Here is a 144,179-nt window from a genome sequence, read left to right on the forward strand (position 1 = left end):
GACACAGGGGAGAGAAGGCCGTGCACCATCATCACTGGGGGAGAGCTGTGCGGAGGATGGGGGGAGTAGTAACACAGACACAGGGGAGAGAAGGCCGTGTACCATCATCACTGGGGGAGAGCTGTGCGGAGGATGGGGGGAGTAGTAACAAATACACAGGGGAGAGAAGGCCGTGTACCATCATCACTGGAGGAGAGCTGTGCGGAGGATGGGGGGAGTAGTAACAAATACACAGGGGAGAGAAGGCCGTGTACCATCATCACTGGGGGAGAGCTGTGCAGAGGATGGGGGGAGTAGTAACAAATACACAGGGGAGAGAAGGCCGTGTACCATCATCACTGGGGGAGAGCTGTGCGGAGGATGGGGGGAGTAGTAACACAGACACAGGGGAGAGAAGGCCGTGCACCATCATCACTGGGGGAGAGCTGTGCGGAGGATGGGGGGAGTAGTAACACACGCAGGGGAGAGAAGGCCGTGTACCATCATCACTGGAGGAGAGCTGTGCGGAGGATGGGGGGAGTAGTAACACAGACACAGGGGAGAGAAGGCCGTGCACCATCATCACTGGGGGAGAGCTGTGCGGAGGGTGGGGGGAGTAGTAACACAGACACAGGGGAGAGAAGGCCGTGCACCATCATCACTGGAGGAGAGCTGTGCGGAGGATGGGGGGAGTAGTAACACAGACACAGGGGAGAGAAGGCCGTGTACCATCATCACTGGGGGAGAGCTGTGCGGAGGATGGGGGGAGTAGTAACACAGACACAGGGGAGAGAAGGCCGTGTACCATCATCACTGGGGGAGAGCTGGGGGGAGGATGGGGGGAGTAGTAACACAGACACAAGGGAGAGAAGGCCGTGCACCATCATCACTGGGGGAGAGCTGTGCGGAGGATGGGGGGAGTAGTAACACACGCAGGGGAGAGAAGGCCGTGCACCATCATCACTGGGGGAGAGCTGTGCGGAGGATGGGGGGAGTAGTAACACAGACACAGGGGAGAGAAGGCCGTGCACCATCATCACTGGAGGAGAGCTGTGCGGAGGATGGGGGGAGTAGTAACACAGACACAGGGGAGAGAAGGCCGTGTACCATCATCACTGGGGGAGAGCTGTGCGGAGGATGGGGGGAGTAGTAACACAGACACAGGGGAGAGAAGGCCGTGTACCATCATCACTGGGGGAGAGCTGTGCGGAGGATGGGGGGAGTAGTAACACACGCAGGGGAGAGAAGGCCGTGCACCATCATCACTGGGGGAGAGCTGTGCGGAGGATGGGGGGAGTAGTAACACAGATACAGGGGAGAGAAGGCCGTGTACCATCATCACTGGGGGAGAGCTGTGCGGAGGGTGGGGGGAGTAGTAACACAGACACAGGGGAGAGAAGGCCGTGCACCATCATCACTGGAGGAGAGCTGTGCGGAGGATGGGGGGAGTAGTAACACAGACACAGGGGAGAGAAGGCCGTGTACCATCATCACTGGGGGAGAGCTGTGCGGAGGATGGGGGGAGTAGTAACACAGACACAGGGGAGAGAAGGCCGTGTACCATCATCACTGGGGGAGAGCTGTGCGGAGGGTGGGGGGAGTAGTAACACAGACACAGGGGAGAGAAGGCCGTGCACCATCATCACTGGGGGAGAGCTGTGCGGAGGGTGGGGGGAGTAGTAACACAGACACAGGGGAGAGAAGGCCGTGCACCATCATCACTGGGGGAGAGCTGTGCGGAGGATGGGGGGAGTAGTAACACAGACACAGGGGAGAGAAGGCCGTGCACCATCATCACTGGGGGAGAGCTGTGCGGAGGATGGGGGGAGTAGTAACACACGCAGGGGAGAGAAGGCCGTGCACCATCATCACTGGGGGAGAGCTGTGCGGAGGATGGGGGGAGTAGTAACACAGGCAGGGGAGAGAAGGCCGTGTACCATCATCACGAGGGGAGAGCTGTGCGGAGGATGGGGGGAGTAGTAACACACGCAGGGGAGAGAAGGCCGTGTACCATCATCACTGGGGGAGAGCTGTGCGGAGGATGGGGGGAGTAGTAACACAGACACAGGGGAGAGAAGGCCATGTACCATCATCACTGGGGGAGAGCTGTGCGGAGGATGGGGGGAGTAGTAACACAGACACAGGGGAGAGAAGGCCGTGCACCATCATCACTGGGGGAGAGCTGTGCGGAGGATGGGGGGAGTAGTAACACACGCAGGGGAGAGAAGGCCGTGCACCATCATCACTGGGGGAGAGCTGTGCGGAGGATGGGGGGAGTAGTAACACACGCAGGGGAGAGAAGGCCGTGCACCATCATCACTGGGGGAGAGCTGTGCGGAGGATGGGGGGAGTAGTAACACACGCAGGGGAGAGAAGGCCGTGCACCATCATCACTGGAGGAGAGCTGTGCGGAGGATGGGGGGAGTAGTAACACACGCAGGGGAGAGAAGGCCGTGTACCATCATCACTGGGGGAGAGCTGTGCGGAGGATGGGGGGAGTAGTAACACAGATACAGGGAAGAGAAGGCCGTGCACCATCATCACTGGGGGAGAGCTGTGCGGAGAGTGGGGGGAGTAGTAACACACGCAGGGGAGAGAAGGCCGTGCACCATCATCACTGGGGGAGAGCTGTGCGGAGAGTGGGGGGAGTAGTAACACACGCAGGGGAGAGAAGGCCGTGCACCATCATCACTGGGGGAGAGCTGTGCGGAGAGTGGGGGGAGTAGTAACACACGCAGGGGAGAGAAGGCCGTGCACCATCATCACTGGGGGAGAGCTGTGCGGAGGATGGGGGGAGTAGTAACACAGACACAGGGGAGAGAAGGCCGTGCACCATCATCACTGGGGGAGAGCTGTGCGGAGGATGGGGGGAGTAGTAACACACGCAGGGGAGAGAAGGCCGTGTACCATCATCACTGGGGGAGAGCTGTGCGGAGGGTGGGGGGAGTAGTAACACACGCAGGGGAGAGAAGGCCGTGCACCATCATCACTGGGGGAGAGCTGTGCGGAGGATGGGGGGAGTAGTAACACACGCAGGGGAGAGAAGGCTGTGTACCATCATCACTGGGGGAGAGCTGTGCGGAGGATGGGGGGAGTAGTAACACACGCAGGGGTGTGACGCATTGTAATAATCCATGCATTGAAAGAGGGATAAGGATGATGGGGGCTGTAGTAACTCTACTGATCACCTGCATATGAAGCAATGCTGCCACTAAATAATGTCACTAAACGGGTGACCGAGTGACGGTTATCCCAGACATGTCACATGAAGCTGCAGGTTCAGGGCTCAGTGGGCGTCCCCTATAGTCTCCTGTGTGATCACAAATTATAAGATATCAGTGATGTCATCACCAGGGGGCGGGGCTGTATATAAGGGGTGTGGTCTCTTGTCTGATCACGTCATATCAGTGATGTCATCGTTAGGGGGCGGGGCTGTATATAAGGGGTGTGGTCTCTTGTCTGATCACGTCATATCAGGGATGTCATCGTTAGGGGGCGGGGCTGTATATAAGGGGTGTGGTCTCTTGTCTGATCACGTCATATCAGTGATGTCATCGTTAGGGGGTGGGGCTGTATATAAGGGGTGTGGTCTCTTGTCTGATCACATCATTCTAGAGGTATCCTTTCTATGGAGATAAGCAGCGCCGTGCACACACTGCTCTTCTCTGGTCAGACTGTTTCTACCTTCCGCATGAATCAGTCAGAGACTTTCTAGAATGGTGCGGATTATCCAGATGTTGGAGATGATTCATGATGACTCACAATCTATAAAAAGCCGACATCTGACGAGATGAAGAAACGATCTCGCCTCTGATACATGAGGAGCTCAGGATGTGCAGCCTCTCCCCGTGTGATGCCTGTACACATGGAGCATGGGTGATGATGTAGATAGTGTGATGTCTGTATACATGGAGCATGGGTGATGATGTAGATACAGTGTGATGTCTGTATACATGGAGCATGGGTGATGATGTAGATAGTGTGATGTCTGTATACATGGAGCATGGGTGATGATGTAGATACAGTGTGATGTCATAGGGACTGGACCTGTACACATGGAGCATGGGTGATGATGTAGATACAGTGTGATGCCTGTACACATGGAGCATGGGTGATGATGTAGATACAGTGTGATGCCTGTACACATGGAGCATGGGTGATGATGTAGATACAGTGTGATGCCTGTACACATGGAGCATGGGTGATGATGTAGACAGTGTGATGTCTGTATACATGGAGCATGGGTGATGATGTAGATACAGTGTGATGCCTGTACACATGGAGCATGGGTGATGATGTAGATACAGTGTGATGCCTGTACACATGTAGCATGGGTGATGATGTAGATACAGTGTGATGCCTGTACACATGTAGCATGGGTGATGATGTAGATACAGTGTGATGCCTGTATACATGGAGCATGGGTGATGATGTAGATACAGTGTGATGTCTGTATACATGGAGCATGGGTGATGATGTAGATACAGTGTGATGTCTGTATACATGGAGCATGGGTGATGATGTAGATACAGTGTGATGTCTGTATACATGGAGCATGGGTGATGATGTAGATACAGTGTGATGTCTGTATACATGGAGCATGGGTGATGATGTAGATACAGTGTGATGCCTGTACACATGGAGCATGGGTGATGATGTAGACAGTGTGATGTCTGTATACATGGAGCATGGGTGATGATGTAGATACAGTGTGATGCCTGTACACATGGAGCATGGGTGATGATGTAGATACAGTGTGATGCCTGTACACATGGAGCATGGGTGATGATGTAGATACAGTGTGATGCCTGTACACATGGAGCATGGGTGATCATGTAGATACAGTGTGATGCCTGTACACATGGAGCATGGGTGATGATGTAGATACAGTGTGATGCCTGTACACATGGAGCATGGGTGATGATGTAGATACAGTGTGATGCCTGTACACATGGAGCATGGGTGATGACGTAGATACAGTGTGATGCCTGTACACATGGAGCATGGGTGATGACGTAGATACAGTGTGATGCCTGTATACATGGAGCATGGGTGATGATGTAGATACAGTGTGATGCCTGTACACATGGAGCATGGGTGATGATGTAGATACAGTGTGATGCCTGTACACATGGAGCATGGGTGATGATGTAGACAGTGTGATGTCTGTATACATGGAGCATGGGTGATGATGTAGATACAGTGTGATGCCTGTACACATGGAGCATGGGTGATGATGTAGATACAGTGTGATGCCTGTACACATGGAGCATGGGTGATGATGTAGACAGTGTGATGTCTGTATACATGGAGCATGGGTGATGATGTAGATACAGTGTGATGTCTGTATACATGGAGCATGGGTGATGATGTAGATAGTGTGATGCCAGTATACATGGAGCATGGGTGATGATGTAGATACAGTGTGATGTCTGTATACATGGAGCATGGGTGATGATGTAGATACAGTGTGATGCCTGTATACATGGAGCATGGGTGATGATGTAGATACAGTGTGATGCCTGTATACATGGAGCATGGGTGATGATGTAGATACAGTGTGATGCCTGTACACATGGAGCATGGGTGATGATGTAGATACAGTGTGATGCCTGTACACATGGAGCATGGGTGATGATGTAGACAGTGTGATGTCTGTACACATGGAGCATGGGTGATGATGTAGATACAGTGTGATGCCTGTACACATGGAGCATGGGTGATGATGTAGATACAGTGTGATGCCTGTACACATGGAGCATGGGTGATGATGTAGATACAGTGTGATGCCTGTACACATGGAGCATGGGTGATGATGTAGACAGTGTGATGTCTGTATACATGGAGCATGGGTGATGATGTAGATACAGTGTGATGTCTGTATACATGGAGCATGGGTGATGATGTAGATACAGTGTGATGCCTGTACACATGGAGCATGGGTGATGATGTAGATACAGTGTGATGCCTGTACACATGGAGCATGGGTGATGATGTAGACAGTGTGATGTCTGTATACATGGAGCATGGGTGATGATGTAGATACAGTGTGATGCCTGTACACATGGAGCATGGGTGATGATGTAGACAGTGTGATGTCTGTATACATGGAGCATGGGTGATGATGTAGATACAGTGTGATGTCTGTACACATGGAGCATGGGTGATGATGTAGATACAGTGTGATGCCTGTACACATGGAGCATGGGTGATGATGTAGACAGTGTGATGTCTGTATACATGGAGCATGGGTGATGATGTAGATACAGTGTGATGCCTGTACACATGGAGCATGGGTGATGATGTAGACAGTGTGATGCCTGTATACATGGAGCATGGGTGATGATGTAGATACAGTGTGATGCCTGTACACATGGAGCATGGGTGATGATGTAGACAGTGTGATGTCTGTACACATGGAGCATGGGTGATGATGTAGACAGTGTGATGTCTGTATACATGGAGCATGGGTGATGATGTAGATACAGTGTGATGCCTGTACACATGGAGCATGGGTGATGATGTAGACAGTGTGATGTCTGTACACATGGAGCATGGGTGATGATGTAGACAGTGTGATGTCTGTACACATGGAGCATGGGTGATGATGTAGACAGTGTGATGTCTGTATACATGGAGCATGGGTGATGATGTAGATACAGTGTGATGTCTGTACACATGGAGCATGGGTGATGATGTAGACAGTGTGATGTCTGTATACATGGAGCATGGGTGATGATGTAGATACAGTGTGATGTCTGTATACATGGAGCATGGGTGATGATGTAGACAGTGTGATGTCTGTATACATGGAGCATGGGTGATGATGTAGACAGTGTGATGTCTGTATACATGGAGCATGGGTGATGATGTAGACAGTGTGATGCCTGTACACATGGAGCATGGGTGATGATGTAGACAGTGTGATGTCATAGGGACCGGACCTGTAACTCTTTATCTGCACGGCGAGAAGCAACTTACTGTAATCAGAAATAGTCCCAGAGCATCAGTGTACGGACATTGCACCTGACGATATCTATGCAGTGCCCTGCTGGACCGGATACAGCAGGGGAGAGCACTGCTGTGTACCAGATCACAGGAGAGGAGAACACAGCTATGTACCAGATCACAGGAGAGGAGAGCACAGTTCTGTACCAGATCACAGGAGAGGAGAACACAGCTATGTACCAGATCACAGGAGAGGAGAGCACAGCCGTGTACCAGATCACAGGAAAGGAGAGCACAGCTCTGTACCAGATCACAGGAGAGGAGAGCACAGTTCTGTACCAGATCACAGGAGAGGAGAGCACAGCTGTGTAATGGATCACAGGAGAGGAGAGCACAGCTGTGTACCAGATCACACAAAGGAGAGCACAGCTCTATACCAGATCACAGGAGAGGAGAGCACAGCTCTGTACCAGATCACAGGAGAGGAGAGCACAGCTATGTACCAGATCACAGGAGAGGAGAACACAGCCGTGTACCAGATCACAGGAGAGGAGAGCACAGCTGTGTACCAGATCACAGGAGAGGAGAGCACAGCCGTGTACCAGATCACAGGAGAGGAGAGCACAGCCATGTACCAGATCACAGGAAAGGAGAGCACAGCTCTGTACCAGATCACAGGAGAGGAGAGCACAGTTCTGTACCAGATCACAGGAGAGGAGAGCACAGCTGTGTAATGGATCACAGGAGAGGAGAGCACAGCTGTGTACCAGATCACACAAGAGGAGAGCACAGCTGTGTACCAGATCACAGGAGAGGAGAGCACAGCTGTGTACCAGATCACAGGAGAGGAGAGCACAGCTGTGTACCGGATCACAGGAGAGGAGAGCACAACTGTGTACCAGATCACAGGAGAGGAGAGCACAGCTGTGTACCGGATCACAGGAGAGGAGAGCACAGCTGTGTAATGGATCACAGGAGAGGAGAGCACAGCTGTGTACCAGATCACACAAGAGGAGAGCACAGCTGTGTACCAGATCACAGGAGAGGAGAGCACAGCTCTATACCAGATCACAGGAGAGGAGAACACAGCCGTGTACCAGATCACACAAGAGGAGAGCACAGCTGTGTACCAGATCACAGGAGAGGAGAGCACAGCCGTGTACCAGATCACAGGAGAGGAGAGCACAGCCATGTACCAGATCACAGGAAAGGAGAGCACAGCTCTGTACCAGATCACAGGAGAGGAGAGCACAGCTGTGTAATGGATCACAGGAGAGGAGAGCACAGCTGTGTACCAGATCACACAAGAGGAGAGCACAGCTCTGTACCAGATCACAGGAGAGGAGAGCACAGCTCTGTACCAGATCACAGGAGAGGAGAGTGTCGCGGGCGGGGAAGAGGGTGTCAGCACACCGCGCTCACCCCTTCTGCTCGGGTCCGGCAGTTGCTCCTGGTGGCTCGAGCCGTGGGCCGGATCCCGGGGTGTCTCGAGCGACACTCCTCGCCCGTGAGTGAAAAGGGGGTGGTTGTTGGGTGTGGGGATTGTTATAGTTCGTGACGCCACCCACGGTTGTGGTGATTGCACCACCGCTGCTCAGTGTGGGGGTCCCGGGGATGGTGATGCGGAGCAGCCAGGTGTTGTGTTGCCCCTCCGTGGGTAGGGGTTGGTGATCCCGGGGCCCGGTGATGAGATGTGAAGTGTAGGGCCTGGAGGGCGCAGGGACGCGGGGGCAGCGCTGTGCCTTGCGGCACTATGGTACTCACTCAGCCTGAGACACGGACACAGTTTGTACGGTAAACCAACGGCTGGTAGGACGGTCCCACAGACGGCTGCACCTGCACTCCCGGTAGGTAATGGTGACGTTTCTCTTCCTTGCACCTATGTTGTCTGATGGTAGCGGTGGATTCCCTCCGGTTACCCGCTCCCCGACTGCAATCTGGGCCGGAGGAGCTCTACACTTTGCCCGCAGGCGCTGGCCCTGGGGAAACTTGTGCCTTGGCGGTGGCGGTGTCTCCCCGGTAATGGTCGGGCTGTTGCCGTCAATCGGGACTTGGTTGCTGGGGGATCTGCGTCCCCGTCACTGACGGATTTGGCAAATCTGGCGACTCCTAGCCTTGCCGGGGTCCGAGAGGCCCCTGCCCTGGTGCTGACTGTCCTTCGGAACACTGCTCCAGACCACCGGGCACACAGCCAACGGGGTCCTTCCAGGAACTTCCAAACGGTCCCCCTCCAAACAGTCACCGCCGTCGCTGACCTTGCTGTTCTAGCCCTACACACAGCTGGGCTCTCAGGCTTTGCACACTCTCTGCGCTGTCACCACTTCTTGCTTTCCTCCTTTACTCCTTTTCTTTCCTCCACTTTCACTTCTTGGTTGTTTACTCTAGCCCCTGCCTGGGCTACTCCTCACTCCTTCCACTTCCTCCTCCCTGACTAGACTGCCTGGTCTCTTCCTGCCTCCAGTGTTGTGAGCTCCTCGGTGGGCGGAGCCAACCGCCTGGCCCACCCCCTGGTGTGCATCATCAACCTCTGGAGGAAGGCAACAAGGATTTGTGGTTAGCAGGTGTGCCTACCTGGAGTGTGGGGTGTGGTGGTGTTGTGACCTGTGTCCCCTGGCTTGCCCAGGGCGACACATTCCCCCTTAGCAAAATGCAGACCGTCCGCGGGCTGCCGTCCTACACCGGTTTTATTTTTCTGTAAAAGGGGATAACAAGGTGTGAGGTAAATCCGGAGATATGACGATAAATCATGATATTCAAGTTATGTCAGGAAGCCCTCTCCTGGTGTCACCCCCCCTTTCCTTCACACAACTTGTTTAGCAACCCATCCCATGGCCATCTCCTGTGATATGGAAATTAGGTGATGTGGGAACAAAGGACACAGGATGACTCCCTGCCGTCACCCTGTAACAAGAGTTGTATCTCATTATAAGGCTCTGGAACTAGCCAGACAGAACGACTCCAGTAAAAAATGGTTCATATCTCGCAAGCCATATTTCCGATAAATACGGCAACCATAAAAATGGTGTTTTCGCATGCGGACGATGCTGGCACACCTTTTTTATGGGAGCGGGAGCTTGGGAAATACCCCAGGCGTGATATCAGCCAATGTGGAACTAGTAGACAAGTCATGAAACCTCTCATTCTGTAGCTAAATTCATAACTGTCACAATGAGAGCATTGGCGTCCGCCTACGACGCTCCCAGGCCAAGTTATGGCCATATTCCATGTTGTGGATTTTGTCCATAACTCCAGCCAGGGGTGGAGCAGTGCTCCCTCTGAGGTCACGAAGGTAGGAGGGGACCTGGATTTGCCCAGGTTGATAACCCTACTTCGGCCATTTTCCAGTGTTCTTTCGCTGGGGGTCACGTGCAGGAAACATCTGTGGGAGTTCCTGGAAACCTGGTCTACAGCGCCCCCCTGTGGCCAGACGCACAAGGTAACTGATTGAATTGCATACCTGTCTGTAAACCATGCTTTATCTGTAACTGTACTCTGACATATGTATATTCTGTAGATTCCCTATTGTATATATTGTAGTTTCTAGTGTGCTTTAGGCTGATTAAATTATATAATTAATCTTGGGCTGCTCTGTTATCTCGATCTTGAATCCCACGTCTGTGTGTTCGGCTAATAGTTACCGTGAAGCGGTTGGTGGCAGCGAGTTTGTGCCAAGGAGATTATTGTGGGGAGGCCAGTGAGATTCGGGGAGATTTTATATATTCCGCCCGCGGAGGTCGGGGGAATATATACCCTACTCTCACCGGGGACCCTTCAATAATCGGCATAAGTAGTATAGCGGCCTCCTTGCTTATCGTCGGGCAATTCCATAATTGGCCTGACTATAAGAGGGGCGCTAGAGAGCGCATCACGTGCTCTGTCTGTCGGTCGGGAGGTATAAAGGAGGGGTGACCCCCCCCACTTGTTACACCCCGATTGTGACGTACTGGTAGCCAGCGCGGGGGATTTCTGAGTGACCCCCCCGGTGGTTTGTGACATATTGGTGGCATAGCGGTGGGATCGAGATAATAGTGTGTGTGAGTGTGAGACCCATACTCCCAGACACTAAAGACTGCCTGCAGCAGCTGTGGCTGCTGGGGTCTTCAGACCAGCTCAACACTAGAGTGTCAGAGTGCAGATACTGTAAGGTGTGTGGAGGCATCAGGTGTCAGTTCTGTGTCAGTGACCAAAAGTCTGCAAGAATGGCTGATGGCACCAGGAGCAGAGCTATGCAACTGGCCAATGCTAAGGCAGGAGCCGAAGAGAGGGAGGACGGTGCTGTGGACAGTAATGAGGAGGTTGCCCACGAGTCCTCCAGGAGCTCGACGCCAGAGAACAGCTCTGCAGAGGACATTGCACAACCTGGCACTGCTGGACAAAATGAGGAGGAGCTCGCCCAAGGGTCCTCAACGAGCCAGATGCCAGCCCTCCGCTCTGCAATGGACAGTGAATCACCAGGCTCCGCAGCGGGCCGCAGATCACCACGTGCCATTCCACCGAGCCTGGGAGGCTCGGATAGCCTTCTTCAAATGGCTATGGCCCTTCTCCAGGCTGGAGACCAGGAGGGCTACAAGGAACTCCTGGCAGAGCGCAGGGCAGAGCGGCAGGCAGCGCGTGAAGAGCGCCAGGCAGAGCGTGAGGCTGCGGAGCGACGGCAACAGGCAGACCGTGACCACCAGCTGCAGCTAGCTCAGCTCCGGCCCTCATCAGCCACACGTGACCTTCAAGACACCAAACTTCCAAAGGTCCGTGTTGAGGACTTCCCAGTGCTGGAGAAGGATGGAGACTTGGACTCTTTCTTGACTGCTTTTGAACGGACTTGCTTGCAGCACCATCTGGACAAGGAGCAGTGGGCCAAATACCTGACCCCCCGTTTAAGGGGTAAGGCCCTGGATATCCTTGGGGACTTGCCTGCTGAGGCAGATCAGGGCTACGACACCATCAAGCGGGCCCTGATCCAACAGTACAACCTCACCCCAGAGTCCTACCGCAAGAAGTTCCGGAGCCTACAGAAGGGACCAAAGGACTCCTGGGCTGACCACAGGCGGGCACTTGCCCGAGCTGCCGACCACTGGACCCAAGGCCTGCAGCTTTCCACCGGACCGGAGATCCTGGACTTGTTCATCACGGAGCAACTCTTGTGGAACTGCCCTGAGGATCTCCGCCAGTTCATCCGAGACCAGAAGCCAAAGGGGTCCACGGCTACAGCTGCCCTGGCCGATGACTACACCAACAATCGTGCTCCTGAAGCCAGGAGAGCAGCCACCAGCAGCACCTGGAGAGGGGGTAAGATGAATTCTGCGACTGCCCCACCTGCCCCTAGACTGCAGGGGGTGTCCCCCTCAACTCCCCTCTCCAGGCCCGTGGCAGAACCAAGACGGTGCCACCAGTGCAACCTACCTGGACACTTCAAGGCCATGTGCCCTCAGCGTCCCAAGGCCCCGGCTCCGTCCCCGTCCCAAGGGCCGCCCAAGGTGTATTGTGTGGGTGGGGGTGGTGGTAGGTCCCTGGACAGCTTCCAACCTGTCACCGTCGGCCGGTCTGTGACCATAGGACTGCGAGACAGCGCCTCGGAGGTGACTCTGGTGCGGCCTGAGATGGTGTCCCCCCAAGACTTGATCCCTGGGAAAACCCTCGCTGTCTCCGGGATTGGAGGCATTGACCCGGCGCTGCCTGTTGCTGACATTTATGTGGACTGGGGCGCAGGGCGAGGGGTGAGGGAGGTGGGGGTAACTGATCGGATCCCCGCAAACGTGCTACTTGGGACAGATTTGGGGCAGATAACCTCCCAGTTTGGGCCCCAACCAAGGGCTGAACCTTCAGCCAGTACTGACATGCCTCCGGACAATGTTAATGTGTTATCTATGAATGATGTAAGGGAGGAGGGAGTGAACTTTGATATTTCTGCTTGCATAGACACCATAGACACACACACAGCTGCAGCTGTGACAGGGGAGGGGGTCAGAGAAAGGTGTGACAATGCCTCTACAAGTAATCAGCCTGTGAGCTGGGATCTGTTGCCCTCTGCAGGGATAAGCAGAGAGCAGGGTGCTGCAGGGGGAGGACCAGTGTGTGGGGTGGGGGCTACCACAGCAAATGTGGGGTCCCCAGAGATTTCACAGCGGGGTTCTGTTGCTGCAGGAGGGGAACAGGCAGGTGAGATTGGGGCCGGTCCCGGAGCGGAAGTGCTCCCAGGTAAGATCTCGGTGCATGGTTCCCCCACAACCGGGGTGTCAGGAAGCCAGGTAGGTCTGCCTGAACCGGCGACTTGGTCAGGAACGGAGGAGGAGCAGGCACGACCCACGGTCGCAGCGGCTGTGGCCGCTGTCACCCGCAGTGGGAGTGCTGGAAGCCAAGGGGCCTCCCGGAGGTCCGATAGCTCTTCCCCTTCTGACCAAGTGGCAGCCGAGTCAGGTGGAGGCCAGGACACAGGTCCCGGGGTACTGACCGAAGATGTGACAGTCTCGTCGATTCTGGCCACATCTAGTCAGGGGTTTCAGGCAGCGTTAGAAGCTGACGACAGCCTGAAAGCTCTTAAGGAGCAGGCGGCCCAGCCTCCCTCGGACTCGGACCCGGAGCGAGTGGTCTGGGACCAAGGACGGCTGTACCGGGCCACGGTCCAGCAGGGTTCACCGGAGGCGTGGCCCAGGGACCGACAGTTGGTGGTACCCTATCCGTTCCGGACGGAGTTGTTGCGGATCGCACATGAGATTCCGATGGCCGGACACCTAGGGATCGCTAAGACCAAGGCCAGGTTAAACCAGCATTTCTACTGGCCAAAAATGGGGGCCGATGTGGCTGCCTACTGCCGTTCGTGTGAAACCTGTCAGAGAGTGGGGAAGGCGGGGCCACACCCCAAAGCCCCACTAGTATCTCTGCCAATCATCGATGAGCCTTTCAGGAGGGTGGCTGTGGATCTGGTCGGCCCGCTGGCCATCCCCAGCAGCTCCGGGAAACGCTTCATACTGACGGTAGTGGACTATGCCACCCGGTACCCAGAAGCAGTGGCCTTGTCGTCCATTCGGGCTGACAAGGTGGCCACCGCATTGCTGGAGATTTTCTCCCGAGTGGGTTTTCCCCAGGAAATGCTCACTGACCGGGGGACCCAATTCATGTCCCAGCTGATGGAGGCCCTCTGTAAGCAGGTCCAGGTGCGACATCTGGTGGCCAGCCCGTACCATCCACAGACTAATGGCCTGTGCGAGCGGTTCAATGGCACCTTAAAGCAGATGCTTAAGATGTTGGTCGACTCCCATGGGCGTGACTGGGAGCGGTATCTCCCACACCTGTTATTTGCTTACCGGGAGGTTCCACAGGCCTCAACAGGATTCTCACCGTTTGAGCTCCTGTACGGGCGACGTGTGCGGGGCCCCCTGGCTCTGGTGAAAGAGGCTTGGGAAGGGGATTTGGCCACCCCTGGAGTGTCGGTTATCGAGTATGTCATGCGCTTCCGGGACAAAATGCAGGCCTTGACGCAACTGGTACACGACAATATGGCTCAAGCCCAGGCCGATCAGAAGCGTTGGTACGACCAGAACGCTTGTGAGAGGACCTACCAAGTGGGTCAAAAGGTGTGGGTACTGGTCCCCGTACCACAGGACAAGCTTCAGGCAGCCTGGGAAGGCCCATACCTCGTGTACCAGCAGCTCAACCCTGTGACGTACCTGGTCACCCTGGACCCTGCCCGTGGAAGGCGGAAGCCCTTCCATGTGAACATGATGAAGGCACATCATGAGCGGGAGGCATGTGCGCTCCCCGTGTGCAACCTGCCCGAGGAGGGAGAAGCGGAAACCCTCTTGGATATGCTAGCCCAGGTTAGGGCAGGCGGATCCATTGAGGATGTGGAGGTTGGCCACCAGCTCTTGGAGGACCAACGGTCCCAGCTGTGGGCCACCCTACACCCCTTCCGGGGGTTGTTTACCAACCAGCCCGGAAGGACTGACTTGGCTGTCCATCACGTGGACACTGGGGATCATCCCCCGATCCGGCGTTCAGCATATCGGGTCTCCCTGGAGGTGCAGCAACACATGCGCCAGGAGATTGACGAGATGCTGAAGCTGGGGGTGATCCAGGCATCCAACAGCGCTTGGGCCTCGCCTGTAGTCCTCGTCCCTAAGAAGGACCGAACCACTCGGTTCTGCGTGGACTACAGGGGGCTCAATGCTGTCACGGTCGCCGATGCGTACCCAATGCCACGCATCGATGACCTGCTCGATCAGTTGGCCGGGGCTCAGTACCTGACCATCATGGACCTGAGCCGGGGATATTGGCAGATCCCCCTGACTCGCAAGGCCAGGGAACGCTCTGCCTTTATTACCCCATTTGGACTGTACGAGTCCACGGTGATGCCATTCGGGATGAGGAATGCCCCTGCCACTTTCCAGCGGATGGTCAACACCCTGCTCAAGGGACTTGAAGGGTACGCGGCCGCGTACCTGGATGACATTGCCGTCTTCAGTCCCACCTGGGAAGATCACCTAGAGCATCTAGCACAGGTGCTCAGGCGGGTCCACCGGGCAGGTTTGACCATCAAGCCGGGCAAGTGTCAGCTGGCCATGAGCGAGGTCCAGTACCTCGGTCACCGGGTAGGCGGGGGAACACTGAAGCCCGAGCCTGAGAAAGTGGAGGCCATCGCATCCTGGCCCACCCCCAGGACCAAGAAGCAGGTGATGTCCTTCTTGGGTTGGGGACCGCTGGGTACTATAGGAGGTTTGTTCCATGCTATAGTAGCCTGGCAAAGCCCTTGACGGACCTCACCAAGAAGAAGCTGCCCTCTGCAGTCGATTGGACAATGGACTGCGAGACAGCCTTCCGGGCCCTAAAGGACGCCCTGTCCAGCCCGCCCGTGCTACAGGCAGCCGACTTCACGCGGCCGTTTGTAGTACAGACCGACGCCAGTGACTTCGGCCTCGGTGCGGTGCTCAGCCAGGTGGACTCTGCGAGCCAAGAGCACCCAGTCTTGTACCTGAGCAGGAAGCTGTTACCGAGGGAAGTGGCCTATTCCACAATGGAGAAGGAGTGCCTGGCCATAGTGTGGGCCCTGCAGCGTCTGCAACCCTATCTATACGGGCGCCACTTCATCGTGGAGACGGACCACAACCCCCTCAGCTGGTTGCACACCGTCTCTGGGACGAATGGGCGACTGTTGCGATGGAGCCTTGCGCTCCAGCAATACAACTTCACCATTCGCCACAAAAGGGGCCGTGACCACGGTAACGCAGACGGGCTGTCCCGACAAGGAGAGGTCGCGGACGGGCGCACGGGGGAACACCGGAGTGTGCTGCCCCCTAGCGCCCTCAAAAGGGGGGAGGTGTGAGGTAAATCCGGAGATATGACGATAAATCATGATATTCAAGTTATGTCAGGAAGCCCTCTCCTGGTGTCACCCCCCCTTTCCTTCACACAACTTGTTTAGCAACCCATCCCATGGCCATCTCCTGTGATATGGAAATTAGGTGATGTGGGAACAAAGGACACAGGATGACTCCCTGCCGTCACCCTGTAACAAGAGTTGTATCTCATTATAAGGCTCTGGAACTAGCCAGACAGAACGACTCCAGTAAAAAATGGTTCATATCTCGCAAGCCATATTTCCGATAAATACGGCAACCATAAAAATGGTGTTTTCGCATGCGGACGATGCTGGCACACCTTTTTTATGGGAGCGGGAGCTTGGGAAATACCCCAGGCGTGATATCAGCCAATGTGGAACTAGTAGACAAGTCATGAAACCTCTCATTCTGTAGCTAAATTCATAACTGTCACAATGAGAGCATTGGCGTCCGCCTACGACGCTCCCAGGCCAAGTTATGGCCATATTCCATGTTGTGGATTGTCCATAACTCCAGCCAGGGGTGGAGCAGTGCTCCCTCTGAGGTCACGAAGGTAGGAGGGGACCTGGATTTGCCCAGGTTGATAACCCTACTTCGGCCATTTTCCAGTGTTCTTTCGCTGGGGGTCACGTGCAGGAAACATCTGTGGGAGTTCCTGGAAACCTGGTCTACAGCGCCCCCCTGTGGCCAGACGCACAAGGTAACTGATTGAATTGCATACCTGTCTGTAAACCATGCTTTATCTGTAACTGTACTCTGACATATGTATATTCTGTAGATTCCCTATTGTATATATTGTAGTTTCTAGTGTGCTTTAGGCTGATTAAATTATATAATTAATCTTGGGCTGTTCTGTTATCTCGATCTTGAATCCCACGTCTGTGTGTTCGGCTAATAGTTACCGTGAAGCGGTTGGTGGCAGCGAGTTTGTGCCAAGGATTATTGTGGGGAGGCCAGTGAGATTCGGGGAGATTTTATATATTCCGCCCGCGGAGGTCGGGGGAATATATACCCTACTCTCACCGGGGACCCTTCAATAATCGGCATAAGTAGTATAGCGGCCTCCTTGCTTATCGTCGGGCAATTCCATAATTGGCCTGACTATAAGAGGGGCGCTAGAGAGCGCATCACGTGCTCTGTCTGTCGGTCGGGAGGTATAAAGGAGGGGTGACCCCCCCCACTTGTTACACCCCGATTGTGACGTACTGGTAGCCAGCGCGGGGGATTTCTGAGTGACCCCCCCGGTGGTTTGTGACACAAGGGTTAATCAAACATCAATAACATTTTTAATCAAAAACTCTTCCCAAACGGGAGGCACATTTACTTAAACGATGGAACGGTATACGGTCACGGTTTCCGCTCTCTCCCACCCAAGCAACCTGGCCCTGATGCTGCCCCTAAAACCCAGGCAGCACCCCTTGACCCACAGTCCAGCACAAGTTACCCGAGCGGGATCTGTCCTTGCCCTCCAGAGGGTGGCCACCGGTTCCTTTGGTGGCTGGGCCCTGGCCTGCTCTGCTCAGGGCCCTCCCTCCAACCTGCCTCTCCGGAGGCGGTATTGCGGAAACGGTAACGGTACCCAACATATTTACAAGCCACTTAACGTTTGTGGTTGCCCTGCAGAGTTCACGGGCTTGTCCATGGATAGTTCCCATGCAAATAAACTTAAACGGTCCCCACGGGGACAACGGTGCCGGCTCCAGCCGGTGGCAAATCACAAACAAATCTGGTGAAGTACTCGGTCATTTTCATTTTTCATCATTTCAAACTTTCAACTTTTTCAAACAAACAGCAAACTTCTGGTGGTCCCCACGGGGACGGTGCAACGGGCATCCGCTGCCCTACTCCGGTCCGTCTGCGGCTTCTTCCGAGGGAGGGGGTGCAGAGCTCACCTTGCTCTCCGGGCTGCCCCTCAGCTTCACATCCAGGGCAAACCACCCCCTCTCTCCGCAGTGCCGAGTATACCGCACCATGTCTCCCGGTATCAAATTGCGGCCAGGATGCTCTTCGGGCAGGTGAGCATGTACATCCCGCCGGGCTACAAACACCTCGGCCTCCAGGCCCGGTTCGTATATGAACCCGTAGCCCCGGCGGATATCGAATCGCCTCACCTGCCCCTCGTAGAACGGGCCCCGGACACGGAAGGTCGCTTGCCGCAGGTTTTCCTTCTCCCTTATGGCTCGGGCCACCAGCTCGGCTTTCCTTCGCTCCCTCTCCGCGATCTCCAGGCCCAGCTTGGTCGGCTCCCTGTCCCAGTATGGCTCCGGCGCACGGGTTGAGCCCCGCGGGACATCCAGCACGTTACCCACTGTCAGGAAGGTGGGTAGCGTATCCCGCGGTGTCATGGCCTTGGGCGCTGCCTTGCAGCGACAACCCGGCGCCACCTCAGCCGAGGTGTGGGGGATGGGCACAGGGGCTTTCCGCAGTTGGGCCCTCGGCTCGGAGCGGGTCATCGGCTCCGGCTCGGGAAGCTGCTCGGGGACTGTCTCTGGCACAATCTTTGGGGCCTTCCAAGGCAATGCCTCCGGTGTGCTACGGGCTCCGGCTACAGGTCGGTCCGCTGGGGCGGACGGGCTGGGTATCGCTACCGGTTGCGGTGGTAGCGGGCCTAGTGGCGGGGTCACGGCCTCCGAGACGGGTGGCGAGGGAGGCAACGGGGGGAGAGGGCTTGGACCGGGTCCCTCAGCCGCAGCGACCGGTCCCTCCGGGACATAGGGGCGTGGGTCACTCACCCTCCCTTCCTCCGCTTCCTCCTCGCGTCTCCGCACGGCTGCCAAAACGTCCGCCATGTCGGTCTCCCACTCCTCCAGGAGGAGCTGCATTTTGACCTGCAGCCTCAGATGGAGCTGCGCGGTCCGGATCTCCACCCACGCTGCGGTTCCCGGCGCGGGGGCCACGGTGTTTCGGGACGGCATCCACATGGTGTCTTTGCTGTTTGCTTCCAGGAACGGTTTTCTGGCAAGGTCCTGGCGTCCTTGCTTTTATAGCGGCGACTACATGCCGCCAGCCGCCATCGCGTCCCCCTTAGCTCTTTTCGGCCCCTCCTCTCTCGGGGCGGGGTTTTGGCCTTCGCGCTTCTACTGCTCGAGAAGACGCTCGAGCGGGAACTTTTCGCGCCAAAGATGGCAGCTTCTGAAATTTTTCTGCTGGATGCCTCCGGCGGTAACAAGGCGCACCTCTACCTGACGGCAGAGCGGTAAGATCCTGTTCGTGACGCCAAGTTGTCGCGGGCGGGGAGGAGGGTGTCAGCACACCGCGCTCACCCCTTCTGCTCGGGTCCGGCAGTTGCTCCTGGTGGCTCGAGCCGTGGGCCGGATCCCGGGGTGTCTCGAGCGACACTCTTTGCCCGTGAGTGAAAGGGGGTGTTTGTTGGGTGTGGGGATTGTTATAGTTCGTGACGCCACCCACGGTTGTGGTGATTGCACCACCGCTGCTCAGTGTGGGGGTCCCGGGGATGGTGATGCGGAGCAGCCAGGTGTTGTGTTGCCCCTCCGTGGGTAGGGGTTGGTGATCCCGGGGCCCGGTGATGAGATGTGAAGTGTAGGGCCTGGAGGGCGCAGGGACGCGGGGACAGCGCTGTGCCTTGCGGCACTATGGTACTCACTCAGCCTGACACACGGACACAGTTTGTACGGTAAACCAACGGCTGGTAGGACGGTCCCACAGACGGCTGCACCTGCACTCCCGGTAGGTAACGGTGACGTTTCTCTTCCTTGCACCTGTGTTGTCTGATGGTAGCGGTGGATTCCCTCCGGTTACCCGCTCCCCGACTGCAATCTGGGCCGGAGGAGCTCTACACTTTGCCCGCAGGCGCTGGCCCTGGGGAAACTTGTGCCTTGGCGGTGGCGGTGTCTCCCCAGTAATGGTCGGGCTGTTGCCGTCAATCGGGACTTGGTTGCTGGGGGATCTGCGTCCCCGTCACTGACGGATTTGGCAAATCTGGCGACTCCTAGCCTTGCCGGGGTCCGAGAGGCTCCTGCCCTGGTGCTGACTGTCCTTCGGAACACTGCTCCAGACCACCGGGCACACAGCCAACGGGGTCCTTCCAGGAACTTCCAAACGGTCCCCCTCCAAACAGTCACCGCCGTCGCTGACCTTGCTGTTCTAGCCCTACACACAGCTGGGCTCTCAGGCTTTGCACACTCTCTGCGCTGTCACCACTTCTTGCTTTCCTCCTTTACTCCTTTTCTTTCCTCCACTTTCACTTCTTGGTTGTTTACTCTAGCCCCTGCCTGGGCTACTCCTCACTCCTTCCACTTCCTCCTCCCTGACTAGACTGCCTGGTCTCTTCCTGCCTCCAGTGTTGTGAGCTCCTCGGTGGGCGGAGCCAACCGCCTGGCCCACCCCCTGGTGTGCATCATCAACCTCTGGAGGAAGGCAACAAGGATTTCTGGTTAGCAGGTGTGCCTACCTGGAGTGTGGGGTGTGGTGGTGTTGTGACCTGTGTCCCCTGGCTTGCCCAGGGCGACACAAGAGCACAGCTATGTACCAGATCACATGAGAGGAGAGCACAGCTGTGTAGCAGATCACAGGAGAGGAGAGCACAGCTCTGTACCAGATCACAGGAGAGGAGAGCACAGCTCTGTACCGGATCACAGGAGAGGAGAGCACAGCTGTGTACCAGATCACAGGAGAGGAGAGCACAGCCCTGTACCAGATCACAGGAAAGGAGAGCACAGCCCTGTACCGGATCACAGGAGAGGAAAGCACAGCTGTGTACCAGATCACAGGAGAGGAGAGCACAGCCCTGTACCGGATCACAGGAGAGGAGAGCACAGCTGTGTACCAGATCACAGGAGAGGAAAGCACAGCCCTGTACCGGATCACAGGAGAGGAGAGCACAGCCGTGTATTGGATCACAGGAGAGGAGAGCACAGCCCTGTACCGGATCACAGGAGAGGAGAGCACAGACATTTGCATGGACTCCTCCTCTGCTGGTGCAATGGTCATTCTTGTAGTTTTGGACGGGTCTTCTATTTTATCTCCTTATGGTCGTTACCCAATGCTAATGCTTTATCTGAGGTTTGTAGTGAGATGTTCGGGCTCCATGGCGTCCCCTCTAATATTGTCTGTGATAGGGGAATTCAATCTATTGCCACATTTTGGAGGCTTTCTGCTCTCGGTTCGGGGTTAAACTGTCTCATTCGTCGTGGTTCCACCATCAGCAGCATTTGTGTGGCGTGGCTTCTCAGTGTACATGTGCGGCTGACTGTAGACGTGTCCGGACCTGAGTGCGGCTGACTGTAGACGTGTCCGGACCTGAGTGCGGCTGACTGTAGACGTGTCCGGACCTGAGTGCGGCTGACTGCAGACGTGTCCGGACCTGAGTGCGGCTGACTGCAGACGTGTCCGGACCTGAGTGCGGCTGACTGTAGACGTGTCCGGACCTGAGTGCGGCTGACTGTAGATGTGTCCGGACCTGAGTGCGGCTGACTGTAGACGTGTCCGGACCTGAGTGCGGCTGACTGTAGACGTGTCCGGGCCTGAGTGCGGCTGACTGTAGACGTGTCCGGACCTGAGTGCGGCTGACTGTAGACGTGTCCGGACCTGAGTGCGGCTGACTGTAGACGTGTCCGGACCTGAGTGCGGCTGACTGTAGACGTGTCCGGACCTGAGTGCGGCTGACTGTAGACGTGTCCGGGCCTGAGTGCGGCTGACTGTAGACGTGTCCGGGCCTGAGTGCGGCTGACTGTAGACGTGTCCGGACCTGAGTGCGGCTGACTGTAGACGTGTCCGGACCTGAGTGCGGCTGACTGTAGACGTGTCCGGACCTGAGTGCGGCTGACTGCAGACATGTCCGGGCCTGAGTGTGGCTGACTGTAGACGTGTCCGGACCTGAGTGCGGCTGACTGTAGACGTGTCCGGTCCGGACCTGAGTGTGGCTGACTGTAGACGTGTCCGGGCCTGAGTGCGGCTGACTGTAGACGTGTCCGGACCTGAGTGCGGCTGACTGTAGACGTGTCCGCTCCGGACCTGAGTGCGGCTGACTGTAGACGTGTCCGGACCTGAGTGCGGCTGACTGTAGACGTGTCCGGACCTGAGTGCGGCTGACTGCAGACGTGTCCGGGCCTGAGTGCGGCTGACTGTAGACGTGTCCGGACCTGAGTGCGGCTGACTGTAGACGTGTCCGGACCTGAGTGCGGCTGACTGTAGACGTGTCCGGACCTGAGTGCGGCTGACTGTAGACGTGTCCGGACCTGAGTGCGGCTGACTGTAGACGTGTCCGGACCTGAGTGCGGCTGACTGTAGACGTGTCCGGGCCTGAGTGCGGCTGACTGTAGACGTGTCCGGGCCTGAGTGCGGCTGACTGTAGACGTGTCCGGACCTGAGTGCGGCTGACTGTAGACGTGTCCGGACCTGAGTGCGGCTGACTGTAGACGTGTCCGGACCTGAGTGCGGCTGACTGCAGACGTGTCCGGGCCTGAGTGTGGCTGACTGTAGACGTGTCCGGACCTGAGTGCGGCTGACTGTAGACGTGTCCGGTCCGGACCTGAGTGTGGCTGACTGTAGACGTGTCCGGGCCTGAGTGCGGCTGACTGTAGACGTGTCCGGACCTGAGTGCGGCTGACTGTAGACGTGTCCGGACCTGAGTGCGGCTGACTGTAGACGTGTCCGCTCCGGACCTGAGTGTGGCTGACTGTAGACGTGTCCGGGCCTGAGTGTGGCTTATCTACCAGAAACACTACGCTTAAGATATCTTCACTGAAGCTAGGACCTCGGTTGTTCATTCTCATTTTATTCGCACTATTTTGTCCATTGGCGGGGTTATGGTCCTGAGGAGAGGACTTGGCTGCCAGCCTCTGATATCTATGCTGAGCGCCTGGTTCGGACTTTTCATCATCTCCATCCAGAAAAACTGCGTCCTGAGGGTCCAGGGGGCCCTCATAGAGGGAGGGGTACTGTCACACAGAGGTTTTTACAAACGTCGCCGACAGTCATGGCGGCATCGGGTTCTGTTCAGACTACAGATTCTGGCACTCCACTTGATAACTTCTCTGATGTCTGTAATCAGTGCAGGCAGACTCGAGCGTAGACCAAAAGATTTGAAGTTTATAGGCAGACTAGCAAGAGTTAATCTCTGCTGGTCTGCTTGTTAGTCTCCTTTGATCACATGTTGTGGGTGAGCCAATCACATCTACTCCCCTCCTATATATATATGCTGGCTAGATCCTTCCTTTTATGCCAGCTATTGTTTACCTAAGCTGGTTTGGTGAGGTGTTGTGATCCAGATTGACTGGTAGTTGCAGTACTTGTTGCGCTGTGTGTGGTTGTGGACTTTACCTTTGTTAACTTTTTGTTGCTGCTTTCCTGCTCTTGCTTTTCTCCTGAATCTCTTATTGTTTGTTCCTGTGAATTTGCAGTGTGCCAGAGTTTTGCTTTTCCCCTGTCTGTCTGTGTTTCCATCCCAATCCTGCCCCATCCTTCCCTGGTGGGAGGGGGGGAAACAGATTAGTTCTGGTCAGGAGCATAACCAGGCATCAGACTCAGGCATCTCCACCATTAGAAGTAACCATGAGGTTAGGTATAGCCAAGGGACACCTAACGTGAGGGACAGCATAGGAGCCCTTGTCCCTCGCTTTCCTACAGTCACAATCAAGGCTATTGCCAATGGCTAACATGGCTATGGCATTACCATGATTGGCAGTCAATCCCCGCAGGTTTAGTAGCTGAAAAACATCCGTGGAACATGCAAGGCGTGGACTTGAGCACCTGTGAAACTCGAGTCCTGAGCACGCTCGTCCATCACTGATATTGCGTCTGGTGCTACTTGTGCCGTGGTTCAGCCGTGGCCCCTGAGTCGGATCCGCCAGGACGAGGGAACCAGTGAAAAGTCCATTTACTGTCCTCTTCTCTCCTCCGTGTGTCTTTTGTTGACGCCACTTACCAGAACGGAGCGCAGCGGCGGCGGTGCCCCCGGCCGTCTCCTCGCTCTGCGCTGCGTACCTTCAGAAAAGATCGTTACAGACTGCTCCGGCGCTCGCTTCACCGGTCGGGGGTTTTATTGTTATGGCGGATCAATATAAATGTATAGATAGAATCGTATAATCCGCACATTACAGAATCCTACTTATTATCGGTGAGGACAGCCGCGGGGACGATGAGCGGGGTATAAATCTGCGGGGAGCCGCCGTGCTCCATTACCCGGGGGCCGCAGAGACGTGTGAATACATTACTGGGAATGAAGCGCAATTTGCGGCTGAAGATGATAAATCGAGGACTGGGAATGACCTATTTGCATTGGGTTATGTAAATTGCGCCACTTTAAGCCTAAAACTTAATTGTGGGCGATCTCTGTGGTCCTTTTATACAGATTATGTGCCGTCTGTGCACCGCGCTATCTCTGCAGCCCAGGCCGCCGCCGCCGCCGCCGCGCACTGACTCACGCTCGCCTGCCAACCTGCTGCGCGGTTTAATAAAGGCGGCTGAGAAATGCTCGCGGCTCCGACAACGGCCTGGAAGTGTAAGAAATGGATTTAAAATGTCTCTTGAAAAAGCCATTATCAACAATGAAAGTAATCTGATCCTTCTATGAATCCGTGCGTCCGGCCCCAGAACAAATCTGTCACATCAGTCAGGAGGGCGCGCAGACATAGAAATGAATTATATATTGTGCTCACCACCGAGCAAGAGCAAATTGTACAGATCAATCCCCAGAAGGAAATCATAACGGACAGATAAGAAGATGATGGGATACAAAGTTCTGCTAAGGTTAAGACTGAGGCAGATAGTGCAGGAAAATCAGGACCCCCCGAACAGCCCCCCCTGGACCACCACCGAGCAGACCGAGAAGACGATAAGAAAGGACCCAGAGGAGTCAGTGACGGAAGGAACGACAATCACACGAGAAAAACTGACCACGTACCGGCGTCTATAGAGAGGCGACCGACCGGTCCCAGATCTGGAGAAACGCCCGGAGCCAAGAGATCACCAGATCCTGGGCCAGTATAGAGACAAGCAGAACTACAAAACCAGGGAGGACAGACTGTGTCCACATTGTGATCAGTGATCTCCTGCTACACTGCACCAAATACTCAGCAGTGAGGGACACTCACTGCAGAAGACGCTCCCATCTGTTCACAGACTTCCATGGAGAATGAGGAGAAACTGCACATTCAGCTGGATAAAAATATAAAAACACATGAACTTCTAAAGATGTGTCCCTAGATGTGCCCCTCAACATGTGCCACTTTAGGTGTGCCCCTAGCTGTGACCCTACATGTGTCCTCCCTAGCTGTGCCTCTATCTGTGCCCCTAGCTGTGTCTCTAGATGTGTCTCTAGCTGTGCCTCTAGGTGTGCTCCTAGCTGTGTCCCTAGCTGTGCCTCTATCTGTGCCCCTAGCTGTGTCTCTAGCTGTGCTCCTAGCTGTGTCTCTAGATGTGCCTCTATCTGTGCCCCTAGCTGTGCCTCTATCTGTGCCCCTAGCTGTGTCTCTAGCTGTGTCTCTAGGTGTGCTCCTAGCTGTGTCTCTAGATGTGCACCTAGCTGTGTCCCTAGCTGTGTCTCTAGCTGTGCCTCTATCTGTGCCCCTAGCTGTGTCTCTAGCTGTGTCCCTAGCTGTGTCTCTAGCTGTGCCCCTAGATGTGCACCTAGCTGTGTCTCTAGCTGTGCCTCTATCTGTGCCCCTAGCTGTGTCTCTAGCTGTGCTCCTAGCTGTGTCTCTAGATGTGTCTCTAGCTGTGTCTCTAGCTGTGCTCCTAGCTGTGTCTCTAGATGTGCCTCTAGGTGTGCTCCTAGCTATGTCCCTAGCTGTGTCTCTAGCTGTGCTCCTAGCTGTGTCTCTAGATGTGTCTCTAGCTGTGTCTCTAGCTGTGCTCCTAGCTGTGTCTCTAGCTGTGCCTCTAGGTGTGCTCCTAGCTATGTCCCTAGCTGTGTCTCTAGCTGTGCCTCTATCTGTGCCCCTAGCTGTGTCCCTAGCTGTGTCTCTAGCTGTGCCCCTAGTTGTGCCCCTAGTTGTGCCTCTAGCTGTGTCTCTAGCTGTGCCCCTAGCTGTGTCTCTAGATGTTCCCCTAGATGTGCCCCTAGCTGTGCCCCTAGCTGTGCCCCTAGCTGTGCCCCTAGCTGTGTCTCTAGATGTTCCCCTAGATGTGTATCTAGCTGTGCCCCTAGCTGTGTCTCTAGCTGTGTCTCTAGCTGTGTCTCTAGCTGTGCCCCTAGCTGTGTCTCTAGCTGTGCCCCTAGCTGTGCCCCTAGCTGTGCCCCTAGCTGTGTCCCTAGCTGTGTCTCTAGCTGTGTCTCTAGCTGTGCCCCTAGATGTGCCCCTAGCTGTGCCCCTAGCTGTGTCTCTAGATGTGCCTCTAGGTGTGCCCCTAGCTGTGTCCCTAGGTGTGCCCCACCCTCATCTCCACAGTGTCTATCCCCAAATTCCCTACTTTTCATTTACTTTGGCAATACTAATGTGTATTTGCTCCTGCCAGGAAAGATTCTTTGAATTTCAATTGAATTAAAATTTAGATAATAAATAGATAATGATAGAGGGATAGAAGGAAAGATAATGATGGATAGATAGATGGAGGGAGGGAGGGATGCATGGATGGATGGATGGATGGGCGGGCAGGTGGATGGATGGATGGGTGGGCAGATGGATGGATGGTTGGGCGGGCAGGTGGATGGATGGATGGATGGATAGGCAGGTGGATGGATGGATGGGCGGGCAGGTGGATGGATGGATGGATGGGCAGGTGGATGGATGGATGGATGAGCGGGCAGGTGGATGGATGGATGGGCGGGCAGGTGGATGGATGGATGGATGGATGGGCGGGCAGATGGATAGATGGGTGGGACGGGCAGGTGGATGGATAGGCAGGTGGATGGATGGATGGGCAGGTGGATGGATGGATGGATGGGCAGGTGGATGGATGGATGGATGGATGGGCAGGTGGATGGATGGATGGGCGGGCAGATGGATGGATGGATGGGCAGGCAGATGGATGGATGGATGGGCGGGCAGGTGGATGGATGGATGGGCAGGCGGATGGATGGATGGGCGGGCGGATGGATGGATGGGCGGGCGGATGGATGGATGGGCGGGCAGATGGATGGATGGATGGATGGGCGGGCAGGTGGATGGATGGATGGATAGGCAGGTGGATGGATGGATGGGCGGGCAGGTGGATGGATGGATGGATGGATGGGTGGGCAGGTGGATGGATGGATGGATAGGCAGGTGGATGGATGGATGGATAGGCAGGTAGGTGGATGGATGGATAGGCAGGTGGATGGATGGATGGATGGATGGATGGGTGGGCAGGTGGATGGATGGATGGATAGGCAGGTGGATGGATGGATGGATAGGCAGGTGGATGGATGGATGGATAGGCAGGTGGATGGATAGGCAGGTGGATGGATGGATGGATAGGCAGGTGGATGGATGGATGGATGGATAGGCAGGTGGATGGATGGATAGGCAGGTGGATGGATGGATGGATAGGCAGGTGGATGGATGGATGGATGGATAGGCAGGTGGATGGATGGATGGGTGGGCAGGTGGATGGATGGATGGATAGGCAGGTGGATGGATGGATAGGCAGGTGGATGGATGGATAGGCAGGTGGATGGATGGATGGATAGGCAGGTGGATGGATGGATGGATGGATGGATAGGCAGGTGGATGGATGGATGGATGGATGGGTGGGCAGGTGGATGGATGGATGGATAGGCAGGTGGATGGATGGATGGATAGGCAGGTGGATGGATGGATGGATGGATGGATGGATGGATAGGCAGGTGGATGGATGGATGGATGGATGGGTGGGCAGGTGGATGGATGGATGGATAGGCAGGTGGATGGATGGATGGATGGATGGGCGGGCAGGTGGATGGATGGATGGATAGGCAGGTGGATGGATGGATGGATAGGCAGGTGGATGGATGGATAGGCAGGTGGATGGATGGATGGATAGGCAGGTGGATGGATGGATGGATAGGCAGGTGGATGGATGGATGGATGGATGGATGGATAGGCAGGTGGATGGATGGATGGATGGATGGGTGGGCAGGTGGATGGATGGATGGATGGATAGGCAGGTGGATGGATGGATGGATAGGCAGGTGGATGGATGGATGGATAGGCAGGTGGATGGATGGATGGGTGGGCAGGTGGATGGATGGATGGATAGGCAGGTGGATGGATGGATGGATGGATGGGCGGGCAGGTGGATGGATGGATGGATAGGCAGGTGGATGGATGGATGGATAGGCAGGTGGATGGATGGATAGGCAGGTGGATGGATGGATGGATGGATGGATGGATGGATGGATAGGCAGGTGGATGGATGGATGGATAGGCAGGTGGATGGATGGATGGATAGGCAGGTGGATGGATGGATGGATAGGCAGGTGGATGGATGGGCGGGCAGATGGATGGATGGATGGGCGGGCAGGTGGATGGATGGATAGGCAGGTGGATGGATTTCCTGCCTGTGTTTTGGGATCGGCCGCTGCTCTTCGTGACTCTTATTTTGACACTAGTAGGAATCGCTCAGGACAAGTGGATATAAAGTCCATCTGTTCTCTCATCGCCTCAAGGCTAGACTCATGGGCGTGAAGCGGCGCTCGGTCGGGATATATGTTCTCCACTGACCTTGTCCAGTCGCTCGGTGTGTCAGCACTATGTGCCACATTCTGCAGCTTCCTGCTGTTACACTGAAGCTACTTCTCCATATCCCAATTTGAGTTTTTCTTTTCTCCCTTTTAATAAAAAACTAAACTTTGTTGCAATATAAAGTATTACAACTATAGAGGGCAACAACAATAGAGCGTAAGCACTATAAAGAGTAACTGCTGTAGAGGGCAACAACTATAGAGGGCAACAACTATAGAGGGCAACAACAATAGAGCGTAACCACTATAGAGAGTAACTGCTGTAGAGGGGAACAACAATAGAGCGTAAGCACTATAGAGAGTAACTGCTGTAGAGGGGAACAACAATAGAGCGTAAGCACTATAGAGAGTAACTGCTGTAGAGGGGAACAACAATAGAGCGTAAGCACTATAAAGAGTAACTGCTGTAGAGGAGAACAACAATAGAGGGCAACAGTTATAGAGGGTAACAACTTTAGAGCATAAAAACTATAGAGGGGAACAACTATAGATGAGTGAGCACTACCATGCTCAGGTACTCGGTACTTGTAGCGAGCAGTTGTACGCTCGGATGGGTGTGATTTGTTTACTGAGTATAATGGAAGTCAATGGGAAACTCCAGCATTTTTCTGGGGGGAGAGGGGAAGAGGGGTCATGAAAACCATCCAAGCTGTCTGCTTACCTCTGGATATAAGGATTGGGCCTGAGGAGGACAAAGAGGCAGTAAGAGTCATCCTTTGTGGGACACTGATGCTACGGCCAGCACTCCAGAGACACTTGAGGAAACTCTGATTACCCTGGAAAAGTCTGCTGGAGGATTGTGACTCATCTCCCAGGTACTTATCCCGTTACTGGACTGTATCCGTGTTCCTGGACTATATCTGTGTTCCTGGACTGTATCCGTGTTCCTGGACTATTTTACCCTCTGTGCGGTGGATTATTTTATGGACCTTCCAGTTTGCATGTAATAAAAGTTCTTGGGATTGTTCACTCATCTCTCACTGTTGATTGTGTGATACTGGAGAAGAACCCTGTGACAATACTCCATTGAGCAGTACCATGTCTGTACCCCAGTGATCGGACCACACAAGTTCTCCCGAAAGACGATCCCCTTCTCCAATGTCACCAGAACAGTCTACAGTTTGTTTCACCTGTATAAAGCACATTGATGGCTGACTGTGCGGCCAAACTGTCGGGCAGTGAATGTTCTCTGGTTGACAATGAGATTGGTGCAATTTGATTGCACAGCTGATCTGTGCTGCTCTGTGTATCTGGATGGCTATGAGCGGATGTATAGAGAATGGTGGTGGGGGGCTGAGTCTACGTCCCCATTCCAGGGGCTCCAGGGTGGGTCTGGATGATGGGATGTCAGGGGGTGGGAGGGTCCGGATCATCCATCTATGAATAGTAATGCCACCATTATCCAGGGCGATGCAGGTAATGACTCCCAGGCCCCGGCGTCCACAAACATCCATTTATCAGCTGTCACAATAGTTACACATTAGTCATTCATTTGGTTAATTTATGTAAATGAGATGCATTTCTGCCCTCCTGTGGTAACGAGCTTGTGCCGTAGAATCAAAGCCCAATCATTATCTCCTGAGCAGACGCGTGGATCCCGTATAATGCGCCGTCTCCGCGCCCCGTTATCAGCCGCTGGAGGCTACGTGTTGGTTTGGAGGACAGGCTCGTTAACATGTCGTTATTCATGGCGCGGAGGTGACCGGCGCCGACTACGAATACATTACAGAGGACACCACGCGCAGCGCCAATGATCAACACGAGAAGAAAACAGTGTCACAACTTCTGATCATCGATCCAGTGATCTGACGACTGTGGAGGATCGATTAGCACGGAAAAATGGCCGAGCTGATTGGCTCTATAGTGTTGTATTGATGTATGCGCTAGTTGGCTGCAGGAGGACCTGGTTGTCTGGTCTGAGGCTCTGATTGGCTACAGGAGGACCTGGTTGTCTGGTCTGAGGCTCTGATTGGCTACAGGAGGACCTGGTTGTCTGGTCTGAGGCTCTGATTGGCTACAGGAGGACCTGGTTGTCTGGTCTGAGCTAAGATTGGCTACAGGAGGACCTGGTTGTCTGGTCTGAGGCTCTGATTGGCTGCAGGTTGGCTGGCTCCATGATTAGCTGCAGGAGGACCTGGTTATGAGGTCTGAGGCTATGATTGGGTCTAAATTGGCTGGCTTCTATGATTGGCTCCAGGAGGACCTAGCTGTGTGGTTCGAGGCTCTGATTGGCTGCAGGCTGACTGGATGCAATGACTGATTGCAGAAGGACCTGGTTGTGTGATATGAGGCTCTGATTGGTTGCAGGTTGGATGGCTCTTATGATTGGCTGTAGGAGGATCTGGTTGTGTGGGCCAAAGCTTTGATTGGCTGTAGGTTAGTTGGATCTAACAACTCGTTGCAGGAAGACTTGATTGTGTGATGTGAGGCTCTGATTGACTTCAGGTTGGCTGGCTCCTATAACTGGCTGCAGGATTACCGAGCACCCGAGCATGGTAGTGCCCGCTTATCACTAGTTACCAGTACTGAGCACCCGAGCATGGTAGTGCCCGCTCATCACTAGTTACGAGTACTGAGCACCCGAGCATGGTAGTGCCCGCTCATCACTAGTTACCAGTACTGAGCACCCGAGCATGGTAGTGCCCGCTCATCACTAGTTACCAGTACTGAGCACCTGAGCATGGTAGTGCCCGCTCATCACTAGTTACCAGTACTGAGCACCCGAGCATGGTAGTGCCCGCTCATCACTAGTTACTAGTATCGAGCACCCAAGCATGGTAGTGCCCGCTCATCACTAGTTACCAGTACTGAGCACCCGAGCATGGTAGTGCCCGCTCATCACTAGTTACCAGTACCGAGCGCCCAAGCATGGTAGTGCCCACTCATCACTAGTTACCAGTACTGAGCACCCGAGCATGGTAGTGCCCGCTCATCACTAGTTACGAGTACTGAGCACCTGAGCATGGTAGTGCCCGCTCATCACTAGTTACTAGTACAGAGCACCTGAGCATGGTAGTGCCCGCTCATCACTAGTTACGAGTACTGAGCACCTGAGCATGGTAGTGCCCGCTCATCACTAGTTATGAGTACTGAGCACCTGAGCAAGGTAGTGCCCGCTCATCACTAGTTACGAGTACTGAGCACCTGAGCATGGTAGTGCCCGCTCATCACTAGTTACCAGTACTGAGCACCTGAGCATGGTAGTGCCCGCTCATCACTAGTTATGAATACAGAGCACCCGAGCATGGTAGTGCCCGCTCATCACTAGTTACCAGTACTGAGCACCTGAGCATGGTAGTGCCCGCTCATCACTAGTTACCAGTACTGAGCACCTGAGCATGGTAGTGCCCGCTCATCATCCCTTAGTACTCTGCTCCTTCTATAGGGTACACTCATTTCTTACCTTTGCGACCCTTTAGTTACACTCCAGACTTCTTCTACCCCCTGTATCTACCCCCCGGGCTCCTACCTCTGCATCCTTTATCGCTCGTCTTCCCTAAGGCGGGCTTTGCACACTACGACATCGCAGGCCGATGCTGCGATGCCGAGTGCGATAGTGCCCGCCCCCGTGGCAGCAGCGATATGTGGTGATAGCTGGCGTTGCGAAAGTTATCGCTACGCCAGCTTCACACACACACTCACCTGCCGTGTGACGTCCCTGTGGCCGGCGACCCGCCTCCTTGTTAAGGGGGCGGGTCGTGCGGCGTTACTGCGACGTCACACGGCAGGCGGCCAATCAGAGCGGAGGGGCGGAGATGAGCAGGATGTAAACATCCTGCCCACCTCCTTCCTTCCGCATATCCTACGGAAGCCGCAGTGAGGCCGGTAGGAGACGTTCCTCGCTCCTGCGACTTCACACACAGCGATGTGTGCGGCCGCAGGAGCGAGGAACAACATCGGACCATTGCGTCAGCGTAATTATGGTTTACGCCGACGCTGTACCGATGATACGATTACGACGCTTTTGCGCTCGTTAATCGTATCATCCAGCCTTTACACACTGCGATGTTGCATGCGATGCCGGAAGTGCGTCATTTTCAATTTGACCCCACCGACATCGCACCTGCGATGTCGCAGTGTGCAAAGTGCCCCTAAGTTCCTCTCATCACATCTGATTTCTCTGCATTTCACCTGAACACTCGGCGTCCACATGTAAAAGTGCCAGTCTCTGCGTTATCACCATGACAACGTGGCATTGGCAGGCATTTGGCCGGTGACAGGTCTCTATGACTCACTGCCATCCTGACATTAATGACAGAATTACCTGCGCCGTTCTTATCTTTTAATATCACTTTGTTTCCAGCACGAGAGAAAACAAACGTAACAATAAAATCCATGGATGATATAACATCGAGGTTTCCATAGAGTCCAATCCAAGCTCAGATGCCGGAGGAACGCAGCCGTGCCGCAGCACCGACGTGGCGTTTGCATAGCACCGACGTGGCTTTTGCTCAGCACCGGTGTGGAGTTCGTGCAGCACTGTTACATTGTTACGGATTGTATGTGGTTTGGATTGTGGCAGCCATCTCTGACCTGGCATCTACCGCCTCACCCAATCTGTGGCACAGAACCTGCCGTCCTGACTCTATAAATGTATGGCGTGGTCATTCCCGTCCTCAGGAGCTCACGCTCTATTTACGCTGTATCGCTCCCGTCATCCCCGTCCTCAGGAGCTCACGCTCTATTTACGCTGTATCGCTCCCGTCATCCCCGTCCTCAGGAGCTCACGCTCTATTTACGCTGTATCGCTCCCGTCATCTCCGTCCTCAGGAGCTCACGCTCTATTTACACTGTATCGCTCCCGTCATCCCCGTCCTCAGGAGCTCACGCTCTATTTACAATGTATCGTTCCCGTCATCCCCGTCCTCAGGAGCTCACGCTCTATTTACGCTGTATCGCTCCCGTCATCCCCGTCCTCAGGAGCTCACGCTCTATTTACGCTGTATCGCTCCCGTCATCCCCGTCCTCAGGAGCTCACGCTCTATTTACGCTGTATCGCTCCCGTCATCTCCGTCCTCAGGAGCTCACGCTCTATTTACACTGTATCGCTCCCGTCATCCCCGTCCTCAGGAGCTCACGCTCTATTTACAATGTATCGTTCCCGTCATCCCCGTCCTCAGGAGCTCACGCTCTATTTACGCTGTATCGCTCCCGTCATCCCCGTCCTCAGGAGCTCACGCTCTATTTACCCTGTATCGCTCCCGTCATCCCCGTCCTCAGGAGCTCACGCCCTATTTACGCTGTATCGCTCCCGTCATCCCCGTCCTCAGGAGCTCACGCCCTATTTACGCTGTATCGCTCCCATCATCCCCGTCCTCAGGAGATCACGCTCTATTTACCCTGTATCGCTCCCGTCATCCCCGTCCTCAGGAGCTCATCCTCTATTTACACTGTATCGCTCCCGTCATCCCTGTCCTCAGGAGCTCACGCTTTATTTACACTGTATCGCTCCCGTCATCCCCGTCCTCAGGAGATCACGCTCTATTTACCCTGTATCGCTCCCGTCATCCCCGTCTTCAGGAGCTCACGCTCTATTTACACTGTATCGCTCCCGTCATCCCCGTCCTCAGGAGATCACGCTCTATTTACCCTGTATCACTCCCGTCATCCCCGTCTTCAGGAGCTCACACTCTATTTACCCTGTATCACTCCCGTCATCCCCGTCTTCAGGAGATCACGCTCTATTTACACTGTATCGCTCCCGTCATCCCCGTCCTCAGGAGATCACGCTCTATTTACCCTGTATCACTCCCGTCATCCCCGTCTTCAGGAGCTCACACTCTATTTACCCTGTATCGCTCCCGTCATCCCCGTCTTCAGGAGCTCATGCTTTCTTTACACTGTATCGCTCCCGTCATCCCCGTCCTCAGGAGCTCACGCCCTATTTACGCTGTATCGCTCCCGTCATCCCCGTCCTCAGGAGCTCACGCTCTATTTACGCTGTATCGCTCCCGTCATCCCCGTCCTCAGGAGCTCACGCTCTATTTACCCTGTATCGCTCCTGTCATCCCCGTCCTCAGGAGCTCACGCTCTATTTACAATGTATCGTTCCCGTCATCCCCGTCCTCAGGAGCTCACGCTCTATTTACGCTGTATCGCTCCCGTCATCCCCGTCCTCAGGAGCTCACGCTCTATTTACCCTGTATCGCTCCCGTCATCCCCGTCCTCAGGAGCTCACCCTCTATTTACACTGTATCGCTCCCGTCATCCCCGTCCTCAGGAGCTCACGCTTTATTTACACTGTATCGCTCCCGTCATCCCCGTCCTCAGGAGATCACGCTCTATTTACCCTGTATCGCTCCCGTCATCCCCGTCTTCAGGAGCTCACGCTCTATTTACACTGTATCGCTCCCGTCATCCCCGTCCTCAGGAGATCACGCTCTATTTACCCTGTATCACTCCCGTCATCCCCGTCTTCAGGAGCTCACACTCTATTTACCCTGTATCACTCCCGTCATCCCCGTCTTCAGGAGATCACGCTCTATTTACACTGTATCGCTCCCGTCATCCCCGTCCTCAGGAGATCACGCTCTATTTACCCTGTATCACTCCCGTCATCCCCGTCTTCAGGAGCTCACACTCTATTTACCCTGTATCGCTCCCGTCATCCCCGTCTTCAGGAGCTCATGCTTTATTTACACTGTATCGCTCCCGTCATCCCCGTCCTCAGGAGCTCACGCCCTATTTACGCTGTATCGCTCCCGTCATCCCCGTCCTCAGGAGCTCACGCTCTATTTACGCTGTATCGCTCCCGTCATCCCCGTCCTCAGGAGCTCACGCTCTATTTACCCTGTATCGCTCCTGTCATCCCCGTCCTCAGGAGCTCACGCTCTATTTACCCTGTATCGCTCCCGTCATCCCCGTCCTCAGGAGCTCACGCTTTATTTACACTGTATCGTTCCAGTCATCCCCGTCCTCAGGAGCTCACGCTCTATTTACACGGTATCGCTCCCATCATCCCCGTCCTCAGGAGCTCACAGTATACTCGTCTCACGCACACAATGTATCTGTCCCAGCATCGCTGCCCCCGGCGGAGCTGAACCCTGGTCTCTATGAGGGGCGTCATCCTCTTGTGTCAGTGAATGGAGGACGTATAATTGCTGGCGGCATCCTCTACCGTGCGGCGGCGCTGGTGTCCGGCCGGATTACGTTGTGCTTTGTTACCTGTCAGTTTCCTCATCGCACCGCGCTGTTAACTCCATGACCTGATATATTTCCTGCAAATCACATCGGTCCTTCCTCTCCCTGATCACTGCTGAACACGAGAGTCTCCGAGCAAAAGTCATTAACCCCATCCCTGCCACTAATGCATCAAGTAATCCTACAGTTCATGCTGTTTAAAGGGCCTCTGTCAGCGCAGAATGACCGATCCATCCACGTGCAGGCGCTCGGAGCAGCATGGCGGGGCTGGCACTACACATCCCACCTGCTTGTTTTCCCATTCCCTTTTTTGATTGACAGATCAGGCGTCATAGAAGCAGAAGAGGGATAAGATGGATGGAAAACAAACAGGTGGGACGGTGATCGTATATGATCGGCCTCGCCATGCTGCACCGAGCGCCTGTGCTTGGTGTGATCAGTCATTCTGTGCTGACAGGCGCTCTGAAGGTAGAAATAAGTCATCAAGTTCAACCAATAACCTAATGTGCTGATCGAGAGGAGACAAAAGCCCATAAGACCAATGCAGATCGTATAAGGGAAGAATTCCTTCCTGACTCCACATAGGGGAATCAGACTAGATCCCTAGATCAGTGTCCAGAATCTACTGGCATAATCTGCAATATAAGATCATCAGGAAAAGCAGCCAGACCCTCTGTGAAGATCATATATGTCTGCAGTATTGATCCTGAGTTACCTCTTGTATTATACTCCAGAGCTGCACTCACTATTCTGCTGGTGCAGTCACTGTGTACATACATTACAGTACTGATCCTGAGTTACCTCCTGTATTATTCTCCAGAGCTGCACTCACTATTCTGCTGGTGCAGTCACTGTGTACATACATTACATTACTGATCCTGAGTTACCTCCTGTATTATTCTCCAGAGCTGCACTCACTATTCTGCTGGTGCAGTCATTGTGTACATACATTACATTACTGATCCTGAGTTACCTCCTGTATTATACCCCAGAGCTGCACTCACTATTCTGCTGGTGCAGTCACTGTGCACACACATTACATTACTGATCCTGAGGTACCTCCTGTATTATACTCCAGAGCTGCACTCCATTCAGGTTATCCTTCTTGCTGGGGTAGTCACGTGTGTTGCTGACCCTCGGGTTTAGTATCACTATCAATATTTCGATGTTCCAGTCTTAGATACGATGCCTCATGGTGTTGGGACTTTCACTCCTCACATCTTCTCCTTGGTGTCTGCTTACATTTCTAGGTAAGATCTTGGAGGGGCTTTCCATAGGTTCCTCCAGTCATTGGTCCCATCCTCAGGGACTGTCGTGCGGGCACAGCCCGGAGCTGGGGCAGGCGCACATATAATTCCCATGCTGCGCTGCCTCTAGGGTCTCTCTCGAGTAATTTCGGCACAGTTGGTGGTTGTGGATAATTATTAGGTGGTCTCCAGGGTGTTGTCTTCTTCGCTCTCTAGGGTGACACAATTATGTTCCGAGTCCTCGTGTACAGTGCAGATATTCAGAGACACAGGTGGAGACCCCGGGGACCGGCACAAGCCCGAGCCTGCCCGCCGCTGTGTAATGTGCGGATCCCACCACTGCACACAGCAGCCGTTCTGTCCCTTCACAGCTGCGGACCACATGGGCTATGGTCAGACCCCAATTTTTCATGGTGCGTGAGGTCGTGTTGTGTCAGTACAGAGCGATCATAAGATACAGTGTAATGAATCATACATGAGCACAAGAAGCACAGCGCGCGCCGCTCATCAGAACGCTTTATTGTCAGCTCCGTATAAACCAGATTCCATACATCGGATCTCCACAGGATTATGTACAGGATTCACATTCCCTCTACAGGAGGATAAGGTGCAGGTCAGTCGCGCCACAGCCGAGAAACGCAACTGAGAGACGCAACAAGAAGTGACACAATGTAACCAGGCGTGGACCCGCCGGACACCGTGTGACCAAGGAGTGGACCACTGTAACCAGTCGTGGACCCACAGGAAACTGTAACCAGTTGTGGACCCGCTAGACACCGTGTGACCAAGGAGTAGACACCTGAAACCAGTCGTGGACTCGCCGGACATAGTGTGACCAAGGAGAGGACCACTGTAACCAGTCATGGACTCGCCGGACACAGTGTGAGCAAGGAGAGGACCACTGTAACCAGTTGTGGAATCGCCGGACACAAAGTGACCAACCAACAGACCACTGTAACCAGTCGTGGACCCGCCAGGCACCGTGTTACCAACGAGTGGACCATTATAACCAGTCGTGGACGCGCCAGACACCGTGTGACCAAGGAGCAGACCACTGTAACCAGTCGTGGACCCGCCAGGCACCGTGTGACCAAGGAGAGGACCACTGTAACCATTCGTGGACTTGCTGGATACCATGTGACCAACGAGTGGACCACTGTAACCAGTCGTGTACCCGCCTGACACAATGTGACCTGGCAATCTACCACTGTGACCAGTCAATACAAGGTAAGGTTTTTGTGGATTACTGTAACAAGAGGTTGAACCCGTCTGAATCAATGTAACTTTATGGGCAAAATCAACAAAAATCTAATGGTCATGTGGTGTACCCATTAGTAACAATGCCCGGTGTGCACCCCCATCAGGGACAGCTCGGGGGACTTATCACTGTGCTGGACCCCTCTTTTGAAGTACAATTGTATTCAATTTTGGCCTGTAAATTGTGCAATTTTGTTTTATTTAAAAAGTGCTTAAGTGGGTGGGATTACCGGGGGGCTGGGACCACCAACGGTACAACAGATTACCTGGCTGTGCACGCATGTAAAGAAATCACAGACAGCTCTGCATCCAATCTGCTGCATGTGAATATTCCCCACCGTGTGCAGCAGAGTACCATTCACATCCAGAGCAGCACTCACAATTCTACTGGTGGGGGAGATCAGTGCATTGTGAGAGCGGATGGCACCGGGCCGCACGGTGGGGTCAAACCAGTTTATTTCCAAAAGAAAGCAGCTGAGTTTTGAAAGCAGCTTTGGCTCTGACTGGAGTAATATGTAAAAAACCCCAAAAACCTTAAAAACTGTAAACTACGGTATTTGGAAAGTGCCTCTCGTGTATCGGCCCTGAAACGTGGCAAAAATATCGAATTAACCTTTAACTACAGAACAGAAACATCTACAGCACAGGGTTCATGTCAGTGCATTCATCGTCCATAGAAAAATATTGTAGATCTATGTACAGGACACCGGCGGAGGGAACAAAGAAATCACACAGAATAGAAATGTTCACATTGCTCTGGTAGATAAAACCTCGAGGATGTGACCCCGCCGGACACCGGGGCCGGTCCCGGAGGAGATCAGCTGCGGCTCTGGGGGGACGGTGCCATGAGCTCCAGGCTGGGGATAAGGGACGCAGGCACTTCGGAGACATCTTCACAAACAACCGGCAGAGGAACCAGGGTTAGGAATCCTCCAAACACTATAAATAAGGGCTGCAGTATATGATCTGTAGACCCCGGGGGGTGCGAGGTCTGTAAGAGGTCATACATTAGACAGCGTAGCATCCTGCTGGTCAGAAGGACACATGCGTCCTGCCATTATAAGCATTAATTGGAAGCGCATGGACCTATACAGATAACGGGAATCCTGGGGCCAGCTGCGCTTTGCCGCTCTTCACTCCCAGATGGTGACTTTTTCCTCCGCCTCCTTATCTTGTGCTTTACCTATGTAGAGCTGTACATTCTTATACTCCAGTCACATTCCAAGCTGCATTCACAAGGCCACATTTCCCAAGATGCACCACGGCAGAACATGCTCAGCACAGACACTGAACCAGCAGGCGGCAGCCTGAGAGTGAGCAGAATTGAGAGTGCAGCTCTGGCTGTGACTGTAAGTAAAGCCAACGATTTACAAAGCGACTCAGCAAGACCCAGGGGATTAAAGACTGAAAGACAATACTCAGGGGTACGGTCACCCCACATCCAGGCGTAGGCAGCAGCATCACCCCCTCCCCCCAAATTACACACAACACAAGGACCCCGACATAAAATAGAAAAACACTTCTTGCTACTAAAAACCCCACAAACATCAAAGACATAAGAAACCCATAAACGACAGGAGGTCCCTCGTAGAGCAGCTCCTCATGGCACCGCCGCGGTGGCACTCACCACTCAAAAATAGAGATGGTTTCGGAGTTTTGATATTTGCAGAACATCTCAGGATGGAAAGCGGCCGCGCCCCACAATGGAGGCTTCTTCCGCACCACCGCCAGACCAGGAGCCATCACAGGTCACAGCCAGAACTAATCTCCATAAACTGCAGGCCATGAGTGACTCCTTATAAACAGCAGAACAGCGATTGCCACTCTGAAGCCCAAGATCACATTTCCCAGCATTCCCTGTTTGCTTAGGACCAACTTTCCACAAGGAGCCAAACAGAACCGGCTCAGTGGTTGTTCACCAATAACCTACTTCTATCACATGTGAGGCCGTCTTAAAGCGGTATTCTGGTTTATCCACTGGATGGTTGATGATTGTTAGATCAGGGTAAGGGGTACTTTGCACGTTGCGACATCGCTACTGCGATATCGTCGGGGTCAAATCGAAAGTGACACACATCCGGCGTCGGTCACAACATGTAAAGTCTAGATGCGCCAATAAACGATCGCAAAAGCGTCGTAAATCGGTGATCTGTGTAGTGTCGGTCATTTTCATAATGTTGCACCAATAGGAGATACGATGTTGTTCCTCGTTCCTGCGGCAGCACACATCGCTGTGTATGAAGCCGCAGGAGCGAGGAACATCTCCTTACCTGCCTCCACCAGCTATGCGGAAGGAAGAAGGTGGGTGGGATTTTTACGTCCCATTCATCTCCGCCCCTTCGCTTCTATTGGCCGCCTGCCGTGTGACGTCGCTGTAATGCCGCACGACCCGCCCACTTAGGAAGGAGGCGGGTCACCGGCCAGAGCGACGTTGCAGGGCAGGTGAGTGCATGTGAAGCTGCCGTAGCGATAATAGTCGCTACGGCAGCTATCACAAGATATTGCATGTGCGACGGGGGCGGGGACTATCGCGCTCGGCATCGCTAGCATCGGCTAGCGATGTCGCAGCGTGCAAAGTACCCCTAAGTCTCAGCACTGACACCTCCAGCAATCTCCAGAATGGGGGTCCCTAATTTTCGCTGCTACAAGGAGTTGGAACGCAGAAGGTGACGCCTGCTGAAGATCACCAAGTGCCACGCCTTCCAACACTTCCTGCCGCAAAGAAAAAGTGGGGTACAAATGGCCCCGTTCTGGAAATCGGTGGGACCCTCACAGATATAACAGTCATCACAGTTAATGCATAGGTGAGAATGTATATAGACCACGATACCCCTTTATCTGCCTCCCCTGTGATAGGACAGGAGTGTCGGTTCATAGGCAAGAAGCAGAACAGAGAGTGCAGCTCTGAAGTATGGGCAGGATGTGGCTCTGCAGTTTATAGGATAATTCTGCCTCTCGCCTGTATAACGCTGCTCATATTCCAGTCTTTACATAAAGTGATATTTTGCAGAACAAACAGTCATTTCCCGGCGTGCACTGAGGGAAGGGTTTATTTCCCGGCAGCGGCCGCCGCTCCCTACACCAGCCCGCTCTGCAGGTGTATGTGAAACTGGTAGGGCTGGTAGAAGATGGCCGCCTGTCCTTGTGGGATGTAATAGTTGCTGAAGTTCCTGTCGCTCATGTACGGGGCCGGCTGGTAGTAACAGGTCACGTTGGCCGTGTTGGGGATGATGTTCTGTTCTCCGAGCACTTTCAATGCTAGGATGGTGATCATGTTAAGAGTCTGCCTGCGCTCGTGGCCCATCAGACACACCGTGCTCTCATTGACCACGGAGCGCAGGGTCATCAGATAGTCATACTTGGTCTTCTCCTCCCCGATGAAGTGATTGCGCAGGTAAGACTCGATTTTCCGCTGCTGTTCGGTCACGTCAGGAAAGTCAATGAAGAACCTGGAACACATGTAGCGCTCCAAGGACTTGATTTCTGCCTCGCTGGCCGGCTTGTAATCGCGGACAAGGAGGTTGCTGTATTTTAGAAGTCCTCCCCCTCGGATCTCCTCGGGATTCCTGGTGGCGATAAGTTTGCCCCCCAGATGTTCCATTGCTTCCTGGAAATCTCCGTACATGCTCTCGGCCACCACAGCGGGGTAGGTGTCTGGCACCAGCTCACGGTCCTCATCTGTGTAGACATCGAGGATGGAGTCCAGGATGATCTGGAAAGAGTCTACACTAAACTCAAACTGTCTACGGAGGGAGTTCACGAACTTCAGCTCCACGTTCTTCCCGCTGTTGTTGGACAGAGAGATTAAGCTCCAGCGGTCGTGGTCTGTGGACACCTTCACCATCTTCTGGACGTAGGCCTCGTTCATGGTGACGGCCGTGATCTTCTCCTTGTTGACGCATTTTGGGAGAAAGTCTAAGAGAGAATCCAAGACGATGTCCTTGACCGTCTGGAAGGCTTGCTCATCTGGAAGCTCTACGCCAAAAATGATGTCCAAGTCCTTGCAGCTGGTGCCGCTCTGCTGCATGAGGATGTAACTGGCCGTGGAGCCGTTGAGTCGAATGTCCCGTATCGCGATCTCCTTCTTCATCAGCTGCTCCTTCACAGTGTGGATGATATCTTTGGGCTTCACCTCCATGGTGGGGAAGTTGCCTCTGCCATGGATGGGCACGATGTCCGTCAGGACCTGATTGAGGATGGTGATTTGATCCTGGCTCAGATTGCTGAATCTGCGGTCCGACTCTTCGGTCATGGCGGATGCTCAGTGGTGAAACTGTAACAGAAAAGGATGATGAGGGCATTAGTATTGAAAGTAGAGGACACAAGAACACAAACCACATGCTCTAAAAAAGCTGCATGATGCGTGCACAGGTTATGGTTCAGCCCCTGAACCGCGTTCAGCTCCCGAGCGAAGGACAGATGATGATGATGTGAGTAACGAACGCTGATAAACAACGTGGTCCTGAAGCGTTTATTGTGGAGCGAACATCATTCCTCCGAGGCCAAAGACCGCGACGTGGGAGCTGTACGCGGCACATCATCTCCCCGGTGTGTGCAGATAATTGCAGGTTAATGAGAGGCGATGTACGAGCGCGGCCGCTGCCTGGGACCGGCGCTGATTAACCCCTTACAGCGCCGGTCTCTGCAGATGCTGAGCTGCGAGCGATCACCCTCATCCTGTTCTATGGGTGGGATATTTCATGGCAGGGTCAGGAGCAGAGGGGGCAATCACCCTCAGACCGGACCCTAAACAGCTGTGTAGGGCCGCCTGTTGCTTTAAAGGCCTTGGAGCAGCACTATACATATAAATATGTATACATGGTGGGCCGGCCACAGCACAGTACAGCGGGCACGCTGCGTCTGGCCACAGCACAGTATAGCGGGCACGCTGCGTCTGGCCACAGCACAGTATATATAGCGGGCACGCTGCGTCTGGCCGCAGCACAGTATATATAGCGGGCACGCTGCGTCTGGCCGCAGCACAGTATATATAGCGGGCACGCTGCGTCTGGCCGCAGCACAGTATATATAGCGGGCACGCTGCGTCTGGCCGCAGCACAGTATATATAGCGGGCACGCTGCGTCTGGCCGCAGCACAGTATAGCGGGCACGCTGCGTCTGGCCGCAGCACAGTATAGCGGGCACGCTGCGTCTGGCCGCAGCACAGTATAGCGGGCACGCTGCGTCTGGCCGCAGCACAGTATAGCGGGCACGCTGCGTCTGGCCGCAGCACAGTATAGGGGGCACGCTGCGTCTGGCCGCAGCACAGTATAGTGGGCACGCGGAGTCTGACCACACCACAGTATAGCGGGCACGCTGCGTCTGGCCACAGCACAGTATAGCGGGCACGCTGCGTCTGGGCACAGCACAGTATAGTGGGCACGCTGCGTCTGACCACAGCACAGTATAGCGGGCACGCTGCGTCTGACCACAGCACAGTATAGTGGGCACGCTGCGTCTGGCCACAGCACAGTATAGTGGGCACGCTGCGTCTGGCCACAGCACAGTATAGCGGGCACGCTGCGTCTGGCCGCAGCACAGTATAGCGGGCACGCTGCGTCTGGCCGCAGCACAGTATAGCGGGCACGCTGCGTCTGGCCACAGCACAGTATAGCGGGCACGCTGCGTCTGGCCACAGCACAGTATAGCGGGCACGCTGCGTCTGGCCACAGCACAGTATAGCGGGCACGCTGCGTCTGGCCACAGCACAGTATAGTGGGCACGCGGAGTCTGACCACACCACAGTATAGCGGGCACGCTGCGTCTGGCCACAGCACAGTATAGCGGGCACGCTGCGTCTGGCCACAGCACAGTATAGTGGGCACGCTGCGTCTGACCACAGCACAGTATAGCGGGCACGCGGAGTCTGACCACAGCACAGTATAGTGGGCACGCTGCGTCTGGCCACAGCACAGTATAGTGGGCACGCTGCGTCTGGCCACAGCACAGTATAGCGGGCACGCTGCATCTGGCCACAGCACAGTATAGCGGGCACGCGTCAGGCCAATGTCACAGTATAGCGGGCATGCTGCGTCTGACCCCATCACAGTTATGTGGGCACGCTGCATCTGCATAAGTCCGGTCCCGTGGAGGAGCTGCTGCCTGTGAGCAGGATAGTGCGGAGGCCGGAGGCTGCTCACCTGACAAGTCCAGGACAGGATCCTCCATTGTGGCCGCAGCCGCTCTGCAGACGCACATTGTGACTTAATGCAGCAGAGGGGAGTATGATGCAGCTCGTAGGTCAAAGTCACCACCGAGCAGGTGATTGACAGCAGGAACAGGTATTGTACTGCGTTACTCAGTACATAGATCATCAAGAGTTGTCAGTGGTTGACACTTTTTAATTGCGGCCTAAAAAGATGGTAACAAACAGAAGCTTTCAGGACTGCTCCGATCTCTTCATCAGGTAAAATACAAAATCTGGAGAACGGCAGCGATGTGAGGAGCGATGGCTCTGCTCCGATCAGCTGAAGAGAATCCGGCACAGAAGGAAGCATCGGCGCGTCCCCCCGTCCCAAAGTGATACCTCTGTTCCCACCACTCGTCTCCGGACTGCGAGTCTCCAGATCTGGTGTTTTACCTGATGAAGAGATTGGAGGAGTCCTGAAACCTGCTGCTTGTGATCTCCTAATCAGGCCGCCATTAAAAGGCATCAACCGCCGAGGACCCGCAGATCAGATTATTATTCCGGCTGCTGCAGTAACTCGCACCGCAGGCTCCACAGACAGGAACGGCCTCACTTATCCCCCAACACTTTGCAAGTCTCTTTACAGTAATCTGAGTTCAGTGACAGCTGCAGGGTCTATGGAGTAAGTTTGGTTCTGGTCCTGTATCTTTGTTACACAGATGCAGAAACAGAACAACAGATATAGTAATTGAACTTGGCTGTGTAAGAGCACCAATGTATTGTTGAGCTTGGCTTTATTACTAATATATATATATATATATATATATATATATATATATATATATATATATATATATATATATATAGTAATAAAGCCAAGCTCAACAATATACTTTATAGTTCAATTACTATATATGTTGCAGAGCTGCTTATGTATTTATTTGCATTGGTTCTGTATCTGTGTAATAGGTCTGGTCTCTTTGGTGCAGGTGTTTCTATATAAAGTCCGTTCGATGTGTCAAGTCCCCTGTATGGTGAATTTCATCAGTTCCATTTGTGATGCTGATGTTTCACGTCTATGACAACTAGTTATCACATCGTTATATAATTGGGCCCCGACCACCCACAGGACCGCCCCGGCACAGACAATCTCACACCAGCTTTACACTCTCTGCGGTGAGTTTTTGACGTTGCAGCATTTCTGCAACTATTAGGTAAATTAGATTATTTGTGGTTTTCAATTGCATTTTTTTCTGCATTTTTGTAGCTGCAGTTTTGGTCTCTGGTTGTCACAAGTGTGTCACGGGTGACAGACAGTCATGTGGTTTCTGGCCATAGAAGGTCACAGTGTTTGGCTGTGCAGAATGCTCCCTGGCTTTTCATTGTTCCTGCTGTCAGTATTCATTGGTATAGGTAGCTTTCCTGCTGGATTTTCATCTCTCCCCCTTTGGGCCCAGCAGGAGCTCTCCTTCCTTCCTTCCTTGGACTGGTGCTGGTGATATTTTCAGTTTATTCAAGCCTTGGTTGCAAGCAGATGGCTTGTACTCTGTGGTATCGTTGCTGAAACTTTTCTGAACTTTTACCTGTGTCATCTGTGGATAAGTAGTTCATGCTTTTCCCCGTGTGTCCCCCTTGTGTCTTCCCTAGAGTTTAGTGGGGTTGATGAAGAGCCCATCCCACCCATTCCCTATTTAGGGTCCAGCACTAGGGATACCTAAGGTCAGGTATCCGGCTCGTCACATAGGTTTGAAACCTATCTAGGGTGGTGAGGGACCCCAGGGACCAGCAGTGGGTTTGGTCAGGGGTCACCATCTCCCCCTTCCCTAGACGCAGGGTTTCCCTTTTCTCTTGGTACGTCCCCGCACCTAGCGTGTCACTGGTTGTCGTGTTTTACATTAAGCTACTTTGTGTTTGAAGCTTCTTGGTCTTTGATAAAACTTTATTGACAGTCACATGTGGGTTACATGCAGTCTCATCCTGCGTATTTTAAGCATCTGTTACTATTCTATGGGTAAATCTGCTCAGGCTCCTGTAACCAAAAGTCTTGTGATCTCTACGGCCTTCATCGGTCAGGTAAAATCCGGGATGGGTGCCGGATTACATGATTCATTCCCATCCATATAAAGATACGCTGCTATTACAGAGATTAGAGGGATTGTGCAGGACAGCAAGGTAAAAAATAAAGTACACTCATCTTACCAAATCCCCACAGATCCTCTTCCAGTGATTGTCTGCAGCGGTTATATGCTCACCCTGCCATGGGACCAGTGAAGAGCGACAGGCGGAGCGGCCGGGGATCAGTATGTTGAGTGTATTACATTTTTTACTTTGCTGGACATTTTTCAAACAACAAAATAGTTGGTGGAGAATTCCTTGAAGTTGCACATCAGGGGCGGCCGTGTGATCGCGAGTCGCTGCCGCCCGGCGCTGCGGTAACACGGAGGCGGTGACCGGTTAAAGGTTGCCATTAGGATATCTGCGCCACTCACCAGAGACGTCTCTGCTGCGCGCTACTTTACAGAGGGGAGATTAGTCCGATGACTCGCGATGATCGGGAGATTCTCGTCACCATCGGGAGACACCTGTGGAGAGAAGACCACGTCAGAGAGAAGACCACGCCAGAGAGAGGACCACGCCAGAGAGAGGACCACGCCAGAGAGAGGACCACGCCAGAGAGAGGACCACGCCAGAGAGAGGACCACGCCAGAGAGAACACCACGCCAGAGAGAACACCACGTCAGAGAGAACACCACGTCAGAGAGAACACCACGTCAGAGAGAACACCACGTCAGAGAGAACACCACGTCAGAGAGAACACCACGTCAGAGAGAACACCACGTCAGAGAGGGACGGCTGCGGCACAGCTGAGCTGCAGAACAGTGTGCAACGCTCCTGCTATTACAGCGCCGGAGATTATAATCCAGCAACAATGCTCCTGCTATTACATCCCCCGAGATTATAATTTGGCGTCAATGCTCCTGCTATTACAGCCCCGGGGATTATAATCTGGCGTCAATGCTCCTACTATTACAGCCCCCCAGATTATAATCCAGCATCAATGCTTCTGCTATTACAGCCCCTGAGATTATAATCCAGCATCAATGCTCCTGCTATTGCAGCCCCCAAGATTATAATCCGGCATCAATGCTCCTGCTATTACAGCCCCCAAGATTATAATCCAGCATCAATGCTCCTGCTATTACAGCCCCCAAGATTATAATCCAGCATCAAAGCTCCTGCTATTACAGCCCCCAAGATTATAATCCAGCATCAATGCTCCTGCTATTATAGCCCCCTAGATTATAATCCAGCATCAATGCTCCTGCTATTATAGCCCCCTAGATTATAATCCAGCATCAATGCTCCTGCAATTACAGCCCCCGAGATTATAACCCAGCATCAATGCTCCTGCTATTACAGCCCCGGAGATTATAATTTGGCGTCAATGCTCCTGCTATTACAGCCCTGGAGATTAGAATCCAGCATCAATGCTCCTGCTATTACAGCCCTGGAGATTATAATCCGGCGTCAATGCTCCTGCTATTACAGCCCTGGGGATTATAATTTGGCATCAATGCTCCTGCTATTACAGCCCCGGAGATTATAATCTGGCGTCAATGCTCCTGCTATTACAGCCCTGGAGATTATAATCCAGCATCAATGCTCCAGGCCCAGAGATTATAATCTGGCATCAACGCTCCTGCTATTACAACCCCGGAGATTATAATCTGGCCTCTCGTCTCCTGTCCGTATTGATTAATCTTCATTTACAGAAGTTTCTACAGGTAAATTATCACTAATATTCTCCAGTCCCCCCCCTCCGCACCCGTGAAATGATTTTTTATACAGCACACATCTTTCATCAATTATTGCAACATTTTGAAAAATATGCAACTTTTTGTTAGAAAAATGACAAAAAAAAAAAAGACCCTTTTTGACTGTGCAAAATTCACAAACCCCCTGCGCCATTTTGGTGAATTTGGTGCTAAGAACGTCAGCAATTACTGCAAGATACAACAAAAGAAAAACTTCAAAAAACACTCAACACCCCCCTTCCCGCACGAATGTTGGATAGTGCTCTTTGTACTTATATCCTCAGAATTAAGAAGATCTACGCTTTCTGTCATTGAATGGAAACCTTGCGCTCACAGCTGAGCTTCCGTCACAGTTACAGCCGGTCTGTGAGGACCTGTGCGATGAGCAGCAGAGTGGATACATTGTAGCAGATGGGTCGATTTACCGGATTTTCCATAGGGGAACCTGCGGCACTCCAGCTGTGGGGACACTAAGGCTGTGAGATGTTGGGAGTTGTAGCTTTACAATATCTGGAGTAGAACTGTCAAATAGTAAGAATAATCAATGAAAAAAATCAAAAAGAGCGGAGTCTGGAGCCGGCGACCCCCCCCCCCCCGAAAGAGCCGGCGACCCCCCCAAAGAGCCGGCGACCCCCCCATACTACAGGTGTCTGCGTTAGCATTTACCTGCGGATATGAGCTGCGCCCTCCGCTTTGTGCCGCTCATCAGTGGCTCTCACTCGTCATCGCTGATGGATGGAGGCGCTTTCCTCCGGCGGTGCAGCAGAGGCGTCGCACACCACCTGCCTCCGCTCGCTGACATTTCACTGTACTGATTTCCCTGCCCGGCCCTAATAACCTGACGAGCAGCGATCACACGCCTCCTGCCTCATGTATTATACATCCCGTGTACCGTGCACTCGTCTATATCCAGGTGCGCACCCAGGAGCCTCCACCTACCACCACCATCATCCTCATCGCACCGCCGCTAACGAGATCCATCACCAAAAGCAACGGGAAGGAGGCGCACAATCTGATAACACTGTATGGAAAGTTTACATCCTTCTGATAGACGATGTGTTTCAATTCATTACCATTTTAAAGATCTCTGCTTGCTGTCTGCAAATATTCCCATTCCCTGCCCTTACAGATGGCACAGCTGAGAGTCCAGAGAGGACCAGATGAGGCTGATATTGTGACAATGGAAGGTGTGAGGGTCCAGAGAGGACCGGATGAGGCAGATATTGTGACAGCAGAGGGCATGAGGGTCCAGAGAGGACCGGATGAGGCAGATATTGTGACAGCGGAGGGCATGAGGGTCCAGAGAGGACCGGATGAGGCAGATATTGTGAAAGCGGAGGGCATGAGGGTCCAGAGAGGACCGGATGAGGCGGATATTGTGACAGCGGAGGGTGTGAGGGTCCAGAGAGGACCGGATGAGGCGGATATTGTGACAATGGAGGGCATGAGGGTCCAGAGAGGACCGAATGAGGCGGATATTGTGACAATGGAGGGCATGAGGGTCCAGAGAGGACCGGATGAGGCGGATATTGTGACAATGGAAGGTGTGAGGGTCCAGAGAGGACCGGATGAGGCGGATATTGTGACAATGGAGGGCATGAGGGTCCAGAGAGGACCGAATGAGGCGGATATTGTGACAGCGGAGGGCATGAGGGTCCAGAGAGGACCGGATGAGGCGGATATTGTGACAATGGAAGGTGTGAGGGTCCAGAGAGGACCGGATGAGGCGGATATTGTGACAGCGGAGGGCATGAGGGTCCAGAGAGGACCGGATGAGGCAGATATTGTGAAAGCGGAGGGCATGAGGGTCCAGAGAGGACCGGATGAGGTGGATATTGTGACAGTGGAAGGTGTGAGGGTCCAGAGAGGACCGGATGAGGCGGATATTGTGACAGCGGAGGGTGTGAGGGTCCAGAGAGGACCGGATGAGGCGGATATTGTGACAGCAGAGGGCGTGAGGGTCCAGAGAGGACCGGATGAGGCGGATATTGTGACAGCGGAGGGTGTGAGGGTCCAGAGAGGACCAGATGAGGCGGATATTGTGACAGCGGAGGGTGTGAGGGTCCAGAGAGGACCAGATGAGGCGGATATTGTGACAGCGGAGGGTGTGAGGGTCCAGAGAGGACCAGATGAGGCGGATATTGTGACAGCGGAGGGCATGAGGGTCCAGAGAGGACCGAATGAGGCGGATATTGTGACAGCGGAGGGCATGAGGGTCCAGAGAGGACTGGATGAGGCGGATATTGTGACAGCGGAGGGTGTGAAGGTCCAGAGAGGACCGGATGAGGCGGATATTGTGACAGCGGAGGGTGTGAAGGTCCAGAGAGGACCGGATGAGGCGGATATTGTGACAATGGAAGGTGTGAGGGTCCAGAGAGGACCGGATGAGGCGGATATTGTGACTGTAGTTGTAGTAGGCGAGGACCCGCAGCAGAATAATTAATACATAAGCAGCGCCTTACCATCCTCATCCTCTCTGCACAGGAGCTCTGCATAGGCTGCAGGGCGCGGCTTTAGTGTTGCCCCCGTTGATGGTTCAGGGGGACGCGGCGTTTGTTGAGGTCTTATGTGCAGTTGCCTGATTTCTTGAGACCCCAGAGCCAGATGACAATTGTCAAACTTCAATCCTAGCTCCGGTTTCTCTGCAGAGATGTCCGTCCAGAAGGACCAAATTCCGCTCCCTGGCGCCCCCTACGGAAGCAGCGGTATCATTCCCTATGCAGCCCCCCGGAGAGACCCTCGTCCTCGGCTCCATTTGTGTCCAGTTCAGGCAGAATTATCCATAAATTGTCCGGCATTGCTGAAGCTGCGCGCGTGTTCAGTGCCCGGCTCCTCCTGCTGCACGGCGGGGGCTGATCCCGATCTGGTGTCTGGATCTGGGGATCTACTTCTTCAGGATCGATTCTTCCTGCTCATTACAGAAATGCAATGATAGTGTTCCTGTTCGCGGAGCGGCGGTGCAGGATCCGTGCGCGTGTGAGCGGCGGAGGCATTTCACAGTCCGGCTGCTCCGGCGCTGACACAATCCACTGCTGCTGTCATTAATATCCCCCCACGCTCCCGAACATGTGACGGAGCCAGCAGCGTCTGGAGAGCGGCCCTGTGTGGACACAACACGCAGCTCATTCACAAATCCGACAGCAACAGTGACGACACCGTCACAACAGTGATCAGCGGAGCCCGAGAAGGGAGCCGGGCGGCAATCACCGAGAGCGGGGCCCGAACCTCCCGCCGACATCGGGGCCCGAACCTCCCGCCGACATCGGGGCCCGAACCTCCCGCCGACATCGGGGCCCGAACCTCCCGCCGACATCGGGGCCCGAACCTCCCGCCGACATCGGGGCCCAGTCAGCCGCCGACATCGGGGCCCAGTCAGCCGCCGACATCGGGGCCCAGTCAGCCGCCGACATCGGGGCCCAGTCAGCCGCCGACATCGGGGCCCAGTCAGCCGCCGACATTGGGGCCCAACTTCCCGCCGACATCGGAGCCCAACTTCCCGCCGACATCGGGGCCAGTCAGCCACCGAAATCAAGACCATCACCCGCCGAGATCGTGGCGATCACCCGACGAGATCGGAGCCAGTCACCGTGATCCGGCCCAATCACCCACTGAGATACAGCATCACCCCGGCCAATACTATAACATAAAGGGGCAATAACACACGGCGCAGCCAAATAACCTCCGGTATAATAATATAACACACAGCGCAGCACCACATCCCCCAGTATAATAATATAACACACGGCGCAGCACCACAATAGTATTATTAGACTAATGTACAGAATACAATGCACCGACATAAAACACAACGCACTACAACTCCCAGGACAATAGATCATACATCACATCACACAGTGTAATATAGTTGCCTGTAGAAGGGCCCCGATCCCCATTAATTCGGGGTCAGTGGGGCGCACAAGGACGCAGGTCTGGGGTATACGATGCGGGGGTGACACTGACATTAGACTCCAGGTCACCCCGTTATCTCCGCTCCTGTAATATGTGGCCAGATGTTGCGGTGACTGATGGCGGATATGACTGCGCAGATTACATTAGTATCGCTGTTAGCGGCTTTGGTTGGAGATCGGCGTCACATCTCTGCGCTGTCATGTATCACTGCTCTATTATGTATCACTCCTCTATTACAGCCTCGGAGTTTATAAGGCAGCAGCACCGAGCGCTGCGCTCAGTCATTTACTGGCAGCACCGGCAATTAACCCTTCAGAGACTGAAGGCGTTTAGTAAAATTGAGAACAATGTAGGGTGGTGCGCATCACTGCACGGTCACGTATATAGCTATGATCATGGTCACAGATTATAGCATTAGTGTAGATCTTACACATACATTATACCACGTATACATCGGTCTATGTTATATATAATGTATATATTCACTCCATGGGGCGCGGACAGCAGTGACTCCCGCAGCTGCCACAATGTTTTCACGTTTTAGTGATCTGAGGACCAGGATGAAGATTGACGACGAAGGAACAACGGTGGGTGGAAGATGGGATCAAGCCAAGCAAAACGGGGCATACGCCGCTACTGTGTAGGGGGGAGATATATATCGAGACATGAAGCATGGTTGGAGTTTAGAAATTAAGGTCTTTATTATTAAAGGGAAAAAGAAATCCAAACCTATACGGACCTGTGTGAAAAACTGCTTTCCCCCCTCCCCATTAAAAACATAAATGAACCGTGGTCTATCACATCTTTGGGAAGCAGAGTTCCTAGCCACAGCCAGGCCGGATTACTGCCACACCTGTTCTCAATCAAGAAATCACTTAAACAGGACCTGCCTGACAAAGTGAAGCAGACCAAAAGATCCTCAAAAGCTAAACATCATTCAGCGATCCAAAGAAATTCAGGAACAAACGAGAAACAAAGTAATAGACAACTATCAGTCTGGAAAAGGTTATAAAGACATTTCTAAAGCTTTGGGACTCCAGCGAATCAGTGAGAGCAGTTATCCACAAACGGCAAAAACATGGGACAGTGGTTGACCTTCCCGGGCCGACCATAATTACCCCAAAAGCACAGCGACCACTCATCATAAAAGACCCCACAACAACAACATCCAAAGAGCTGCAGGCCTTACTTGGCTCAGGCAAGGTCAGTGTTCATGACTCCACCAAAGACTGGGAAAACAAGGGGGCATAGCAGAGCTCAAAGATGAAAACCCACTGCTGAGCAAAAGGAACATAAAGGCTATTTTCAGCTTTGCCAGAAAACATTTTGATGAAACCCAAGACTTTTGGGAGAATATTCTGTGGACTGATGAGACAAAAGATGAACTTTTTAGAAAGTTATATTGGGTGTAGAAGTAACACAGCATTTTGGAAAACATCATACCAACAGTAAAATATGGTGGTGGTAGTCTGTGGTCTGGGACTGTTCTGCTGCTTTAGAAGACTTGTGGTGGTAAATGGAACCATAAATTCTGCTGTCTACAAAAAAATACTGAAGAACCGTATAGAAACTTAACTCTATCACCAGCAGAGATGAGCAAACCTGTAGAGGTTCGGTGGCAGCAGTTGTAATGAAACGCCACTGGTTCAAACTTGGCCCGAGCCCTGTTGGAAGTCAACTGATTGGCAGTTTGAGCCATAAGCAGATCACATCCGGGGGAAGGTGGGTGGGCTTTTTCACATTTCGAACTTTGAACCCAGAGTTTAGTTTTTTGGTAGTTGGTTTTCAGCATCATACCAAGGGGAAATGCAGGTATATAAAGACGCAAAGGGTAACGTTCAAAAAGTCGTGATCTCCAGGACTGTAATACAAAACCCCTAAAATAAGAATCCAATAAATAGGATTTCATAAAAGCAAGAATGAGAGTGCAAAATCTACAGGGAAGGGTGCAACAATCTCACCTATAGTCCTATATAGTCCTATAGGGGACCAGAGAACAGCACGATGGGAACATGAGCTCAGCTCTTCTAGACTCCTTAGAATGACTTCTTATTTACAAACAGCCCCTCAGGTGTTTATCATCTTTTTGGCCACTCGTAAACCCCAGTATTTATTCAGGAAACGGCAATATTAGTATTTATATAGTATGTATACATCCGATACATTCCTCTGTTGTTACAGAATGTTTCCTGCATCTGTCTCTGGCAGTATTAGGCATTTCTACAGCAATGAACCATTATTATCTTCAGCAGAGTTCAATGAGTCCTGCTGAACGTGACCCCCCCAGTGATGAACGAATGTGATTCCCCCAGTGATGAACGAACGTGATCCCCCCAGTGATGAACGAATGTGATTCCCCCCAGTGATGAACGAACGTGATCCCCCCAGTGATGAACGAACGTGATCCCCCCAGTGATGAACGAACGTGATCCCCCCAGTGATGAACGAACGTGATCCCCCCAGTGATGAACGAATGTGATCCCCCCCCCAGTGATGAACGAATGTGATCCCCCCAGTGATGAACGAACGTGATCCCCCCAGTGATGAACGAACGTGATCCCCCCAGTGATGAACGAACGTGATCCCCCCAGTGATGAACGAACGTGATCCCCCCAGTGATGAACGAACGTGATCCCCCCAGTGATGAACGAACGTGATCCCCCCAGTGATGAACGAATGTGATTCCCCCCAGTGATGAACGAACGTGATCCCCCCAGTGATGAACAAACGTGATCCCCCCAGTGATGAACAAACGTGATCCCCCCAGTGATGAACAAACGTGATCCCCCCAGTGATGAACGAACGTGATCCCCCCAGTGATGAACGAACGTGATCCCCCCAGTGATGAACGAACGTGATCCCCCCAGTGATGAACGAACGTGATCCCCCCAGTGATGAACGAACGTGATCCCCCCAGTGATGAACGAACGTGATCCCCCCAGTGATGAACGAACGTGATCCCCCCCAGTGATGAATGAACGTGATCCCCCCCAGTGATGAACGTGATCCCCCCCAGTGATGAACGTGATCCCCCCCCAGTGATGAACGTGATCCCCCCCCCCAGTGATGAACGTGATCCCCCCCCCAGTGATGAACGTGATCCCCCCCCCAGTGATGAACGTGATCCCCCCCCCAGTGATGAACGTGATCCCCCCCCCCAGTGATGAACGTGATCCCCCCCAGTGATGAACGTGATCCCCCCCCCAGTGATGAACGTGATCCCCCCCCAGTGATGAACGTGATCCCCCCCCAGTGATAAACGTGATCCCCCCCCAGTGATAAACGTGAACCCCCCCAGTGATAAACGTGATCCCCCCCAGTGATGAACGTGATCCCCCCCCAGTGATGAACGTGATCCCCCCCCCCAGTGATGAACGTGATCCCCCCCCCAGTGATGAACGTGATCCCCCCCCAGTGATGAACGTGATCCCCCCCCAGTGATGAACGTGATCCCCCCCAGTGATGAACGTGATCCCCCCCCAGTGATGAACGTGATCCCCCCCAGTGATGAACGTGATCCCCCCCAGTGATGAACGTGATCCCCCCCAGTGATGAACGTGATCCCCCCAGTGATCCCCCCCTGTCTCTGCCCCGGTCCCCCCCTGTCTCTGCCCCGGTCCCCTCCTGTCTCTGCCCCGGTCCCCTCCTGTCTCTGCCCCGGTCCTCTCCTGTCTCTGCCCCGGTCCTCACCTGTCTCTGCCCCGGTCCTCTCCTGTCTCTGCCCCGGTCCTCTCCTGTCTCTGCCCCGGTCCTCTCCTGTCTCCGCCCCGGTCCTCTCCTGTCTCCGCCCCGGTCCTCTCCTGTCTCCGCCCCGGTCCTCACCTGTCTCTGCCCCGGTCCCCCCCTGTCTCTGCCCCGGTCCCCTCCTGTCTCTGCCCCGGTCCTCACCTGTCTCTGCCCCGGTCCCCTCCTGTCTCTGCCCCGGTCCCCCCCCTGTCTCTGCCCCGGTCCCCTCCTGTCTCTGCCCCGGTCCCCTCCTGTCTCTGCCCCGGTCCCCTCCTGTCTCTGCCCCTGTCCCCTCCTGTCTCCGCCCCGGTCCTCTCCTGTCTCTGCCCCGGTCCCCTCCTGTCTCTGCCCCGGTCCCCCCCTGTCTCTGCCCCGGTCCCCTCCTGTCTCTGCCCCGGTCCCCTCCTGTCTCTGCCCCGGTCCCCTCCTGTCTCTGCCCCTGTCCCCTCCTGTCTCCGCCCCGGTCCCCTCCTGTCTCTGCCCCGGTCCCCTCCTGTCTCTGCCCCGGTCCCCCCCTGTCTCTGCCCCGGTCCTCTCCTGTCTCTGCCCCGGTCCCCCCCTGTCTCTGCCCCTGTCCTCACCTGTCTCTGCCCCCGCACACCTCCCCGCAGGACGCTCCGGCTGTCGGGAGAGATGTGCGGGCCTCGGGGTCGGTGTTGCGGCCAGTGCTGGCGGTGCGGCGGGAGCGCTTCCCGGGAGCGCCGGAGCCGAGGAGTGAAGAGCTGGAATAGCGGAGCCTCCACCTCAGCTGCTCATTATCTGCTCGGCGTAATCCTGTCTCCATGACTACGAGACGTCACAAACACGAGCCCGCCCTACAGACAGGACCGCCCACCTGTGACGTCACAGGGAAACTTACTATAAAAGGCGCGTGAGCCGTACGTATGTCAGGAGAGTGGAGTCAGGAGCTGAGAGCACCGGGCACCGGGCACCGACTGCGCTGAGGGAACGGGATGGTTGTAATAACGCAAAAATTGTGCTGGCGTCACAAGCTTGGCCGGTGATTGGCTGCAGCAGTCACTTGACTGATGTACGGCACGTGACCATAGCGCCTGACTGCCTATCTCTTATACCATGGAGGTTGCTCTTCAGTAGAGAGGCGCTGAGCTCGCTGGTTACACTTCAGTACCGAGGCGCTGAGCTCGCTGGTTACTCTTCAGTATTGAGGCGCTGAGCTCGCTGGTTACTCTTCAGTATTGAGGCGCTGAGCTCGCTGGTTACTCTTCAGTAGAGAGGCGCTGAGCTCGCTGGTTACTCTTCAGTAGAGAGGCGCTGAGCTCGCTGGTTACTCTTCAGTAGAGAGGCGCTGAGCTCGCTGGTTGCTCTTCAGTAGAGAGGCGCTGAGCTCGCTGGTTGCTCTTCAGTAGAGAGGCGCTGAGCTCGCTGGTTACTCTTCAGTAGAGAGGCGCTGAGCTCGCTGGTTGCTCTTCAGTAGAGAGGCGCTGAGCTCGCTGGTTGCTCTTCAGTACCGAGGCGCTGAGCTCGCTGGTTACACTTCAGTACCGAGGCGCTGAGCTCGCTGGTTACTCTTCAGTATTGAGGCGCTGAGCTCGCTGGTTACTCTTCAGTAGAGAGGCGCTGAGCTCGCTGGTTACTCTTCAGTAGAGAGGCGCTGAGCTCGCTGGTTACTCTTCAGTAGAGAGGCGCTGAGCTCGCTGGTTGCTCTTCAGTAGAGAGGCGCTGAGCTCGCTGGTTGCTCTTCAGTAGAGAGGCGCTGAGCTCGCTGGTTACTCTTCAGTAGAGAGGCGCTGAGCTCGCTGGTTACTCTTCAGTATTGAGGCGCTGAGCTCGCTGGTTACTCTTCAGTACCGAGACACTGACCTTGCTGGTTGTTCTTCAGTATCGAGGCGCTGAGCTCGCTGGTTGTGCTTCAGTATCGAGGCGCTGAGCTCGCTGGTTACTCTTCAGTATCGAGGCGCTGAGCTCGCTGGTTGCTCTTCAGTAGAGAGGCGCTGAACTCGCTGGTTACTCTTCAGTATCGAGGCGCTGACCTCGCTGGTTGTTCTTCAGTATCGAGGCGCTGAGCTCGCTGGTTGTGCTTCAGTACAGAGGCGCTGAGCTCGCTGGTTACTCTTCAGTACAGAGGCGCTGAGCTCGCTGGTTACACTTCAGTACCGAGGCGCTGAGCTCGCTGGTTACTCTTCAGTACCGAGGCGCTGAGCTCGCTGGTTACTCTTCAGTATTGAGGCGCTGAGCTCGCTGGTTGCTCTTCAGTATTGAGGCGCTGAGCTCGCTGGTTGCTCTTCAGTACTGAGGCGCTGAGCTCGCTGGTTGTGCTTCAGTATCGAGGCGCTGAGCTCGCTGGTTGTGCTTCAGTATCGAGGCGCTGAGCTCGCTGGTTACTCTTCAGTACAGAGGCGCTGAGCTCGCTGGTTGCTCTTCAGTACCGAGGCGCTGAGCTCGCTGGTTGTGCTTCAGTATTGAGGCGCTGAGCTCGCTGGTTGTGCTTCAGTATTGAGGCGCTGAGCTCGCTGGTTGTGCTTCAGTATTGAGGCGCTGAGCTCGCTGGTTGTGCTTCAGTATCGAGGCGCTGAGCTCGCTGGTTGTGCTTCAGTACCGAGGCGCTGAGCTCGCTGGTTGCTCTTCAGTACCGAGGCGCTGAGCTCGCTGGTTGTGCTTCAGTATTGAGGCGCTGAGCTCGCTGGTTGTGCTTCAGTATTGAGGCGCTGAGCTCGCTGGTTGTGCTTCAGTATCGAGGCGCTGAGCTCGCTGGTTGTGCTTCAGTATTGAGGCGCTGAGCTCGCTGGTTGCTCTTCAGTATTGAGGCGCTGAGCTCGCTGGTTGTGCTTCAGTATTGAGGCGCTGAGCTCGCTGGTTGTGCTTCAGTATCGAGGCGCTGAGCTCGCTGGTTGTTCTTCAGTATCGAGGCGCTGACCTCGCTGGTTGTTCTTCAGTATCGAGGCGCTGAGCTCGCTGGTTGTGCTTCAGTATCGAGGCGCTGAGCTCGCTGGTTACTCTTCAGTATCGAGGCGCTGAGCTCGCTGGTTGCTCTTCAGTATCGAGGCGCTGACCTCGCTGGTTGTTCTTCAGTATCGAGGCGCTGAGCTCGCTGGTTGTGCTTCAGTACAGAGGCGCTGAGCTCGCTGGTTACTCTTCAGTACAGAGGCGCTGAGCTCGCTGGTTACACTTCAGTACCGAGGCGCTGAGCTCGCTGGTTACTCTTCAGTACCGAGGCGCTGAGCTCGCTGGTTACTCTTCAGTATTGAGGCGCTGAGCTCGCTGGTTGCTCTTCAGTATTGAGGCGCTGAGCTCGCTGGTTGCTCTTCAGTACTGAGGCGCTGAGCTCGCTGGTTGTGCTTCAGTATCGAGGCGCTGAGCTCGCTGGTTGTGCTTCAGTATCGAGGCGCTGAGCTCGCTGGTTACTCTTCAGTACAGAGGCGCTGAGCTCGCTGGTTGCTCTTCAGTACCGAGGCGCTGAGCTCGCTGGTTGTGCTTCAGTATTGAGGCGCTGAGCTCGCTGGTTGTGCTTCAGTATTGAGGCGCTGAGCTCGCTGGTTGTGCTTCAGTATTGAGGCGCTGAGCTCGCTGGTTGTGCTTCAGTATCGAGGCGCTGAGCTCGCTGGTTGTGCTTCAGTACCGAGGCGCTGAGCTCGCTGGTTGCTCTTCAGTACCGAGGCGCTGAGCTCGCTGGTTGCTCTTCAGTACCGAGGCGCTGAGCTCGCTGGTTGTGCTTCAGTATTGAGGCGCTGAGCTCGCTGGTTGTGCTTCAGTATTGAGGCGCTGAGCTCGCTGGTTGTGCTTCAGTATCGAGGCGCTGAGCTCGCTGGTTGTGCTTCAGTATTGAGGTGCTGAGCTCGCTGGTTGCTCTTCAGTATTGAGGCGCTGAGCTCGCTGGTTGTGCTTCAGTATTGAGGCGCTGAGCTCGCTGGTTGTGCTTCAGTATCGAGGCGCTGAGCTCGCTGGTTGTGCTTCAGTACCGAGGCGCTGAGCTCGCTGGTTGCTCTTCAGTACCGAGGCGCTGAGCTCGCTGGTTGTGCTTCAGTATTGAGGCGCTGAGCTCGCTGGTTGCTCTTCAGTATTGAGGCGCTGAGCTCGCTGGTTGTGCTTCAGTATCGAGGCGCTGAGCTCGCTGGTTGTGCTTCAGTATCGAGGCGCTGAGCTCGCTGGTTGTGCTTCAGTACCGAGGCGCTGAGCTCGCTGGTTGTGCTTCAGTATCGAGGCGCTGAGCTCGCTGGTTGTGCTTCAGTATAGAGGTGCTGAGCTCGCTGGTTGTGCTTCAGTATCGAGGCGCTGAGCTCGCTGGTTGTGCTTCAGTACCGAGGCGCTGAGCACAGCATCCTTACATACTGCACCCGCAGCCAGGAGGTGAGGCATCATGAATCCTCAGGGCAGATTATACACAGAGGCTGGAAACCATCAGTAAGCTGCTGCTCTGTAGGGCAGAGGACGCTCCTCCTCCCTGACTGTTTCCTCTCTGGATTCGTGTATTACTCCCATCATCCGGTGCCCAGAGCTCAGCGCAGGTGACCGTTACCCAATGTCCCCCGTCCTCTAGATCCTGAATTATTGTATTCAGTGATGTCATCACCAGGGGGCGGAGCTGACAACTCTTCACACATGTAGACAGGTTGTCAGCAGTGATGGTTGTCGCAGCTCTGAGGGCAGGAGGATTGCAGCCGCTCTGGGTTTGGGGAAAGCTGGGTGTCTGAGTCCTTTCTGTACAATATTGTGGCTCCGGCGTCTTATTCCCGGAGTTCTCCTGATGTAGCGGGGGGGGGGGGCTCTGATTTTAGTATTGGGAGAGACCGTGCTCCCCGCCCCCGCTCGCACAGGCTTCCATACATCGCCTGCGGCGTCAACGGGTTTAATGCGATGAATTTATGGAAAGTCACAGTGCGCAGAGGGAATTCATGGCGGCGGCTGCGGATGACTCATGGAGGGGGCTGCAGGGACCGCGACATTTACATCTCTGCCTCCATTAACTCTTATGTAGGTCACATCTGTGGGAGCGAAACCCGGGAAAGGAAAATATCCGCAGTCTGCTCAGATTAACCCCGTACAGACGGGGGCAGTTGTCGCTCCGCAGCGTGACCGCCCCTAGAGGGCCGAACTCCGCGGCGTGACCGCCCCATACAGGGCCGAACTCCGCGGCGTGACCGCCCCATACAGGGCCGAGCTCCGCGGCGTGACCGCCCCATACAGGGCCGAGCTCCGCGGCGTGACCGCCCCATACAGGACCCTCCCCATACAGGACCGGGCTCCGCTCGAGCAGTGAGGATCCCAGCTTCCTCCGAGAGTTGGAGCTCCCAGGAGAGAAGCAGATTAGGTCGCAGACAGTGGTCTGGACCTGGAGGAGTCGGAGACCCGGTCGCGGGAGATTGTGACTGGGTGCTTGGCTAGTCTTGGAGGATAGCCAGCAGCCGCAGTTCAATAGCCGGGCTGGACCGAAGGCACGACTGGGTACATGGACTCTAGGTCGGGGAGAAGCGTCAAGTAACCCGGCAATTAACCTGCGCAGGACAGGGTCTTTATGGATTGTTCCCTCGAAGCACAGAGATCGGGGGTACTAGGGATAGGGCTTTCCAAGCAAAGCAGCCCACTGAAACCCAAGCGTGAACTCCTGAGAGCAAGCTCCTCTGCAACTCCTAGCAGGGAGCGGGGCCCGGAAAGCTCCAAGCGGACGGGCCACAAAGGACACTCTAAAATAAGGTGCCAGGAGTCAGGTCACAGACCACCAGGCAGTGCTGCAGGAGACGGGACCCGGAGGAGCTCCCCCAAGAGGACAGCGGCCCCCAGAGACTTGGTTTACTACGTTGTCAGTGTCTGCTTTATTGCTGAGTGAGGACCTGATTAACCCCTGCAACCAGCGAGCCTGCGCTCCTCCTGCACCCCTATACCATCATCCGGGGTCCCGGGGCCTTTCCCTACCCGTGGAGGGTAATGTCATCTGGCTGCCCCACTCCATCACCCCGGGTACTCCCAACGGCAGCGGCGGTACTCCCTATTACTGCACACAGGGCCGTATTTGCCACTAGGCACCCGTGGTCCCGTGCCTAGGGCGGCACGTTGCGGGGGGCGGCACTTTCTGGCAGCAAAAAAAAAATGCCCGCCCCCCATCCCTCCCTCCGTTACACTCGGCTGTGTTCGGGGGGGGGGGGGTTGAGAGGGAGGAGAGGCGCACTTCTGTCTATTTAAATACATGGCGGGCACCAGGCATAGTGAGCTGATTAACCCCGGAAGTTCCATCGCCTGCACTTCCGGGGTCAGAGGCGCGCGGGCGCGATAATCAGCTCATTGCCCCGTGCTGCAGCGTCCAATGCTGCAGACGACACACGCAGCGGAGGAGGACGCGTCTGAAGCTGGAGCCAGCCAGAAGAGGAGCCAGCCAGAGCAGGGCGGCGGGCACCGGAGCAGGTAAGGCAGAGGCAGAGCCTAGAATGTATGGGCTCCTTACAGGTTAGTTGTTGATCGTTGCGATGCCTCTTTTTGTCCACTATAATCATGCAAGGGGAGGCTGGGAAGAGGCTGAGGCTGGGAAGAGAGGCTGAGGCTGGGGGGAGAGAGGCTGAGGCTGGGGGAGAGGGAGGCTGGGGGGAAAGAGACGCTGAGGCTGGGGGGAGAGAGAGGCTGAGGCTGGTGGGAGAGAGGCTGAGACTGGGGGGGAGGCTGGGGGGAGAGAGAGGCTTAGGCTGGGGGGAGAGAGGCTGAGGCTGGGGGGAGAGAGAGGCTGAAGCTGGGGGGGAGGCTGGGGGGAGAGAGAGGCTGAGAGGAGAGAGGCTGATGCTGGGGGAGGCTGGGGGGAGAGAGAGGCTGATGCTGGGGGAGGCTGGGGGGGAGAGAGAGGCTGAGGCTGGGGGGGAGGCTGGGGAGAGAGAGAGGCTGAGGCTGGGGGGAGAGAGGCTGAGGCTGGGGGGGAGGCTGGGGGGAGAGAGAGGCTAAGGCTGGGGGGAGAGAGGCTGAGGCTGGGGGGAGAGAGAGGCTGAAGCTGGGGGGGAGGCTGGGGGGAGAGAGAGGCTGAGAGGAGAGAGGCTGATGCTGGGGGGAGAGAGAGGCTGAGGCTGGGGGGGAGGCTGGGAAGAGAGAGAGGCTGAGGCTTGGGGGAGGCTGGGGGGGAGAGAGAGAGGCTGGGAGGAGAGAGGCAGATGCTGGGGAGGCTGGGAGGAGAGAGGCTGATTCTGGGGGAGGCTGGGGGGAGGCTGAGGCTGGGGGGAGGCTGAGGCTGGGGGGAGGCTGAGGCTGGGAGGAGAGAGGCAGATGCTGGGGAGGCTGGGAGGAGAGAGGCTGATTCTGGGGGAGGCTGATGCTGGGGGAGGCTGGGAGGAGGAGGGGAAAGGGGAGGGTTGGAGGAGGGAAGCTGATGCTGAGGGAGACTTGGAGGAGGGAGGCTGATGCTGGGGGAGGCTGGGAGGAGGGAGGCTAATGCTGGGGGAGGCTAGGAGGAGGGAGGCTGATGCTTGGGGAGGCTGGGAGGAGGGAGGCTGATGCTGGGGTAGGCTGGGAGGAGGGAGGCTGATGCTGGGGGAGGTTGGGAGGAGGGAGGCTGAGGCTGGGGGAGGCTGGGAGGAGGGAGGCTGATGCTGGGGGAGGCTGGGAGGAGGGAGGCTGATGCTGGGGGAGGCTGGGAGGAGGGAGGCTGATGCTGGGGGAGGCTGATGCTGAGGGAGGCTGATGCTGAGGGAGGCTGATGCTGGGGGAGGCTGGGAGGGGGAGGGGGAGGCTTGGAGGAGGGAAGCTGATGCTGAGGGAGACTTGGAGGAGGGAGGCTGAGGGAGGAGGGAGGCTGATGCTGGGGGAGGCTAGGAGGAGGGAGGCTGATGCTGAAGGAGGCTAGGAGGAGGGAGGCTGATGCTGAGGGAGGCTGATGCTGGGGGAGGCTGGGAGGAGGGAGGCTGATGCTGGGGGAGGCTGGGAGGAGGGAGGCTGATGCTGGCGGAGCCTGGGAGGAGGGAGGCTGAGGCTGGGAGGAGGGAGGCTGAGGCTGGGAGGAGGGAGGCTGGGGGAGGCTGGGAAGAGGGAGGCTGATGCTGGGGGAGGCTGGGAGGAGGGAGGCTGATACTGGGGGAAGCTGGGAGCAGGGAGGCTGATGCTGGGGGAGGCTGGGAGGAGAGAGGCTGATGCTGGGGGAGGCTGGGAGGGGGAGGAGGGAGGCTGATGCTCTGGGAGGCTGATGCTGGGGGAGGCTTGGAGGAGGGGGGCTGATGCTGAGGGAGACTTGGAGGAGGGAGGCTGATGCTGGGGGAGGCTGGGAGGAGGGAGGCTAATGCTGGGGGAGGCTGGGAGGAGGGAGGCTGATGCTGGGGGAGGCTGGGAGGAGGGAGGCTGATGCTGGGGGAGGCTGGGAGGAGGGAGGCTGATGCTGGGGGAGGTTGGGAGCAGGGAGGCTGATGCTAGGGGAGGCTGGGAGGAGGGAGGCGGAGGCTGGGAGGAGGGAGGCTGAGGCTGGGGGAAGCTGGGAGGAGGGAGGATGATGCTGGGGGAGGCTGGGAGGAGGGAGGCTGATGCTGGGGGAGGCTGATGCTGAGGGAGGCTGATGCTGAGGGAGGCTGATGCTGAGGGAGGCTGATGCTGGGAGGAAGGAGGCTGATGCTGGGGGAGCCTGGGAGGAGGGAGGCTGATGCTGGGGGAGGCTGGGAGGAGGGAGGCTGATGCTGGGGGAGGCTGGGAGGAGGGAGGCTGATGCTGGGGGAGGCTGATGCTGAGGGAGGCTGATGCTGAGGGAGGCTGATGCTGGGGGAGGCTGGGAGGGGAGGGTGAGGCTTGGAGGAGGGAAGCTGATGCTGAGGGAGACTTGGAGGAGGGAGGCTGAGGGAGGAGGGAGGCTGAGGGAGGAGGGAGGCTGATGCTGGGGGAGGCTAGGAGGAGGGAGGCTGATGCTGAGGGAGGCTAGAAGGAGGGAGGCTGATGCTAAGGGAGTCTGATGCTGGGGGAGGCTGGGAGGAGGGAGGCTGATGCTGGGGGAGGCTGGGAGGAGGGAGGCTGATGCTGGCGGAGCCTGGGAGGAGGGAGGCTGAGGCTGGGAGGAGGGAGGCTGAGGGAGGCTGGGAGGAGGGAGGCTGAGGCTGGGGGAGGCTGATGCTGGGGGAGGCTGGAAAGAGGGAGGCTGATGCTGGGGGAGGCTGGGAGGAGGGAGGCTGATACTGGGGGAAGCTGGGAGCAGGGAGGCTGATGCTGGGGGAGGCTGGGAGGAGAGAGGCTGATGCTGGGGGAGGCTGGGAGGGGGAGGAGGGAGGCTGATGCTCTGGGAGGCTGATGCTGGGGGAGGCTTGGAGGAGGGGGGCTGATGCTGGGGGAGGCTGGGAGGAGGGAGGCTGATGCTGGGAGGAGGGAGGCTGATGCTGGGGGGAAGCTGGGAGCAGGGAGGCTGATGCTGGGGGAGGCTGGGAGGAGAGAGGCTGATGCTGGGGTAAGTTGGGAGCAGGGAGGCTGATGCTGGGGGAGGCTGGGGGGAGAGAGGCTGATGCTGGGGGAGAGAGGCTGATGCTGAGGGAGGCTGGGGGAGAGAGGCTGATGCTGGGGGGAGAGAGGCTGATGCTGGGGGGAGAGAGGCTGAAGCTGGGGGAGGCTGGGGGGAGAGAGGCTGATGCTGAGGGAGGCTGGGGGGAGAGAGGCTGATGCTGGGGGAGGCTGGGGGGAGAGAGGCTGATGCTGGGGGAGAGGTTGCTGCTGGAGGCGGGGGGAGAGAGGCTGCTGCTGGGGGAATGGAAGAGAGGGGCCAATGCTAGAGACAGAGGACAAGGGTTGAGGGATAGAGCAATGACAATATCGATGGGGGGGAGTGTAAGGACTCAGAATAAGAGGGGGGCAGCATTGGGAGCTCATTATGGAGAAGGGGCAGCATGTGTGGGCTCAGTATGGAGTGGAACAATGTAGGGGAGTCAATACCAAGAGTGGGGTAGTGTGTGTGGGGGGGGTGTCTCAGCATAAGCGTTAGTGTGGTGGTCTTAGTATGATGAGTGGGGCAGCATGGAGATGTCATTATGGAAAAGAGGAAGGCAGCATTAGGAGCTCATGGAGAGGGGCAGCATGCATGGGACATTGTGAGGAGGGGCAGCATGCATGGGAAACTGTGAGGAGGGGGCAGCATGCATGGGACACTGTGAGGAGGGGGCAGCATGCATGGGACATTGTGAGGAGGGGGCAGCATGCATGGGACACTGTGAGGAGGGGGCAGCATGCATGGGACACTGTGAGGAGGGGGCAGCATGCATGGGACACTGTGAGAAGGGGGCAGCATGCATGGGACATTGTGAGGAGGGGGCAGCATGCATGGGACACTGTCAGGAGGGGGCAGCATGCATGGGACATTGTGAGGAGGGGGCAGCATGCATGGGACACTGTGAGGAGGGGGCAGCATGCATGGGACATTGTGAGGAGGGGGCAGCATGCATGGGACATTGTGAGGAGGGGGCAGCATGCATGGGACACTGTGAGGAGGGGGCAGCATGCATGGGACACTGTGAGGAGGGGGCAGCATGCATGGGACACTGTGAGGAGGGGGCAGCATGCATGGGACACTGTGAGGAGGGGGCAGCATGCATGGGACACTGTGAGGAGGGGGAAGCATGCATGGGACACTGAGGAGGGGGCAGCATGCATGGGACACTGTGAGGAGGGGGCAGCATGCATGGGACATTGTGAGGAGGGGGCAGCATGCATGGGACATTGTGAGGAGGGGGCAGCATGCATGGGACACTGTGAGGAGGGGGCAGCATGCATGGGACACTGTGAGGAGGGGGCAGCATGCATGGGACACTGTGAGGAGGGGGAAGCATGCATGGGACACTGTGAGGAGGGGGCAGCATGCATGGGACACTGTGAGGAGGGGGCAGCATGCATGGGACACTGTGAGGAGGGGGCAGCATGCATGGGACACTGAGGAGGGAGCAGCATGCATGGGACATATTGAGGAGGGGGCAGCATGCATGGGACATTGTGAGGAGGGGCAGTATGCATGGGACATTGTGAGGAGGGGGCAGCATGCATGGGACATTGTGAGGAGGGGGCAGCATGCATGGGACATTGTGAGGAGGGGGCAGCATGCATGGGACATTGTGAGGAGGGGGCAGCATGCATGGGACATTGTGAGGAGGGGGCAGCATGCATGGGACATTGTGAGGAGGGGGCAGCATGCATGGGACATTGTGAGGAGGGGGCAGCATGCATGGGACATTGTGAGGAGGGGGCAGCATGCATGGGACATTGTGAGGAGGGAGCAGCATGCATGGGACATTGTGAGGAGGGGGCAGCATGCATGGGACACTGAGGAGGGGGCAGCATGCATGGGACATTGTGAGGAGGGGCAGTATGCATGGGACATTGTGAGGAGGGGGCAGCATGCATGGGACATTGTGAGGAGGGGGCAGCATGCATGGGACACTGAGGAGGGGGCAGCATGCATGGGACACTGTGAGGAGGGGGCAGCATGCATGGGACACTGTGAGGAGGGAGCAGCATGCATGGGACACTGTGAGGAGGGGGTAGCATGCATGGGACACTGTGAGGAGGGGGCAGCATGCATGGGACACTGTGAGGAGGGGGCAGCATGCATGGGACACTGAGGAGGGAGCAGCATGCATGGGACATTGTGAGGAGGGGGCAGCATGCATGGGACATTGTGAGGAGGGGCAGTATGCATGGGACATTGTGAGGAGGGGGCAGCATGCATGGGACATTGTGAGGAGGAGGCAGCATGCATGGGACACTGTGAGGAGGGGGCAGCATGCATGGGACATTGTGAGGAGGGGGCAGCATGCATGGGACATTGTGAGGAGGGGGCAGCATGCATGGGACATTGTGAGGAGGGGGCAGCATGCATGGGACATTGTGAGGAGGGGGCAGCATGCATGGGACATTGTGAGGAGGGGGCAGCATGCATGGGACATTGTGAGGAGGGGGCAGCATGCATGGGACACTGTGAGGAGGGGGCAGCATGATGTGAGATCATATTTCATAATTGAGGAAGGTGTGGTGGGTATAATTTATAAGGGAGGACAGTGTGTAGTTTATTAGGGGCAGTGTGACAGTCACAGTATATAAGTGGGGACGGTGGGAATATGTTATACTCATGCTATGGTTTGATGTGCCCGTGGTGATCCCCATTGGGGGGGGGGGGTTAGTGCCCTTCGTTTCTCATTGATACTTTTTCAAGTGTTTTACAGAGTAGATCTGCCTTAAACAGATGTCGTGTGCGAAAACTCAGTGTTACGTTGTCATTAAGGGGCGCGACCACTTAAAGTGCCTAGGGCAGCATGAAGGCAAAATACAGCCCTGACTGCACACCATGGGTGGCGTCACAAACTATTTATGTCTTTCCCTGTAAATACCCCCCTTCTTCATTTGAGTGTGGCCCCTGGGTCCAGAGAGCCACGAGCAATCACCCCCGGATCCGAGCGGTTCGACCGCTGCAGGGGCGGCACATATACAGCATAGTGCTTACCACCGAGCCACCTCTGCAGCACGGTGCTTACCACCGAGCCACCTCTACAGCACAGTGCTGACCACCGAGCCACCTCTACAGCACGGTGCTCACCACCGAGCCACCTCTACAGCTCAATGCTGACCACCGAGCCACCTCTACAGCACGGTGCTTACCACCGAGCCACCTCTACAGCACAGTGCTGACCACCGAGCCACTTCTACAGCACGGTGCTCACCACCGAGCCACCTCTACAGCTCGATGCTGACCACTTAATCTCTTTTTATTTGTTATTTTATTGGTGGATACGTTGTTGGAGGTGACATGGGAGAACGTGGCACAATGCTGACTCACATCTTGGGCTCAGACTCTGCGGCCATATTGCGGTTTGCGATTATCACTTTGAGCTGACAGTGTCATCATTACTTTGTAGAATCGGCGGCGCCTTTGTGTGGCCATTGGGGGTTAGGAGGAAATTGGGGCAGAATGTAATAAACGTGCATCTTCTAGAAGTGTAATTTTCAGGGGGTTGAATACTTTTGCATGGCACGGTTTATGTACTTGTTGACATTCATGTTCTCTTATTACCCAGTGATGAATGTTGGTAATTAGCGGGACCCTCGAGATTAGTCACATGACGGCTCATCTATCACCGGGGCACAGAGCTGACAATTTACAGCCGGTAAATATAAACCCGCAGACCGACGCCATGGACGTGCAATGACCCGCTATATGCGCTGCGCTCGGATGGGAGGAATGGTTTTCAGTAAGTCTTCTGCGCCGCTCCCACAACGTTCCGCCTGTTATAACCTGACACAACTGCGCCTCTCCGCGTTTCATCACCGCCGCGCGTCTCCGCCGTCCTGACACTTATACGAGTAACGTGTCGCACTGACAGAGAATCTCGCTCACAGCCATCTGTGGTCATGAATATTTCAGGCCGGAGCTCGGAGATGGAGGATTACACTGTCTTCTCCTCCAGGAGGGATTCATAACAAAAAACCGGGACCAAACACGAAAGGAGCAGCAGGAATCCGATCATATAGAGGGGACGACGGGTGACACAGTGTAACGGATCCGTGCTGTGCCGCAGAGGACACCATGATAGTACACTAAGCTTTAGATAACACTTCTGCAATGGGTCCCCATCATTTGTATCCATGCCCCTGTTTGTAGCACCACCTTTCTCTGTTTTTTGGGGTCTGTCCAATATGACACCTAACAATCGATCAGCAGCACCGCGCCATTGTGAGGCTTCAAGCAGGAGGTTCTCAGAAGTAAGTGGCCACTGAGCTTAGAGTGTCACCAGCAGGTTGTACAGAGACACAGAGAGACTGGAAGAATCACAGAAAGGCAGAGAAGTGGATGGCCTCCATCCACATCCCACACTGATGACCGCTTCATTGTAAACAATGCCCTACAGAACCGGATGATGAATGTCACACAACGCCAGGCCCCCGAGGGTCACGTCAGACCATTCAAAATTATTTACATCAGTGTGGTCTGCTTGCTAGATGACCTGCAAGGTACCTGACCGCACCACCAGGCACAGGCGTGATCTACGTACCTACGTACCTGACTGCACCACCAGGCACAGGCATCATCTACGTAACTGACCCCACCACCAAGCCCCGGCGTCCTCCATGTACCTGACCGCACCACCAGGCACAGGCGTCATCTACGTACCTACGTACCTGACTGCACCATCAGGCACAGGCATCATCTACGTAACTGACCCTACCACCAAGCCCCGACATCATCTACGTACCTGACCACACCACCAGGCACAAGCATCATCTACGTACCTGACCACACCACCAGGCACAGGCGTCATCTACATACCTAACAGTTCCACCATGCACAGGCATCATCTACGTACCTGACTGCACCACCAGGCACAGGCGTCATCTACGTACCTGACCACACCACCAGGCACAGGCGTCATCTACGTACCTGACTGCACCACCAGGCACAGGCGTCATCTACGTACCTAACCACACCACCATGCACAGGCATCATCTACGTACCTGACCTCAGCACTAGGCACAGTTGTTGTCTACATAGCTGACCGCCCCACCAGGCACAGGCGTCATCTACGTACCTGACTGCACCACCAGGCACAAGTATCATCTACGTAACTGACCACACCACTAGGCACAGGCGTCATCTATGCTGGACGAGGGACCAGTGGCCTCAGTTCTGGGCTCTGATGACAGTCGGTTCACGCTGAGCAGAAATGATGGTCGCCAACGATGTTGGAGAGACTTCTAGGAGAGCGCTGTCTGTGCATCAGCCGCTGCCGTCATCAGATGAGGCCTTGGTGGTGGTGGTTACGGTGTGGACCGGTGTATCTGGTCAGTACAGAACGTCTCTACAAAGTGTGACTGGTGCAGTGACAGCCCTGACTACTGGAATAACACCATTAATCCAGACATTATACCTCTGCATGAACAACACTGGCCTAATGTCTTCTTCATGGAGGACAATGCTCCAGCTCATCGAGGTCACACCATTAAGGAACGGCTGCTGGAGACTGGGAAACCTCAAATGGAGCGGCTGCACTTTCTCCAGACCTGAATCCCATAGAAAATCTATGGATCAGCTGAGTCGCCGTGTAGAGGCCAGAACCTCAATGACCTGAGGGCGGCCCTTCAAGAAGAGTGGGATGTCGACCTCCACAGACAATACCTCCACTGGTAACCACCATTATATGTCAATTAAGCAGGTAAAAGGTCTGGAGCTGATTACCGGTGCGGCTTTGTACTTTGAGCTGGTGCCGTGAACCCATAACATGCGGTGAAAGGAAGAGAAACCAACTATCATTATGCTGAAAAAAAATAAGAAATCCATCAGAGAGAACAGAAGTGTTAGGAGCGGCCAAATGGGGCACTAGTGGTTATTGATGATGGAGGAGATGTGCTGGCCAGGCATGCAGGGCTAACAATGGCCCTGGAGCACTAGTGGTTATTAATGATGGAGGAGATGTGCTGGCCAGGCATGCAGGAATAACAATGGCCCTGGAGCACTAGTGGTTATTGATGATGGAGGAGATGTGCTGGCCAGGCATGCAGGGATAACAATGGCCCTGGAGCACTAGTGGTTATTGATGATGGAGGCGGTGTGGTGGCCAGGCATGCAGGGATAACAATGGCCCTGGAGCACTAGTGGTTATTAATGATGGAGGAGATGTGCTGGCCAGGCATGCAGGGATAACAATGGCCCTGGAGCACTAGTGGTTATTAATGATGGAGGAGATGTGCTGGCCAGGCATGCAGGAATAACAATGGCCCTGGAGCACTAGTGGTTATTAATGATGGAGGAGATGTGCTGGCCAGGCATGCAGGAATAACAATGGCCCTGGAGCACTAGTGGTTATTGATGATGGAGGAGATGTGCTGGCCAGGCATGCAGGAATAACAATGGCCCTGGAGCACTAGTGGTTATTGATGATGGAGGAGATGTGCTGGCCGGGCATGCAGGGCTAACAATGGCCCTGGAGCACTAGTGGTTATTGATGATGGAGGCGGTGTGCTGACTGGGCATGCAGGGATAACAATGGCCCTGGAGCACTAGTGGTTATTGATGATGGAGGAGATGTGCTGGCAGGGCATGCAGGGATAACAATGGCCCTGGAGCACTAGTGGTTATTGATGATGGAGGAGATGTGCTGGCCCGACATGCAGGGATAATAATGGCCCTGGAGCACTAGTGGTTATTGATGATGGAGGAGATGTGCTGGCCAGGCATGCAGGGATAACAATGGCCCTGGAGCACTAGTGGTTATTGATGATGGAGGTAATGTGCTGGCCGGGCATGCAGGGCTAACAATGGCCCTGGAGCACTAGTGGTTATTGATGATGGAGGTAATGTGCTGGCTGGGCATGCAGGGATAACAATGGCCCTGGAGCACTAGTGGTTATTGATGATGGAGGAGATGTGCTGGACGGGCATGCAGGGATAACAATGGCCCTGGAGCACTAGTGGTTATTGATGATGGAGGAGATGTGCTGGACGGGCATGCAGGGATAACAATGGCCCTGGAGCACTAGTGGTTATTGATGATGGAGGAGATGTGCTGGCAGGGCATGCAGGGCTAACAATGGCCCTGGAGCACTAGTGGTTATTGATGATGTGACTGATGACAGAAGCAGCCGGATGAATTCTGAAGTGCACAGGGAGAGCCTTTCCACTCAGATTCAACCAAATGCAGCAATGATTGGATGACGCTTGACAGAAAGATGGACAGTGACCCAAAACATCCTGCGAAAGCAAAGAAGAGGAATATTCTGCAATGGGCGAGTCATCACCAGATCTCAGCCCATTGAGCTGCATTTCACATAATTAAGACAAAACTTAAGGCAGAAAGACCCAGAAACAAGCAACAGCTGAAGTCACCGCAGTAAAGGTGGCAAATCTTCACACCGGAGGAAACCAGCAATAGAGACGTCCATGGCAGAAAGACTTCAGGGGTCATTGCCTGCAAAGAATTCTCCACAAAGGGTTAAACATGAACATTTTATTTATTGTAAATTATCCAATTATTTTTGAGCCCCTGAAATGAGGAGGCTTTGTATAAAAAAATGGCTGCAATTTCTGAATGTTTCACAGGATATTTTTGTTCAACCCCTTTAATTACACCTGATCCATGACACAGACGGCGGCTGCACGAGACCGCAGCTGCACGAGACCGCGAGCCTGAGATCACTGACATCCATATATATAGGTTATTGATCAGGAGACTCATCTGTCAGTAGCCGGCCCCCGGCCGAGGAGCCTCCTCCATTACAGGGGCCCCCAGGAGATGATATAGAACTTCCATCAACAGGTAATTGGTCTATTAAGATGGACATTACACGACTGTCAATCACCCGAGCGCCACCAGTAATAATCACCCCGACATGTGGCAACATGAGATCAATGCAGCGGACACTACCGATCAATGACATTATTACACCGAGACCGAGCGACTCCTCTCACAGAACAGATAATGTAACCACATCCGCCCAACACAAGTGTCATATACTGCATATCCGCTCAACCCGAAACGTACGTCATAGTCACAATGTAAGTACACTAATATAATACTGCCCCTATGTACAAGAATATAACTGCTATAATACTGCTCCTATGTACAAGACTATAACTACTATAATACTGCCCCTATGTACAAGAATATAACTACTATAATACTGCCCCCTATGTACAAGAATATAACTACTATAATACTGCCCCTATGTACAAGAATATAACTACTATAATACTGCCCCTATGTACAAGAATATAACTACTATAATACTGCCCCTATGTACAAGAATATAACTACTATAATACTGCCCCTATGTACAAGAATATATCTACTATAATACTGCTCCTATGTACAAGAATATAACTACTATAATACTGCTCCTATGTACAAGAATATAACTACTATAATACTGCCCCTATGTACAAGAATATAACTACTATAATACTGCCCCTATGTACAAGAATATAACTACTATAATACTGCCCCTATGTACAAGAATATAACTACTATAATACTGCCCCTATGTACAAGAATATATCTACTATAATACTGCTCCTATGTACAAGAATATAACTACTATAATACTGCTCCTATGTACAAGAATATAACTACTATAATACTGCCCCTATGTACAAGAATATAACTACTATAATACTGCCCCTATGTACAAGAATATAACTACTATAATACTGCCCCTATGTACAAGAATATAACTACTATAATACTGCCCCTATGTACAAGAATATAACTACTATAATACTGACCCTATGTACAAGAATATAACTGCTATAATACTGACCCCTATGTACAAGAATATAACTGCTATAATACTGCCCCTATGTACAAGAATATAACTACTATAATACTGCCCCTATGTACAAGAATATAACTACTATAATACTGCCCCTATGTACAAGAATATAACTACTATAATACTGCCCCTATGTACAAGAATATAACTACTATAATACTGCCCCTATGTACAAGAATATATCTACTATAATACTGCTCCTATGTACAAGAATATAACTACTATAAAACTGCTCCTATGTACAAGAATATAACTACTATAATACTGCCCCTATGTACAAGAATATAACTACTATAATACTGCCCCTATGTACAAGAATATAACTACTATAATACTGCCCCTATGTACAAGAATATAACTACTATAATACTACCCCTATGTACAAGAATATAACTACTATAATACTGACCCTATGTACAAGAATATAACTACTATAATACTGCCCCTATGTACAAGAATATAACTACTATAATACTGCTCCTATGTACAAGAATATAACTACTATAATACTGCCCCCATGTACAAGAGTATACCTACTATAATACTGCCCCCTATGTACAAGAATATAACCACTATAATACTGCCCCCTATGTACAACAATATAACTACTATAATACTGCCCTTATATACAAGAATATAACTACTATAATACTGCCCCTATGTACAAGAATATAACTACTATAATACTGCCCCTATGTACAAGAATATAACTACTATAATACTGACCCCTATGTACAAGAATATAACTGCTATAATACTGCCCCCTATGTACAAGAATATATCTACTATAATACTGCTCCTATGTACAAGAATATAACTACTATAATACTGCCCCTATGTACAAGAATATAACTACTATAATACTGCCCCTATGTACAAGAATATAACTACTATAATATTGCCCCTATGTACAAGAATATAACTACTATAATACTGCCCCTATGTACAAGAATATAACTACTATAATACTGTTCCTATGTACAAGAATATAACTACTATAATACTGCCCCCATGTACAAGAGTATACCTACTATAATACTGCCCCATGTACAAGAGTATACCTACTATAATACTGCCCCCTATGTACAAGAATATAACTGCTATAATACTGCCCCCTATGTACAAGAATATATCTACTATAATACTGCTCCTATGTACAAGAATATAACCACTATAATACTGCCCCCCTATGTACAACAATATAACTACTATAATACTGCCCTTATATACAAGAATATAACTACTATAATACTGCCCCTATGTACAAGAATATATCTACTATAATACTGCTCCTAGGTACAAGAATATAACCACTATAATACTGCCCCCTATGTACAACAATATAACTACTATAATACTGCCCTTATATACAAGAATATAACTACTATAATACTGCCCCTATGTACAAGAATATAACTACTATAATACTGCTCCTAGGTACAAGAATATAACTACTATAATACTGCCCCTATGTATAAGAATATAACTACTATAATACTGCCCTTATATACAAGAATATAACTACTATAATACTGCTCCTATGTACAAGACTATAACTACTATAATACTGACCCCTATGTACAAGAATATAACTGCTATAATACTGCCCCTATGTACAAGAATATAACTGCTATAATACTGACCCCTATGTACAAGAATATAACTGCTATAATACTGCCCCTATGTACAAGAATATAACTACTATAATACTGCCCCTATGTACAAGAATATAACTACTATAATACTGCCCCTATGTACAAGAATATATCTACTATAATACTGCTCCCATGTACAAGAATATAACTACTATAATACTGCTCCTATGTACAAGAATATAACTACTATAATACTGCCCCTATGTACAAGAATATAACTACTATAATACTGCCCCTATGTACAAGAATATAACTACTATAATACTGCCCCTATGTACAAGAATATAACTACTATAATACTGCCCCTATGTACAAGAATATAACTACTATAATACTGCCCCTATGTACAAGAATATAACTACTATAATACTGCCCCTATGTACAAGAATATAACTACTATAATACTGCTCCTATGTACAAGAATATAACTACTATAATACTGCCCCCATGTACAAGAGTATACCTACTATAATACTGCCCCCTATGTACAAGAATATAACCACTATAATACTGCCCCCTATGTACAACAATATAACTACTATAATACTGCCCTTATATACAAGAATATAACTACTATAATACTGCCCCTATGTACAAGAATATAACTACTATAATACTGACCCTATGTACAAGAATATAACTACTATAATACTGCCCCTATGTACAAGAATATAACTACTATAATACTGTTCCTATGTACAAGAATATAACTACTATAATACTGCCCCCATGTACAAGAGTATACCTACTATAATACTGCCCCATGTACAAGAGTATACCTACTATAATACTGCCCCCTATGTACAAGAATATAACCACTATAATACTGCCCCCTATGTACAACAATATAACTACTATAATACTGCCCTTATATACAAGAATATAACTACTATAATACTGCCCCTATGTACAAGAATATAACTACTATAATACTGCTCCTAGGTACAAGAATATAACTACTATAATACTGCCCCTATGTATAAGAATATAACTACTATAATACTGCCCCTAGGTACAAGAATATAACTACTATAATACTGCTCCTAGGTACAAGAATATAACTACTATAATACTGCCCCTATGTACAAGAATATAACTACTATAATACTGCCCCTATGTACAAGAATATAACTACTATAATACTGCCCCTATGTACAAGAATATAACTACTATAATACTGCCCCTATGTATAAGAATATAACTACTATAATACTGCCCCTATGTACAAGACTATAACTACTATAATACTGCTCCTATGTACAAGAATATAACTACTATAATACTGCCTCTATGTGCAAGAATATAACTGCTATAATACTGCCCCTATGTACAAGAATATAACTACTATAATACTGCCCCTATGTACAAGAATATAACTACTATAATACTGCTCCTATGTAGAAGAATATAACTGCTATAATACTGCCCCTATGTACAAGAATATAACTACTATAATACTGCTCCTATGTACAAGACTATAACTACTATAATACTGCCCCCTATGTACAAGAATATAACTACTATAATACTGCCCCTATGTACAAGAATATAACTACTATAATACTGCTCCTATGTACAAGAATATAACTACTATAATACTGCCCCCATGTACAAGAGTATACCTACTATAATACTGCCCCCTATGTACAAGAATATAACCACTATAATACTGCCCCCTATGTACAACAATATAACTACTATAATACTGCCCTTATATACAAGAATATAACTACTATAATACTGCCCCTATGTACAAGAATATAACTACTATAATACTGACCCCTATGTACAAGAATATACTATAATACTGCCCCCTATGTACAAGAATATAACTACTATAATACTGCCCCTATGTACAAGAATATAACTACTATAATACTGCCCCTATGTACAAGAATATAACTACTATAATACTGCCCCTATGTACAAGAATATAACTACTATAATACTGCCCCCAAGCTGTGAGGTTGTGTGTGAGCAGTTCTCCTGATGTCTGGAGCAAGCCCAGGGCGGGGCCCCCCTGGGCGGGGAAGCTCCCCAGGCAAGGCCCAGGCTTCCCGGCCTACACTGGGACACGGCTCCCAGGCCTCTTCCATTGGGAATACCACCCCCAGAGTCGCTGTGAGACCTGTGAATGTTGCACAAAGCTCCAGCAAGAAAGGAGAAAGTAAGGAATCCATGTGTCCTGTTTTGGGAGGTAAACAAACTCCAAGTGCAGCAAAGAAGCCAGAAGTGAGTGAAGGAAAGAAACAAAGTGAGCAGTGTTGTGATTCCTCCAGAGAAGCCCCGGTCAGTGCACAGCTCCAGCCAGGAGCTCAGCTTCCATCACCGTCAGCTGTGCATGTGCAGCTCAGCTCTCCGGCCCGCAGACAGAGGACATCTTTGGAGAAGCAGACCCTGCAAGAGAATCTCCAGCAGCAGCATGTGGTGTCCGGCATGGCGAGCTCAGGCCGCACCAGGTCGCAGTCCGGTGCCAGTGGTAAGCAAGTCCCAGTGCCTGGGTCCAGCAAGGCCACCATGCAGACATCTGTGGTGGAGGCCTCTGACAAGCCTGTATTCAAGGTCCCTGCACCTGTGGCCAAGCCTGAAGCTGTGGAGACGGGGCGTGCGCCCGAGCTGCAGCTGGCGGAGGAGATACCCGGACTGGTCAGGAAGATGGGTGAGTTGCAGACACATAAACAAATGCTGCAAAGTGAAATAGACTTTATTTACCACCTGAAGACCAGTCACCCTGATAATAATGCCGCGTATGACATGAGGCTGAATGCGCTGGGTGTGGAGCTGGCCGGGGTGGTACAGGACATGGACTGTTGTCTGGAGGCGATGGGGCCCCTGAAGACCAGTCACCCTGATAACAATGCCACGTATGACATGAGACTGAATGCGCTGGGTGTGGAGCTGGCCGGGGTGGTACAAGACATGGACTGTTGTCTGGAGGCGATGGGGCCCCTGAAGGAGACCTACGTGAATCGGGAGCGGTTTGCCTCCTATACACAAGACTGTGCTGTGGAGACCAGGACCCCCCACATAAAGTCAGAGACTGTTCAGGACGAGACCCCCCAGCAGCAGGCACGGCCGGTGGTACAGGCTGCACGCTTCTGCTTCCAGGAGGGAGCACCACTGCAGCAGCAGGGACAGCCTGTTGAGTCTGAACAGGTGCATACGCCTCAGACTCCAGCAGAGGCACCACAAGTCTCAGCATGCTCCTTACAGGAGCAGGACAGTATGTGTGAGACTGTCTGTGCTGATGAGGCTGAGGCACAGCCTGGGGCTAATGACACTGTGCCCGTGGGGTCGGGGGCGGGAGGGGATTCACAATCTGTGATGGACGTTGCACTGTCTGACAATGATGCTGCTCATGTTAATGTACATGACATATGTGACTATCCCCCTTTACCATCTAGTCCACAAGGTGTGACAGCCCCCCCTACTGCAGATCCTCTCCCTGTCAGTCAGCCCAGTGTGACCCAGCGGGTGCCCCCCAGGAATGCCTGGAGCCGCGGCGCCCCATCCTTCACCTCTAGTGCCAGATATACCGGCCAGACGTTTAAACGTATCAATGTAGTGCGTTTTAAGTACATAGGTCCCAAGGAGGATCTGCCGCAACGCAGATATGTGGTGAGGGAGCTGCTGTGCCGCCAGATGGGGTTTGTGGTACATGAGATTCTGGCCGTCTCTAATCTGCAGGACAGGCAGGGCTATGAGGTCAGTTTCAAGCTCGTTGGTGATCTGGACAGATTCTGGGCCCATTATCCCAAGTTCAGGGACACTGAGGGCTGGAATAAGTTTTTGTTGGTTCCTATTTCCAGGCCAGATACTGTTACTGTAAATGTCACCTTCTGGAATGAGGCCGTTCCCCCACAGGACATCGAGGTGTGGCTCCGGAGACATTGTGACCTCGTCTCTGATCTCACAAAGGTCAGAGATGAGGACGGTATCTGGACAATGGGGTGGAAGGTACAGGTGAAGCTGAGGCAATATAATAATATCACTGCCCACCTACCCAACTCCTTCTTCATTGGGAGGGAGAAGGGGAGATGTTACTACCCCGGGCAGCCCAGAAAGTGCTTCAAATGTGGTGGAAAGGGTCATCTGGCCAATGCCTGTACTGTGGTGAAGTGCAGCCTGTGTGGGGAAATTGGCCATGTCGCTGCAGATTGTCGGGACGTCCGGTGCAACCTCTGTGGTAAGATGGGCCATCCTCACAGGGACTGTCCAGACGCCTGGCACAACATCTGCAGAGAGTTACCGGATGAGGATGTGATGGCGGGGGCTGAGGCTCAGGAGGTAGTTGAGGTTGTGGCAGAGGCTCAGGAGGAGGATGTAATGTCAGGAGAGATACCGACCAACTCAGATGCCCACCAGGAGTCCGCCCATGTGACGCCAGAGCAGCAGGGTACAAAGAGGAACATGGAGGTTGTCCCTCAGGTCCAGCAGCCTCAGGTAGGCCCCTCTTCTGCATCACTCTTTGTATCTGAGGACTGGAGCGTTAAGCACAATAAGAGGAAGAAAAAAAATGCGTCCTCTCGTAAACCTGAGGCAGAATATGACTCTGGTCAGAGTGCTAGCAAGAAGGTCCAGGGTTCTGCTGAAGTGATGGTCGTGTCCGGCAGGTATGGGGTGTTATCAGAGTCTAATGATGAGGACTATGAGAACGAGTTAAGGAAAATTGATGCTGAATGTGACAGGGATGTAGAGGACCATCCCCCGCCGAAAAGGAAGCCCATTTCTGTAGACCATCAGGTAGAGACTGACATGGACACCAGTGGTGGACAGAACATCTTTGATTCATGATGATGGCTGTTACTCTGCTCCTTTTATATTGTGTTGTGATGGCCGGGTTCTCATTAACAGTAACCTCGAGTAATGTGAATAGTATTAAGGTGAGGAGGACGAGACATACGGTATATGAACATCTCCGATACCTGGGCACTGATGTCATCTTCCTGCAGGAGACGCGACTGACATCCCTGGGGCTTATGAGGGAGGCTGAGAGGGAATGGCGGTCCGGTCCATCATTCTGGTCACTGGCTGTGGAGCCTTACGCCGGGGTAGCTGTCCTGTTTAGCACCAATGACGTGACAGTACATAGGATGACGGAGGTGGTCATGGGGAGGTGTCTGGTTCTGGAAGTCACTATCCATGGTAGGCGACTCCGGCTTATTAACATCTATGGGCCACAGACGGTGACTGACAGGATCCAGCTTTATAATGATGTCAAGCCTTACCTCTTCACTTCTCTTCCAGTGGTGATGGCGGGGGACTTTAATGCGATACTGACATCAGGTGACAGTTCCTCAGGCAGGACAGTGACCAGGGATGGTAAGGTCCTACAGGACATCATAACACAGGCAGGGCTGACTGACGCTTTCACACAGGGAGGTCGGCAGCCTAAGTTCACATATTCTTGTTCCAACAGAAGCAGTAGGATAGATTTTGTGTTTGTGAGTCCTACTGAGGCTGTTGGCGCCCTGAGTGAGAAGGTCGTCCCTTACTCTGATCACCTCGCTTTGTGCTTGTGCCTCGGAGTCTCTACCCGTCCGGACATTGGTAGAGGGTTGTGGAGGCTTAATTCAAGTCTCCTGGATGATGTTTATGTCCAGAATCGTATCCACTCTCTTATGGAGCTTCATCTAGACAGGGCTGACTTCTATGACAACATGACCGACTGGTGGGAGGACGTCAAGGAGGATATCAGATCCCTCTTGCAGAGACTGTCAGTTAATAAAGGGAGGAATAAGTACAGCCAGTACCTAAGACTGCGTAAAGAATTGGAGTCATTGTATTCGGCGGGTGGGGATGACAGAGTAAGGATTAACCGGCTGAAATCTGAGATAAGGCAGTATCAGTACAGTAGGTACACCTCCCTGGTTCTTGAGCGAGATTATGGGTCCTTAGGGGCCCCTGATCCGTTTGAGAATTGCAGGGAGAGGGTGGCCAAGAAAATGGTCACAGGTCTCACTGATTCCCAGGGTGTATTGCAGGATTCACGGGAGGGTATCCTGGGGGTGGTGAGATCTTACTATGCTGACTTGTTTCAGAGGAAGGTTTTGGATAGAGATAAGATGGTTCAATTCTTGGAGGCAACTCCAGTGCCTGATACTAATGATCTGGACTTTTCTCCTTTGACAGCAAAATTAACGGTGGAGGAAGTTAAGGAGGCTATTGATAAATTATGTCTGAAGAAGGCACCAGGTCCAGATGGTATTACAGCAGAGTTTTATAAGAAATTTAGAGACCTCCTGGCTCCAATCCTTGTGGATGTGTATAGCAATTGCCTAGAAACTCACTTGATGCCTCCATCCATGAGAGTCTCCTCGTTGGTTCTGCTGTCTAAGGGTAAAGAGCCGAGCGACATCAGGAACTGGAGGCCGATTGCCCTCTTGAATGTGGACAGGAAGATTCTGGCAAAGATCCTCTTTTCTAGATTAGTTTGTTTGTCTCCGGCACTGTTGGCAGGCTCTCAGTTTGGCACAGTAAAAGGGCGGAACATCTCTGGAGCAGTCATCTCGATACGGGAGATGTTCGAGAGATGTAAAGCTCAGCGGTGTGGGAGATATGTTGTGAGTCTGGACCAGGCTAAAGCCTTTGACAGGGTTGATCATGACTATCTGTGGGCGACTTTGTCAAAGTACAGTATTCCGGGAAAATTTGTGGATTGGCTGAAGACACTGTACAGAGAGGCGGTGAGCTTTCCTCTGATTAATGGTTGGCAGGGTGACACTTTTGGAGTTGAGGCAGGGGTGAGACAGGGCTGCCCATTGAGTCCACTCCTGTATGTTTTTGCCCTGGACCCGTTTCTGAGGTCACTGCAGGAGTGCGATTTTCGGGGGGTGTCGGTCCCCCACTGCTTGCCTCTGAATGTTGTTGCCTATGCGGATGATGTGACGTTGGTGATCTCCAATCCTCATGAGGTGCAGATGTTATCTGCGTCCATCAGAAGCTACTCAGAGGCCTCCGGGTCTCTGGTCAACCTTGAGAAGAGTCAAGCTCTGTGGACATTAGACACTGATCCCGGCTTTGATCTGCCGCAGTTTGCCAATGCCTCCACCCATATTAAGATCCTAGGGGTTAAATTCGGGAGGGATGATAATGCCAGGCTAAATTGGGAGGAGAAATTGGAAACCGGAAATGTGAAGGTTCAGCGATGGAAGAACTGGAGGCTGACCTACAGAGAAAGGGTCACTATGTTGAAGACTTACCTGGTCCCCGTGTTTTTGTATGTCTCTGTCATTTTCCCTTTGCCAGAGCCTTTCTCAGCGAGGCTCTTCAGCCTGTTCTTCCAGCTCTTGTGGGGGAATAGGCTGAACCTAGTAAAGAGGGGAGTAACGTACTTACAGCGGAGAGAGGGTGGGCTGGATATGTTGAATCCAAGGGTTTTCTTTGACTCCTTGTTTCTGAAGGTGAATTTTGGGAACATGGACTCAGACAGTAGCTCCCTGTGGGTGAATAGTATCAGGTACTGGATATTGCCTTCTGCAGAGTCTTGGGTGCGAGGCGGCAGTCTCAAGAGGAGGAGATGGACAGGTGACCACCTCCCCCAGTATCTGGACTATGGTCTGAAGTGTGTCAGGAAGTGGGGACTGGAGAGGTCTTACATTGAGAGCACCACGAGAAGAGACCTGTATGCTCGGATATGTGGGACCTTCTTCCATTCTCCACTGGCCCTGAGGGACTGTGTCACGACCACCCTTCAGGACAGTCTCAGGTTCCTGAACGGGAGACGACTTCCTTCCAAACTGTTTGATATTACTTGGCTTTCGCTCCATAGTCGGCTCTTTGTCAGGGGGAATCTGAAGTTTCTGAGCGTCTCTGATCGGACCTGTCCCCTTGGTTGTCGGCAGGAGGAGACTATGGATCACTTTATATGTGATTGCTGGGGAGGAAGGAAGATCCGGGAGGAAGTGTCCGATCGTCTCCAAATCCCCAGACTGCGGACCCTAAAGTATCCTGACATAGTGTACGGTGTCCCCTCAAATGTCAGTAATATCGACAGAGAGACCATGTATATCATAATTAGTGTCATCAAATACTACCACTGGCACATGAGGACCCGGGTATCGCTGCACAATGAGCCATTTGATCACACCGCTGCAGCCGATCAGGTTATGTCGGAGCTCCGGTGGATCAAAGCCATAGAAATTGGAAGGAGTCAGAGGAACGCAACATTATGGAGGAATGTGAGGTTCAGTTAGGAGATATGGTGTTTTTTTTTTGTTTTTTTTTTGTTTTCTCTCCCTCTATCTCTGCTAACGGTGGACTTCATCATTTATTTATGTATGTAATGTGATTATTTAGTGCTTTTGTATATGTGACTGCACAATGCAGTGATTTGTGTTTTCTTCGGGCAATTTTGTGTTTTTATAATTGTATTTGTTTGTTTTATAATAAAAATTGCCCCTATGTACAAGAATATATCTACTATAATACTGCTCCTATGTACAAGAATATAACTACTATAATACTGCCCCTATGTACAAGAATATAACTACTATAATACTGCCCCTATGTACAAGAATATAACTACTATAATACTGCCCCTATGTACAAGAATATATCTACTATAATACTGCTCCTATGTACAAGAATATAACTACTATAATACTGCCCCTATGTACAAGAATATAACTACTATAATACTGCTCCTATGTACAAGAATATAACTACTATAATACTGCTCCTATGTACAAGAATATAACTACTATAATACTGCCCCTATGTACAAGAATATAACTACTATAATACTGCCCCTATGTACAAGAATATAACTACTATAATACTGCCCCTATGTACAAGAATATAACTACTATAATACTGCCCCTATGTACAAGAATAAATCTACTATAATACTGCTCCTATGTACAAGAATATAACTACTATAATACTGCTCCTATGTACAAGAATATAACTACTATAATACTGCCCCTATGTACAAGAATATAACTACTATAATACTGCCCCTATGTACAAGAATATAACTGCTATAATACTGCCCCTATGTACAAGAATATAACTGCTATAATACTGCCCCTATGTACAAGAATATAACTGCTATAATACTGCCCCTATGTACAAGAATATAACTGCTATAATACTGACCCTATGTACAAGAATATAACTGCTATAATACTGACCCCTATGTACAAGAATATAACTGCTATAATACTGCCCCTATGTACAAGAATATAACTACTATAATACTGCCCCTATGTACAAGAATATAACTACTATAATACTGCCCCTATGTACAAGAATATATCTACTATAATACTGCTCCCATGTACAAGAATATAACTACTATAATACTGCTCCTATGTACAAGAATATAACTACTATAATACTGCCCCTATGTACAAGAATATAACTACTATAATACTGCCCCTATGTACAAGAATATAACTACTATAATACTGCCCCTATGTACAAGAATATAACTACTATAATACTGCCCCCTATGTACAAGAATATAACCACTATAATACTGCCCCCTATGTACAACAATATAACTACTATAATACTGCCCTTATATACAAGAATATAACTACTATAATACTGCCCCTATGTACAAGAATATAACTACTATAATACTGACCCCTATGTACAAGAATATACTATAATACTGCTCCTATGTACAAGAATATAACTACTATAATACTGCCCCTATGTACAAGAATATAACTACTATAATACTGCCCCTATGTACAAGAATATAACTACTATAATATTGCCCCTATGTACAAGAATATAACTACTATAATACTGCCCCTATGTACAAGAATATAACTACTATAATACTGTTCCTATGTACAAGAATATAACTACTATAATACTGCCCCCATGTACAAGAGTATACCTACTATAATACTGCCCCATGTACAAGAGTATACCTACTATAATACTGCCCCCTATGTACAAGAATATAACCACTATAATACTGCCCCCTATGTACAACAATATAACTACTATAATACTGCCCTTATATACAAGAATATAACTACTATAATACTGCCCCTATGTACAAGAATATAACTACTATAATACTGTTCCTATGTACAAGAATATAACTACTATAATACTGCCCCCATGTACAAGAGTATACCTACTATAATACTGCCCCATGTACAAGAGTATACCTACTATAATACTGCCCCCTATGTACAAGAATATAACCACTATAATACTGCCCCCTATGTACAACAATATAACTACTATAATACTGCCCTTATATACAAGAATATAACTACTATAATACTGCCCCTATGTACAAGAATATAACTACTATAATACTGCTCCTAGGTACAAGAATATAACTACTATAATACTGCCCCTATGTATAAGAATATAACTACTATAATACTGCCCCTAGGTACAAGAATATAACTACTATAATACTGCTCCTAGGTACAAGAATATAACTACTATAATACTGCCCCTATGTACAAGAATATAACTACTATAATACTGCCCCTATGTACAAGAATATAACTACTATAATACTGCCCCTATGTACAAGAATATAACTACTATAATACTGCCCCTATGTATAAGAATATAACTACTATAATACTGCCCTTATATACAAGAATATAACTACTATAATACTGCTCCTATGTACAAGACTATAACTACTATAATACTGCTCCTATATACAAGAATATAACTACTATAATACTGCTCCTATGTAGAAGAATATAACTACTATAATACTGCCTCTATGTACAAGAATATAACTACTATAATACTGCCCCTATGTACAAGACTATAACTACTATAATACTGCCCCTATGTACAAGAATATAACTACTATAATACTGCCTCTATGTGCAAGAATATAACTGCTATAATACTGCCCCTATGTACAAGAATATAACTACTATAATACTGCCCCTATGTACAAGAATATAACTACTATAATACTGCTCCTATGTAGAAGAATATAACTACTATAATACTGCTCCTATGTACAAGACTATAACTACTATAATACTGCCCCCTATGTACAAGAATATAACTACTATAATACTGCTCCTATGTAGAAGAATATAACTACTATAATACTGCCCCTATGTACAAGAATATAACTACTATAATACTGCCCCTATGTACAAGAATATAACTACTATAATACTGCCCCTATGTACAAGAATATAACTACTATAATACTGCCCCTATGTACAAGAATATAACTACTATAATACTGCTCCTATGTACAAGAATATAACTACTATAATACTGCCCCTATGTAGAAGAATATAACTACTATAATACTGCCCCTATGTACAAGAATATAACTACTATAATACTGCCCCTATGTACAAGAATATAACTACTATAATACTGCCCCTATGTACAAGAATATAACTACTATAATACTGCCCCTATGTACAAGAATATAACTACTATAATACTGCTCCTATGTACAAGAATATAACTACTATAATACTGCCCCTATGTACAAGAATATAACTACTATAATACTGCTCCCTATGTACAAGAATATAACTACTATAATACTGCTCCTATGTACAAGAATATAACTACTATAATACTGCTCCTATGTACAAGAATATAACTACTATAATACTGCTCCTATGTACAAGAATATAACTACTATAATACTGCTCCTATGTACAAGAATATAACTACTATAATACTGCGCTGTGGTTGTTTTGTGCTTTCTCCTCTGTACTGTCTGTGTATAGTAGACGTGGATGTGTGTGTTGTGGCGCCCTCCGGTGGCCGTCATTATTTTGCAGCAGTCGTTTCTTCCTCTCGTCAGTGTTCTGTGAGTGGAGACGGTGGATGTGACTGAGCGGTGACGCCGGCGCCTCGTTACCGCGAGCTCCAGTCATTCAGGACTCGGTCACCATCACGACCGGTGTGACGCGGAGAATGTTCTGCAGGATGTGTAATAAATGAGCTGGAATATCAATCACTAATGCAACCCAGAGCAGCTGTGCTGTATAATGGCTGATACCTGAGAGCAATAGAATGTAATCACACATCCAATAAAGAGCTTCAGAAACTACTCCATTCTTATGAAGCTGCGGTTGTCATAAGCCAGGACCGTGGGCGTGATGCTGCTGACCGGGACCGCGGGCGTGACGCTGCTGACCGGGACCGAGGGCGTAATGCTGCTGACCGGGACCGCGGGCGTAATGCTGCTGACCGGGACCGCGGGCGTAATGCTGCTGACCGGGACTGAGGGCGTAATGCTGCTGACCGGGACCGAGGGCGTAATGCTGCTGACTGGGACCGCGGGCGTGGCGCTGCTGACCGGGACCGAGGGCGTAATGCTGCTGACTGGGACCGCGGGCGTGGCGCTGCTGACCGGGACCGCGGGCGTGACGCTGCTGACCGGGACCGCGGGCGTGACGCTGCTGACCGGGACCGCGGGCGTAATGCTGCTGACGGGACCGAGGGCGTAATGCTGCTGACCGGGACCGCGGGCGTGGCGCTGCTGACCGGGACCGCGGGCGTGACGCTGCTGACTGGGACCGCGGGCGCGACGCTGCTGACCGGGACCGCGGCTGTGACGCTGCTGGCCGGGACCGCGGGCGTGACGCTGCTGGCCGGGACCGCGGGCGTGACGCTGCTGGCTGGGACCGCGGGCGTGACGCTGCTGACCGAGACCGCGGGGGTGACGCTGCTGACCGAGACCGCGGGGGTGACGCTGCTGGCCGGGACCGCGGGGGTGACGCTGCTGGCCGGGACCGCTTGCGTGACGCTGCTGAGGGGGACCGCAGTACTTTGTAGGACCACCTTTCTGTCTTGCATTAGTATTCAGCCCCTGTGTCAGTACTTTGTAGGACCACCTTTCTCTGTCTTGCGTTAGTATTCAGCCCCGGTGTCAGTACTTTGTAGGACCACCTTTCTCTGTCTTGCGTTAGTATTCAGCCCCTGTGTCAGTACTTTTTAGGCCACCTGGCTCTGTCTTGCGTTAGTATTCAGACCCTCTGTCAGTACTTTTTAGGCCACCTGGCTCTGTCTTGCGTTAGTATTCAGACCCTCTGTCAGTACTTTTTAGGCCACCTGGCTCTGTCTTGCATTAGTATTCAGCCCCCAAGTCAGTACTTTGTAGGACCACCTTTCTGTCTTGCATTAGTATTCAGCCCCTGTGTCAGTACTTTGTAGGACCACCTTTCTCTGTCTTGCGTTAGTATTCAGCCCCTGTGTCAGTACTTTGTAGGACCACCTTTCTGTCTTGCATTAGTATTCAGCCCCTGTGTCAGTACTTTGTAGGACCACCTGTCTCTGTCTTGTGTTAGTATTCAGCCCCGGTGTCAGTACTTTGTAGGACCACCTTTCTCTGTCTTGCGTTAGTATTCAGCCCCTGTGTCAGTACTTTGTAGGACCACCTTTCTCTGTCTTGCATTAGTATTCAGCCCCTGTATCAATACTTTGTAGGACCACCTGTCTCTGTCTTGTGTTAGTATTCAGCCCCGGTGTCAGTACTTTGTAGGACCACCTGTCTCGGTCTTGTGTTAGTATTCAGCCCCGGTGTCAGTACTTTGTAGGGCCACCTTTCTCTGTCTTGTGTTAGTATTCAGCCCCGGTGTCAGTACTTTGTAGGGCCACCTTTCTCTGTCTTGCATTAGTATTCAGCCCCCCCTGAGTCAGTACTTTGTAGGATCACCTGTCTCAGTCTTGCATTAGTATTCAGCCCCGGTGTCAGTACTTTCAGGACCACCTTCCTCCGTCTTTCGGGGTGTCTCCAGCTTCGCACATCTCTGCTCTGATCTGACCCCTCCATTGTGTCTGCAGGATGTTGGGGGTCGTCCTGCTGCCGGTCTCGGGTCCTCTGCGGCGTCTATGAGGATTTCTTCCTGTATTCAGCTCCTCCCGGGTCCATTCACTGACAGCAAACAGCGCGGGGGGCGGAGACATGCAAATCTCTGATGTATAAAGCCCTATAGGCCGCGCCTTTTCTGTTGAGTGACAGGCAGAGTCTCCGCCCCCTCGGCAGCCTGACTTCATGGTCACAAGACTCTGACGTTGTGTAACCGGCTGATTAGCGTTATTACCACGCCCCCTATTTTTGACCCCCACCCACGATACTAAGAGCGCAGTCCTATTGGCTGAGAGGCGAGTGACGTCATGTAACAACAGGAAGTGGAGAGCTGCAATCACCGGAAGAACCCGGAAGAGTTCAGAGCCCGAGAGACCGGAGCGGGAGACGGAGCAACATGTCCAACATGGAGAGTATCCTTCCCGGGGCCGGGTGAGCGCGGAGCGAGGCTTGTGCTGGTGGAGCCGGGCGCGGACCTCCCTGAATCTGCCGCTATAATGGCCCCTGCTCGCCTCCTTGGTCTACCCCTCTGCACCTGCCCTTGTAACTGCTCCCTCATCTCTGGGACTGTCCCCCTCATAGAGACCCCCCATCCCCGGGATCATCCCTCTCATCGCCCCATGAGACCGCCCCCTCCTCCAGAGACTGTCCCCCCGTCACTGACCTCACCCACAGAGACTGCCCCCCCCCCCGTCACTGACCTCACCCCCAGAGACTGTCCCCCCCCGTCACTGACCTCACCCCCAGAGACTGTCCCCCCCGTCACTGACCTCACCCCCCCCAGAGAACTGTCCCCCCCCCGTCACTGACCTCACCCCCCCAGGGACTGTTCCCCCCCCCCCCCCCCGTCACTGACCTCACCCCCCCAGAGACTGTCCCCCCCGTCACTGACCTTACCCCTCAGAGACTGTCCCCCCCCCCCGTCACTTGACCTCACCCCCCAGAGACTGTCCCCCCCGTCACTGACCTCACCCCAGAGACTGTCCCACCCCCCAGAGACTGTCCCACCCCCCCAGAGACTGTCCCACCCCCCCAGAGACTGTCCCACCCCCCCAGAGACTGTCCACCCCCCCCAGAGACTGTCCCACCCCCCCAGAGACTGTCCCACCCCCCCAGAGACTGTCCCACCCCCCCAGAGACTGTCCCCACCCCCCCAGAGACTGTCCCACCCCCCCCAGAGACTGTCCCACCCCCCCCAGAGACTGTCCCACCCCCCCCAGAGACTGTCCCACCCCCCCAGAGACTGTCCCACCCCCCCAGAGACTGTCCCACCCCCCCAGAGACTGTCCCACCCCCCCAGAGACTGTCCCACCCCCCCAGAGACTGTCCCACCCCCCCAGAGACTGTCCCACCCCCCCCAGAGACTGTCCCACCCCCCCCAGAGACTGTCCCACCCCCCCCAGAGACTGTCCCCACCCCCCCAGAGACTGTCCCACCCCCCCAGAGACTGTCCCACCCCCCCAGAGACTGTCCCACCCCCCCCAGAGACTGTCCCACCCCCCCAGAGACTGTCCCACCCCCCCAGAGACTGTCCCACCCCCCCAGAGACTGTCCCACCCCCCCAGAGACTGTCCCACCCCCCCAGAGACTGTCCCACCCCCCCCAGAGACTGTCCCACCCCCCCAGAGACTGTCCCACCCCCCCCAGAGACTGTCCCACCCCCCCCAGAGACTGTCCCACCCCCCCCAGAGACTGTCCCACCCCCCCCAGAGACTGTCCCACCCCCCCCAGAGACTGTCCCACCCCCCCAGAGACTGTCCCACCCCCCCAGAGACTGTCCCACCCCCCCCAGAGACTGTCCCACCCCCCCAGAGACTGTCCCACCCCCCCAGAGACTGTCCCACCCCCCCCAGAGACTGTCCCACCCCCCCAGAGACTGTCCCACCCCCCCAGAGACTGTCCCACCCCCCCAGAGACTGTCCCACCCCCCCCAGAGACTGTCCCACCCCCCCAGAGACTGTCCCACCCCCCCAGAGACTGTCCCACCCCCCCAGAGACTGTCCCACCCCCCCCAGAGACTGTCCCACCCCCCCAGAGACTGTCCCACCCCCCCCAGAGACTGTCCCACCCCCCCCAGAGACTGTCCCACCCCCCCAGAGACTGTCCCACCCCCCCAGAGACTGTCCCACCCCCCCAGAGACTGTCCCACCCCCCCAGAGACTGTCCCACCCCCCCCAGAGACTGTCCCACCCCCCCAGAGACTGTCCCACCCCCCCAGAGACTGTCCCACCCCCCCCAGAGACTGTCCCACCCCCCCAGAGACTGTCCCACCCCCCCAGAGACTGTCCCACCCCCCCAGAGACTGTCCCACCCCCCAGAGACTGTCCCACCCCCCCAGAGACTGTCCCACCCCCCCAGAGACTGTCCCACCCCCCCCAGAGACTGTCCCACCCCCCCAGAGACTGTCCCACCCCCCCAGAGACTGTCCACCCCCCCAGAGACTGTCCCACCCCCCCAGAGACTGTCCCACCCCCCCAGAGACTGTCCCACCCCCCCAGAGACTGTCCCACCCCCCCAGAGACTGTCCCACCCCCCCAGAGACTGTCCCACCCCCCCCAGAGACTGTCCCACCCCCCCCAGAGACTGTCCCACCCCCCCCCAGAGACTGTCCTCACCCCCCCCAGAGACTGTCCCCCCCGTCACTGACCTCACCCCCCCCAGAGACTGTCCCCCCCCCGTCACTGACCTTACCCCCAGAGACTGTCCCCCCCCGTCACTGACCTTACCCCCCCAAAGACTGTCCCCCCCCCGTCACTGAGTTCACCCCCCCCCAGAGACTGTCCCCCCCCCCCCCCCCCCGTCACTGACCTCACCCCCCCCAGAGACTGTCCCCCCCCCCCCCCGTCACTGACCTCACCCCCCCCAGAGACTGTCCCCCCCCCCCCCCCGTCACTGACCTCACCCCCCCCAGAGACTGTCCCCCCCCCGTCACTGACCTCACCCCCCCCAGAGACTGTCCCCCCCCACCCCCGTCACTGACCTCACCCCCCCCAGAGACTGTCCCCCCCCACCCCCGTCACTGACCTCACCCCCCCAGAGACTGTCCCCCCCCCCCCGTCACTGACCTCACCCCCCCAGAGACTGTCCCCCCCGTCACTGACCTCACCCCCCGAGGCTGTCCCCCCCCCCCCCCCGTCACTGACCTCCCCCCCCCCCCCCCCGAGGCTGCCCCCCCCCCCGTCACTGACCTCACCCCCCCCCCGAGGCTGTCCCCCCCGTCACTGACCTCACCCCCCCAGGGACTGTTCCCCCCCCCCCCCCCCGTCACTGACCTCACCCCCCCAGAGACTGTCCCCCCCCCCCCCCGTCACTGACCTCACCCCCCCCAGAGACTGTCCCCCCCCCCCCCCCGTCACTGACCTCACCCCCCCCAGAGACTGTCCCCCCCCACCCCCGTCACTGACCTCACCCCCCCAGAGACTGTTCCCCCCCCCCCCCCCCGTCACTGACCTCACCCCCCCGGAGACTATCCCCCCCCCCGTCACTGACCTCACCCCCCCCAGAGACTGTCCCCCCCGTCACTGACCTCACCCCCCCCGAGGCTGTCCCCCCCCCCCCCCCCGAGGCTGCCCCCCCCCCCCCCCGTCACTGACCTCACCCCCCCCGAGGCTGTCCCCCCCGTCACTGACCTCACCCCCCAGGGGACTGTTCCCCCCCCCCCCGTCACTGACCTCAACCCCCCAGAGACTGTCCCCCCGTCACTGACCTTATCCCCAGAGACTGTCCCCCCCCCCCGTCACTGACCTCACCCCCCAGAGACTGTCCCCCCCCCCGTCACTGACCTCACCCCCAGAGACTGTCCCCCCCGTCACTGACCTTACCCCCTGAGACTGTCCCCCCCCCGTCACTGACCTTACCCCCAGAGACTGTCCCCCCCCGTCACTGACCTTACCCCCAGAGACTGTCCCCCCCGTCACTGACCTTACCCCCAGAGACTGTCCCCCCCCGTCACTGACCTTACCCCCAGAGACTGTCCCCCCCGTCACTGACCTTACCCCCAGAGACTGTCCCCCCCCGTCACTGACCTTACCCCCAGAGACTGTCCCCCCCCGTCACTGACCTTACCCCCCAGAGACTGTCTCCCCCGTCACTGACCTTACCCCCAGAGACTGTCCCCCCATCATTGACCTCACCCCCCCCCAGTGTCCCCTCCGTCCTTGTATCTTCTCTCCCATATGCCCCCCCCTGTCACTTTCCACCCACTCACTGCCCACCACCACCCCAGGACTGTCCCGCCCCCCCTGTGCATTCCTCCATCCTTGCGTCTGACCCCGCTTTACTCCAGGACCATCACACCTCACTGCTACCCCCCCCCCCTTCAGTCCCTGGGTCCTTCTCACTCACTGCCAGATGCAAGGATTGAGGGGCATGCACCTGTCCCCCCCTTCGTCCCCCCCCTCCTTCCTTGCATCCACCTCTGGTGACGGTCGGTGTTTCTGCCCCTCGTTGGTGATGTATCCGGTCCCCGGATCGCGCCGTTCTTTCTCCGTCTGGTGAAGTCAATTCTCCCATCATCCAAATCCCTCCCTGCCCCCGTTCTCCAGCGGGGGCCCCCCCCTGCCCCCCGCTCTCCAGTGGGGCCCCCCCCCCTGCCCCCGCTCTCCAGTGGGCCCCCCCAGCGCACAGCGTTATCAGGGTCCCTGTCGGAGGAGGCAGATCAGAAGACATCCTGGTAATATTGTAGAACTTTTTTTTACTCTTTTGGCAGATTTTTAAAGGGACAGTCCATGAGTAGCTAAAAGTATCACGTGACACTGTATCCCCCCTTCCTTTTATCCTCCTGGGATTCGCTGTGTCCCCCCTATAAATGTTGTTTTCTCTATTTTGTGGGGTGCGGTCCGTGCATAGCAATTAGAGCAGGACCCAGATGAGTTACACCTTGACGTGGTTTCTGGGCACAGGTAAATTCGCCGCCTTTATTCGCTAAGTACCTTATTTTTTCTTTTTCGTGCTTTCTTGGCAGTGATGCGGATTCACATTCACAGCTACATTTTTGTTTTTTCTTTTCTTTTTTTCCATTACTTGAGTGCAACTTTTTTTTGTTTTTTTTGTCATTATGTGACGTCAGGGCGGATCATCTGACTGTATCTGGGGGTGGGGGTGGGGCAGGAGGCGGCGGCGGAGCAGGATGCACCGGTTAGTCTACCTCCGCTCTATGAATAGTGAGTGGTGACCTCATGAGTAACCCTTACACTGCCAAACAGCTTATATTTACACCTCCAGAAATGTGGTGTCGGGGGGCCGCGTCTGTGGGGGTCACATCACTGGTTGTGTCCCATGTATCGTGGAGACCCCCGCAGTGACCACGACCTCAGACTGGGTTATTAGTGATTGTGTCTGGCGGGGTGGGCGTGGCCTCGGGCTGTGATGTCATCTCTGGGGGATTTCCCTCCTTAACCCTTCGATCAGAACATCTGTTTAACCTGAAGTTCGCAGCTAAAGAACTGAACCGGAACGCCAAGAAATGCGAAAAGGAGGAGAAGACTGAGAAGGCCAAAATCAAGAAGGTGAGAGGCGCCAGGGATGGAGGAGCGGGGTCTGACCCGGGGGACGAGGCTGGCACCGGGTGCCGCAGATGCCACTGACCAGTCCATTCAGCGGTGTCTGCTGCTGCCGGCGGGGCAGTCTGTACTCCGCAGGTGACTGGTTACACCTCTCTCTCCTCCAGGCCATACAGAAGGGGAATACAGAAATCGCGAGGATACACGCAGAGAACGCCATCCGCCAGAAGAATCAAGGCATCAACTTCCTGCGGATGAGCGCCCGGGTGGACGCGGTGGCAGCGCGGGTGCAGACGGCCGTCACGATGAACAAGGTCGGTTGCTTCTATGAAAGGGTTGATTTTTCCCCTTCTTGGATTCAGACTCATGATCCGGTGAGGACGTGACTGGTCCGAGCAGAAATCAGCATTCGCCGCGGCCGAACCTGCAGATTTGCGTTGTTTTTTTTTTCCTCCAGTCACATCCGGAGCTGCATCCGTAGCTCTGCTGTTATTTTCTACACTCCGGGATGCGGCCTCTCTGGATGTAAATGGAGAAAACGATAAAATACATTTTCTCGTCTTGATTTTTCAGGTTGCGCCCTGCCCCCACTTTGCACCGTTTAATTTTATTTTTTTCTGTTTATTTCAGGTGACGAAGTCGATGGCGGGAGTGGTGAAATCCATGGACGCCACGCTGAAGAGCATGAACCTGGAGAAGGTGGGTGGCCGGGGCTGCAGTCACCGTGTGCGGAGCGTTCGCCGTCCGCGCTACTTACTGACCGCCGCCCTCTCTGTCCTCCGCAGATCTCCGCTCTCATGGATAAGTTCGAGCACCAGTTTGAGACACTCGATGTTCAGACGCAGCAGATGGAAGACTCGATGAGCAACACGACGACACTGACCACGCCGCAGGTACACCATGGCGGCCACGTGATGTCACGTGACTTTTTAATTAAAGGGATGGGGGTGGTTTGTTTGTACGCTGAGCCGCTAGGGTCATGTGTCTGTAGCACCACTAGCGCCCCCTGTTTCTGGAGGGTGCCCATTTCATAGCACTTGGCACGTCATACATTATTGCGTCTGGCTGTGAATTCTGATGTTTTCTTTTACAGAACCAGGTGGACAATCTGCTGCAGGAGATGGCGGACGAGGCCGGGTGAGTGATAAATCCGAGCGGGCGTCCTGTAATATTACAGTATAATAGTGCAACGCCGCACCCAGACCACAGGCCGAGGAGCAGCCGTGATAGAAGACCTCACCCTGCGGGGCAGGTGCATGCACTATTACTCCCTGTTATCAGCCATCCAGCTGGAGAGGGACTGACTGGAGGACTGGAGTGGTCTTCAATAGGATGAGTGGTGGAAAGTATAGTGCGGACACCCTTCTGTATGTCCCTGATATCAGCCCCTCTTATAACGCTCCAGCACTGATATAACCCCAGACATTACACATGTGACTGATATCAGCCCCTCTTGTATCTCTCCGGTAGTGACTGATATCTGCACACTCTTCCTCGCCTTGCGGAGTCCGGACTTTCTCTTGTTGCTCAGTGTTTGCTCCTTTTTTTTTCTTTTCCAGCCTTGATCTGAACATGGAGCTTCCTCAAGGACAGACCGGATCAGTAGGAACCAGCGTCGCTTCTACAGAACAGGTAAAGCCCATCCAAGCCTCTGCGGGGGGTGAGCAGAGACCCCTGTGCACAACAATGAATCCTCATAATGTGCACGCCCCCGGATCTCTTGCCCCCTGTGCAGCTGCACTGATTGCATCAATTGTATCTCCACCCCCTGTGTGTTATCCTGATTTATACTCCAGAGCTGCACTCACTATTCTGCTGCGTCAGTCACTGGGTGGTCGTGGGAGGAGTGGTTCATTTTCTGTACAGATAAGGCTAGTTTCACACTTGCGCTATTTTGATGCAAACAGAATCCGTCACTAATGTAGTACAGTTCATTTATTTACAGTGGAAGCGCGTTACTATGGCGCGTGTGTGTGTCATGCAGTACCCGCTTGTGTCCAGATGATGTCGCGCTTCCACTGTAAATAAATGAACTGTACTACATTAGTGACGGAACCCAATTCCATCAAAATAGCGCAAGTGTGAGTGAGCCCTAACTGCAGGCCACTAGAACAAGCTCTGTGCAGATGTTGTACATACAGGAAATGCTGGGAGATTTCAGCTGTGAAGCTCCATCTTGGTGAATACAGCTAATCGATTCTTATTGAAGGTGTTGCTTCCCTTCTTCCTATGATGGGTTGTAACTAATGACAGAGGGTTATACCAGGGTCTGAAGAGCAGCATCAATTTCTCAGTCCCTTCAACTTCATATCTCTGAATCAGGAGCCCAGCTGCTGCAGAACCTCCAGTCCTCATACAGGATCATTACAGGATAAGTAATGTATGTACACAGTGACTGTGCCAGCAAAATAGTGAGTGCAGCTCTGGAGTATAATACAGAAGGTAACTCAGGATCAGTAATGTATGTAGACAGTGACTGCACCAGCAGAATAGTGAGTGCAGCTCTGGAGTATAATACAGGAGGTAACTCAGGATCAGTAATGTATGTACACAGTGACTGCACCAGCAAAATAGTGAGTGCAGCTCTGGAGTATAATACAGAAGGTAACTCAGGATCAGTAATGTAATGTATGTACACAGTGACTGCACCAGCAAAATAGTGAGTGCAGCTCTGGAGTATAATACAGAAGGTAACTCAGGATCAGTAATGTAATGTATGTACACAGTGACTGCACCAGCAGAATAATGAGTGCAGCTCTGGAGTATAATACAGGATAATGGTAGTAGTTTGTATGAGGTGGGTTCTGCTGATCTTGTCCTTTCTGTGTCTTTTGCAGGATGAGTTGTCGCAGAGACTCGCCCGTCTACGTGATCAGGTGTAGGTGTTGCCGTCTCCTTACCCGCGGTTGGTTTCCCCTGTATATATGTGGTACATACCTGGATACGTTTTTTTGCATCATTGATCCACATACAGACATTTCTTCACTGGTCGCCTTCTCCTGGATCCCTCTGCCTCAGTGACAGGACTGTTCCACTGGGGGGCAGCATCAGTCACCTAAACCCCAGTCCCCATCATACACTGATTATATTTTAATTTTCAATCCATTAAAACCTGTACGCACCCCTCCCCCTGAACACTACGATACATAGGAGGCCGCGTTGCGATGCCGGTGTGATCGGCCATCTGTGGTGCTGCCGGTGGCTCAGACCCCGTGAATGAACGCTTCTTCCAGTTTCTCGGCTAAGCTCCATTTATCCTTTTACCATTTTCTGATCTTGATTCATTCTTTTCTTCCTGGTGAGTGTCTTTGATCGGCTCGTGATCCGGAGGGGTGATAGATTCTCTGCTGTGCTCTGCCCGGCTCTGCCCTGTGACTCGGAGGGGTGATAGAGTCTCTGCTGTGCTCTGCCCGGCTCTGCGCTGTGAACACGCAGAGCCGATAATGATGATTCGCTCCCTCTGATACGTCGGTCTCCTTCACCTCCTCTTCCCTGGGTGGTCTTACATACGGATCCTGGGTGGTCTTACATACGGATCCTGGGTGGTCTTACATACGGATCCTGGGTGGTCTTACATACGGATTCAGTATTTATTTGCGTCTGTGTCTGGATCTTTCCTCTCGTTCTCTGCTGCGCAGCTTTTAATAAACCGTTTTCATTATGCGTGCAGAGGCGTCTTTATTTTCGCCAGATCTCGCGGTCACAGTCTCTACTCCCGCCAGGTCATGGGGATAAAGCTAAACAAGGAGCCGAGATCCAGTGAGAACTGCAGCAACGACGTGTAGGACCTGCACCAATATCACACGATGTCATGATGGCGCTCAATGCCAGTCTGCTGCAGCAAAAGCGCACACCGTATTGATTGTGGTTTTTTAATTTATTTATTTATTTATAGATAAGATGTTTGGTTTTTCCGCTCTTCATCCCAATTCTGAACATGTGGGAAAAGTCTATAAATCTCTAGGATACATTCTTCCTTCTCTCGATTTCACAGAGACGTTACTGTAGCTGGAAGGAATAGATAGACATCTTGGTTACAGACAATGGCTCTGTACATGATTTGATATTTTTCATGCTAAAAAGTAATTTTTTTTCTAGCAAATTCATTCAAGACCATCTTGTACAAAAGAGTACACCCCCACGAAAGTCTTAGGAGCAAAACTTAAGTTTATACTACAAATTTCTCATGAACACAAATTCACCCACAAGTCAGTCTAATTCTTAATTGCAGAGGGGTGACTATAAGAGGTGGTATAAAACCTCCTCCTATTTCATGATGTCAGCAATGGCACCACGTAGAAGAGAAATGTCACAAGACCTGAGAGAGAAAGTAATATCTCTACACAAGAAAGGTGAAGACTACAAGATCACAAAGCTTTACTTATCAGATACTGGAGCAAAAGTGATAGCAAACTGTGCATGTAGATGGACGTGCAGCATCACAGAGACGTCCGGGCGACCACAGAAGTCACCGCCTAAACAGGAGGGTCTGCGAAAGAGAAGGAAGGGGGGATCCACATGTAAAGACAGTGAAAGCTGAAGTGGGGTGAGTGTTTCCCGTGACACAATCCGGTGCACACTGCAGAGGAACGGCGTGTATGGGGGGGTCCACGGGGGAAGCTGCTCCTGAAGCCCAGGAAAAAAAGCCCCCAACAATGTGCCGGAGCCCGGACTGCGAAATATAAAGATACTGGGACTCTGAACTGGAGGGAAGAGACCAAGAGAAAGGATTCAAATCTGTATGGAGTCACAGAGGTGAGGAGGACGAGGAATACTGCCTGCGGCGAGACCTGATGATGCCGGTGTGCTTATGTGGGGCGCATCAGCTGCTGGTGTCCGGGCTAAATGTCATTGATGGGATCATGACTTCACAGATGTGCTGCTCTATAGTGACAGAAGATGCCGCCATCACTGCGGTGTCGGGGGGGCACAAGAACCGCTGAAGTTGGGGTGGGGAGTTCATGAAGTGTCGGGGGGCACATGAGCTGCCGGTGTCGGGGGTTAATTGTCAGTGATTGGATCATGAAGTCACAGATGTGCTGCTCTATAGTGACAGAGAAGGTACCGCCATCACTCTGGTAGACGACCTAGTCACATTTTGGGCCTCGCTCCCTCTAGTGGCCGGCATCGGATGTGATCTGCTAATGACCTCGGCTCAGGCTCTGCAGTGATCTTGTGATAGGATCACAGGTGCGGCGAAGAGGTAGAGTGATCTCTCTATTTCCTCCGCTGCCCGTCTCTGCATATATCGCACTCAGATGACATCAGTGCAGTCCGATGTGTCACATGCACCCATAGACGCACCCATAGACTTGTATCAGATTGCATTCGTCCGTGTTAATCACAAGTGGAGCGAGGTCTAAGAAGAGGAACAGGTGACTGTGATTAAGGGTCCGAGCGTCTCCGGATCTGACAACTGAGCTTCTATGGGGAGTTCTGAGGAGACAGGTTGTCACCAATCTCCATCCAGCGTCCCGAATCTAGAAGAGCTCGTTGCCATCGGGACCGTCCTAATCTGGTATTAAACCTCACCTATGTCAGTGCCATCAATGTGAATAAAGGCCGAGAAGGACGTGGCTCTGACTGCAGCGGCCACCAATGGCAGCTACATAGATGGAGTGCGGAGCTCACGTGGAGCCGCGTCCTCTGCCCTCATTCACACTGACACAGGTGAGGATTAATACCAGACTAGGACGGTCCCGACGGGCGCAGCTGGTCCCGGTGCGATGGCTTTTACGCTTTGTCATCATATTGTTAACCCAGCACCCTGTGTTATTTGCATATATTACTATTTACTCATTACAAGTATCTGCTGAATTTGTCCTTTTCTCACGGATTTAAATTACGAGATGTAGAAGGTCTTGATATGGGGTGCACTCATTTATGCTGAGGGCTGTATACATATTATGGGGTGCACTCATTTATGCTGAGGGCTGTATACATATATGGGGTGCACTCATTTATGCTGAAGGCTGTATACATATTATGGGGTGCACTCATTTATGCTGAGGGCTGTATACATATTATGGGGTGCACTCATTTATGCTGAGGGCTGTATACATATTATGGGTTGCACTCATTTATGCTGAGGGTTGTATACATATTATGGGGTGCACTCATTTATGCTGAGGGCTGTATACATATATGGGGTGCACTCATGCTGAGGGCTGTATACATATGGGGTGCACTCATTTATGCTGAGGGCTGTATACATATTATGGAGTACACTCATTTATGCTGAGGGCTGTATACATATTATGGGGTGCACTCATTTATGCTGAGGGCTGTATACATATTATGGGGTGCACTCATTTATGCTGAGGGCTGTATACATATGGGTTGCACTCATTTATGCTGAGGGTTGTATACATATTATGGGGTGCACTCATTTATGCTGAGGGCTGTATACATATATGGGGTGCACTCATGCTGAGGGCTGTATACATATGGGGTGCACTCATTTATGCTGAGGGCTGTATACATATTATGGGGTACACTCATTTATGCTGAGGGCTGTATACATATATGGGGTGCACTCATTTATACTGAGGGCTGTATACAGATTATGGGGTGCACTCATTTATGCTGAGGGCTGTATACATATGGGGTGCACTCATTTATGCTGAGGGTTGTATACATATGGGGTGCACTCATTTATGCTGAGGGCTGTATACATATATGGGGTGCACTCATTTATACTGAGGGCTGTATACAGATTATGGGGTGCACTCATTTATGCTGAGGGCTGTATACATATTATGGGGTACACTCATTTATGCTGAGGGCTGTATACATATTATGGGGTGCACTCATTTATGCTGAGGGCTGTATACATATGGGTTGCACTCATTTATGCTGAGGGCTGTATACATATTATGGGGTGCACTCATTTTTGCATCAACTACTTTGGTTTAAAACTGAAAATTTAGTAAAGAACGTCCTTATTAACCTTACGGTCATGTTTGAGACTAATTATTGCAACGTACAGTAACAATCAGAGGCCGGGTGGGAGATCCGTCTGGGGTCCGTTTTTTTGGGGGGATGGGGGAGGGGGTGGTTTGCACCCATAGCTATGAATAGGCGAGTCTAATCTAAAATACTAGACACCAGGGCCGGGTGACGTTTTTCTTTCCATGTGGTCCATGATCCCCGATGCCTTATAGAATACGTCTGGTCCGGGTGCGGTCTGTGTGTCCGTGTCTGGGCGGTTATTTTGCGGACAGTTTCTGGACCACAGCTACGCTCCGACTCCGTTGTATCCTGAGCCGTAGAATAACATTGCCAGACGGATGAGTCCAGATTTGTGGCGTCGGCTGCAGCGTCGATGGCGCCTTGCTGTCAGGCTGCTGCCGGTGGAGTAAAGGTGGGAAAGGTGTCCATGTGGCACCTTGATGCCAGAGTAGGGTCAGGGTGAAGCCCCGGGGGTCGTACAGTCATGGATTGCATTTTCCTCAATGCTTCAGCCCTTACAGTCCCCAGATCTTATTCCTACAGAACATCTCAGGGATGAGGCAGATCGCGCCGATCAGCACCTCCAACAGCACAACAAATAAACACTTTTTGTCTGCTACTTGGCAAAAACCATGTGCGCTATACTAAATCGAATGCGCTGAATCCAAATCTGAAGTTAGTTTTTTTGTAGCACGTCAGGATATTAAGTTATTCCAATTTTTGTGAAAATTAAAATAAGCAATTAATAAAGATACAGAATCGTTATGTCCCACAGTTTCACAACATGTATTATCATTTTTATTGAAAAAGAAGTATAGGTAAATAAACCAAAAAACTTAAAAATCACTTATAGTAGCTTAAGAAATCGCCTTGAACTCAGCAGAGGACTTTTAAAAGTGCTTCAGGCACTTGCTTTTGCGCTTGTGAGTGGTCCTAGTGGCCCGTTGCAAAAACCAGCGGTAATCGCCCATCATGTTGGGGTTAAAGCGACCTGGGTATCTTTTTTCCATAGTAGAAATGTCCTGGTGGAATCTCTCACCATGTTCGTCACTGACATTACCCATATTTGGAGGAAAGAAGTCAAGATGTGAATGTAGGAAATGCATTTTCAATGACATTCGGGCGCCATGCATTTCGTATGCTTGAAGCATATTGTCTATTAGTTCAGCATAGTTTTCTGCTCTTTCGTTTCCAAGGAAGTTTTGAACTACTACTATAAATGCATCCCATGCAGTTAGTTCAAGTGGGGTGAGTTCTTTCTTGAAGATTTCATCATGGATTAGTTGGTGGATTTCAGGACCAATAAAGATTCCTGCTTTGAGTTTGGCCTCAGTTTTCAATGCACTAAACTTTTCCTTCAGATACTTAAATCCATTCCCTTGACGATCCATTGCTACTACAAAATTTTTCATTAGTCCTAGTTTAATGTGAAGAGGTGGAAGATAAACTTTAAGCGGATCGACAAGTGATTCGTGTTGAACATTGTGCTTACCAATCTTATGTTCATCTCTATTGGGCCACCGTTTAATTTTATAATGGTTGTTGTCATCTCGACTGTTCCATAGGCACAGAAAGCACATATGCTTAGTGTAACCTAACTGCAAACCAAGGACTAGTGCAACAACTTTGAGGTCAGCACAAATGTTCCATTGATGTTCTGAATATTTAATCAATTTCAGAATGATCTGCATAGAAGCATAGGTCTCTTTCATTCCAACCGCATGTGCAATGCCTTCAACAATGCCTGAATAGGCGTATGGCCTTTTCTAAGTATAACTCAAAATCTGGACGTGCTGTGCAAATTCTGAGTTCATATTTGGAATCAGCATGTTCAAATTAGTAAAGAACACATGTTTTACCCTCAGTAGCAAAATCATTGTTGTGCTGTGACCTGTCCACATGGGGCCGATATTCCGGCAGAACAACCTCCCCTCCGACTGCACCCGATGCCACCAGGTGCCCGGCGCTCTGCGGGACGGGTGTCTGTAATAAAGTGGCCATTCAATGTAGGTGCAGTATATACTGTATACACTAGATCACATGCCACAGATCTGTCCCATCATGGCGGCATTCCTGCAACTCTTCTACATCCAAACACCTGCTGCAGAAACAGACCCGTGCATGTGAATGGAAACTGGGGCTGTGTGGACTATACCCTAGGTGTGAAGGCTCACATAGACTTGTCTGCACCTGCGCTCTCCACTCTATGTGACGTCATCATCACTGTCGTCCTTGGTGTAGAGTTTGTTGGGGCTTTTTCCTTGACCCTCTGCTGCCATCTAGTGCCAGATTGTTGTGCGGCTAATTGTCTTTTTCACTGTCAGGATGAATATTCAACTTATTGATTAACTTTTTATTTATTTGTCTTTTAAGGAAAAGAAGATTGGAAAAAAAAAATCAACAGTTCCTCTTCTTATTTTTTGCATTTTAAGCTTCTGCAGTGCACTGTGCAGCACAAGCCAGTCTGCGCCGCACCATTCTCTGACACCAAACATGTGATATCTTTATTTTATTCCTTCTATGGTCACAGAAAAAAGCGTCGGCTGCTGCTGTTTATTATTATTTTTTTACCAAAGATGATGCTGGTGTCTGAGTTACAATTTGTGCATTTATCTGCACCTGGGAAAGCTGGGTGGTTTCCTCTTCTGACGCAGGAACAGGGTTGAATTACTCTATGAGCAGCAGATTTGCTGCAGACTTTCCCCGACACATGGAGATGGGTGAAGTGATCGCACAGGACTCTCTGCTCCTCGCTCCAATCTCTGCACAGAAACACAGCTGAGAATCCGCAGTAAGTAAGTACACCGGCCTCATACATACCGCCGGTGCTCGTCGTCCGTCCGCCGTCAGTTTAGTCACCAATGACCTGAAGGAAAATAACGGAGACAGATGACGACAGATTTGCAGACGGAACTCGTCCATTCGTGTGATGAGCCTGTAAAATCTGCAGCACTTGGATGGCATTTTTTTTTTTTTTGCAAGCAAGAAAAACACGGATAGTAAAAATGGTCACATGGAGCAAAGACGGATATAAATCGGGACCGCTTTTGCACGTCTTATTCCGCCGCTCCGGAGAGCAGAGAAGCTGGGTGGTCACCGCTGCAGGGACACTGATGGTTGCAGCTTGCGGACGCAGGCTCCCGTGCTGTAGGAGGTGCACATCGGCCTTTCTGCCACCTTTCCTGGTTTTACAGCCCCCCTAAATCCTCGTGTGACCCCCGTGTTCTGCAGATTTCTGTGCCCCCGTCCCAGGTAGATCACGCGCCGCGCAGACTTATGGCTACAATCTGCGTAATTGCACAAATTAACCTCTGGGTTTGTGGCTTTGATCCAAGCGTCCGATGTAAGAATGTAAATAAGGTATCAGCCCCCCCCCCCGTCTACCCCCCACCCCTCCCGTCTACCCCCCCCTCCGCCCCCCGCGCCTCTGATCTCGCGCCAGGTGAATGACTCTTCTCCCTGCGCTGGAAAATCTCTGCTTTTAATTTCCATAATTTGGATGTGACGAGTTCTGTAACTCTCCAGCCGGTAATGAATAACCCCAGTCCGGCCATTAGCTGGTGACCAGTGCGGGGGGCAAGGGGGGCGCCGGGGGCCGGGTTATCGGGTTGTCGATGGTTCCGTATCTTGCAAACGTGTGAATGTGTCTCCATATTATCCCCATCATCACCAGCGACTTCAATTATGTGCAAACAATGGAAATGACTGTGCTGGAGCGCGAGGTATGATTATATCTGCAGATCCTAAGCGCTGTTCACACCGGCCAAAAAACAGCACCCAATAGACCCATAGTATGGAGAGAGACCACACACCGCACCCCGGGCATCAGCACACTGCGCCCCCGGGGCGTCCACACATCGCGCCCCCGGGGTGTCCACACATCGCACCCCGGGCGTCCACACACCGCGCCCCCGGGGCGTCCACACATCGCGCCCCCGGGGCATCCACGCATCGCACCCCGGGCGTCCACACATCGCGCCCCGGGCATCCACACACTGCGCCCCCGGGGCGTCCACACATCGCGCCCCGGGCGTCCACACATCGCGCCCCGGGCGTCCACACATCGCGCCCCGGGCATCCACACACTGCGCCCCCGGGGCGTCCACACATCGCGCCCCGGGCGTCCACACATCGCGCCCCGGGCGTCCACACATCGCGCCCCGGGCGTCCACACATCGCGCCCCGGGCGTCCACACATCGCGCCCCGGGCGTCCACACATCGCGCCCCCGTGCGTCCACACATCGCGCCCCCGGGCGTCCACACATCGCGCCCCCGGGCGTCCACACATCGCGCCCCGGGCATCCGCACACTGCGCCCCCGGGCGTCCACACATCGCGCCCCGGGCATCCGCACACTGCGCCCCCGGGCATCCACACACCGCACCCCGGTCACTCTCTGCGCCTATTCACATTGAGGTCAGGTGTTAATATTAGAGACGCTCCTGATTTGGGTGCACCTCGTGGCGGTGACTTTACGCTGTTTACCGTATGTTTATATGCGCTATTGCTTCTTACTTATTCCCAGCAGAGTATACGTCCATGTTTTTATCTTGGGTTTTCTTTTTCTTGGAACAGTGTGTCCTGGGATGGTGGAGAAACGAGGGGGTAGATGGGACCCCGGGATGGTGGAGTAACGAGGGGGGTAGATGGGACCCCGGGATGGTGGAGTAACGAGGGGGGGTAGACGGGGCCCCAGGATGGTGGAGAAACGAGGGGGGTAGATGGGACCCCGGGATGGTGGAGAAACGAGGGGGGTAGATGGGACCCCGGGATGGTGGAGTAACAAGGGGGGGTAGACGGGGCCCCAGGATGGTGGAGAAACGAGGGGGGTAGATGGGACCCCGGGATGGTGGAGTAACGAGGGGGGGTAGACAGGGCCCCAGGATGGTGGAGAAACAAGGGGGGTAGACGGGACCCCGGGATGGTAGAGGAACGAGGGGGGATAGACGGGGTCCCAGGATGGTGGAGTAATTCGGGGGGGGGGGGTAGATGGGCCCTGGACATTACGTTATGCGGCGTTTTGCTGGGAGACATTGCAGCATCTGTTGATGTCGTTTTCTCAGGGTCTCGGTGAGTGACCCCCGTGTCGCTGTAATTGAATTCCGCGTGTCGGCCGCAGACAATGGGGGGCTGTAAATTCACATTATTTACCTGAAAATCAATTACAGCGAAGTCCAGGGGGATAAATGACAGCAGCAAATGCGCAGCACAAGCCCCCCGCCGCTGACCCGATGCCCCCCAGGACATGAAAGTGGAGGCCGCGCCTGAACCTGAGAGACTCAGACTGTAAATCATGGGACCTGAGTGCGGAGCATGATGAAAGCTCTGGGATCTGGGGGATCCGCTAACGCCTCATTCTGAGCCCCGCCCCCTCATTAATGTTAATTAATAGACTTTGTCACTTTTCCCTTTTCATCTGCTTCACCTGATACATTGTAACAAGGGAAACACGAGCCCGATCCACTGCGCAGAAATATGCGGCCCCCAGCTGCAAGAATAAGTCACATGACCGGAGACCCCCGACATCTGCAGGTCAGGACCCTCGAGATCGCAGTATTCCTCCTGCAACATTGTAACAAACACTGATGTCTCCATTATCCACTGCCCTCCATCATCCCCGAATGTGCAAAGAGGCGCAAAGCAGGAGAGTCAACAAGAGGAAAGGGTTAAGTAATGTGCTCCAAATTTATTATAAGATCAGATCTGTTCATAGATATAATGATAATGAATTATTATTATACTCCAGAGCTGCACTCACTATTCTGCTGGTGCAGTCGCTGTGTACATACTTTACATTACTGATCCTGAGTTACCTCCTGTATTATACTCCAGAGCTGCACTCACTATTCTGCTGGTGCAGTCACTGTGTACATACATTACACTACTGATCCTGAGTTACCTCCTGTATTATACTCCAGAGCTGCACTCACTATTCTGCTGGTGCAGTCACTGTGTACGTATATACATTACTGATCCTGAGTTACCTCCTGTATTATACTCCAGAGCTGCACTCACTATTCTGCTGGTGCAGTCACTGTGTACATACATTACATTACTGATCCTGAGTTATATCCTGTATTATACTCCAGAGCTGCACTCACTATTCTGCTGGTGCAGTCACTGAGTACATACATTACACTACTGATCCTGAGTTACCTCCTGTATTATACTCCAGAGCTGCACTCACTATTCTGCTGGTGCAGTCACTGTGTACATGCATTACACTACTGATCCTGAGTTACCTCCTGTATTATACTCCAGAGCTGCACTCACTATTCTGCTGGTGCAGTCACGGTGTACATACATTACATTACTGATCCTGAGTCACCTCCTGTATTATACTCCAGAGCTGTACTCACTATTCTGCTGGTGCAGTCACTGTGTACATACATTACATTACTGATCCTGAGTTACCTCCTGTATTATACTCCAGAGCTGCACTCACTATTCTGCTGGTGCAGTCACTGTGTACATACATTACTGATCCTGAGTTACCTCCTGTATTATACTCCAGAGCTGCACTCACTATTCTGCTGGTGCAGTCACTGTGTACATGCATTACACTACTGATCCTGAGTTACCTCCTGTATTATACTCCAGAGCTGCACTCACTATTCTGCTGGTGCAGTCACGGTGTACATACATTACATTACTGATCCTGAGTTACCTCCTGTATTATACTCCAGAGCTGCACTCACTATTCTGCTGGTGCAGTCACTGTGTACATACATTACTGATCCTGAGTTACCTCCTGTATTATACTCCAGAGCTGCACTCACTATTCTGCTGGTGCAGTCACTGTACACATACATTACATTACTGATCCTGAGTTACCTCCTGTATTATACTCCAGAGCTGCACTCACTATTCTGCTGGTGCAGTCACTGTGCACATACATTACATTACTGATCCTGAGTTACCTCCTGTATTATACTCCAGAGCTGCACTCACTATTCTGCTGGTGCAGTCAGTATGTACATACATTACATTACTGATCCTGAGTTACCTCCTGTATTTTACTCCAGAGCTGCACTCACTATTCTGCTGGTGCAGTCACTGTGTACATACATTACATTACTGATCCTGAGTTACCTCCTGTATTATACTCCAGAGCTGCACTCACTATTCTGCTGGTGCAGTTACTCTATACATACATTACTGATCCTGAGTTACCTCCTGTATTTTACTCCAGAGCTGCACTCACTATTCTGCTGGTGCAGTCACTGTGTACATACATTACATTACTGATCCTGAGTTACCTCCTGTATTATACTCCAGAGCTGCACTCACTATTCTGCTGGTGCAGTCACTGTACATACATTACTGATCCTGAGTTACCTCCTGTATTTTACTCCAGAGCTGCACTCACTATTCTGCTGGTGCAGTCACTGTGTACATACATTACATTACTGATCCTGAGTTACCTCCTGTATTTTACTCCAGAGCTGCACTCACTATTCTGCTGGTGCAGTCACTGTGTACATACATTACTGATCCTGAGTTACCTCCTGTATTATGCTCCAGAGCTGCATTCACTATTCTGCTGGTGCAGTCACTGTGTATATACATCACATTACTGATCCTGAGTTACCTCCTGTATTTTACTCCAGAGCTGCACTCACTATTCTGCTGGTGCAGTCACTGTGTACATACATTACATTAGTGATCCTGAGTTACCTCCTGTATTATACTCCAGAGCTGCACTCACTATTCTGCTGGTGCAGTCACTGTGTACATACATTACATTACTGATCCTGAGTTACCTCCTGCATTATACTCCAGAGCTGCACTCACTATTCTGCTGGTGCAGTCACTGTGTACATACATTACTGATCCTGAGTTACCTCCTGTATTATGCTCCATAGCTGCACTCACTATTCTGCTGGTGCAGTCACTGTGTACATACATTACATTACTGATCCTGAGTTACCTCCTGTATTATACTCCAGAGCTGCACTCACTATTCTGCTGGTGCAGTCACGGTGTGGTGTGACATAGCTGTTGCCTGTGTTCTGACTGCAGGTGGCGCTCTCAGCACAGGAGATTAGTCTGTGACTGCAGCAGACCCATATACTGATACAAGCCCTGATATGTTGGGGGGTTCTTGCCCCGTGCGGGGGGGTATTTTTGTGTTACACACCTGGTCTGCAGTACAGAGGGCAGATAATGGTGGTCGGGGGTCTGTGGTCCGCATTGTGTCCGCCCGTTGAGCGCTTGTGACCTGCGCCATTTCTGGACTTTGTGTCACAGACGTCATTATGGTATTTGGCGCAGGATCATTATGGGATATCGCTTTCCGTTTTCTCTCTGATTTTCGGGGGGTGCGGAGGATTTGGGGGGGGGCGTCCCGCGGACTCTTCTATGTGATCTGCAGCCAAGTGCTGCGGCGGCGTTTGGCGCGGACGGTAATTGGCCGCATGATGTTATAATTGACTGGAGCTGGAGACCGTTTCTCTCCACTTTTGGTTTTTCCGGAATCTTCTGACACCGTCTGATCCCAATTTCCCTGAGTGACGCATTGGACAGAAGTTAAAACAACTGTTATGGTTTAGTGCAGATTTCCTTGTGATTGAGGCCGGAGCAGCCGAGGCCGGAGCCCCCCTCCCCCGTACTGTGGGGGGTCCGCCAGGGCTTTATGTGATAATATCACTGCCCCCCCCGACACACAGAGGACGGGGGGAGATATAGAGAAGGAGGAATATAATATGTTATTACCCCCGGCCCCTCCGTTATATCCCGGGGGTCACCAGTCCCCCCAGTTCATCAGTATTCCCCACACCAGTGCTCACTCCCATTATATTATAGTCCTGTCCCAATACATCATCGCCCCCTCCCGGTACAACATCTCCCCCTCCCAGTACATCATCGCCCCCTCCCAGTACATCATCGCCCCCTCCCAGTATATGATTGCCCCCTCCCAGTACATCATCTCCCCCTCCCAGTACATCATCTCCCCCTCCCAGTACATCATCACCCCCTCCCAGTACATCATCACCCCCTCCCATTATATCATCGCCCCCTCCCATTATATCATCGCCCCCTCCCAGTACATCATCTCCCCCTCCCAGTACATCATCGCCCCCTCCCAGTACATCATCTCCCCCTCCCAGTACATCATCTCCCCCTCCCAGTACATCATCGCCCCCTCCCAGTATATCATCGCCCCCTCCCAGTATATCATCGCCCCCTCCCAGTATATCATCGCCCCCTCCCAGTATATCATCGCCCCCTCCCAGTACATCATCGCCCCCTCCCAGTTGCCCCCTCCCAGTACATCATCGCCCCTCCCAGTACATCATCGCCCCTCCCGGTACAGCATCTCCCCCTCCCAGTATATCATCGCCCCCTCCCAGTATATTATCGCCCCCTCCCAGTATATCATCGCCCCCTCCCAGTACATCATCGCCCCCTCCCAGTTGCCCCCTCCCAGTACATCATCGCCCCTCCCGGTACAGCATCTCCCCCTCCCAGTATATCATCGCCCCCTCCCAGTACATCATCGCCCCCTCCCAGTTGCCCCCTCCCAGTACATCATCGCCCCTCCCAGTACATCATCGCCCCCTCCCGGTACAGCATCTCCCCCTCCCAGTACATCATCGCCCCCTCCCAGTATATTATCGCCCCCTCCCAGTATATTATCGCCCCCTCCCAGTACATCATCGCCCCCTCCCAGTATATCATCACCCCCTCCCAGTACATCATCGCCCCCTCCCAGTATATCATCGCCCCCTCCCAGTTGCCCCTCCCAGTACATCATTGCCCCCTCCCATTATATCATTGCCCCCTCCCATTATATCATCGCCCCCCTCCCATTATATCATCGCCCCTTCCCAGTCCATCATCGCCCCCTCCCAGTATATCATCGCCCCCTCCCAGTACATCATCGCCCCCTCCCAGTACATCATCGCCCCCTCCCAGTACAGCATCTCCCCCTCCCAGTATATGATTGCCCCCTCCCAGTACATCATCGCCCCCTCCCAGTACATCATCGCCCCCTCCCAGTACAGCATCTCCCCCTCCCAGTATATGATTGCCCCCTCCCAGTATATCATCGCCCCCTCCCATTATATCATCGCCCCCTCCCAGTACATCATCGCCCCCTCCCAGTTGCCCCCTCCCAGTACATCATCGCCCCTCCCAGTACATCATCGCCCCTCCCGGTACAGCATCTCCCCCTCCCAGTACATCATCGCCCCCCTCCCAGTATATCATCGCCCCCTCCCAGTATATCATCTCCCCCTCCCGGTACAGCATCTCCCCCTCCCAGTATATCATCGCCCCCTCCTAGTATATCATCGCCCCCTCCCAGTATATCATCGCCCCCTCCCAGTATATCATCTCCCCCTCCCGGTACAGCATCTCCCCCTCCCAGTATATCATCGCCCCCTCCCAGTATATCATCGCCCCCTCCCAGTACATCATCGCCCCCTCCCAGTTGCCCCCTCCCAGTATATCATCTCCCCCTCCCAGTACATCATCGCCCCTCCCGGTACAGCATCTCCCCCTCCCAGTACATCATCGCCCCTCCCGGTACAGCATCTCCCCCTCCCAGTACATCATCGCCCCCTCCCAGTTGCCCCCTCCCAGTACATCATCGCCCCTCCCGGTACAGCATCTCCCCCTCCCAGTATATCATCTCCCCCTCCCAGTACATCATCGCCCCCTCCCAGTTGCCCCCTCCCAGTACATCATCGCCCCCTCCCAGTACATCATCGCCCCCTCCCAGTACATCATCGCCCCCTCCCAGTACATCATCGCCCCCTCCCAGTACATCATCTCCCCCTCCCAGTACATCATCTCCCCCTCCCAGTACATCATCTCCCCCTCCCAGTACATCATCGCCCCCTCCCGGTACAGCATCTCCCCCTCCCGGTACATCATCTCCCCCTCCCAGTACATCATCGCCCCCTCCCAGTACATCATCGCCCCCTCCCAGTACATCATCGCCCCCTCCCAGTACATCATCTGCCCCTCCCAGTACATCATCGCCCCCTCCCAGTACATCATCTCCCCCTCCCAGTACATCATCGCCCCCTCCCAGTACATCATCGCCCCCTCCCAGTACATCATCGCCCCCTCCCAGTATATCATCGCCCCCTCCCAGTACATAATCGCCCCCTCCCAGTTGACCCCTCCCAGTACATCATCTCCCCCTCCCAGTTGCCCCCTCCCAGTACATCATCGCCCCCTCCCATTATATCATCGCCCCCTCCCAGTTGCCCCCTTCCAGTACATCATCGCCCCCTCCCATTATATCATCGCCCCCTCCCAGTATATCATCGCCCCCTCCCAGTTGCCCCCTCCCAGTATATCATCGCCCCCTCCCATTATATCATCGCCCCCTCCCAGTTGACCCCTCCCAGTACATCATCTCCCCCTCCCATTATATCATCGCCCCCTCCCATTATATCATCGCCCCCTCCCAGTTGCCCCCTCCCAGTATATCATCGCCCCCCTCCCATTATATCATCGCCCCCTCCCAGTTGACCCCTCCCAGTACATCATCTCCCCCTCCCATTATATCATCGCCCCCTCCCATTATATCATCGCCCCCTCCCAGTACATTATCGCCCCCTCCCAGTTGCCCCCTCCCAGTATATCATCGCCCCCTCCCATTATATCATCGCCCCCTCCCAGTACATTATCGCCCCCTCCCAGTTGCCCCCGGGCCAGCACATGCCCTATTTATATTTGGTTCTTGTTTGATCTGATCCTGCAGTGATTGCCCCCTGTGGCCCCCGGTGTCTGCGGGGCCCCTCCTGGTGTGACCTCTACTGATGGACACGTTCTCCTCGCTGTCACTTAACCTTTCTGGCCATTAATTTGTTAGCAAATTTTAGCCAAATCTCAAGGGGCGACAGATCAGTGAACGAAGGACGCCGAAAAAGCTTCACCGACCGCAGCAACAATGTAACAAAACTGCTGGAAAATCACAGAAAAGAAACACAAAGGGACGAATCATAATAAAGAGGATAATAATAGTAACTATGGTAACGAGGAACAATAATAAAATAGTGATAGTTATAGGAAAAGATAATAAGGAAACAATGGAACAATAAGAACAGTGATAATAGCAATAAAGTAATAAAAGTAACTATAGCAACAATATAATATGTATGTATAAAAAATATATCTATACTAATAGGTAACAAATAATAATGTAATAATCGGTAACCGTAGTAACAATGCCGTAATACAATATTATTGCATTCTACTGATATATTTATGATCTTCAACTGCAGAAACAGAATTCACGCAATGTCCGATGAGTGCAGATTTCATTCCCCGCTCTGCATCCATTCATTGCAGGATTCATCCACTTCACTTATGTAAGAATTAACCATAAACTGCACGGATGTAGCTAAGCAGCCTAGCAAGAGAAAGTCTCATCCATCATGCTTTACACTGCAGGTATCAGAGTATTTAGAGATAGCTCCCTGTATACAGAGATACATGATAAGATCCTGTCTGCAGTCACCACTAGGGGGAGCTCCCTGTATACAGAGATACATAATAAGATTCTGTCTGCAGCCACCACTAGAGGGAGCTCCCTGTATACAGAGATACATGATAAGATCCTGTCTGCAGCCACCACTAGGGGGAGCTCCCTGTATACAGAGATACATGATAAGATTCTGTCTGCAGCCACCACTAGGGGGAGCTCCCTGTATACAGAGATACATGATAAGATCCTGTCTGCAGCCACCACTAGGGGGAGCTCCCTGTATACATAGGTACATGATAAGATTCTGTCTGCAGCCACCACTAGGGGGAGCTCCCTGTATACAGAGATACATGATAAGATCCTGTCTGCAGCCACCACTAGGGGGAGTTCCCTGTATACAGAGATACATGAAAAGATCTTGTCTGCAGTCACCACTAGGGGGAGCTCCCTGTATACAGAGATACATGATAAGATCCTGTCTGCAGCCACCACTAGGGGGAGCTCCCTATGTACAGAGATACATGATAAGATCCTGTCTGCAGTCACCACTAGGGGGAGCTCCCTGTATACAGAGATACATGATAAGATCCTGTCTGCAGCCACAACTAGGGGGAGCTCCCTGTATACAGAGATACATGATAAGATCCTGTCTGTAGCCACCACTAGGGGGAGCTCCCTGTATACAGAGATACATGATAAGATCCTGTCTGCAGTCACCACTAGGGGGAGCTCCCTGTATACAGATACATGATAAGATCCTGTCTGCAGCCACCACTAGGGGGAGCTCCCTGTATACAGAGATACATGATAACATCCTGTTTGCAGCCACCACTAGGGGGAGCTCCCTGTATACAGAGATACATGATAAGATCCTGTCTGTAACCACCACTAGGGGGAGCTACCTGTATACAGAGATACATGATAAGATCCTGTCTGCAGCCATCACTAGGGGGAGCTCCTGTATACAGAGATACATGATAAGATCCTGTCTGCAGCCTCCACTAGGGGGAGCTCCCTGTATACAGAGATACATGATAAGATCCTGTCTGCAGCCACCACTAGGGGGAGCTCCCTGTATACAGAGATACATGATAAGATCCTGTCTGCAGTCACCACTAGGGGGAGCTCCCTGTATACAGAGATACATGATAAGATTCTGTCTGCAGCCACCACTAGGGGGAGCTCCCTGTATACAGAGATACATGATAAGATACTGTCTGCAGCCACCACTAGGGGGAGCTCCCTGTATACAGAAATACATGATAATATCCTGTCTGCAGCCACCACTAGGGGGAGCTCCCTGTATACAGAGATACATGATAAGATCCTGTCTGCAGTCACCACTAGGGGGAGCTCCCTGTATACAGAGATACATGATAAGATTCTGTCTGCAGTCACCACTAGGGGGAGCTCCCTGTATACAGAGATACATGATAAGATCCTGTCTGCAGTTACCACTAGGGGGAGCTCCCTGTATACAGAGATACATGATAATATCCTGTCTGCAGTCACCACTAGGGGGAGCTACCTTTATACAGAGATACAGGATAAGATCCTGTCTGCAGCCACCACTAGGGGGAGCTCCCTGTATACAGAGATACATGATAAGATCCTGTCTGCAGTCACCACTAGGGGGAGCTCGCTGTATACAGAGATACATGATAAGATCCTGTCTGCAGTCACCACTAAGGGGAGCTCCCTGTATACAGAGATACATGATAAGATCCTGTCTGCAGTCACCACTAGGGGGAGCTCCCTGTATACAGAGATACATGATAAGATCCTGTCTGCAGCCACCACTAGGGGGAGCTCCCTGTATACAGAGATACATGATAACATCCTGTCTGCAGCCACCACTAGGGGGAGCTCCCTGTATACAGAGATACATGATAAGATCCTGTCTGCAGCCTCCACTAGGGGGAGCTCCCTGTATACAGAGATACATGATAAGATCCTGTCTGTAACCACCACTAGGGGGAGCTCCCTGTATACAGAGATACATGATAAGATCCTGTCTGCAGCCACCACTAGGGGGAGCTCCTGTATACAGAGATACATGATAAGATCCTGTCTGCAGCCACCACTAGGGGGAGCTCCCTGTATACAGAGATACATGATAAGATCCTGTCTGTAACCACCACTAGGGGGAGCTCCCTGTATACAGAGATACATGATAAGATCCTGTCTGCAGCCACCACTAGGGGGAGCTCCTGTATACAGAGATACATGATAAGATCCTGTCTGCAGCCTCCACTAGGGGGAGCTCCCTGTATACAGAGATACATGATAAGATCCTGTCTGCAGCCACCACTAGGGGGAGCTCCCTGTATACAGAGATACATGATAAGATCCTGTCTGCAGTCACCACTAGGGGGAGCTCCCTGTATACAGAGATACATGATAAGATTCTGTCTGCAGCCACCACTAGGGGGAGCTACCTTTATACAGAGATACAGGATAAGATCCTGTCTGCAGCCACCACTAGGGGGAGCTCCCTGTATACAGAGATACATGATACGATACTGTCTGCAGCCACCACTAGAGGGAGCTCCCTGTATACAGAAATACATGATAAGATCCTGTCTGCAGCCACCACTAGGGGGAGCTCCCTGTATACAGAGATACATGATAAGATCCTGTCTGCAGTCACCACTAGGGGGAGCTACCTTTATACAGAGATACAGGATAAGATCCTGTCTGCAGCCACCACTAGGGGGAGCTCCCTGTATACAGAGATACATGATAAGATCCTGTCTATAACCACCACTAGGGGGAGCTACCTGTATACAGAGATACATGATAAGATACTGTCTGCAGCCACCACTAGGGGGAGCTCCCTGTATACAGAAATACATGATAATATCCTGTCTGCAGCCACCACTAGGGGGAGCTCCCTGTATACAGAGATACATGATAAGATCCTGTCTGCAGTCACCACTAGGGGGAGCTCCCTGTATACAGAGATACATGATAAGATTCTGTCTGCAGTCACCACTAGGGGGAGCTCCCTGTATACAGAGATACATGATAAGATCCTGTCTGCAGTTACCACTAGGGGGAGCTCCCTGTATACAGAGATACATGATAATATCCTGTCTGCAGTCACCACTAGGGGGAGCTACCTTTATACAGAGATACAGGATAAGATCCTGTCTGCAGCCACCACTAGGGGGAGCTCCCTGTATACAGAGATACATGATAAGATCCTGTCTGCAGTCACCACTAGGGGGAGCTCGCTGTATACAGAGATACATGATAAGATCCTGTCTGCAGTCACCACTAGGGGGAGCTCCCTGTATACAGAGATACATGATAAGATCCTGTCTGCAGCCACCACTAAGGGAAGCTCCCTGTATACAGAGATACATGATAACATCCTGTCTGCAGCCACCACTAGGGGGAGCTCCCTGTATACAGAGATACATGATAAGATCCTGTCTGTAACCACCACTAGGGGGAGCTCCCTGTATACAGAGATACATGATAAGATCCTGTCTGCAGCCACCACTAGGGGGAGCTCCCTGTATACAGAGATACATGATAAGATCCTGTCTGCAGCCACCACTAGGGGGAGCTCCCTGTATACAGAGATACATGATAAGATCCTGTCTGCAGCCACCACTAGGGGGAGCTCCCTGTATACAGAGATACAGGATAAGATCCTGTCTGCAGCCACCACTAGGGGGAGCTCCCTGTATACAGAGATACATGATACGATACTGTCTGCAGCCACCACTAGAGGGAGCTCCCTGTATACAGAAATACATGATAAGATCCTGTCTGCAGCCACCACTAGGGGGAGCTCCCTGTATACAGAGATACATAAGATCCTGTCTGCAGTCACCACTAGGGGGAGCTCCCTGTATAAAGATACATGATAAGATCTTGTCTGCAGTCACCACTAGGGGGAGCTCCCTGTATACAGAGATACATGATAATATCCTGTCTGCAGTCACCACTAGGGGGAGCTACCTTTATACAGAGATACAGGATAAGATCCTGTCTGCAGCCACCACTAGGGGGAGCTCCCTGTATACAGATATACATGATAAGATCCTGTCTGCAGTCACCACCAGGGGGAGCTCCCTGTATACAGAGATACATGATAATATCCTGTCTGCAGCCACCACTAGGAGGAGCTCCCTATATACAGAGATACATGATAAGATCCTGTCTGCAGCCACCACTAGGGGGAGCTCCCTGTATACAGAGATACATGATAAGATCCAGTCTGCAGTCACCACTAGGGGGAGCTCCCTGTATACAGAGATACACGATAAGATCCTGTCTGCAGTCACCACTAGGGGGAGCTCCCTGTATACAGAGATACACGATAAGATCCTGTCTGCAGTCACCACTAGGGTGAGCTCCCTGTATACAGAGATACACGATAAGATCCTGTCTGCAGCCACCACTAGGGGGAGCTCCCTGTATACAGAGATACATGATAAGATCCTGTCTGCAGCCACCACTAGGGGGAGCTCCCTGTATACAGAGATACATGATAAGATCCTGTCTGCAGTCACCACTAGGGGGAGCTCCCTGTATACAGAGATACATGATAAGATCCTGTCTGCAGCCACCACTAGGGGGAGCTCCCTGTATACAGAGATACATGATAAGATCCTGTCTGCAGCCACCACTAGGGGGAGCTCCCTGTATACAGAGATACATGATAAGATCCTGTCTGCAGTCACCACTAGGGGGAGATCCCTGTATATAGATACATGATAAGATCCTGTCTGCAGTCACCACTAGGGGGAGCTCCCTGTATACAGAGATACATGATAAGATCCTGTCTGCAGCCACCACTAGGGGGAGCTCCCTGTTTACAGAGATACATGATAAGATTCTGTCTGTAGTCACCACTAGGGGGAGCTCCCTGTATACAGAGATACATAATAAGATCCTGTCTGCAGTCACCACTAGGGGGAGCTCCCTGTATACAGAGATACATAATAAGATCCTGTCTGCAGTCACCACTAGGGGGAGCTCCCTGTATACAGAGATACATGATGAGATGACAGATTTGTGGATGTTGTTTGTAAGAAATGGTTTTTCGGTTCCTCCTCTTTACCTGTATAGAACAGATATTGATATATTACATGGGGGTACTTACTTTTTATATGACTGTGCGCAGTGTCTTCCCTTGAAGGTTTTGGGCTGTCACTATTCTTGTTCTTCTTCTATGGGTTACAGGGACCCTTCGGACCCCCATAGCTCCAGGCCGGGGAGTCACTGCCCCCCTATGATTGCCCCCCAGTCTGCATATATATTCCTCGGCCGCTTCGTTCTCGGTTATGTGCCGCAGTTAATAATCCGTCTCACGTGTGACCGCGATTTTTGGGGCATATTTACCCCGTGCCGTGTACTATAAACAGCGGCGGTTTGATGCAGAGTGGATGTGACAGGTCCCGGCAGCCCCGGTTTACGCTGCGATGCTTGGAGCGTGCGGCCGGTCACATACGACCATTGTTTACTGCGAAATCCAAACAACATCCCCGGATTATATGTATCAGATGTAAACTGAGCCTCGGAATGTGCCGGGCGCTGGTAACAATGGCGCTGCCAGCTGCGGACTGTGCCCCATCACTGCCGTCCTCTACCCTCAGCCCGTACGTCTGGGCCTGGGAAAGCCGGGTGCCAGGTAATATGGCGCCATCACAGCCCCCGGCATTCCGGGAACCCCTGATCTGATGGGGGTGATAGTTCTGCTCAGCTCATCTGGACGCGTCTGACACCAAAAGGTTTCAATAAATATCAGAGGAAATCCTGGCAGCAAATGGCCCCTGGTTTAATCAGTGCGGACTGTGACCCCTGCCCCCCCCGACCACAAAACATTGACCCCCCCCCCAATGCCCACTTGTCCACCAGGATCAGATGACCCCAGAAGGCCAGTGTGGACATAAAGGTGTGGTGGGCTCCGTTCCTGGGTGGGGCCCCATTTGTTAACTCCTGTATATATACAGTAACATCCCTGTAATCCGGATTATCAAATATTCTGGATTATCAGAAATCCATTGAGAAGTCTATAATTTGTAAAAACAGAATCTGCTAGATCCCAAAATCACAGGTGACCCCAGGATCTGATGAGCGTCCTCCCAAATCCATCATTATACAGTGTGTCCACCCATATCCTGTCCACCGCCATTAACTTGAGAACGGCGGCAGCTATAGGGATAAAAGTGGTGTCTAGGTATAGTAAAGTAGCCATGCGCTACACAATTAAACCACCTATAGCGCCACCTGGTGGAAAACAACGGAGTTAGCATTTTTATGTCGAAAATGGAATGAGATAGAGAAAAAAAGTGAATTAAAAAATTGTAGGGCATCATCAATTCAATACGAATTATCTGCACTGTATCAGCGCAGACAATGCTGAGAGGTAGATATAATGTATCAGCGCAGACAATGCTGAGAGGTGGATACAATGTATCAGCGCAGACAATGCTGAGAGGTGGATATAATGTATCAGTGCAGACAATGCTGAGAGGTGGATATAATGTATCAGTGCAGACAATGCTGAGATGTGGATATAATGTATCAGTGCAGACACTGCTGAGAGGTGGATACAATGTATCAGTGCAGACAATGCTGAGAGGTGGATACAATGTATCAGTGCAGACAATGCTGAGAGGTGGATACAATGTATCAGTGCAGACACTGCTGAGAGGTGGATACAATGTATCAGTGCAGACATTGCTGAGAGGTGGATACAATGTATCAGTGCAGACACTGCTGAGAGGTGGATACAATGTATCAGTGCAGACACTGCTGAGATGTGGATACAATGTATCAGTGCAGACACTGCTGAGAGGTGGATACAATGTATCAGTGCAGACAGTGCTGAGAGGTGGATACAATGTATCAGTGCAGACACTGCTGAGAGGTGGATATAATGTATCAGTGCAGATATTGCTGAGAGGTGGATATAATGTATCAGTGCAGACACTGCTGAGAGGTGGATACAATGTATCAGTGCAGACATTGCTGAGAGGTGGATACAATGTATCAGTGCAGACACTGCTGAGAGGTGGATACAATGTATCAGTGCAGACACTGCTGAGATGTGGATACAATGTATCAGTGCAGACACTGCTGAGAGGTGGATACAATGTATCAGTGCAGACACTGCTGAGAGGTGGATACAATGTATCAGTGCAGACAATGCTGAGAGGTGGATACAATGTATCAGTGCAGACAATGCTGAGAGGTGGATACAATGTATCAGTGCAGACAGTGCTGAGAGGTGGATACAATGTATCAGTGCAGACACTGCTGAGAGGTGGATATAATGTATCAGTGCAGATATTGCTGAGAGGTGGATATAATGTATCAGTGCAGACAATCCTGAGAGGTGAATACAATGTATCAGTGCAGACAATGCTGAGAGGTGGATACAATGTATCAGTGCAGACATTGCTGAGAGGTGGATACAATGTATCAGTGCAGACATTGCTGAGAGGTGGATACAATGTATCAGTGCAGACAATGCTGAGAGGTGGATATAATGTATCAGTGCAGACAATGCTGAGAGGTGGATACAATGTATCAGTGCAGACAATGCTGAGAGGTGGATATAATGTATCAGTGCAGACACTGCTGAGATGTGGATACAATGTATCAGTGCAGACAATGCTGAGAGGTGGATACAATGTATCAGTGCAGACAATGCTGAGAGGTGGATACAATGTATCAGTGCAGACAATGCTGAGAGGTGGATATAATGTATCAGTGCAGACAATGCTGAGAGGTGGATATAATGTATCAGTGCAGACAATGCTGAGAGGTGGATACAATGTATCAGTGCAGACAATGCTGAGAGGTGGATATAATGTATCAGTGCAGACAATGCTGAGAGGTGGATATAATGTATCAGTGCAGACAATGCTGAGAGGTGGATATAATGTATCAGTGCAGACAATGCTGAGATGTGGATACAATGTATCAGTGCAGACAATGCTGAGAGGTGGATACAATGTATCAGTGCAGACAATGCTGAGAGGTGGATATAATGTATCAGTGCAGACAATGCTGAGATGTGGATACAATGTATCAGTGCAGACAATGCTGAGAGGTGGATACAATGTATCAGTGCAGACAATGCTGAGAGGTGGATACAATGCATCAGTGCAGACAATGCTGAGAGGTGGATATAATGTATCAGTGCAGACAATGCTGAGATGTGGATACAATGTATCAGTGCAGACAATGCTGAGAGGTGGATACAATGTATCAGTGCAGACACTGCTGAGAGGTGGATACAATGTATCAGTGCAGACAATGCTGAGAGGTGGATATAATGTATCAGTGCAGACAATGCTGAGAGGTGGATACAATGTATCAGTGCAGACACTGCTGAGAGGTGGATACAATGTATCAGTGCAGACAATGCTGAGATGTGGATACAATGTATCAGCGCAGACAATGCTGAGAGGTGGATATAATGTATCAGTGTAGACAATGCTGAGAGGTGGATACAATGTATCAGTGCAGACAATGCTGAGAGGTGGATACAATGTATCAGTGCAGACAATGCTGAGATGTGGATACAATGTATCAGTGTAGACACTGCTGAGAGGTGGATACAATGTATCAGTGTAGACAATGCTGAGAGGTGGATATAATGTATCAGTGTAGACAATGCTGAGAGGTGGATACAATGAATCAGCGCAGACAATGCTGAGAGGTGGATACAATGTATCAGTGCAGACAATGCTGAGAGGTGGATATAATGTATCAGTGCAGACAATGCTGAGAGGTGGATATAATGTATCAGTGCAGACAATGCTGAGATGTGGATACAATGTATCAGTGCAGACAATGCTGAGAGGTGGATACAATGTATCAGTGCAGACAATGCTGAGAGGTGGATATAATGTATCAGTGCAGACACTGCTGAGATGTGGATACAATGTATCAGTGCAGACAATGCTGAGAGGTGGATACAATGTATCAGTGCAGACAATGCTGAGAGGTGGATATAATGTATCAGTGCAGACAATGCTGAGAGGTGGATACAATGTATCAGTGCAGACAATGCTGAGAGGTGGATACAATGTATCAGTGCAGACAATGCTGAGAGGTGGATACAATGTATCAGTGCAGACAATGCTGAGAGGTGGATACAATGTATCAGTGCACACAATGCTGAGAGGTGGATATAATGTATCAGTGCAGACAATGCTGAGAGGTGGATACAATGTATCAGTGCAGACAATGCTGAGAGGTGGATACAATGTATCAGTGCAGACAATGCTGAGAGGTGGATATAATGTATCAGTGCAGACAATGCTGAGATGTGGATACAATGTATCAGTGCAGACAATGCTGAGAGGTGGATACAATGTATCAGTGCAGACAATGCTGAGAGGTGGATACAATGTATCAGTGCAGACAATGCTGAGATGTGGATACAATGTATCAGCGCAGACAATGCTGAGAGGTGGATACAATGTATCAGTGCAGACACTGCTGAGATGTGGATACAATGTATCAGTGCAGACAATGCTGAGAGGTGGATACAATGTATCAGTGCAGACAATGCTGAGATGTGGATACAATGTATCAGCGCAGACAATGCTGAGAGGTGGATACAATGTATCAGTGCAGACAATGCTGAGAGGTGGATACAATGTATCAGTGCAGATAATGGTGAGAGGTGGATACAATGTATCAGTGCAGACAATGCTGAGAGGTGAATACAATGTATCAGTGCAGACAATGCTGAGAGGTGGATACAATGTATCAGTGCAGACAATGCTGAGAGGTGGATACAATGTATCAGTGCAGACACTGCTGAGAGGTGGATACAATGTATCAGTGCAGACAATGCTGAGAGGTGGATACAATGTATCAGTGCAGACACTGCTGAGAGGTGGATACAATGTATCAGTGCAGACACTGCTGAGAGGTGGATACAATGTATCAGTGCAGACACTGCTGAGAGGTGGATACAATGTATCAGTGCAGACAATGCTGCGAGGTGAATACAATGTATCAGTGCAGACAATGCTGAGAGGTGGATACAATGTATCAGTGCAGACACTGCTGAGAGGTGGATACAATGTATCAGTGCAGACAATGCTGAGATGTGGATACAATGTATCAGCGCAGACAATGCTGAGAGGTGGATATAATGTATCAGTGTAGACAATGCTGAGAGGTGGATACAATGTATCAGTGCAGACAATGCTGAGAGGTGGATACAATGTATCAGTGCAGACAATGCTGAGATGTGGATACAATGTATCAGTGTAGACACTGCTGAGAGGTGGATACAATGTATCAGTGTAGACAATGCTGAGAGGTGGATATAATGTATCAGTGTAGACAATGCTGAGAGGTGGATACAATGAATCAGCGCAGACAATGCTGAGAGGTGGATACAATGTATCAGTGCAGACAATGCTGAGAGGTGGATACAATGTATCAGTGCAGACACTGCTGAGAGGTGGATATAATGTATCAGTGTAGACAATGCTGAGAGGTGGATATAATGTATCAGTGTAGACAATGCTGAGAGGTGGATACAATGTATCAGTGCAGACAATGCTGAGAGGTGGATACAATGTATCAGCGCAGACAATGCTGAGAGGTGGATATAATGTATCAGTGTAGACAATGCTGAGAGGTGGATACAATGTATCAGTGCAGACAATCCTGAGCGGTGGATACAATGTATCAGTGCAGACAATGCTGAGATGTGGATACAATGTATCAGCGCAGACAATGCTGAGAGGTGGATACACTGTATCAGTGTAGACAATCCTGAGCGGTGGATACAATGTATCAGTGTAGACAATCCTGAGCGGTGGATAGAATGTATCAGTGCAGACAATGCTGAGAGGTGGATACAATGTATCAGTGCAGACAATGCTGAGAGGTGGATACAATGTATCAGTGCAGACACTGCTGAGATGTGGATACAATGTATCAGTGCAGACACTGCTGAGAGGTGGATACAATGTATCAGTGCAGACACTGCTGAGAGGTGGATACAATGTATCAGCGCAGGCAATGCTGAGAGGTGGATATAATGTATCAGTGCAGACAATGCTGAGAGGTGGATACAATGTATCAGTGCAGACAATGCTGAGAGGTGGATACAATGTATCAGTGCAGACACTGCTGAGAGGTGGATACAATGTATCAGCGCAGGCAATGCTGAGAGGTGGATATAATGTATCAGTGCAGACAATGCTGAGAGGTGGATACAATGTATCAGTGCAGACAATGCTGAGAGGTGGATACAATGTATCAGTGCAGACACTGCTGAGAGGTGGATACAATGTATCAGTTCAGACACTGCTGAGAGGTGGATACAATGTATCAGTGCAGACAATGCTGAGATGTGGATACAATGTATCAGTTCAGACACTGCTGAGAGGTGGATACAATGTATCAGTGCAGACAATGCTGAAAGGTGGATACAATGTATCAGTGCAGACACTGCTGAGAGGTGGATACAATGTATCAGTATAGACAATGCTGAGAGGTGGATACAATGTATCAGTGCAGACAATGCTGAGAGGTGGATACAATGTATCAGTGCAGACACTGCTGAGAGGTGGATACAATGTATCAGTTCAGACACTGCTGAGAGGTGAATACAATGTATCAGTGCAGACACTGCTGAGAGGTGGATACAATGTATCAGTGCAGACACTGATGAGAGGTGGATACAATGTATCAGTGCAGACAGTGCTGAGAGGTGGATACAATGTATCAGTGCAGACAATGCTGAGATGTGGATACAATGTATCAGTGCAGACAATGCTGAGATGTGGATACAATGTATCAGTGCAGACAATGCTGAGAGGTGGATACAATGTATCAGTGCAGACAATGCTGAGAGGTGGATACAATGTATCAGTGCAGACAATGCTGAGAGGTGGATACAATGTATCAGTGCAGACAATGCTGAAAGGTGGATACAATGTATCAGTGCAGACAATGCTGAGAGGTGGATACAATGTATCAGTGCAGACAATGCTGAGAGGTGGATACAATGTATCAGTGCAGACACTGCTGACAGGTGGATACAATGTATCATTATAGACAATGCTGAGAGGTGGATACAATGTATCAGTGCAGATAATGCTGAGAGGTGGATACAATGTATCAGTGCAGACACTGCTGAGAGGTGGATACAATGTATCAGTGCAGACACTGCTGAGAGGTGGATACAATGTATCAGCGCAGACAATGCTGAGAGGTGATATAATGTATCAGCGCAGACAATGCTGAGAGGTGGATACAATGTATCAGCGCAGACAATGCTGAGAGGTGGATACAATGTATCAGTGCAGACAATGCTGAGAGGTGGATACAATGTATCAGTGCAGACACTGCTGACAGGTGGATACAATGTATCATTATAGACAATGCTGAGAGGTGGATACAATGTATCAGTGCAGATAATGCTGAGAGGTGGATACAATGTATCAGTGCAGACACTGCTGAGAGGTGGATACAATGTATCAGTGCAGACACTGCTGAGAGGTGGATACAATGTATCAGCGCAGACAATGCTGAGAGGTGATATAATGTATCAGCGCAGACAATGCTGAGAGGTGGATACAATGTATCAGCGCAGGCAATGCTGAGAGGTGGATATAATGTATCAGCGCAGACAATGCTGAGAGGTGGATACAATGTATCAGTGCAGACACTGCTGAGAGGTGGATACAATGTATCAGTGCAGACAATGCTGAGATGTGGATACAATGTATCAGTGCAGACACTGCTGAGAGGTGGATACAATGTATCAGTGCAGACACTGCTGAGAGGTGGATACAATGTATCAGTTCAGACACTGCTGAGAGGTGGATACAATGTATCAGTGCAGACAATGCTGAGATGTGGATACAATGTATCAGTGCAGACACTGCTGAGAGGTGGATACAATGTATCAGTGCAGACAATGCTGAGAGGTGGATACAATGTATCAGTGCAGACACTGCTGAGAGGTGGATACAATGTATCAGTGCAGACAATGCTGAGAGGTGGATACAATGTATCAGTGCAGACAATGCTGAGAAGTGGATACAATGTATCAGTGCAGACAATGCTGAGAGGTGGATACAATGTATCAGTGCAGACAATGCTGAGAGGTGGATACAATGTATCAGTGCAGACACTGCTGAGAGGTGGATACAATGTATCAGTGCAGACACTGCTGAGAGGTGGATACAATGTATCAGTGCAGACAATGCTGAGAGGTGGATACAATGTATCAGTGCAGACAATGCTGAGAGGTGAATACAATGCATCAGTGCAGACACTGCTGAGAGGTGGATACAATGTATCAGAGCAGACAATGCTGAGAGGTGGATACAATGTATCAGTGCAGACAATGCTGAGAGGTGGATATAATGTATCAGTGCAGACAATGCTGAGAGGTGGATACAATGTATCAGTGCAGACAATGCTGAGAGGTGGATATAATGTATCAGTGCAGACAATGTTGAGAGGTGGATACAATGTATCAGTGCAGACACTGCTGAGAGGTGGATACAATGTATCAGTGCAGACAATGCTGAGAGGTGGATACAATGTATCAGTGCAGACAATGCTGAGAGGTGGATACAATGTATCAGTGCAGACAATGCTGAGAGGTGGATACAATGTATCAGTGCAGACAATGCTGAGAGGTGGATACAATGTATCAGTGCAGACAATGCTGAGAGGTGGATACAATGTATCAGTGCAGACAATGCTGAGAGGTGGATACAATGTATCAGTGCAGACAATGCTGAGAGGTGGATACAATGTATCAGTGCAGACACTGCTGAGAGGTGGATACAATGTATCAGTGCAGACAATGCTGAGAGGTGGATACAATGTATCAGTGCAGACACTGCTGAGAGGTGGATACAATGTATCAGTGCAGACAATGCTGAGAGGTGGATACAATGTATCAGTGCAGACAATGCTGAGAGGTGGATACAATGTATCAGTGCAGACAATGCTGAGAGGTGGATACAATGTATCAGTGCAGACAATGCTGAGAGGTGGATACAATGTATCAGTGCAGACAATGCTGAGAGGTGGATACAATGTATCAGTGCAGACACTGCTGAGAGGTGGATACAATGTATCAGTGCAGACACTGCTGAGAGGTGGATACAATGTATCAGTGCAGACAATGCTGAGAGGTGGATACAATGTATCAGTGCAGACAATGCTGAGAGGTGGATACAATGTATCAGTGCAGACAATGCTGAGAGGTGGATACAATGTATCAGTGCAGACACTGCTGAGAGGTGGATACAATGTATCAGTGCAGACAATGCTGAGAGGTGGATACAATGTATCAGTGCAGACACTGCTGAGAGGTGGATACAATGTATCAGTGCAGACACTGCTGAGAGGTGGATACAATGTATCAGTGCAGACACTGCTGAGAGGTGGATACAATGTATCAGTGCAGACAATGCTGAGAGGTGGATACAATGTATCAGTGCAGACACTGCTGAGAGGTGGATACAATGTATCAGTGCAGATAATGCTGAGAGGTGGATACAATGTATCAGTGCAGATAATGCTGAGAGGTGGATACAATGTATCAGTGCAGACATTGCTAAGAGGTGGATACAATGTATCAGCGCAGACACTGCTGAGAGGTGGATACAATGTATCAGAGCAGACAATGCTGAGAGGTGGATACAATGTATCAGTGCAGACACTGCTGAGAGGTGGATACAATGTATCAGTGCAGACAATGGTGAGAGGTGGATACAATGTATCAGTGCAGACAATGCTGAGAGGTGGATACAATGTATCAGTGCAGACACTGCTGAGAGGTGGATACAATGTATCAGTGCAGACAATGCTGAGAGGTGGATACAATGTATCAGTGCAGACAATGCTGAGAGGTGGATACAATGTATCAGTGCAGACAATGCTGAGAGGTGGATACAATGTATCAGTGCAGACAATGCTGAGAGGTGGATACAATGTATCAGTGCAGACAATGCTGAGAGGTGGATACAATGTATCAGTGCAGACAATGCTGAGAGGTGGATACAATGTATCAGTGCAGACAATGCTGAGAGGTGGATACAATGTATCAGTGCAGACAATGCTGAGAAGTGGATACAATGTATCAGTGCCGACACTGCTGAGAGGTGGATACAATGTATCAGTGCAGACAATGCTGAGAGGTGGATACAATGTATCAGTGCAGACAATGCTGAGAAGTGGATACAATGTATCAGTGCAGACACTGCTGAGAGGTGGATACAATGTATCAGTGCAGACAATGCTGAGAGGTGGATACAATGTATCAGTGCAGACACTGCTGAGAGGTGGATACAATGTATCAGTGCAGACACTGCTGAGAGGTGGATACAATGTATCAGTGCAGACAATGCTGAGAGGTGGATACAATGTATCAGTGCAGACAATGCTGAGAGGTGGATACAATGTATCAGTGCAGACAATGCTGAGAGGTGGATACAATGTATCAGTGCAGACAATGCTGAGAAGTGGATACAATGTATCAGTGCAGACAATGCTGAGAGGTGGATACAATGTATCAGTGCAGACAATGCTGAGAGGTGGATACAATGTATCAGAGCAGACAATGCTGAGAGGTGGATACAATGTATCAGTGCAGACAATGCTGAGAGGTGGATACAATGTATCAGTGCAGACAATGCTGAGAAGTGGATACAATGTATCAGTGCAGACAATGCTGAGAGGTGGATACAATGTATCAGTGCAGACAATGCTGAGAGGTGGATACAATGTATCAGAGCAGACAATGCTGAGAGGTGGATACAATGTATCAGTGCAGACAATGCTGAGAGGTGGATACAATGTATCAGTGCAGACAATGCTGAGAGGTGGATACAATGTATCAGTGCAGACACTGCTGAGAGGTGGATACAATGTATCAGCGCAGACAATGCTAAGAGGTGGATACAATGTATCAGTGCAGATACTGCTGATATGTGGATAAAATGTATCAGCGCAGACAATGCTGAGAGGTGGATACAATGTATCAGAGCAGACAGTGCTGAGAGGTGGATACAATGTATCAGTGCAGACACTGCTGAGAGGTGGATACAATGTATCAGCGCAGACAATGCTGAGAGGTGGATATAATGTATCAGTGTAGACAATGCTGAGAGGTGGATACAATGTATCAGTGCAGACAATGCTGAGAGGTGGATACAATGTATCAGTGCAGACACTGCTGAGATGTGGATACAATGTATCAGTGCAGACAATGCTGAGAGGTGGATACAATGTATCAGTGCAGACAATGCTGAGAGGTGGATACAATGTATCAGTGTAGACAATGCTGAGAGGTGGATACAATGTATCAGTGCAGACAATGCTGAGAGGTGGATACAATGTATCAGTGCAGACAATGCTGAGAGGTGGATACAATGTATCAGTGCAGACACTGCTGAGAGGTGGATACAATGTATCAGTGCAGACATTGCTAAGAGGTGGATACAATGTATCAGAGCAGACAATGCTGAGAGGTGGATACAATGTATCAGTGCAGACAATGCTGAAAGGTGGATACAATGTATCAGTGCAGACAATGCTGAGAGGTGGATACAATGTATCAGTGCAGACAATGCTGAGAGGTGGATACAATGTATCAGTGCAGACAATGCTGAAAGGTGGATACAATGTATCAGTGCAGACAATGCTGAGAGGTGGATACAATGTATCAGTGCAGACACTGCTGAGAGGTGGATACAATGTATCAGTGCAGACAATGCTGAGAGGTGGATACAATGTATCAGTGCAGACAATGCTGAGAGGTGGATACAATGTATCAGTGCACACAATGCTGAGAGGTGGATACAATGTATCAGTGCAGACAATGCTGAGAGGTGCATACAATGTATCAGAGCAGACAATGCTGAGAGGTGGATACAATGTATCAGTGCAGACATTGCTAAGAGGTGGATACAATGTATCAGTGCAGACAATGCTGAGAGGTGGATACAATGTATCAGCACAGACAATGCTGAGAGGTGGATACAATGTATCAGTGCAGACACTGCTGAGAGGTGGATACAATGTATCAGTGCAGACAATGCTGAGAGGTGGATACAATGTATCAGTGCAGACAATGCTGAGAGGTGGATACAATGTATCAGAGCAGACAATGCTGAGAGGTGGATACAATGTATCAGTGCAGACATTGCTAAGAGGTGGATACAATGTATCAGTGCAGACAATGCTGAGAGGTGGATACAATGTATCAGCGCAGACAATGCTGAGAGGTGGATACAATGTATCAGCGCAGACAATGCTGAGAGGTGGATACAATGTATCAGCGCAGACAATGCTGAGAGGTGGATACAATGTATCAGTGCAGACAATGCTGAGAGGTGGATACAATGTATCAGTGCAGACAATGCTGAAAGGTGGATACAATGTATCAGTGCAGACAATGCTGAGAGGTGGATACAATGTATCAGTGCAGACAATGCTGAGATGTGGATACAATGTATCAGTGCAGACAATGCTGAAAGGTGGATACAATGTATCAGTGCAGACAATGCTGAGAGGTGGATACAATGTATCAGTGCAGACACTGCTGAGAGGTGGATACAATGTATCAGTGCAGACAATGCTGAGAGGTGGATACAATGTATCAGAGCAGACAATGCTGAGAGGTGGATACAATGTATCAGTGCAGACATTGCTAAGAGGTGGATACAATGTATCAGTGCAGACAATGCTGAGAGGTGGATACAATGTATCAGTGCAGACAATGCTGAGAGGTGGATACAATGTATCAGTGCAGACATTGCTAAGAGGTGGATACAATGTATCAGTGTAGACACTGCTGAGAGGTGGATACAATGTATCAGTGCAGACAATGCTGAGATGTGGATACAATGTATCAGTGCAGACAATGCTGAGAGGTGGATACAATGTATCAGTGCAGACAATGCTGAGAGGTGGATACAATGTATCAGTGCAGACACTGCTGAGAGGTGGATACAATGTATCAGTGCAGACAATGCTGAGAGGTGGATACAATGTATCAGTGCAGACAATGCTGAGAGGTGGATACAATGTATCAGTGCACACAATGCTGAGAGGTGGATACAATGTATCAGTGCAGACACTGCTGAGAGGTGGATACAATGTATCAGAGCAGACAATGCTGAGAGGTGGATACAATGTATCAGTGCAGACAATGCTGAGAGGTGGATACAATGTATCAGTGCAGACAATGCTGAGAGGTGGATACAATGTATCAGTGCAGACAATGCTGAGAGGTGGATACAATGTATCAGTGCAGACACTGCTGAGTGGTGGATACAATGTATCAGTGCAGACAATGCTGAGAGGTGGATACAATGTATCAGTGCAGACAATGCTGAGAGGTGGATACAATGTATCAGTGCAGACAATGCTGAGAGGTGGATACAATGTATCAGTGCAGACACTGCTGAGTGGTGGATACAATGTATCAGTGCAGACAATGCTGAGAGGTGGATACAATGTATCAGTGCAGACAATGCTGAGAGGTGGATACAATGTATCAGTGCAGGCAATGCTGAGAGGTGGATACAATGTATCAGTGCAGACACTGCTGAGCGGTGGATACAATGTATCAGTGCAGACACTGCTGAGAGGTGGATACAATGTATCAGTGCAGACACTGCTGAGAGGTGGATACAATGTATCAGTGCAGACACTGCTGAGAGGTGGATACAATGTATCAGTGCAGACAATGCTGAGAGGTGGATACAATGTATCAGTGCAGACAATGCTGAGAGGTGGATACAATGTATCAGTGCAGACAATGCTGAGAAGTGGATACAATGTATCAGTGTAGACAATGCTGAGAGGTGGATACAATGTATCAGTGCACACAATGCTGAGAGGTGGATACAATGTATCAGTGCAGACAATGCTGAGAGGTGGATACAATGTATCAGTGCAGACAATGCTGAGAGGTGGATACAATGTATCAGTGCAGACAATGCTGAGAGGTGGATACAATGTATCAGTGCAGACAATGCTGAGAGGTGGATACAATGTATCAGTGCAGACAATGCTGAGAGGTGGATACAATGTATCAGTGCACACAATGCTGAGAGGTGGATACAATGTATCAGTGCAGACAATGCTGAGAGGTGGATACAATGTATCAGTGCAGACAATGCTGAGAGGTGGATACAATGTATCAGTGCAGACAATGCTGAGAGGTGGATACAATGTATCAGTGCAGACAATGCTGAGAAGTGGATACAATGTATCAGTGTAGACAATGCTGAGAGGTGGATACAATGTATCAGTGCAGACACTGCTGAGAGGTGGATACAATGTATCAGTGCACACAATGCTGAGAGGTGGATACAATGTATCAGTGCAGACAATGCTGAGAGGTGGATACAATGTATCAGTGCAGACAATGCTGAGAAGTGGATACAATGTATCAGTGTAGACAATGCTGAGAGGTGGATACAATGTATCAGTGCAGACACTGCTGAGAGGTGGATACAATGTATCAGTGCAGACAATGCTGAGAGGTGGATACAATGTATCAGTGCAGACAATGCTGAGAAGTGGATACAATGTATCAGTGCACACAATGCTAAGAGGTGGATACAATGTATCAGTGCAGACAATGCTGAGAGGTGGATACAATGTATCAGTGCAGACACTGCTGAGATGTGGATACAATGTATCAGTGCAGACAATGCTGAGAAGTGGATACAATGTATCAGTATAGACAATGCTGAGAGGTGGATACAATGTATCAGTGCAGACACTGCTGAGAGGTGGATACAATGTATCAGCGCAGACAATGCTGAGAGGTGGATACAATGTATCAGTGCAGAAACTGCTGAAAGGTGGATACAATGTATCAGTGCAGACAATTCTGAGAGGTGGATACAATGTATCAGTGCAGACAATGCAGAGAGGTGGATACAATGTATCAGTGTAGACAATGCTGAGAGGTGGATACAATGTATCAGTGCAGACACTGCTGAGAGGTGGATACAATGTATCAGTGCAGACAATGCTGAGAGGTGGATACAATGTATCAGTGCAGACAATGCTGAGAGGTGGATACAATGTATCAGTGCAGACACTGCTGAGAGGTGGATACAATGTATCAGTGCAGACAATGCTGAGAGGTGGATACAATGTATCAGTGCAGACAATGCTGAGAGGTGGATACAATGTATCAGTGCAGACAATGCTGAGAGGTGGATACAATGTATCAGTGCAGACAATGCTGAGAGGTGGATACAATGTATCAGTGCAGACACTGCTGAGAGGTGGATACAATGTATCAGTGCAGACAATGCTGAGAGGTGGATACAATGTATCAGTGCAGACACTGCTGAGAGGTGGATACAATGTATCAGTGCACACAATGCTGAGAGGTGGATACAATGTATCAGTGCAGACAATGCTGAGAGGTGGATACAATGTATCAGCGCAGACAATGCTGGGAGGTGGATACAATGTATCAGTGCAGACACTGCTGAGAGGTGGATACAATGTATCAGCGCAGACAATGCTGAGAGGTGGATACAATGTATCAGTGCAGACACTGCTGAGAGGTGGATACAATGTATCAGCGCAGACAATGCTGAGAGGTGGATACAATGTATCAGAGCAGACAATGCTGAGAGGTGGATACAATGTATCAGTGCAGACAATGCTGAGAGGTGGATACAATGTATCCGTGCAGACACTGCTGAGAGGTGGATACAATGTATCAGTGCAGACAATGCTGAGAGGTGGATACAATGTATCAGTGCAGACACTGCTGAGAGGTGGATACAATGTATCAGTGTAGACACTGCTGAGAGGTGGATACAATGTATCAGTGCAGACAATGCTGAGAAGTGGATACAATGTATCAGTGTAGACACTGCTGAGAGGTGGATACAATGTATCAGTGCAGACACTGCTGAGAGGTGGATACAATGTATCAGTGCAGACAATGCTGAGAGGTGGATACAATGTATCAGTGCAGACACTGCTGAGAGGTGGATACAATGTATCAGTGCAGACAATGCTGAGAAGTGGATACAATGTATCAGTGTAGACACTGCTGAGAGGTGGATACAATGTATCAGTGCAGACAATGCTGAGAAGTGGATACAATGTATCAGTGTAGACAATGCTGAGAGGTGGATACAATGTATCAGTGCAGACATTGCTGAGAGGTGGATACAATGTATCAGTGCAGACACTGCTGAGAGGTGGATACAATGTATCAGTGTAGACAATGCTGAGAGGTGGATACAATGTATCAGTGCAGACACTGCTGAGAGGTGGATACAATGTATCAGTGCACACAATGCTGAGAAGTGGATACAATGTATCAGTGTAGACAATGCTGAGAGGTGGATACAATGTATCAGTGCAGACACTGCTGAGAGGTGGATACAATGTATCAGTGCAGACACTGCTGAGAGGTGGATACAATGTATCAGTGCAGACACTGCTGAGAGGTGGATACAATGTATCCGCGCAGACAATGCTGAGAGGTGGATACAATGTATCAGAGCAGACAATGCTGAGAGGTGGATACAATGTATCAGTGCAGACAATGCTGAGAGGTGGATACAATGTATCCGTGCAGACACTGCTGAGAGGTGGATACAATGTATCAGTGCAGACAATGCTGAGAGGTGGATACAATGTATCAGTGCAGACACTGCTGAGAGGTGGATACAATGTATCAGTGCAGACAATGCTGAGAAGTGGATACAATGTATCAGTGTAGACAATGCTGAGAGGTGGATACAATGTATCAGTATAGACAATGCTGAGAGGTGGATACAATGTATCAGTGCAGACAATGCTGAGAGGTGGATACAATGTATCAGTGCAGACACTGCTGAGAGGTGGATACAATGTATCAGTGCAGACACTGCTGAGAGGTGGATATAATGTATCAGTGCAGACAATGCTGAGAAGTGGATACAATGTATCAGTATAGACAATGCTGAGAGGTGGATACAATGTATCAGTGCAGACACTGCTGAGAGGTGGATACAATGTATCAGCGCAGACAATGCTGAGAGGTGGATACAATGTATCAGTGCAGACACTGCTGAGAGGTGGATACAATGTATCAGCGCAGACAATGCTGAGAGGTGGATACAATGTATCAATGCAGACAATGCTGAGAGGTGGATACAATGTATCAGTGCAGACACTGCTGAGAGGTGGATACAATGTATCAGCGCAGACAATGCTGAGAGGTGGATACAATGTATCAGTGCAGACACTGCTGAGAGGTGGATACAATGTATCAGTGCAGACAATGCTGAGAGGTGGATACAATGTATCAGCGCAGACAATGCTGAGAGGTGGATACAATGTATCAGTGCAGACACTGCTGAGAGGTGGATACAATGTATCAGCGCAGACAATGCTGAGAGGTGGATACAATGTATCAGTGCAGACACTGCTGAGAGGTGGATACAATGTATCAGTGCAGACAATGCTGAGAGGTGGATACAATGTATCAGTGCAGACAATGCTGAGAGGTGGATACAATGTATCAGTGCAGACAATGCTGAGAAGTGGATACAATGTATCAGTGCAGACAATGCTGAGAGGTGGATACAATGTATCAGTGCAGACAATGCTGAGAGGTGGATACAATGTATCAGTGCAGACAATGCTGAGAGGTGGATACAATGTATCAGTGCAGACACTGCTGAGAGGTGGATACAATGTATCAGTGCAGACACTGCTGAGAGGTGGATACAATGTATCAGTGCAGACAATGCTGAGAGGTGGGTACAATGTATCAGTGCAGACACTGCTGAGAGGTGGATACAATGTATCAGCGCAGACAATGCTGAGAGGTGGATACAATGTATCAGAGCAGACAGTGCTGAGAGGTGGATACAATGTATCAGTGCAGACACTGCTGAGAGGTGGATACAATGTATCAGCGCAGACAATGCTGAGAGGTGGATATAATGTATAAGTGTAGACAATGCTGAGAGGTGGATACAATGTATCAGTATAGACGATGCTGAGAGGTGGATACAATGTATCCGCGCAGACAATGCTGAGAGGTGGATACAATGTATCAGTGCAGACAATGCTGAGAGGTGGATACAATGTATCAGCGCAGACAATGCTGAGAGGTGGATACAATGTATCAGCGCAGACAATGCTGAGAGGTGGATATAATGTATCAGCGCAGACAATGCTGAGAGGTGGATACAATGTATCAGCGCAGACAATGCTGAGAGGTGGATACAATGTATCAGCGCAGACAATGCTGAGAGGTGGATATAATGTATCAGCGCAGACAATGCTGAGAGGTGGATATAATGTATCAGTGCAGACAATGCTGAGAGGTGGATACAATGTATCAGTGCACACAATGCTGAGAGGTGGATACAATGTATCAGTGCAGACAATGCTGAGAGGTGGATACAATGTATCAGTGCAGACACTGCTGAGAGGTGGATACAATGTATCAGTGCAGACACTGCTGAGAGGTGGATACAATGTATCAGTGCAGACAATGCTGAGATGTGGATACAATGTATCAGTGCAGACAATGCTGAGAGGTGGATACAATGTATCAGTGCAGACAATGCTGAGAGGTGGATACAATGTATCAGTGCAGACAATGCTGAGAGGTGGATACAATGTATCAGTGCAGACAATGCTGAGAGGTGGATACAATGTATCAGTGCAGACAATGCTGAGAGGTGGATATAATGTATCAGTGCAGACAATGCTGCGAGGTGAATACAATGTATCAGTGCAGACAATGCTGAGAGGTGGATATAATGTATCAGTGCAGACACTGCTGAGAGGTGAATACAATGTATCAGTGCAGACAATGCTGAGAGGTGGATATAATGTATCAGTGCAGACACTGCTGAGAGGTGGATACAATGTATCAGTGCAGACAATGCTGAGAGGTGGATATAATGTATCAGTGCAGACACTGCTGAGAGGTGGATACAATGTATCAGTGCAGACAATGCTGAGAGGTGGATATAATGTATCAGTGCAGACACTGCTGAGAGGTGGATACAATGTATCAGTGCAGACAATGCTGAGAGGTGGATACAATGTATCAGAGCAGACAATGCTGAGAAGTGGATACAATGTATCAGTGTAGACAATGCTGAGAGGTGGATACAATGTATCAGTGCAGACAATGCTGAGAAGTGGATACAATGTATCAGTGCAGACACTGCTGAGAGGTGGATACAATGTATCAGTGCAGACACTGCTGAGAGGTGGGTACAATGTATCAGTGCAGACAATGCTGAGAAGTGGATACAATGTATCAGTGTAGACAATGCTGAGAGGTGGATACAATGTATCAGTGCAGACAATGCTGAGAAGTGGATACAATGTATCAGTGCAGACACTGCTGAGAGGTGGATACAATGTATCAGTGCAGACACTGCTGAGAGGTGGATACAATGTATCAGTGCAGACAATGCTGAGAGGTGGATACAATGTATCAGTGCAGACACTGCTGAGAGGTGGATACAATGTATCAGTGCAGACACTGCTGAGAGGTGGATACAATGTATCAGTGCAGACAATGCTGAGAAGTGGATACAATGTATCAGTGCAGACAATGCTGAGAGGTGGATACAATGTATCAGTGCAGACAATGCTGAGAGGTGGATACAATGTATCAGTGCACACAATGCTGAGAGGTGGATACAATGTATCAGTGCAGACACTGCTGAGAGGTGGATATAATGTATCAGTGCAGACAATGCTGAGAAGTGGATACAATGTATCAGTGCAGACAATGCTGAGAGGTGGATACAATGTATCAGTGCAGACAATGCTGAGAGGTGGATACAATGTATCAGTGCACACAATGCTGAGAGGCGGATACAATGTATCAGTGCAGACAATGCTGAGAGGTGGATACAATGTATCAGTGCAGACAATGCTGAGAGGTGGATACAATGTATCAGTGCAGACACTGCTGAGAAGTGGATACAATGTATCAGTGCAGACACTGCTGAGAGGTGGATACAATGTATCAGTGCAGACACTGCTGAGAGGTGGATACAATGTATCAGTGCAGACAATGCTGAGAAGTGGATACAATGTATCAGTGCAGACAATGCTGAGAGGTGGATACAATGTATCAGTGCAGACAATGCTGAGAGGTGGATACAATGTATCAGTGCAGACACTGCTGAGAGGTGAATACAATGTATCAGTGCAGACAATGCTGAGAAGTGGATACAATGTATCAGTGCAGACAATGCTGAGAGGTGGATACAATGTATCAGTGCAGACAATGCTGAGAGGTGGATACAATGTATCAGTGCAGACAATGCTGAGAGGTGGATACAATGTATCAGTGCAGACACTGCTGAGAGGTGAATACAATGTATCAGTGCAGACAATGCTGAGAAGTGGATACAATGTATCAGTGCAGACAATGCTGAGAGGTGGATATAATGTATCAGTGTAGACAATGCTGAGAGGTGGATACAATGTATCAGTGCAGACAATGCTGAGAAGTGGATACAATGTATCAGTGCAGACACTGCTGAGAGGTGGATACAATGTATCAGTGCAGACAATGCTGAGAGGTGGATACAATGTATCAGTGCAGACAATGCTGAGCGGTGGATACAATGTATCAGCACAGACAATGCTGAGAGGTGGATACAATGTATCAGTGCAGACACTGCTGAGAGGTGGATACAATGTATCAGTGCAGACACTGCTGAGAGGTGGATACAATGTATCCGCGCAGACAATGCTGAGAGGTGGATACAATGTATCAGTGCAGACAATGCTGAGAGGTGGATACAATGTATCAGCGCAGACAATGCTGAGAGGTGGATACAATGTATCAGCGCAGACAATGCTGAGAGGTGGATATAATGTATCAGCGCAGACAATGCTGAGAGGTGGATACAATGTATCAGCGCAGACAATGCTGAGAGGTGGATACAATGTATCAGCGCAGACAATGCTGAGAGGTGGATATAATGTATCAGCGCAGACAATGCTGAGAGGTGGATATAATGTATCAGTGCAGACAATGCTGAGAGGTGGATACAATGTATCAGTGCACACAATGCTGAGAGGTGGATACAATGTATCAGTGCAGACAATGCTGAGAGGTGGATACAATGTATCAGTGCAGACACTGCTGAGAGGTGGATACAATGTATCAGTGCAGACACTGCTGAGAGGTGGATACAATGTATCAGTGCAGACAATGCTGAGATGTGGATACAATGTATCAGTGCAGACAATGCTGAGAGGTGGATACAATGTATCAGTGCAGACAATGCTGAGAGGTGGATACAATGTATCAGTGCAGACACTGCTGAGAGGTGGATACAATGTATCAGTGCAGACAATGCTGAGAGGTGGATACAATGTATCAGTGCAGACAATGCTGAGATGTGGATACAATGTATCAGTGCAGACAATGCTGAGAGGTGGATACAATGTATCAGTGCAGACAATGCTGAGAGGTGGATACAATGTATCAGTGCAGACAATGCTGAGAGGTGGATATAATGTATCAGTGCAGACAATGCTGCGAGGTGAATACAATGTATCAGTGCAGACAATGCTGAGAGGTGGATATAATGTATCAGTGCAGACACTGCTGAGAGGTGAATACAATGTATCAGTGCAGACAATGCTGAGAGGTGGATATAATGTATCAGTGCAGACACTGCTGAGAGGTGGATACAATGTATCAGTGCAGACAATGCTGAGAGGTGGATATAATGTATCAGTGCAGACACTGCTGAGAGGTGGATACAATGTATCAGTGCAGACAATGCTGAGAGGTGGATATAATGTATCAGTGCAGACACTGCTGAGAGGTGGATACAATGTATCAGTGCAGACAATGCTGAGAGGTGGATACAATGTATCAGAGCAGACAATGCTGAGAAGTGGATACAATGTATCAGTGTAGACAATGCTGAGAGGTGGATACAATGTATCAGTGCAGACAATGCTGAGAAGTGGATACAATGTATCAGTGCAGACACTGCTGAGAGGTGGATACAATGTATCAGTGCAGACACTGCTGAGAGGTGGGTACAATGTATCAGTGCAGACAATGCTGAGAAGTGGATACAATGTATCAGTGTAGACAATGCTGAGAGGTGGATACAATGTATCAGTGCAGACAATGCTGAGAGGTGGATATAATGTATCAGTGCAGACACTGCTGAGAGGTGGATACAATGTATCAGTGCAGACAATGCTGAGAGGTGGATACAATGTATCAGAGCAGACAATGCTGAGAAGTGGATACAATGTATCAGTGTAGACAATGCTGAGAGGTGGATACAATGTATCAGTGCAGACAATGCTGAGAAGTGGATACAATGTATCAGTGCAGACACTGCTGAGAGGTGGATACAATGTATCAGTGCAGACACTGCTGAGAGGTGGGTACAATGTATCAGTGCAGACAATGCTGAGAAGTGGATACAATGTATCAGTGTAGACAATGCTGAGAGGTGGATACAATGTATCAGTGTAGACAATGCTGAGAGGTGGATACAATGTATCAGTGCAGACACTGCTGAGAGGTGGATACAATGTATCAGTGCAGACACTGCTGAGAGGTGGATACAATGTATCAGTGCAGACAATGCTGAGAGGTGGATACAATGTATCAGTGCAGACACTGCTGAGAGGTGGATACAATGTATCAGTGCAGACACTGCTGAGAGGTGGATACAATGTATCAGTGCAGACAATGCTGAGAGGTGGATACAATGTATCAGTGCAGACAATGCTGAGAGGTGGATACAATGTATCAGTGCAGACAATGCTGAGAAGTGGATACAATGTATCAGTGCAGACAATGCTGAGAGGTGGATACAATGTATCAGTGCAGACAATGCTGAGAGGTGGATACAATGTATCAGTGCAGACAATGCTGAGAGGTGGATACAATGTATCAGTGCAGACAATGCTGAGAGGTGGATACAATGTATCAGTGCAGACACTGCTGAGAAGTGGATACAATGTATCAGTGCAGACACTGCTGAGAGGTGGATACAATGTATCAGTGCAGACACTGCTGAGAGGTGGATACAATGTATCAGTGCAGACAATGCTGAGAAGTGGATACAATGTATCAGTGCAGACAATGCTGAGAGGTGGATACAATGTATCAGTGCAGACAATGCTGAGAGGTGGATACAATGTATCAGTGCAGACACTGCTGAGAGGTGAATACAATGTATCAGTGCAGACAATGCTGAGAAGTGGATACAATGTATCAGTGCAGACAATGCTGAGAGGTGGATATAATGTATCAGTGTAGACAATGCTGAGAGGTGGATACAATGTATCAGTGCAGACAATGCTGAGAAGTGGATACAATGTATCAGTGCAGACACTGCTGAGAGGTGGATACAATGTATCAGTGCAGACAATGCTGAGAGGTGGATACAATGTATCAGTGCAGACAATGCTGAGCGGTGGATACAATGTATCAGCACAGACAATGCTGAGAGGTGGATACAATGTATCAGTGCAGACACTGCTGAGAGGTGGATACAATGTATCAGTGCAGACACTGCTGAGAGGTGGATACAATGTATCAGTGCAGACAATGCTGAGAGGTGGATACAATGTATCAGTGCAGACAATCCTGAGCGGTGGATACAATGTATCAGTGCAGACACTGCTGAGCGGTGGATACAATGTATCAGTGCAGACAATGCTGAAAGGTGGATACAATGTATCAGTGCAGACAGTGCTGAGAGGTGGATACAATGTATCAGTGCACACAATGCTGAGAGGTGGATACAATGTATCAGCGCAGACACTGCTGAGAGGTGGATACAATGTATCAGTGCAGACAATGCTGAGAGGTGGATACAATGTATCAGTGCAGACAGTGCTGAGAGGTGGATACAATGTATCAGTGCAGACAATGCTGAGAGGTGGATACAATGTATCAGAGCAGACAGTGCTGAGAGGTGGATACAATGTATCAGTGCAGACAGTGCTGAGAGGTGGATACAATGTATCAGTGCACACAATGCTGAGAGGTGGATACAATGTATCAGCGCAGACACTGCTGAGAGGTGGATACAATGTATCAGTGCAGACAATGCTGAGAGGTGGATACAATGTATCAGTGCAGACAATGCTGAGAGGTGGATACAATGTATCAGTGCACACAATGCTGAGAGGTGGATACAATGTATCAGCGCAGACAATGCTGAGAGGTGGATACAATGTATCAGTGCAGACAATGCTGAGAGGTGGATACAATGTATCAGTGCAGACAATGCTGAGTGGTGGATACAATGTATCAGTGCAGACAATGCTGAGAGGTGGATACAATGTATCAGCGCAGACAATGCTGAGAGGTGGATACAATGTATCAGAGCAGACACTGCTGAGAGGTGGATACAATGTATCAGTGCAGACAATGCTGAGAGGTGGATACAATGTATCAGTGCAGACACTGCTGAGAGGTGGATACAATGTATCAGTGCAGACAATGCTGAGAGGTGGATACAATGTATCAGTGCAGACAATGCTGAGAGGTGGATACAATGTATCAGTGTAGACACTGCTGAGAGG

General features: G+C 51.3%; 2 protein-coding genes across 4 annotated transcripts; one reads left to right on the forward strand and one right to left on the reverse strand.

Moving 5' to 3' along the window:
* Nucleotides 1–36,886: 36,886 nt before the first annotated feature.
* On the reverse strand, nucleotides 36,887–89,775 carry TENT5D (terminal nucleotidyltransferase 5D). 3 transcript variants are annotated; one of them, XM_075323094.1, is made up of 3 exons: nucleotides 89,562–89,775; nucleotides 47,118–47,210; nucleotides 36,887–42,774 (listed from the first exon to the last, which is right to left on the reverse strand). In XM_075323094.1, exon 3 carries the CDS (start codon nucleotides 42,751–42,753, stop codon nucleotides 41,578–41,580), a length of 1,176 nt encoding a protein of 391 aa, XP_075179209.1. In that variant the 5' UTR covers nucleotides 42,754–42,774; nucleotides 47,118–47,210; nucleotides 89,562–89,775; the 3' UTR covers nucleotides 36,887–41,577. The 3 variants fall into 3 exon arrangements, with proteins under 3 accessions (XP_075179209.1, XP_075179208.1, XP_075179210.1); XM_075323093.1 differs by lacking the exon at nucleotides 89,562–89,775 and adding an exon at nucleotides 56,660–56,867; XM_075323095.1 differs by lacking the exon at nucleotides 89,562–89,775 and adding an exon at nucleotides 50,906–51,431.
* Nucleotides 89,776–89,998: 223 nt separating this feature from the next.
* Nucleotides 89,999–98,881, forward strand: CHMP1B (charged multivesicular body protein 1B). Its single transcript, XM_075323097.1, has 8 exons — nucleotides 89,999–90,127; nucleotides 95,124–95,221; nucleotides 95,383–95,529; nucleotides 95,846–95,914; nucleotides 96,001–96,108; nucleotides 96,309–96,352; nucleotides 96,775–96,847; nucleotides 98,053–98,881. Exons 1-8 carry the CDS (start codon nucleotides 90,112–90,114, stop codon nucleotides 98,095–98,097), a joined length of 600 nt encoding a protein of 199 aa, XP_075179212.1. The 5' UTR covers nucleotides 89,999–90,111; the 3' UTR covers nucleotides 98,098–98,881.
* Nucleotides 98,882–144,179: the final 45,298 nt, after the last annotated feature.

This window comes from Anomaloglossus baeobatrachus, chromosome 9 (genome assembly GCF_048569485.1).
Source record: "Anomaloglossus baeobatrachus isolate aAnoBae1 chromosome 9, aAnoBae1.hap1, whole genome shotgun sequence".
Classification (NCBI taxonomy): Eukaryota; Metazoa; Chordata; class Amphibia; order Anura; family Aromobatidae; genus Anomaloglossus; species Anomaloglossus baeobatrachus.

Coding starts and splice junctions, on each gene's coding strand:
- TENT5D (XM_075323094.1), bottom strand. CDS start 42,753: ATGACCGAAGAGTCGGACCGCAGATTCAGCAATCTGAGCCAGGATCAA.
- CHMP1B (XM_075323097.1), top strand. Junction 95,530..95,845: donor CGGCCGTCACGATGAACAAG/GTCGGTTGCTTC, acceptor TGTTTATTTCAG/GTGACGAAGTCGATGGCGGG. Junction 96,353..96,774: donor GAGATGGCGGACGAGGCCGG/GTGAGTGATAAA, acceptor TTTCTTTTCCAG/CCTTGATCTGAACATGGAGC.